Source organism: Sturnira hondurensis, unplaced genomic scaffold (assembly GCF_014824575.4).
Source record: "Sturnira hondurensis isolate 20B ecotype Veracruz unplaced genomic scaffold, ASM1482457v3 Scaffold0008782, whole genome shotgun sequence".
Taxonomy (NCBI): Eukaryota; Metazoa; Chordata; class Mammalia; order Chiroptera; family Phyllostomidae; genus Sturnira; species Sturnira hondurensis.
The window spans coordinates 906,581-1,050,759 of NW_028081413.1; the positions used below are offsets into that span (position 1 = coordinate 906,581).

At 40.2% G+C, this 144,179-nt stretch overlaps 3 protein-coding genes, 1 non-coding gene and 2 pseudogenes across 8 annotated transcripts; 3 read left to right on the forward strand and 3 right to left on the reverse strand.

The window, feature by feature from the left end:
- Nucleotides 1–3,887: 3,887 nt before the first annotated feature.
- On the reverse strand, nucleotides 3,888–76,356 carry KNL1 (kinetochore scaffold 1). Of its 2 annotated transcripts, XM_037056062.1 has the most exons (27): nucleotides 76,245–76,356; nucleotides 75,751–75,796; nucleotides 69,655–69,707; nucleotides 68,823–68,862; nucleotides 67,208–67,267; nucleotides 59,528–59,589; nucleotides 50,333–50,385; nucleotides 49,855–49,888; nucleotides 49,276–49,313; nucleotides 35,538–35,590; nucleotides 29,443–34,470; nucleotides 25,468–25,606; nucleotides 24,767–24,834; nucleotides 24,278–24,376; nucleotides 23,006–23,121; nucleotides 20,870–20,960; nucleotides 20,165–20,281; nucleotides 18,804–18,891; nucleotides 12,196–12,273; nucleotides 11,991–12,030; nucleotides 10,800–10,901; nucleotides 10,282–10,382; nucleotides 7,585–7,653; nucleotides 6,809–6,918; nucleotides 6,493–6,611; nucleotides 5,692–5,814; nucleotides 3,888–4,938 (listed from the first exon to the last, which is right to left on the reverse strand). In XM_037056062.1, the coding sequence occupies exons 3-27, from the start codon at nucleotides 69,687–69,689 to the stop codon at nucleotides 4,839–4,841; spliced, it is 6,963 nt and encodes a 2,320-aa protein (XP_036911957.1). In that variant the 5' UTR covers nucleotides 69,690–69,707; nucleotides 75,751–75,796; nucleotides 76,245–76,356; the 3' UTR covers nucleotides 3,888–4,838. The 2 variants fall into 2 exon arrangements, with proteins under 2 accessions (XP_036911957.1, XP_036911956.1); XM_037056061.1 differs by lacking the exon at nucleotides 75,751–75,796.
- A 357-nt stretch (nucleotides 76,357–76,713) lies between these two features.
- Nucleotides 76,714–76,795, forward strand: TRNAS-GCU (transfer RNA serine (anticodon GCU)). The gene has a single exon. It is a non-coding gene; the product is annotated as a tRNA-Ser (tRNA).
- Nucleotides 76,796–85,162: 8,367 nt separating this feature from the next.
- LOC118993532 (apoptosis inhibitor 5-like) lies at nucleotides 85,163–91,011 on the reverse strand (annotated as a pseudogene).
- A 2,462-nt stretch (nucleotides 91,012–93,473) lies between these two features.
- RPUSD2 (RNA pseudouridine synthase domain containing 2) lies at nucleotides 93,474–97,598 on the reverse strand. Of its 2 annotated transcripts, none has more exons than XM_037056063.1 (3): nucleotides 96,890–97,598; nucleotides 95,356–95,652; nucleotides 93,474–94,692 (listed from the first exon to the last, which is right to left on the reverse strand). In XM_037056063.1, the coding sequence occupies exons 1-3, from the start codon at nucleotides 97,514–97,516 to the stop codon at nucleotides 93,958–93,960; spliced, it is 1,659 nt and encodes a 552-aa protein (XP_036911958.1). In that variant the 5' UTR covers nucleotides 97,517–97,598; the 3' UTR covers nucleotides 93,474–93,957. The 2 variants fall into 2 exon arrangements, with proteins under 2 accessions (XP_036911958.1, XP_036911959.1); XM_037056064.1 differs by having other exon boundaries at nucleotides 95,356–95,725; nucleotides 96,890–97,221.
- Nucleotides 97,599–100,875: 3,277 nt separating this feature from the next.
- On the forward strand, nucleotides 100,876–111,762 carry CCDC32 (coiled-coil domain containing 32). Of its 3 annotated transcripts, none has more exons than XM_037056066.1 (4): nucleotides 100,876–101,029; nucleotides 102,528–102,783; nucleotides 107,701–107,857; nucleotides 111,076–111,762. In XM_037056066.1, exons 2-4 carry the CDS (start codon nucleotides 102,540–102,542, stop codon nucleotides 111,212–111,214), a joined length of 540 nt encoding a protein of 179 aa, XP_036911961.1. In that variant the 5' UTR covers nucleotides 100,876–101,029; nucleotides 102,528–102,539; the 3' UTR covers nucleotides 111,215–111,762. The 3 variants fall into 3 exon arrangements, with proteins under 3 accessions (XP_036911961.1, XP_036911962.1, XP_036911960.1); XM_037056067.1 differs by having other exon boundaries at nucleotides 100,876–101,025; XM_037056065.1 differs by having other exon boundaries at nucleotides 100,882–101,145.
- LOC118993583 (MICOS complex subunit MIC27-like) lies at nucleotides 103,924–105,655 on the forward strand (annotated as a pseudogene).
- Nucleotides 111,763–144,179: the final 32,417 nt, after the last annotated feature.

Below are 144,179 nucleotides of genomic sequence, written 5' to 3' on the forward strand. Positions count from 1 at the left end.
TCTCCGGAGACAGCAAAAACTCAATCTCTTGCAGTATTTCAGGCAAGAAATGAAGGCTTGAGTTAGAGCCATGACAACAGATTCAGGAAGCATTCTTGAAGTACAATCAACCTAACTTAGTGATTATAGATAGTACCTGGGGATAATAGAGTTGCATGTCATACCAAAGATACCCACATTTACCTCCCATTCTTCACACATACTCCTCCTCAGAGCATCTGCAAATCCATATCCCCTCTTGGCTGAGTGAAGTCACGTGACTTTGACCTTTACTAGAATTAGACTTCTGTGGCTTTGTAAGATGTTAAATCAGAGAAATCCCATCTGCAGAAAGCTTAAGAAATTGAGAGACTAAGAAAGTGGGAGAATGAGACAGGAACAATTTTGAATTCTGACTGCTTTCTAGATCTCTTGTTTCTCAGGCCCAACAACACATACTGCTCTTAAAGTCTATGGGGATATCCCTACATTCCAGAAAATCTCCCTTTATTCCTGTGTAAGCTAATTTGACTAGTTTTCTGTTCCTTTCCTACAAGACAACCTACTAATAACTTGGAAATAAGACAAAGTAGATTTCTCACTAATAAATTAGCAACTCATGAGTATATTTATATAAATGAACTGAAAAGTTTTGGATATATCCTTAATTATAACCTAAGTGATCTATCTGACATCTCAAGGAGGCAACCTCTAATAAGGCCAAAACTCAGTCAGCAGAAACCTAATCTTTTGCCTGAAGAAAAATAATCTCATCAGCATAATTGACCTGGAACATAGAAAGGAAAATTAGGAAAGGGAAACCCAGTGTCCAACTGATCCATTTGAGTAGTGCAAAGATGATTTGATATTAGGAAGTCTGTTATAGCTGACCATATTAATAGGTCAAAGAGAAAACAGCTATATAATCAATTCCATCACTTTGAAAAATCATTCAGTAAAATTCAACATAAGTTCCTGATTAATGTGAAAAAAATGGTTTCCTTAACATGATCAAGAAAAAATAAACACCCCAAATAAGCTGCCATTATCTTCCTACTGGTGAAACGTTAGAAACACTTAAAAAAAGATTTTATTCATTTTTAGAGAGAGGGGGAGGGAGAGAAGCATCGATGTGAGAAACATTGATGTGTTGCCTCTTGGACACACCCTGACCCGGGACTGAACTTTGCCCAACTCAGGCAAGTGGCCTGACTGGGAATGGAACTGGTGACCCTTTGCCTTGCAGGACTATGCCCAACCAACTGGGCCTTACCCCAGTCAAGGCAGAAACCCTTTAATTAAAACCAAGAGCAAAACTGTCTATTGTAAGTATTATTTACTACTGTTCAGGAATGCCACTGAGTGTTATAAGATGTAAATGTTGAAAAATATTTACAGATATGATTATATACCTGGATAGTTTAGGGGACAAATAAGAAATTGATCTGTAACTAATTACAAATACAAAAAGATAAGAGCTTTATTAAGTGTTAACAATAATAAATTAGACAATATAATAGAAAAAACTCATTTACAGTAGCAACAAATACCATAAGTAACCAGGAATAAACTTTTAGAAACATTCAGGACCTACATGGAGAAATATATAAAACTATGGTCCCAAAGGAAAATTCTCTAAAATCAGGGAATTCCCAATAGAAATCAAGTGAATTCCCGATGGGATTTGTGGCGATCACTGTTGGTTGCCTACTCAACAGTCATAGGTCTTCTTTACAGCTGAAAGAACCTAGTGTGTGGAAAGATGCTCAATGTTTAACTTTTGGATGACTTTGCCTTCATCTCTGTTCTTTTATGTATGGTTTGAACTTTTGGTATAAATTTGTTTTGACTTTACAATAATTTAAAAATTGTAACAAAAATATAAAATGCCTTGAAATAAACTTAAGTGCACATCCTATACGAAGGAAACTTTAACAATATATTAAATGTTATTATAAAACTACAAAAAAGGTACTTGTACAAAAAAGTTAAAGGTACTTGTACAAAAAAGTTAGGTCAATGGAACGCAATAATTATCCCAGTGTCTTTAGTTTCCTATTGTGGCTGTAACAAATTACCACAGATTTGGTGGCTTAAAAGAACAAAAATATAGTTCTGGAGGTCAGAATTCCTAAATGGGTTTCATTAGGCTAAAGTCAAAGTTTGACAGAATTGTGTTCTTCCTGGAGGTTCTAGTAGAGAATCTGTTTCCTTGCTTATTCCAGTCTCTACAGGCATCTGTATTCTTTGGCTCAGGGCCCATACATGTTCAAAGCCTCTGCTTCTATCAACACATCTTCTCTCTGACATCTGCTTTCCTTATAAGGATTCTTGTGATTACATTGGGCCCACCCAGCCAATGCAGATAGTTTCCCCATGTCTGAGATTTCATCCAGGCTTTAGGGAAGCCTAATTAACCACTACTGCAATTGTTTTTGATGCTAAATTTAATTTCTTCCTGCCCTAGACTATGCCAAATTCTTGGTCTTGATGTTCCCTCATCCTTTGAAAATTTCCCAAAATGAAAAGTTTTTTATGGTGTTCTTATTTATTTAATCCTCACCTGAGAACATACTTATTGATTTTAGAGAGGGGAAGGAGGGAAAGAAACATCAATGTGAGAGAGAAATATTGATCAGATACCTCATATTGGCCACAACCTGCAACCTAGGCATATGCCCTCACAGGGAATCGAACCAGTGACCGGAGCCACACCTGAGCCACACAAGTCAGGGCTATATTGTTCTTTTTAAAAAAAAATTGCACTGAAATTATTTTTAGTTTTTTAGTGGTTAATAACATTCACATGATCCAAAATTCAGAAAGTACTCAGTGCAAAGTTTTGCCTTTCTTCTGCCCCCGGACACCCAGTTTCCCTTCTTGGAGACAATGAATGTTACCAGTTTATTATCCATCCTTCTAAAGCTATCCTATAATAAAAAATCAAAACATTGCATGCAAATAGGTATGAATATATAAATACTTTTTTACACAAATAGCTCATCAATACACTGTCTTTCATTTTGCCTTTTTCACTCAATTACGTATCTTCATAGATTCAGATCAGTATATACAGAATTTCCAACACATAATTTTTCCTTTTAATCAAATAGTATTCACTGAAGGCATGTACCACACCTCTATTGGTAGACGTGTAAGTTGTCTATCACATTTTAATACTGTAAGCAGTGCCAAAATTTTGCATGTTTATCTGTAGGATAGCTTCCTAGAAATGGAGCTGTTGACTCATAGACTAATTGTATTTGTAATTTTATTTTTATTTTTTCTTAATTTTTATTGAATCGAGGTAATGGGTACATGGGTATTTAATTGCACTGTTCTTTCAACATTTCTGTAGGATACCAAGCAAATCTCTTTTCACTTTCAATTTTTTATTTTGAAAAAATTCAAGCCTACAGATTAAAACCAGTGAATTTAAACACCCATGTACCCATTACCTACATCCATCAATTGTTATTATTTTGCTGTATTTGCTTTATTTTCTCTCACACACATGTATACAAACATATACGGTATAGTGTTAAAAGCCATTTATAATTAAGTTGCAGACATTTATATCCTAATAAGGACATTCTCCTATAGAACCATAATACTATTATCACACCCAAGGAATTTAACTAATACAAAAATATAATCAACATGTAGTTTAAAGTCAAATTTCCAAGTATCCCCAAAATATCCTTAAATAGGTTTTGTTTTTTTTAACTATAGAATTCAATCAAGGATTAACCATTGTTTTTTTTTAAGACTTTATTTTTAGAGATGGGGGAAGGGAGGGAGAAAGAGAGAGAAGCATCAACATGCTAGAGAAACATCGATTGTGCTAGAGAAACATCGATCGGTTGACTCTTGCACACCCCCAACTGGGAACTGGCTCACAACCCAGGCCTGCGCCCTGACTGGGAATTGAACTGGCAACCTTTTGGTTTGTGGGACGATGCCCAACTTAATGAGCCATACTAGTCAGGACGATGTTTTATTTTTGTTTGTGAGAAAGGTATGGCTTCAGAAACCAATACTTATATTAAGTTCATTACTATGGCAAGAATTTGAAAAAACTGGTGTTTTTGGTGTGATATTGTTTGAAGTATAATTATTTAATGAAAGGAGTTGAGAATATTGCTCTAAGGCATCCTTCAGAAAGATGGAAACTGCCTAGGCAGAAACACGACATCTTTCTAAACATCTCTGTATATTCCTATCTCCTTACTATATCATAAACACAAAATCAGTATTAATATATTTACATATATGTACTGGGCCAAAGCCAATGACCTTTCCATACAAAATTATACTTACTAAGAAAACAGTAACAGACATTATATAATAAAAGGAGGCAAGGCCATCAAGAAAAAAATGGCAAACTAACAGTTGAGTGCTACTGATTTCTCTTAATAACATTTCTGGAATGGAGAAAAAGGAGGATGAGTACTTTGTAGACAGACATGTCTCTATTTCAGAAATATTTGCTAGGAAGAAGCTGGGAAACCTATGTTTTTGTCAGTGGTTACACCTCCCCAGGACTAAATTGCTCCTAACTAAAGCAGAGAGAGCCACTTTAGTTAGGAGAAATTGTTCCTAAGTGCTCTACTCCTCATACCTTTAGCAGGAAGGTGAGCAAGTTGATAGCCTGCTGTTTAAGGCTTTTCATCATTCCTAACTGTAGAGCTTTAAAAACCAACCTAAAACTAACTAGAAAATCATCAGAAGGAATACAAGGCTATTTTCTAGGACCTAAAGATGAAGATTAAACAGCAACAGGGACTTTAACGTAATATTATTGAGTGTTCTGTGCTTTGTCGTTATAGTTGTGGTCCATGGGTCTACTGGTAGGAATCTCAGCCCTGAAGCATATCTTGGTAAATTTGCTTGACTACATTCTTTAAATAGTTGTCCTCCAGTGGCACTTTAAATAGAAGGGCAGAAATTTCACTGTGGCTGGAAAGAACAAAAGATTAATTAATTTTTCTGGAAACTTACACTTATCTCCATTTCAGTGGAATTCATGTTTTGGGGTATAGTCTCAGAGTCTCCTGGGAAGCATAAATAAGCATTTCTGGAAATAATTAGACTATTCAGTTTGAACTGAGATTCTAAACCAAGCCTAAGAACCAATTCTGAATGTAACTGTCAGGTATCTTGACCTAGCTGCTTTCTCTGGCTATAAAATCTAAACTGTTGGACTGCTGGTGTTTGCTGATGGATTTGAAATGGGCACATTCTAAATTCTACCATCTTACAATCTGTCAGCAGTGAGTCTAAAAAGTCACACAATATATTGCAGGAATTAAATATTTTTAGGCCTGGTTCCACAGGCTAATTGAGAAAAGCATTATGACTGCAGTTTTATAAATGGTTATTCTATTTTTAAGGCCATAAAAGTTGTTCATATATGACCTGGGCTAAGCTATACAGGACTTTTTTCTTTCTTGATTCCTATTTTAGGTAACAGTGCTCAAAAAGTGGAACAGGTATAAAAGGATAGGCCAGTGCTCTCCAAAATCCCCTGAAGATAGCAACAAAGGTCACTGACTTAAAAAGAACAATTTCTTTAAAATGGAAGTCAGAGAGAAGTAACATTTGGCTATCACTATGGTCTATCCACTTGCTGACCACTTTGAAGATCTTTCAAATGATCTAACAAAGATAAAAGAGTAGTTGGAAGCTCTATCCCGCTGGTCCTTCACTCACCTGATGTTTCCAAGGTGATTTGTAATGGAGAAAGGTAACAGGACAGATGGATAATGGGCCGAGAGAGACAAAGTTATCTCAAACTTTGCAAATGCTGCAGAGCTGGAGAATAAAAGCCTCAATCTGTAAAAGACAAAATCCTCAACTGAAAATACAACACAAAAACAGAATGAAACACAAATATATTTTCCTTTTACAATGGCATGTGAAACTTTGGTGTACATTATTTCTTGTCCTTATCAGATATACAGAAGGCAAAACATCTGGAACAAAGTATTATTATGATTAATGAAACTCATTAACAAAGCATTTTTTAAAGTTTTCTACTATTTACTCTTATGATTGAACTGTGTCCCCACCTCCACAAATTCGTATGTTGAAGCCCTAACCCTAGTACATCTCAGCATGTGCTCTTATATGGAAATAGGGTCACTGCAGTTAAGATGAGGTCCTACTGAAATATCATGGGCCCCTAATCCAGAATGACTGATGTCCTTATAAAAAGGGGACATTTGGACACAGACATACACACAGGAAGAACATCATGTGGAGATGAAAGCAGATAGTGGGGTTATATATTTACAAGCCAAGGAATGTCAAATATTGCCAGCAAATCACCAGAAATTAGGAGGGAGGCATAAAACAGATTCTCCTCCACAACCCTCAGAAGGAACCAACCATGCTGACACCTTGCTCTCAGACTTCCAGCCTGCAGCGCTGTGAGATAATAAATTCTATTGTTTAAGCCAACCAGTTTGTAGTACACATTGTTATGGCAGCCTAGGGAACTAGCACACTTACTCAGTATCATCCACATCTATGTTCATTAGGTTATAGTTTGGTCCCCATCTCTTTAAAAACTCAATCTCCTCTCCAAGGAGTCTGCAATGGCTTACTACCATTGAGATTTCTTGAAGCATCTGGGAAAAATAAAAGAAGCAAAAGAAATTATAAAAACATTTCAGTGTTTAGTGGCTCTTTTATAAAGAACTCCCCCAAATTAACTGATTTAACACATTCATCATTTCAAGATCCATTATTACACATACAGAATTTTAGTTCTGCTTTTTGGGGCAGATAACATAACTTGCCTTTATATACTTTAATCAAAATTTACCTTGTATACCTGGTGCTGTGTTGTACATTTCTTCTTCCAGAATTCCTGTTCCTCAATGTACTGAAAAATAAGCTTATGCACTAAAAGGGAGGAAGGAGGAGCTTTCTCCTCTGAGGATAGAAAAAAATCAAAAGCAGGGTATTAATTATTTGATTGTTTTATATAAATGTAGAAGCTAGAAATATTACACAAACTAGAAATACATTTCTTCAAGCTACAAGGTGTCTAAGTATCCTCTCCATTTTATTTTCAAACATATAAATCAATATATGGTGAATACAAGACATTCTTATAAAAACTCAAGCCTTTATCACATACAAAATAAAACTTGGTCTAGGGTATAGGCTTATGTAACATAAACCTGGGTTTAAATTCGGTCTTTCTTTAATATCTGAGTGATCCTAAGCACAACATTTAATTCTTCTGAGCTGTAGGCCTCCAATTTGTGAAATGGGGAATAGTCATCATAGTACTGATGTAATATACATGCCTGATAAAGAATAAGACTCACAATGGTAATTTTTAGATTACAGAAACAGCTATTATTAATCATCACTCAAGATCTAGTAATAATAATTTTTAAATTACTTCTTTCAAAACCTACCCAGTATTTAGAACATTACCCTAGCAGTTTTGTGTCTACTGCACATTTCTAAGGACAAATTATTATAATTATTATATTTATTTAATTTAAAACGTGAAAGAGTTCCCAGGAAGCAATTTACATTTGTAAATTTCCAACATATTTTCTAGTAGCTTAAATGTTTTGAACTTACCATCTAACAGAGATTGAAAATTCAGGTTAACAATCCTCCTACAAGCATTGTTCACAAAAGGGAGACCATCTAGAAAGAACCAGAATAAGGACAGTATTTCCTTTATTATCTGATTTTAAGCCACATACAACTCAAGTACTTTAGAGCCCTATTCTTTCTAGGTAGCAGGACTTTTTTATAGGGAGTTGAAGGTTTATCCTTGAATCATATTTATTCTTTCTCCTCTGTAAAGGCTTCCCTGAGACTGCTGAACTATACTGATTGGCAGACCGTTGAAAGAAATTTAAGGTATAACACTTGTAGTATATTTGTTAAGGCCTCCTCCTTTGACCCTTAACTGATATGCAAAGATAATATAATTTTCAGGAACCATATGAAGAGACTATGACCTCCCACACCTGTTATCTTTGTACAAATACAGTAATAATGATTTATGTTTTTAGCATTATAGTAATGAGTTTTAGGTAGCCAGAATAACTGCGGCTCCTCCAAACTCTAGAGTTATCTCTTGTCTCCCAAACTGATTTTTACTTTGGATACAATTGTGACACAAATAGACATGATCAATCTATACTCTCAAGAAGCTTACAACTCAGGGGACCACACAGATAACTGCAGTAATATACACACCAAGAACTACAAATTGTGATAAACACTATTAAGGCAAACTGCAGGAAGCAATGAGGACATATAAGGAGGGCAAGCAGCAAAGGGAATAGGTATAATCAGAGTCCAGTAAAATTCCCCTGAGAAAGTGATAATTAGTCTGAGCTTGTAAGGATTATTAGTAAAAATTTATTTAGTGAAGAGGGATTGCTAAACATTTGTGTTTCCTCCAAATTCATATGTTGAAATCCTAATGTTCAATGTGATGATACAAGAAAGTGGGACCTTTGGGAGGTGCTTAGATCATGAAGGTAGAGACCCCTTATAAAAGAGATCCCAGAGAGCTACACTTGGCTTTTGTCATGTGGAGACACAATGAGAAGCATGCAACCTGGAAATGGGCCCTCACCTGACCATGCTGGCTTTCTGATCTCAGACTTCCAGCTTCTAGGACTGTGACAAATTTCTGTTGCTTATAAGCTACCCAATTTATGGTACTTTTGTTACAGCAGCCCTAATCGACTAAGAGAAAACCCCCAGGTATAAGAAACATCAGTATGTAGGTCCTGAGGTAGAATGAAATATGACTGAAGATAAAAGCCCATGATTTTTTAAAACATTTTATTTATTTATTTTTAGAGAGAGAGGAAGGGAGGGAGAAAGAGAGGGAGAGAAACATTAATGTGAGAGAGAAACATCAATCAGCTGCCCTGATTGGGGACTGAACCTGCAACCTAGGCACGTGTCTCAACTGGGAATCAAACCAGCAACCTTTTGCTTTACGGGACAATGCCCAACACAATCACACTGGCCAGGCCAAGGCCATAATCTTTTTTTTTTTTTTCATAATCTTTTAAGAAAATAAAAGAAATTCACTGTGCCTGACATGGAGAGAACAGTGTAAGATGAGGCAGGAAAAAGAGGAAAAAAAACCTTATAGACTATGTTAAATATTTTAATTATCAGTCTAAAATAATATGTGCATGATCGAATTTCCAAAAATCATTATAACTACAGAAGGGAGAATGAATTGGAGAGGAAAAAGAGAAGATCCAGAAAGACCAGTTCAACTGTTACCATAGTCACCTAGGTTAGAGATGACTATGGACAGAAGAAGGGAAGAAAAGTGGTGAATATTAAATTAAAATCAATGTCTTGTTAATGATTTAAATATGCTTACTGAGGGAGAAGGAGGTATTGAGTGATTCCTAAGTTTTAATTTTGGACCTGGATGGAAGTTAATGGTATTCATTAAAAAAAAAAAGAAAAAAATTTAAAAGATTTATTTTATTCATTTTTAGAGAAAGAAGAAGGGAGAGAGAAAGAGGAGGAGAAACATCAATGTGTGGTTGCCTCTCATGTGCCCCCTACCCAGGACCTGGCCTGCAACCCAGGCATGTGCCCTAACTGGGAATCAAACAGTGATCCTTTGCTTCACTGGCCCACGCTCAATCCACCGAGCTACACCAGCCAGGGCAATAAAAGGAACTTTGACAGAGAATCACATTTGGAGGCTGGGAGAGTATAAAGATCCTAAATTCCAATTTGGTCATATTTACCCATAATTGGCTATGATGAAGTTAACTGTTTCAAGAGAAAAAACCTAATACTGACGGGCAACTCCAACAAAACAGCTAGTACTCTCTCCAGTCACCATATAGTGATATCTACCTACTTTGATAAGCCCATCAATACACACAGGATTCCAATGAACTTTTAGGTTAACTGAAGTGCAAAAGTACAGTCAAGAGTCACCAGCCATTAGAGTAAATTCTGCATCGCAAAAGACACAGAAAAAAGGAACTCGGAGTAAACAGATGTGAATAGCATGCTAATCCAATAACTGAAAATGCAAAATTTCTACTGTCTAATGTAATTCAACAAAGGACAACTGTCACTAGCTGAATTTTTATTTTACTCTTATCTAATAAAATAAAAACATAATTCTATTCTCACTAATTAAGGTGACAGCCTCTTCTAAGATTTTTCAGCAGTGCTTTCATTATGTCAATAGTTACTATTGCATTAAAATAAAAATGAGTTTAGCCATATACTTTTCTGGAGAGGAATTATCTTACTTTTGCTACTCACCTACTGGCTCTCCGAAAGTGATGATGAGTTCTATTGTATCATAAAGAAAGGTAAATATAGCTTGATCATCACTCCACTCAATGACATCCCACTCAGACAAGCTGGATAGATAAATAAGACAGAAAATATGTTTCTGAGATAAAAGAAGAAAGTTAACTTCAGGTAACACACAGATAGTACCAGCAACTGATACTAGAGCTTTTGTACTGGACTGGGAGTAAAATTTTAATTAAAATATTGTGAATGTACAAACAAGCTTTTGACAGAAATAAGAATTCATTCAATCCTGCATTGTATATCAGAGAAAAACCAAGTCCAGGCAACATACAGTATTAAATATTTTAAAATTATAATTACATAGCTCTCTCACCTTGTGTACTTTCAACTTGAGTACAGACTCTTGCTGTTGGTTAAAACACTGATATATACTACAAACACATGTCAAATGTCCTGGTAGGTTCAGATAATCACAAAGGCACGGGATAAAACACAAACTAATGACACCAGCTTTTTCTTACCTAAACCGATCCAGTAGCTCTTCAGTTGAATTTATTTGTTTTCGCACAAAGTTTATTTGAGCAAGGGTTTGCTCTTTCTGTACCTCTAGTTCTAAGAGACTTCTGAAAAAACAAAACAAAACAAAACAAACAAACAAAAACCCCCAGAAAGGTAAGTCTGTTGTTAGAAAATTCAGACTCTATTAAAAGAAAAGGTTTATGACAAAAAGTCATATTCTAGATAGCTCCTCAATGAGGTGAATGTCATCCATTCTTGCATTCTCAGGTGAGCTTTTTTCGGGATGAGCATTAATCTGGAGCCTGGGTCTAATTAAGAAAGGCCTAAATCAATGGCTTTCAAATGAGAATTCATAAACATATCCTTGGGTTCTCATATTCTTTAAGATTATTATTTTTTTAAGATTTTATTTTTAGAGAGGGGAAAGAAGGGAAAAAAGAGAGGGAGAGAAACATCAATGTACAGTTGCCTCCCACATGCCCCCTACTGGGGATCTGGATCACAAACCAGGCATGTGCCCCGACTGGGAATCGAACCAGTGACCCTTTGGTTCACAGGCCAGCACTCAATCCACTGAGCCACACCAGCCAGGGTTCTTTAAGATTACTAAAATTTTATTTTCATTTTGATGATAAAAATATAACCATAATGCAGATTATGAGACTGCCTACCTTAAAACTGAGACATGTCATAATTTCAGTGTTTTCATTTGGTTTTGTTTAGTTTATTTGATCTAAATAGAACTGATGCTTTATTAGTTATTTTGTTAGCATCAGTTTAATTTCACCCAAACATTATCACCTGTCAGATTAATGTAGTCAATAGGAATTTTACTAGTTTTGTCATTATTTATATTTGATCTCTTTTAGTCTTATAGTTAAATAAAATTCATGAGTATAAGACATATACATCTCATATTAAACTTAATGATACTTACTTAAGTACACTATAAAAATAAGTTAATGCTAGGTTTCTTTTCCTTAAAAGGATCCTGATATTATTCAAGCTTGAGAAATATTGCCTTGAATTAATGCTCAATAAACAAGGGTGCTTAGAAAATACTGTTAACCTCAGGGTCAAGGTCAAAGCTCTGAGTCAATAATCATGCCCCGAGTCTTACAGTTTCTGGAGACAGGAAGTCATTTAACCTTGTGAAGTTTAGCATACTTCTAACACTCAAATTGAAGGCTGACCTTTGAAGCTCTTCTTCTTCAGTTTTCAGCTGTTCCAGTTCTTTGAAAGAAAAATAAAAACACATCTATCAAAATGGATCCATTGAAATGTTGCTACAGAAATTATCTACTTATTGAAAATTCCCATTAATCTCACCTAAATAAATAAACTCAGCACAGAAAGGTTTTTCTCCCCATTTATCTCTTTAATTATTAATTCAGTTACCTTTCTCTGCAGCTCTCATTTCAGAATCCCATTCTTCCACAAAATTGTCTTTCTCTTCATTCTCCAAATTCTTAGTTTCTAAAATAGACAATGTGCATTAGAATAACCAGTCAAAAATAATTAAAAAACTGGACTTGAAAAGAATAGATGCTCCTAAAATAAATTGTTAAGAATATTTGATGTGACATAAAACAGACAGATCAATGGCACAGAATAGAGAGCCCAGAAATAAATCCATGCTTTTATAGTCAATTAATATTGGACAGAAGAAGCAAAAACATACAATGGGCTAAAGATAGTTCATTAAATAAATCATGTTAGGAAAACTGGGCAGATACGTGCAGAAAAATAAAACCAGACTACTTTCTTACACCACAAACAAGAATAAATTCAATATGGACAAAAGACTTAGATGTTGGAGTTGAAACCATAAAAATCCTGGAAGAAAACATAGGCAGTAAAATCTCAGACACTGCTTGTAGCAATATTTTTTCTGATATATCTACTCCAGCAAGGGATACAAAAGAAAAAATAAACAAATGGGACTACATCAAACTAAAAACTTTTGCACAACAAAGGAAGCCATCAACAAAATGAAAAGACAACCCACTGAATGGGAAAATACATTCACTGATACATTTGATAAAGGATTAATATCCAAAATTTATTTTAAAAACGTATAAAACTTAACACCCAAAAAACCCCAATCAATCCAATTAAAAACTGGGCAAAGCATACTTCTCCAAAGAGGATATAGAGATGGCCAATAGACATACGAAAAGATGCTCAATGTTGCTAATCATCAAAGAAATACAAATTAAAACAATGGGATAACACCTCACACCTGTCAGAATGTCTATCATCAATAAATCAACAAACAAGTGCTAACAAGGATGTAGACAAAGGGGAACCCTTCTGTACTTTTGGTGGGAATGGAGATTTGTGCAGCCACTGTGGAAAACAGTATGTAGTTTCCTCAAAAAATTAAAAATGCAACTGTCTTAAGATCCAGCAATTCCACTGCTGGGAATTTATCCAAAAAACCCCAAACAAACCAAAAACAAACCCTGAATTGCTAATTTAAAAGAATATGTGCACCCCTATGTTCATTGCAGTGTTATTTATAACAGCCAAGATGTAGAAATAGCCCAAGTGTCCATCAGTAAATGAGTGGATAAAACAGCTATGATACATTTACACAATGGAACGCTATAAAAAAAAAGAAGAAAACTTCACCATTTATGATAGCATGTATAGACCTTGAGAGCATTATGCTAAATGAAATAAGCCAGTCAGAGAAAGAAAAGTATTACATGATTTCACTCATATGCATAATCTAATGAACAAACCGAAGTAACAAGCAAAACAGAGATAGACTCATAGAGAGCAGGCTGATAGCTCTGGGTGGGAGGGGTGGGGAGACAGAGGGATTGAGCAAAAAAGAAAAGCAACTCATGGACACAAACAACAGTGAGGTGATAGTGGGTGGAGGTGGAAGAAGGTGTGGGGGCATAAACTATTAATAGAAAAAACTACAGCCCTGGCTGATGTAGCTCAGTGGATTGAGCGCAGGACTGCGAACCACAGGATCGCGGTTCAATTCCCAGTCAGGGCACATGCCTGGGTTGCAGGCCAGTTCCCGGCAGGGGACACACCAGAGGCAACCATACATTGGTATTTCTCTCCCTCTCTCCTTCCTTTCCCCTCTAAAGATAAATAAATAAAATCTTTAAAAAAAACTACAAAAAATGAACTATGAAAAAAAAAGAATATCTGACAAACACCCATCTTTTCCCACCTTTACTTGACAATAAAGTACTGGGATATAATTATAATTTCATACAAAACTTGCTTCTAGTAACAGACAGCTGAACTTTGAGCCACATAACAATAATCTCCAACAGTAGCTTTTCAGGGGCCATTCTCAGTTGGAAACTGTTTACATAAATTTGCATAATCAAAATTATTATTAGGCAATACCACGGACTAAGCAGAAACAGATATGTGTGCATACACATGTACAAATTTTAATCTATTTTTAAAACCTTGTAGTCATCCCTAAAACCCTGTTTCCCCATCCAAACCAAGTAACCAAATTTAGATTTTTACCTCAAAAATATTTTTTTATTTTTTTCTTCACCATCACTAGCCTCCCTTAATATAAGCTACTGTCCTTTCTTAACTATACCAGTCTAATAACTACTGAACTTCTTACATTTACTCTTGATCTATTCAAATCCCATCCCAACACTCCATTGAATAGTCTGCTTTCCCCTCTACTCAGTCTTTATATCTTAGCTTAAACGTCACTTCCTGAGAGGGAAGCCTCTCCTGATTCAACTAGGTCAGAATTCTGTTTTGGGACTTGGCAGCACCATGTAATCTGTCTTCCACAGCACTTACTGTAATACTATTTGTCTAATTCTTATATTCTCATCTAGACTAAAGGCTCCATAGGGCACAAACTCTTTGTTTTTAATCATCATAGTATTTTTAGCACTGAGCACTGTATAAGACACTTACTAGGTATTCAGTATATTTGCTCAAGGAATTATGAAAGAACAAGAAAGAAATAGGGAGTTATTTAGTAGTGATGCCTAAGAAGGAAGTGTGGTCATTGATATTTTTAAAGATGAGAGAGGGGTGAATACATCCAATAGAGGGGGCAGAGAGATTGACTATACAAGAGATAAGGGAAAATTAGTTTTTCAGGATACAGGATTCCTGAGAAGGGATGGAATTCAAAGTTTAGGTGGAGAGATTGGTCTTAGGGAAAACAAAGGATGAAAGAATGAACATATAGATATATTTGAACTTGGTTTGTTTGGTAGCAGAAAGTTTCGAAGTTCAGACCTAATCGCTTCTTTTTTTTTTTTCTGTGAAAAAGAAAGTAAGGTAGTGAACAAAGTGGAACGGCATTCTATGGCTATGGAATTCAGATATTTATCAATTCAATGCAGAAAACATGCACTAGACACTTAATGTGTGCAAGGCATAGTTCTAAGAATTTTGAAGGATATGAAGAAATATGAAGAAATATAAAAGCTGATCTCTGCTCCCATGGAACTCACAATTCAGTTAGGAAAATAAACTATACTAAAGTAACTAAAATTACAAGTATCAGATGTGACAGATACTATAAGAAGTACTAATGAAATAGCCATGAACACTGCATGGAGATAGAAACTACTTCTTTTGGGAGAAAACAGAATAATGCATTAGCAAAGACTAAGTGGCAGGACTGCAGAGAAAGGACAAGATTTGGTTGGAATTTAGAATGTGGAAGGAAGTAACACAGTAAATCATGTAAGAAAGAAAAACCTAAAAATAACTGTAGAAATGTTTTATGTCAAGCTCAGGAGTCTGAGCTTTATTTCATAATAAATGCAAAGAGAAAAGTCTTTCATGGGTATAAAATAATGAAAGCTGCACTTCATAATTACTCATCTGCAGGTTATCAAATATGCAGGTTGGACTGGAAGGAGATAGAATGGAGACTATAAATGTCAAGTTAGAAGACTTCAATTAGCACATTTCAGAATTAATGACAGCCAACATGGGAACGGGAAAGAACGCAAGACATGTTGAAGAAGCAGATACGACAGAACTTGATAAGAGACTCAAAAACAATAAAAGTTTTGAGCTTTTACAATATATAAGAATGGTGATGCCATTAATAGAAATAAGAAACATTATACGGAAACAAGTTTTCAGATTTTATTTTGGAAATGGGAGGAGAGAGTAAATTCCACTTGTTCACAGAGAGTTTAAGGTGCTTAAGGACATGTTTGTAGAGAGTTTCAGTAGGAAGCTAAAAAGGTTAAGCCTGGAACTCAAGATTGAGAGGCTAAAAATGTTCTCACCCAAAATGACTATAAGCTACTAAGGGCAAAATCTGTGTCTTCCATATTTTTTCTTCTGATGCTAAACATAGTATCTGGCATGCACTAGGTGCTCAACAAATGCATGATGAATTTAAATGAATTTGGGAATCATTCATATAAACAGACTTGTGAAGGCAGATGCAAGCATTAGGGGAGAGAATATAGAAATGGGTAGATGATAAAATCTAAGTCTCTATATAAGTAAGTTAGAGAAAGGAACTAAAAGAAACAATCTGGAGAAAAAAGTAAGGTCAGAGTAGTATAACACCAAGAGTCAGGGAGACGCAAGTTTCAGAAAGAAAATGATAATTACATTTTCACAGTTCCGGCCAAGATGGAGATGTAGGTAAAAATCCTTCGCTTCCTCCCGCAACCAAAAGGAGGATAACAACCAATCTAAAATCAATAAACAACCAGAAGTCCCAGAAAATCAAACTGCATGGAAATCTGACAACCAAAGAATTAAAGAAAAAATCAACCAGAATAACCAGATTAGTAGGCACAGCCGTCTCACAAAAACTGCTGCGACCACCCTGGCTGTTATAGCTCAGTGGATTGAGCACAGGCCTGCGAACCAACGGATTGAGGTTCGAATCTCAGTCAGGGCGCATGCCTGGGTTGCAGGCTAGTTCCCAACAGAGGATGTACGAGATGCAACCATACATTGATGTTTCTCTCTCTCTCTCCTTCCCTTCTCCTCTAAAGATAAATAAATAAAATCTTAAAAAAAAATTAAAAACTGCTGCGACCTTGGGGGTAGGGCTGGCTGTCAAGCTCAGGGGGCTGCACAGGAGGGGCTGACTTGAGGGGAAAACTTAGACTCAGATCTGACTGTGGCCTACAGCTAGGGTTACTGAGGTCGGAGAAACTCCCAGTCTCACATGGGAGGCTGTTTGAAAAGTGCACTAGAGCAGAGCAGGCGAGTCACACTCTTCCCACTCTGCCCCTTCCCAACAACAGCACTGTAGCACAGCCAAGAGGGTTCCCCTGCCTGGGCAAATACCTAAGGCCACGCCTCCTTACAACCTATCAGCTGCACCAAGACAAAGAAATATGGCCCAAATGAAAGAACAAAGCTTAACGTCAGAACTAAGCAAAGAGGAGATTGCCAACCTATCTGATGGAGAATTTAAAGCCCTGGTAATCAAAATGCTCACAGATCTGATTGAGCTTGGTTGACAAATGAAAAAACAGAAGGATACCCAAAATGAAATGAAGGATACCCAAAGTGAAATAAAGCAAAATATTCAGGGAACAAACAGTGACAGGAAGAAAACCAAGACTCAACGCAACAATTTGGAACAAAAGGAAAAAATAAACATCCACCCAGAACAAAATAAAGAAATAATAATTCAAAAAAGTGAAGAAAGTGTTAGAAACCTCTGGGACAACCTGAAACATTCCAATGTCAGAATTATAGGGGTGCCAGAAGAAAAAGAACAACAGCAAGGAATTAAAAGCTTATTTGAACAAATAATGAAGGAAAACTTCCCCAATCTGGTGAAGGAAATAGACTTCCAAGAAGCCCAGGAAGCCCAGAGTCCCAAAGAGGTTGGATCCGAAGAGGAACACACCATGGCACATCATCATTAAGTTACCCAAGGTTAAAGATAAAGAGAAAATCCTAAAAGAAGTAAGAGGAAAGGAGAGAGTTACCTACAAAGGGGTGCCCATTAGGCTATCAGCTGACTTCTCAAAAGAAATCTTGCAGGCAAGAAGGTTCAGGCAAGAAGTATTCCAAGTCCTGAAAGGCAAGGACCTACATCCAAGATTGCTTTATCCAGCAAAGCTTTCATTTAAAATGGAAGCACAGATAAAGTGCTTCCCAGACAAGGTCAAGTTCAAGGAGTTCATCATCACCAAGCCCTTATTATATGAAATGTTAAAAGGACTTATCTAAGAAAAATATTTTAAAAAAAGAACAGTAAAACGACAACAAACTCACAACTATCAACAAATGAACCTAAAAGAAGAGAAAAAGCAACGAAAACAAAAATTAAACAACAACCAGAACAGGAACAGACCAGAGAAATGAACATCACATGGCAGGATTTCAGTGGAGAGGGGGAAAAGAGAAATAGGGGAGCAAAGATACAGGGAAGAAGAAGCATAATTAGCAGTCATAAAATAGACAGGGAGAGATAAAATATGGTATAGGAAACAGAGGACTCAGAACTTGTATGTACAACCCATGGACATGAACTAAGGAAGGGAATGCTGGAGGGTTGGGGGACAGGGCGAAGAGGGGATAAAGAGGGAAAAATTGGGAAAACTGAAATAGCATAATCAATAAAAATATGTTTAAAAAAGAAAATGATAATTACATTTTCAAATGCTGAAAGAGGTCAAGATAGCTAAAGACTGAGTTACCAAATGTGATGATTATGTGGAATTTTGTGATCTTTGAGAAAGCAGTTTCAGGACAATACTAAACAAGTTGAGATTACCAGAGCTCAAATAGAAAGGATTGTACTTAGAGATAAGTTAATATATTAAAAAAACAGATTACGGTCTAGGTTGGAAAGAGCTTTCCAAAGAGACTTATTATTTTGGCCATCTCTTGGTGAGAGTGTTATGGAGGACTACAGTAAAGGAGCTTTAATTTGCTCTAATTTAATCTCAAACTGCTAATACAAGGCTTCAGCATAGTGATACCAGCAATCTATATGAAAAGAAGCACTTAGATAAAAATTTTCTTTGCAAAAAATATTTTAAATACTTTACCTAGTTTCACTTCAGTGAGACAGCTGTCAATCTTCTTAAGTATGTTGTCCATCTCTTCTATCCTTATCTGAAGTTTCTCCCTCTCATTCTAAACACACAATATTATAGATTGTTAAGTTCAAGTTTCACCCACAAAACATTATAACGTTATCAGATTTCAAACAGCTGATATAACTGACATATCTAAATCATGAACAGATGGATCTTAAAATGAAGGTCAAAGTTTCCAGTCTACATTTAAATATTACTTCAAAAAAAAGAGTTCATTGCCCTGGCTGGTGTAGCTCAGTGGATTGAGCCTGGGCTGTAAATCGAAGCAAAGGTTCACTGGTTCGATTCAACAGTTGGGGCACATGCCTGGGTTGGGGGACAAGTCCCTAGTGTGGGCCACATGAGAGACAACAACACATTGATGTTTCTCTCCCTCTTTCTTCCTCCCTTCCTCTCGCTATAAAAATAAATAAATAAAATCTTAAAAAACAAAAAACAGTTCATTAGAAAATGTTCTATGATTGAATGTACAGCATGGTGACTATATTTAATAACACTGTAGTATATTCTTGAGATTTGCTAAGAGGGTAGATGACCAGATCTTGGCATTCTCATCCAAAAAAAAATAACTGCATGAAGCCATGGATATAGTAATTTCATGATGATAATCATTTCACAATTTATGCATATATCAAATCATCACATTGTACACTTTGAATATGCATACTTTATTTGCCAATTATACCTGTTAACAAATGAAAACTAAAATTAAAAAAAAATGTTCTATGGTCAAAAAATGTTCTATCTATGGAAAACACTGGTCAAACAGAATCATAGCATTTTTTTCTTTTTAAGCTTTTAAAAAAAGATTTTTGACTGTAGACATTAATATGCTATTATATTTCTCTGAAAAGTGATATTACATGTAACATTTCCCAGACTTATTTGCTATAGAAAATTTTTAAACACACAGGAACCTTTTAAAGGAACCTTTAAAGGATGATCATTTTGGGAAACACTACTTTAAACACATACACAAACATACACAGCTAGGTATGAATTATATGAAAGATAGTACTATAGTCCTTTGCAATGGAAGAGTAGAATCTATATTGTTTTATTTCAAGCTGTATAATGAATAACAAATTTGAGATAAGAAATAGGCCCATATTAGTAAATATATTTTAAGATTGCTCAAGGTTTTAGGATTTGCCATTTTTGATCAATTAAACTCCTTTCCCTTATGAACAATTCTAAGCTTTTGCCAAAGTTTCACTCACATGTCTAAGAAACATTCTTCATATTCCATAACCACCATAAAGTAACTTTAATAGATCTTTCTTTCTATGCTATTAACTGCCTTAAATTACCTGAGCTGACTGCACCAGCTTGCTGTAGAGAGCCACTTTTCCTTGGTGAGTAAAGACTTTAGTCATCTTGGTAAAATGTGATTTTATTTTGTTCAGGTAAATTCCAAAGGCCTTCAGCTGTAAGGAAAAGTCAAAGGTAACAATGCACTGAACAAGAGTTAGAAAAGGCCCAAGATCTGAGGAGGCTGGTTCAGATGGGGCATGCCAAGCTTCAACAGTTCTAGACTCTGTTTCCTAAAACAGGACACTTCTTCTCGTTTGCAAACTTAATTCCATTTAATAGTTTAAAAGCACAAAGATTTTAATTTTGATTCCTGCTTCCAGTTCACTTATTATTATTACAAATTTGAAAATGACAGGTTCTTAATAAAACTCTTTGAATGTATTAGACCCCATATAAAACAAATTATTATTTAATCAATTAAATCTTTTCCTCATCTAAATCTAAGTGAAAAGCAAACAAGAAGGAGGGAACTATAAATAAACTTCAACTATATTTCATATATTATTTGATAATTTCAGGTTTGACTAAATTATATATTAACAATTACTCATATATAATTAAACAAAACCTTGGTAACATATTACACCTGAGAAGTAAATTAAAGAACTCATCACTAATTACCAAGTAAGTTATCTATTTCATAATAAGAATTATTCAAAATGTCTATAGTGATTCCTACTCAGTAAATAAGACAAAAGTACCTCCTCATCACAGCAGTGTCTCATTTTTTCCCATAGGTTCCTATTTACATCAGTCAACAGTTTATCTTGGTTCAATGCAGAAAGCTTTAATCTAAAATATAGAAACGTTAATTAGCATAGGGTTCAGAAGGCAGCTTCAATGAATCAACTCAGATCTATAGGCATACTTCATTTAATTCTCTCTAGTTGTTTTTTTATATAAAAACAGGGGAATACACTCAAGAACAGCAACCAGTCTCATTATTTCAATACTTGCAGAACAGTTTGAAAATGTTATGAGTCAAAAAACCTTCTCTCACAAATAGAATTCTCATCGAAATGTTATCAGCTTGTTCCCACAGGAAAACATATGCTAATAAAGATTCCTAGCCCTGGCTGGTGTAGCTCAGTGGATTGAGCGCCGGCCTGTGAATAAAAGGATCCTGGTTTGATTCCCAGTCCAGGGCACATGCCTGGGTTGCAAGCCAGTCCCCAGCAGGAGATGTACGAGAGGCAACCATACATTGATATTTCTCTCCCTCTCTCCTTCCCTTCCCCTCTGAAGATAAATAAGTAAAATATTTTTTTAAAAAATCCCTAAGGCCTGTCAATGCATAACTGTGAAGTTGTAACTATTATTTTAAATAAAAGTTCCCAATTCAGTCTAAAGCCTTATCTCACCTTTACAGAATAGCATTTATAAAAGTAGTAATGATATATATTGGTCTCTTGTTAATAAGCAGAATAAATGATATTATATACAGGCATAGAAGTGTAAAATCAAATAGCACAGCACATCTAAACAGGCTATTCATTGTATTTCATTCAAAATAAAGCATTCTCAGACAAATCACGAGATGCCCAACTCATTTACACAACATAAAGAAATTTCTCGCCCTGGCTGGTATAGCTCAGTGGATTGAGCGCGGGCCTGCGAACCACACGATCGCGGTTCGATTCCCAGTCAAGGGTACATGCCTGGGTTGCAGGCCAGTTCCCAGTTCCTGGCACGGGACACACGAGAGGCAACCATACATTGATATTTCTCTCCCTCTCTCCTTCCCTTCTCCTCTAAAGATAAATAAATAAAATCTTTTAAAAAAAAAAGAAATTTCTCTGTCTCGTTCAGTGAAGAACCTCAGTACTTAGTATAGTACCTAGCACATAGTAGGTACTCAATATATGTATTTGTTGAATAAACAAGCCAGAATCAGGCAAATCTGCAGTATAATAATTTAACAGCATCTTAAGCCTCTTTTTTTTAAAAAAGATTTACTTATCTTTAGAGGGGAAGGGAAGGAGAGAGGGAGAGAAATACCAATGTATGGTTGCCTCTCGTGGGTCCCCTACTGGGAACTGGCCTGCAACCCAGGCATGTACCCTCACTGGGAATCGAACCACAATCCTTTGGTTCGCAGGCCTGAGCTCAATCCACTGAGTTACACCAGCCAGGGCTTAAGTCTCTATTTTTAAAACTACATACTTCCTAAAAGATTCTTTTATTTCTTTTCTGTTAGATTGGTTCAAATTTAGTTGGATAATTTTAGATAAGTATGATGTAAACATAACTTGGCTTGCAAGTCCTGATCTACCTGTGGGAATCTGAGTATGCTGCACCTAACTTGTAAATTAGTCTGCATTTATATATACCAAAGCACTAAGCTATAGTCAGAGTAAAACCATGTTATTTTATACATGCAAATCAAAAGCAAATGTGACAAAATTATCGACTCAAAAGGCATTCTTGATGTTAGGCACTGTACATAAATCTCTAAAGGATAGCTCTCTTTGAAGATGTTCCTTTGCAATCAATTTATATCATAATCTAATAATTATTGTTCACTAAGGACATACTTTTTACTAAAAATGGCATGAAGACATTTTATGTACACTCTTTTCTACTTTTCATATCTACCTGAGTAGGTATTATTATCCCCAATTTACAGATATGGAAATAATGGTTAAATGGCTCATATGTTACACAGACTCATAGCCAGGATTGAGCTTCAACCTGAAAGCCAAAACTCTATAAACATACTGTATCACACCACCGATTAATGCCATCAAGTTTTTCTATGCTAGTGTTATTCTAATCAACACCTTACCACACAAATCATTCACTCATCCAACAAACACAAAAAACAAAAACTTTCATACTCTTCGATCTTTTGGCAAAGAGCTTCACAATCTTCTCTATAAATCTGTATCTTGGGTCGGTAAACATACTGATTTAACATCAGATCTTCTGAAGCAGATTGTGTATTTATAGTAAACTGAAAAAACAAAATCAGACAAACCATGTTTAAGAACTGTTTCAAGTTTTAAAGTGTCTATTTCTAAAAGTTCTACAAAGAAAAATTTGAATATTCTTTGGAAATTTTTATACTCAGTAAAGTTACAAGTTGAAATCTGAATTCAAGTCTCTGACATCAAAGTCCATTTCCCACAGATGTTTAGGGAAACTGTAGATGTTCTACTCAAATGGAATTGTAAATGATTTGAAAATGGCTATGCAGTATTGGTCATTAACCTCAATAAAGCCGAAAAAATAATGGCTATACATTATTAAGTGATTTAATACCTAAAAATTCATTAACTTTATCATTTATTTGCATTAACCATCTTTCTGACTTTTTATGGATATGATTTTATTGTTCCAATTTCTTAAAGTGAGTATTAATAATTCCTTTATTTTTAGACACTCTTCTGTAACAATAATGTGAGGCTCCTAATTTCCTGTTAAGCATAATTTTTGCATAGATTTGATATTAACTGTTTTCTTTTATGTTGCTTTCTAAACACTTTTGATTTCCTCTTTGACATAAAAATTATCTAGAAATAGGTTTCTTAATTTCTAAGAAGCTAAAGAATGTTTAGTCCTTTTATTAATTCTAATTTTATTGGATTAAGATCAGATGATGTGGTCCATAAAATCTCCTTTTTTTCAATTTGTTAATGTTTTCTTTGTGGCCAAAGGCATAACTAATCTTTGTAAATGTCTGACAGACTTAAGAAAAAAATATTCCTATAAAAGTGTTATAAGTTTTTCTATTAATCTTTGAAATTGAGTTTGGTGATTGTATTATTCAAATGTTCACGATCTTACATACTTATTTTGAAAAATGTTTATTAAAAACTTAGATTTTTATAATGGGAAAGAGTATATGTTTAGGAAAAAGTATCAAAAACAAAATAGATGGCAAGAAATGAGAAAAATAAAATTTCACCTTATGAAAAATCCACAGTACAAAAAAAGGTATCAATTTTTACACTAATCACAAATATACTAATTATGGGAAAATTTTATAGAAAAATTTGCTTCCTTTATTCTTTTTTCTTTCTGATTAAATGCTTGCTTTGAAGCAGTTTAGTAAATAAGAACAATATTTTCTAATTGAGGCAATTATTTTGCCAAGAAATTACACTTACTTTGGCTGGGAGAGTGCTCTGTCGGGGTTTCTGTATCAAAATGTGGACTTGAAGAAGTATAAAGAACTCCTTTATTGTTATTCTCCCATCTTTGAGTTTCTGAGGAAAGAAAAAAAGTTTGCATGACCATTCAAGGTAAGCTCATTTTTATTATAACCACCTCATTTGTTGGTAAATAGCTTAAAGTTCTTTATATATATTTGTGGAAATACTATCCAGATGTTTGTAAGTTATACATGAGTATATTTTATCTAAAATTTATTTCTTGAGATTATTCAGTAACAGTAGAATTGGGGGAAAAAACAGCAAAACTTGGGTCTTCTAAACATTATTTCCACTCCATATAATTAACTGCCATATTGGGCCCTCAACACAGAAAACTCATCTTGTATATATTTAAAACATTTCAACATTTTTTTAAAAATTAAGAAAAGAAAAAACAAAACAAGGAAATTAGTTACATTAGAAATTAGGAATACTTTAACATACCTCCTTCAAGCTCTCTTCACAAATAGTGTCTGTGAGGAACTGTGATTCCATCTGACTAGTGCGGTATGCTAGAGGTAAGGCAAGTTCAGGTGATGAACAAGTCGAAATGAAATTGTAAACTTAATTTTAGTTATCATCCAGGTTTATGTGTGGTTCATGCTCCTGAAGCTATCTATTAAGATCTTGTTGGAAAGACAGTTATTTGTAAGGTAAAATTATGTTACAGTTTTAAGGCTCCATTCAATGTTTTCTTAACTGAGTATAAGCCTCTTAAGGAAACTGCTCTACCCAGTGTAGTACTTCACTTCTCAATTTATTAAAGTAACAAGAATTAAACATAAAGTATTATTTTACTTATCAACTATTTATAACCCCTAAAAAAAACTTATACAAATTTTATTTTTATTTATTTAATTTTAGAGAGAGGAAGGGAGGGAGAGAGAGAGGGAGACAAATATATTGATTGGTTGTTTCTTCCACACCCCCCCACCAGGGACCTGGCCCACAGCCCAGCCACGTGCCCCACTGGGAATCAAATTGGTGACCTTTCGGTCTGCGGGAGGATGCCCAGCCCACTGAGCCACGTCAGTCAGGGCTAGCTTATACACAAATTTTAAAAATCTCTTAAATGGAAATACATTTATTATTAGCCAAGAAAGCAGATGACTTGTATTAATTAGTTTTCATGAAGATCGTCTTACTGCTGCAGTCCGCACAGGTCCCATCAGTCTTGATCGACTCCAGAGAACTGCTGCAACTAGATGGGGTCCTGCTCAGGCTTTTTATCAATATACTGTTAGCATTTTTATCTATATCCCCTTCAGCATGGTGAACGAAAATCTGAAATTATCAATTAAGGAACATCATCAGGACAAAGTTATAACACTGTATACTCATAATGACTAAATGTTTGTTGAACACTAAAAAAATACTTCTAACATAAAATTTATGTATAACTCTTATGAGTCCCCTTAGCAAAGAATTAGAATAAGTAACAGTCAAAGTCTTTAGAGTTAAAAGTCATTTTATTTTAAAATACATAGAAATAACTTTGCAGATTACACTGTGTAAGAAATTATTTCTCTGATGTATCTTAGTTATAGCCAGACTCTATGAGCTAACGTTGACCTATTCTATTATTCAACTACTAACCACCAGGATCAGGGATACTACACTACAGAAAGCCAGAATAGAATATTGGCTAGTACAGAAAGACACTTATGTCCAGACTTTAGTATTTCCTTCACTTGGTGAACAAGACTCCTTTGGATGAAGTCAAATAAGTCATATGGTCCTGTTATTAACACTTTAACCATTTGACTTTACAGCCTTAAATGTCATTTTTATCTTCCAACTTTACATATGTTTTTGAGGACATTATATTCTTTGTCTAAATGCCATAATGTAAATAAGCTCCATGACAGCAGATTTTTGTCTATAAATTCCCACTGAAACATTCTAGCAAGCTCAATGTACCTAGAACATTATAGATACTAAACAAGTATTTACTGAACAAAATAGTACTAACTTTCACAGAATCTATTCAGTTATGCATTTTATATTACTGTTAACTACTTTCTTAAAGCTTCATACACAAGCCATTTCCTCACCACCTCATCTTTTTTTTAAAGTTCTTTTTTAAAAAGATTTTTATTTATTTATCTTTAGAGGGGAGGGGAAGGGAAGGAGAGAGGGAGAGAAATATCAGTGTATGGTTGCCTCTCATGGGTCCCCTGCCGGGAACTGGCCTGCAACCCAGGCACGTGCCCTGACTGGGAATGGAACCGAGATCCTTTGGTTCGCAGGACCGTGCTCAGTCCACTGAGCTACACCAGCCAGGGCTCACCACCTCATCTTATAGAACCACTGATATCATCTTCTAAGCTTACATATTTCTTGAGTCTAAATTGTTTCTATGAACCTTTGATACTTTTCATCTTTATTTCTCCACCTATAAAACTCAAGTTGGAGGCCCTGGCTGGTGTGGCTCAGTGGATTGAGCGTGGGCCTGCGAACCACATGATCGCAGTTCAATTCCTAGTCAGGGCACATGCCTGGGTTGTGGGCCAGTTCCCAGCAGGGAACTCATGAGAGGCAACCATACATTGATATTTCTCCCCTTCCTTTCATCTCTAAAGATAAATAAATAAAATTTTTAAAAAAACAAAAACCAACTCAAGTTGGATGACAGGTTTTATTTTCCCAAATTATTCAAATCAATGTCCCTCAACTTTAATATCTATGACCTCTTTCAAAAATACAAAATCTCACTTACTTCATTTTGAGGTACTGGGCTTAACTTAGGCATTTTCCCATCCTCTAAAGAAATGAACTTTGTTTCTTCATACTCTTGTTAACCAAGAAAATTCAGTCAAGTTTTTCTTTATGCAGTTTGCACAACAAAAAGGCTTTTTACCCTCTAAATATTTTAACACTGAAGATAATTTTTCAAACCACATGTATCCTGCCTAGAAATTTTCATATGCAAAACTACAACAAATCACCAGAGGTGATAGAATATTTAGAATTCTATCATTTCCACATTAATTTTTGTACTACTTTCAATTTCATTTTTTGTGACCATCTGCCACTTCAGATTGCTTTTAAGTCTAGCTATTAGTCAATTAATTCCTTAAGATTTTACAAAGAAATATTTCTTTAGCCCTATAATTGAAAATAATCAATTCCTGCTACCCAAGACAAAAACAAAAATTCAAGTACACTCATAATTTTTAAAAAATCAAGAAGACAACCAAGTTTAAAGATAACAAAGTTTTAGTAACAAAACACAACCAAAACATGGAAAAGTGAACTGTACCAAAGTCTGACAACAACGAACCATTCAGCCAGACCAGTAAGAGGGGCGGAGTCAGTGGCTGGTGGAGCGGGTAGCTCAGGAAAAAAGCGGCTGGAACCGACTGACCCAGGCATGCAGAAGGCCATTGGCAGATCCCAGGTGTGGGGTGGCAACAGGCGGACCCAGTGGGGGCGCAAGGTGGCTGGCTGACTGCAGTCACACATTCACACTCAGATAAACCAGGCGAAGAGGCAAGCAGTAAGACAGACGGCGCAGGCTAGGGCCCCAGCGACAAGAACTAAAGCACCAATTGGAAAAACTTTCCGGGTCAAGGTGCAGGGAGAAGATCCCAGGCTCACAGTTTGTTGGAGAGACCCACAGGGTCCTGGAAGGTTCACAGGCCCACACATCCAGGAGCTGGCACTAGGGGGGCCCAGTTTGCTTGTGGGAAGCAGCAGAGGGGACCAAAATCCAAGGGAGAGTGGAACAAAAGCCATTGCCCCTCTCTGATCTCGCCCCCGCACACAGCATCACAACCCAGCAACTGGGTCACCCCACCCTCGTGAATACCTAAGGCTCCGCCCCTCATGGGTAACAGGCGTGAACAGACCAAAACATTGTGGCTCAAACAGAAGAAACAAATCAAAGGCCCAGAGCCAACACTTTTAAGCGACCAAGAGATAGCCAACTTCTCAGATGCACAGTTCAAAATACTGGTGATCAGGATGCTCACAGAACTGGTTGATTTTAGTCACAAATTAGAGGGACAAATGAAGGCTAAACTCATTGAAATGAAGGAAAATGCACAGGAAACCAATAGTGATGGAAAGGAAGCTGGGACTCATATCAAGGGAGTGGACCAGAAGGAAGAAAAAAATGACCAAACAGAAAAGAAGGAAGAAACAAGAACTCCAAAAAAAGGAGAGGCTTAGGAACCTCCAGGACATCTTTAAATGTTCCAACATCTGAATTATAGGGGTACCAGAAGGGGAAGAGGAAAAGCAACAAGTGGACAAGTTATTTGAACAAATAATAAAGGAGAACTTCCCGAGTCTGGCAAAGGAAATAGACTTCCAAAGGAAATCAAGGAAGCTCAAAGAGTCCCAAAGAAGTTAGACCCAAGAAGGAACACACCTAGGCACATCATCATTACATTAGCCAAGATTAAAATGAAGGAGAGAATTCTAGAAGCAGCAAGAGATAAGGGGACAGTCCCCTACAAAGGAGTACCCATCAGACTGTTAGCTGATTTCTCAAAAGAGACCTTACAGGCAAGAAGGGGCTGGAAAGAAGTATTCCAAGTCATGAAATCCAAAGACCTACATCCAAGAATGCTCTATCCAGCAAAGCTTTCATTTAGAATGGAAGGGCAGATAAAGTGCTTCTCAGATAAGGTCAAATTCAAGGAGTTCATCATCACCAAACCCTTATTATATGAAATGTTAAAGGGACTTATCTAAGAAAAAGAAGATAAAAAATATGAACAGTTAAAGGACAGCAAACCCACAGTTATCAACAACCACACCTAAAACAAAAGCACACTAAGAGGACAGCTAGATCAGGAGTGGAAACATAGAAATGGAGATCACATGGAGGGTTAGCAACAGGGGAGTAGGAGAAGGAGAAGGGGGGAGAAGGTACAGAGAATAAGTAGCATAAATGGTAGGTAGAAAATAGGAAGGGGGTAGGGCAAGCATAGTATGTGAAATGTAGAAGCTAAGGAATTGTGACACATGGACATGAACTAAAGGGAGGGAATGGTGGGGGAGGGGGTGTGCAGGGTGGAGGTGAATGAAGGGGGGGAAATGGCATAATGAATAAAATATATTAAAAAGAAGAAAAAAATCAAGAACATTCCTTAGTTCAAGACAGAGCTTACCTCCTGATCTTGTGTAGTATCAGTACACTTAATCTCCCTTTTTCTGATTTTTTTCTCATTCTGAATATCATCATCTTCTTGTACCCAGGATCTTTTTTGGCTATTGCAGGTTTCTTTCATTTTATTTTCAGGTGGTGAAATCTCTTTTTCATATGTCTTGATCAAAGATTTTTCCTCAGTTTCTATGCTAATAGAGTCTGAAGAATTAATCTCACCAGGATATATAGGAAGATTTTCCTCATTTATATACTGCGATGGACTTAAGTTCAGCTTAGCTGCAATAAATCCAATGCCTAAATCCTTATTGGAGACCAGCTGAGTTTCTAGGTGATTTAAATCAGTTGTGTCTGATGGAACCTGCTCCAGGTCATCAATACCAGTGACACTACAATTTCTTTTGTTTGGCAATCTGGGTAAAAATATTCCCAAAGAACATCTCCTCACTTTATCCTTTCCTAATGGTAGAGAGTTGGTTTCAGATCCATTATGAAAAAACTTATTTTCTTCATCTCTATCATTTTTAACATTGTTGGACACTGTGTTCGTATTACATATTTCTGTAGCTTGCACTCTACTGACATCATTATCTGCATTATTTACTAATTCAAGTAGTTGTTCTGGAACAGCTGATATACGGACAGTTTGTAAATCCAAAATTTGTTCAGTTTTCTTATTCAAATTATTCAGATTTGGTTTGCCACTACTAAAACTTGCAGTATTAGATGCAATGATAGGATCTGATGTTTCTTTAGGATTGGCATGAGTTTGAACTTGCTTAGTCAAGCCTGAGTTACTGCAGGAATCTATGGCTATATTACATTTAGCTGTTTGGATATTTTTCTTCGGTTCTTCTACATAGGCTACAGTAAACTGTTTCTCATTATTGAGCATTATGGACTTATTTTTACTCAATTCCTCTGTGGGTACAGAGGAATTTTTTGTAACAATATTTAAAGTCTTACTTTCACCTTTATTAACAACACTCTGTCCTTGTTGAGGTAATGGAGATGGCTGGGTTGAGAGATGAGGCTGAGAACCAATACAAACATCAACAAAGATCTGCTTTAAACTATGTTCTGCATTATGAACAAAGGTCTCCATCTGATCCTCTGTAAACTTAAGAGATACTTGCGTTGAGTCAAGTTTGGTCATGTTACTCAAATCTTGACCATACACTAAAGTTTGATTAGCTAATAGATTTTGGGGCTCCTTAATCAGATCTTGATCTTTGAGCACTGTTATAACACAGTCTGACTGTCCTTTGGTACCAGTTTGAGTAACTTTTTCCTTCTCTAACAAAGAACAAGAAGCAGAAAGGAGTCCCTCAGATTTCAAGTAATACTCACTGGCTAAATTATTTGCATAAGCAAGATCATTTTGCACTGGGCAATTACTGGCTTTCTCATCTTTATCACGTAAGGACATGACATTCCCCTCCAAATTATCAAAATAGGAAATAACATTAGGTAAACAGGAATAATTATTGCTGGGTTCACAAATAGCAGGTACACGACTGTTTGTAAAATCCACATTTCTTCTAGCTGTGCTACTTAAGTGGCAGCTTTCAAGTTTGGCTTTTTCCAATGTGTAGGCCTGGCCTACAACTCCCCCCCTGTCCTTTTCATCCACAGCAGTGCTATGGAATTTGACAATTTCTCTCTCACCTTGATCCCCAGAAAATGTATTAGAATAGGTTATCATATGATGCTTTTGCTCAGTGTGAAGAACAACTTTGTTTCCTACAGCCTGTACTTGTTTTTCAGTGATTTCTTGAACAGACCTACCATCCTCAGGAAAAGAAACACCCAAGGTTTTTCCTTCTGCTGTTCCAAAATTAGAGCACTCTTGAAGTATTTTCTCAGTGTCTGGACAATCAATGAAAGCATTATGGGACTTGGTGACTTCCATATCACTGTGATTATTGACAAACATTATAGTATTCTGCATAGGCTTACTGGTTATTTTAACCGGTGAGACAGTTTTACATTCTAAGGTAGTTGTGTGACTTCTAGTGATCTCCATGTCATCCTGCCCACATGTATAAAAAACAGTTTTAGAAGTTCCTGTCAAAGGCACCAAAAGGAAGTCTTCTCCATCTTCTAGGGCACTTTTGTTATTTATTTCCACTGTACAACTCTGGATGATATCCATGTCATTTTTATGATTACCTGATAATGCAATGGACTTGTCATTTTTGAATCTAAGGCTTTTCCTTCTTTGACTTATGTCTGACAGAGGTTCATTCAGAAATCCAGGCTTTGGTACATCTTTGTCATTTTTCCAAATGGTTGATGTAGACACTTCCATGTTACCATTAGCTATAACTGCTACAGCTTTCTCTATAGAACCACTATTAGAGCATTCCCTAGTCAGCTGGCTGACTCTTGCTGCTGAATTGTCACTTTTAACATTCTCTGGAAAGAAAACACTCTCCTCATAATGAGGAGTCACTGTTGATTTTCCTAGGCTTTTCTTTCTGGATAGTTCAAAGTCAGGTCTCTCTGGAAGCACAGTTCTTTCCTTTGCTTGGTAGTCAATAAAAACAGTGTGGGATTTTGTCATTTCTAGCTCATCATGATTACCTATAAACATTACAGTTTTGTCCACAGGCCTGGTACTTATTTCATCTGGTGGTACAGTTTCAAAGTCTATGGCAGTTGTGTGACTTTTAGTGACCTCCATATCATCCTGCCCACATGCATACAAAACAGTTTTAGAAGTTCCTGCCAAAGGCACCAAATGCGAATCAGGTTCATCTGATAAAGGTCTCTGATTTATTTCTAATGTATAACTCTTGGTGATGTCCATATCATTTTCATCACCCTCTGAAAATATAACAGTCTTATGAATTTTTAGTCTGTCAATACTTTTCCTTTCACAAATTTGGACATCTTGGTTTTCATTCAGAAATCCAGGTTTCTGTACACATTTGTCCTCCAATATATCCATATCATTAAAAATGAATACTGCAGATTTTTCAGTAGGAGTTTTATTATATTTTTCAACTTTTACAGCTTCATGTCTGATACTATTTTCTAAATTAGTCTTATCAAGTTCTTGTACTTCAGAAGGTCCAAATCCAATGACAACAGTGTGACTCTTGGTTAGATCCATATTTTGCTCCTCTTCTGAACAAATAATTATCTTGTCATGAGAACAGTCAAGGGCAGGATTGCCTAAACTTTTCCTCAGTGGCTCAGATGGTTTAGACTTCTGGCCTGGTACAGATTTTACTATATGACTGTCAACAGCAGTATTATGATTTTCCACAGCACATTGTCCTTCTGATGAAAACAGCTTTGTGGTAGGAAACATAGATTGCTCACATGACACAGTACTTCTACTATTCCCTAGGGATACTTGTTTATTAAAATCTCCACCAGAGTATGGTATATTATACTTTGCACTGTCCTGGTTAATACTGACTGACTGAGGAGAAACTTTATCAAGATAGAGTGAAATCTCCAAAACTGGATTGTCTTCTCTTCTCCAGGTGTCAGTTAGGAAGTTTTTAGATATTATGTTTGGTTGTTGGGATAGTTCAATACAACTTTTGGTCATTTTTTCTGATTCATTTAAAAGGCCATTGCTGTCAGAGTGAAACTTATTAATATCTTCAGATGCTAGATTATAAGATGCAGGAGAAGCTTGACTTCCCAAATTAGTTTTGTGACTTTTAGTCAAATCCTTATCTTCACCTGTGAAGATTACATTCTTTTTGCCAGTCAATGAAATAAACGAAGGATTTGCCAGGACCTGTTTTAATGTTTCCCTAGATACATCAAGAATTGAGCTACAGTTTACATTCAATTCTTTATCCTTTGACACAGTTATGTGATTTTGGAGCATCATTTCTTTTTCAGATATTGGTAGGGCTATCTGTACATCTTTCTGGTCTTGTTTAAAAATTTGATTATCTATTGCAACCGTGTGACTCTTGGTAATGTCCATGCTGTCTTCTCCTGAATATATTGTATTCTCTGTAAGAAGAGAGCTGGCATCTGGATTAGGATACATTTTGGCATAATTACTGTCATGCTTCAGCAAATTGTTTTCCTCTCTCGTACTTGAGAGACACTTGGTCAGTTCCATGGCATTATTACAACTAGAATACAAAAATGTCTTATAATCTTGAATTGCTGGACTGGAACATATAGATTCTGGGATCATAGCCAATGTACTGATATCTTGGTTAGAAGTCTGTGTGACCGTGTGAGTTTCTGTCCCAGTAATATTACTTCTGGTAATATGTACTTCACCTTTAGGGTTTAAGAAAGCATCTTGGAAAGCAGCATTTGGTTTATTCTCAAAGATGCTCTTTTTCTCTGAAGCTTTCGTTCTATAACCTGTGGTAACATCCATCATGACAGTCTGAGTTTGATTTTCAGTTTCAGATAAATTATCTGCTGAGGGTAAAATTTGTATAGTGTGGTTTCTTGTCAAGTCCATTAAGTCACTTCCATAAACTGTAATATCATCACTTTTAAACTCCCTTAAGCTAGCCTCACCGGATGTGGGAAGCAAATTCTGAATATTGGCTGTATGACAATGGGTGAAATCCATCTCATCATCTTGTTCTCTAAAGATTCTAGTCACATTACTGCCATTTTCATCTACCTGAAGGGATTCATGCATTTGATGTACAGAATAGGTCCTATTTGATTCTCTGGAATGAACAGATATCTCAGAATTTTCTTTATCAGGTCCTGTACAAGAAACATTAGATTTCCTTGTTTTCAATCTTTTTATGAAGTCGTTGAAATTTATTTTCTTTTCTGAATTAGTATTTTGATCCATGGAAAATTGTAATTCTTTTTTCATTCTTGAATCCTCAGTGTGAAGCTTTAAGTTAGCCAGGAAGGCTGTGGTATCTATCTTGGTGGACTTCTCATTTTTTGAACAATCTAAAAGGCCTTTGGTAATCATCACAGTGTGACTTGCTGTCAGGTCCATCTGGTTTTCATCTGAAAAGATGACTGTCTGGTCAAATGAATGTTTCTTTCCATGATTGTGTTCTATAACTGAAACCTATAATGAAACAAAACATCAAAAAATCAAATTAAATGCAGACTTTAAAAAAGGTATTTTACATGTGCTATATAAATACTCTTCAATGATGGTCTCATGATATTTTGGTGCATTTGAATCAATGGTGTGGTGTGTAGTAATTTGTTATAAGTTTTTTTCTAAAGACTTAGAATACTTTGTGTTTTCACACAAATTAAAAGTTCAAGGTTAATTATACATCCACTACAATGATGAAAAATAGAAAGGACTGACATTACCAAACCCAAATATAATGAAAATTCTAATCACTGATCATTCTAATTCTAATGACCTATCTAATCTAATTAGATAGGTCATTGTCATTCTAAATAAAAAAGACTTAGAAAGGGGTAAGTACATAATGACTAATTTATAACACATTCTGTACTTTTGGGAGTTAGGATTTTCTTTGAATCTAATGCACTGATTTTATTTGTGAGGATATGGTCAAACTTCTTGGTACTTAAAGTATGGTCCAATAGACCAGTATATTAATAACATCTAGGAGATTGTTAGAACTATATAATGTGAGGGCCCACATTAGATCTAGTGGATAAGAATCTATATTTTAACAAAATCCTGAGATGATTCATATGCCCATTAAAGTTTGAGAAGTCCTGATATAACTAATATATTTCCCTAATGTTTAAACTGAGAGTGATTTAATTTTCCCTAGCTAACTAAAAACGTAAGTTTTTACAACCCTGGGTGGTGTAGCTCAGTGGATTGAGCATGGGCCTATGAATCAAAGGATTGCCAGTTGGATTCCCAGTCAGGACACATGCCTTGGTTGAGGGACTGGTCCCCAGTCACGGGCAATGGAGAGGCAACCACACATTAATGTTTCTCTCCCTTTCTTTTCTCCCTTGCTTGCCCTCTCTCTAAAAATAAGTAAATAAAAATCTTTTTTTAAAGAAGTTTTTCCAGTCTATAGGTCCATTTTGGTAGGTGATCCCTGAATCATACCATTGCCATTAAATTTTGACTTTTTAAAAAGTTGTAGCTGTCAAGAGAAATTAAAATATGAAGGCACTTGCATGAACTCATACCTCTCTCTGTTGCATCTGGGTCTGAATGGGAGCACACAGCAAAGTGTTCATTCCTATTGGAAAAAAATTTAAAAAAGAAAAAACTATAGTCAATGACAAAAAAATGTACCACCAAGAGGATAACTTTCCATTTGTTAGGTTCTTCATCAGTTATAAGTATACTGGAGCCCTTATCAGCAGCTTTGCTTTTTGCAGTCATTCATGGTCAACCATGGTCTAAAAATATTAAATAGAAAATTCCAAAAATAATTCCTAAATTTTAAATTACATGCCATTCTGAGTAGCACAATGAAATCTTGAGTCAACTGGCTCCATCCTGCCCAGAACACTCATCAGCCCTTTGCCCAGCGTATCCAACACAGTACATGCTACCTGTCTGTTAGTCACTTAGTAGCCATCTTGGTTGTCAGGTCTACTGTGATGGTACTGCAGTGCTTGTGTTCAAAACCCCTTATTTTACTTACTAATGAACCTAGTCTAAGACTAGTGATGCTGACAATTAGAATATGCTTCCTTTAAGTGAAAAGATAAAATTTCTCCACTTTATAAGAATAAAAAAAGCTGTATGCTGAAGTTGCTAAGAACAACTCTATTTGTAAAATAGCTTAATTTATAAATTAAGCTTTATCATAGGTATGTATATATAGAAAAACACATAACTATATATAGTTTGATACTATCTATAATTACAGGCATATAACTGTGGATCCTGGAACATATTTTCCATGCACAAGGGGAGACTACTATATTTACTAAAGTTTTATTAGTTACTAAGTCCTTTGTAAGGACATAAGTATTAAAATTTCATTGACTTTTATTTTTTTTAAGATTTTATTTATTTATTTATCTTTAGAGGGGAAGGAGAGAAACATCAATGTATGGTTGCCTTTTGTGCATCCCCTGCTGGGAGTTGGCCTGCAGGGAACTGGACTGCAACCCAGGCATGTACCCTGACTGGGAATCGAACCGCGATCCTCTGGTTCGCAGGCCCGCGCTCAATCCACTGAGTTACACCAGCCAAGGCTAAAATTTCATTGACTTTTAATTGTCCCATTTTAGAGACAGAAATAGTTGCTGTATTCTTTGTGTGACTAAAGTATTTTTAGAATGTGGTGCAAATTTTAATGGTGGAAAGTTTAGACTACTTTTCCCTCCTCTTCTCCATTTTTTTAATTCCTTGGATAGTAGAGGTTACATGGTAAAGGGTACCAACTGATTAGACTGAAATGTTAGTGTACGATTTTGAAGCATCTTTTATTCTATGTTAAGAAATCTAGATCTTCCCGTAATAAAAGGTGCATCCTATTTAAAAAAATTTTAGATCTCTTCCAAAATGGCATAGGAGTAAATGGAAGTCACACTAACCTTCTGCCATGACCAATCTGGAATTACAATTAAATTGTGGAGAAATCACCCAGAACAAACAACTGAACAATAGCAAGAGAGAAGCCTTTAACCTCGGACAGACAGAAGAATCAGCTTCAGCACAATATGACTCGTAGAAAGTTCGGTAGAAACATGAGAGGGCTGGCTGGGTGCCCACTCAAATACGTAAGCTCCAGAGTGATACTTAAGCATCCAGTTGGATCCCCCTGAGAAGTGTGGGATCTAAACCCTAAGCTGGAATCCCCAGGCTAGAGTACCAGAGACTAAAACACAGATAATATCCTATGGCAAAAAGCAGCAGGATTGCTCTCTGACAGAGATGGATGGCTGGAGACACAGAGACCCATTTAAAGGGCCAATGCACAAATTTTCATTGATCCAGCAAAGAGGTGGGGGGCAGAGTGAGCTAGAGTTCCTGAGGAGAGACTAGGGACAAAAGCTTTGGGGAGAGAACTCAGAAAGTAGATGCCAGGATCCCAGTGATGAGTCACCCTCATATGGCAACAGCCATGGTGCTCAGGCAGACCATGCCTCTCTGAGTGTCAGCAGCCTGAGGGGAAACAATAGCCCCAACCCCAGGAGGAATTCTGTCCCACCTTATGGTGCTTAAGCCTGACTGCTGAGTGCAATTTGACTAGATTAAAAAATGAAGGAGGTAGCCACAGACAGTAGAGCCATGGAAATCGCAAACATGCTCCTGAAGTTCAGAGGGGATCAACATCTGACATCACCAGAGGTGGATCCAGAAAGAAGGAATAGTGGTAAATACTAGATGCTACCAAGACAAACTCCACCATGGTATTCTCCAGGATTTTCAATAATTTCTTTCCTGAATAGTTTTTTAACATTCATTTCCTGTACATCAAGTTTGTACATATTAAGTCACAAGATTTTATACTTTAGTTTATTTCAATTCACATATTTTGCCATTCCCTTCTCTTACCCCACTTTACCTTCTTCTTTCCTCTCATTATTTTCATTTTAAATTTTGTTTTCGCTGTTACTATAACTTGTTTCCATCCTGCACCCTTACTATTTCACCCCATCTAGTCCTTCAAACCAATTTTCTTGTCAGTGGTCATCTCACACCCTTTTTCCCACTCTTAAAATACCTGCACTCTCTACCTTTAGCAATCTTTGCTTGTTGTTGTGGATACAGTAGTTGTTGCATTTTTTCAGTGTTATCTCTAGATCTTCACTAATTTTGTATTTAAAATCTCAAGTTTTACCATTTCCCCTCCTACTCATTTTTGTCTCAAATGTTATTTATCATAGCTTAGTTTTTACTTTTTCCTTTCTTCTTTTTCTTTCATCCTTCCACTTTTCTCCTTTTCTTTTTCTTTTCATCTCAAATTTTATTTTTATCCTGTGTTGCCTGTTTTTCATTCCTCTTAGTACTCCCTCTACATCATCTCAAACTTACTTCCCATTCCTCTAGAAACTTTTCTTTCTTTTTTCCCTCTCCTATTCCCATTACACCTATATTAATTTTAGCTAATTTAAAAAAAATTTTAAATATAGATTTATTATGCTATTACAGTTGTCCCATTTTTCCCCCTTCACTCCCCTCCACCCTGCACACCCTCTTCCACCCACATCCCCCACCTTTAGGTCATGTCCATGTGTCATACTTACAAGTTCTTTAGCTTCTACATTTCCCATACTATTCTTACCCTGCCTCAGTCTATTTTCTACCTACCATCTACACTACTTATTCTCTGTACCTTCTCCCCCTCTCTTCCTGCCACCCCCGTTGCTAACCACTCATGTGATCTCCATTTCTGTGGTTCTGCTCCTGTTCTAGTTATTTGCTTAGTTTATTTTTCTTTTTGTTTTAGGTGTGGTTGTTAATAACTGTGAGTTTGCTGTCATTTTACTACACTTGTTTTTAATCTTCTTTTTCTTAGATAAGTCCCTTTAACATTTCATATAATAAGGGCTTGGTGATGATGAACTCCTTGAATTTGACCTTATCTGAGAAGCACTTTATCTGCCCTTCCATTCTAAATGAAAGCTTTGCTGGATAGAGCAATCTTGGATGTAGGTCCTTATTTTTCATGACTTGGAATACTTCTTTCCAGCCCCTTCTTGCCTGCAAGGTCTCTTTTGAGAAGTCAGCTTACAGTCTCATGGGCGCTCCTTTGTAGGCAACTGTCTCCTTATCTCTTGCTGCTTCTAGAATTCTGTCCTTCATTTTAATCTTGGCTAGTGTAATGATGATGTGCCTTGGTGTATTCCTCTTTGGGTCCAACTTCTTTGAGCCTCTCTGGGCTTCCTGGAAGTCTATTTCCATTGGCAGATTAGGGAAGTTCTCCTTTATCACTTGTTCAAATAACTTTTCCATTTGTTGTTCTTCCTGTGCTCCTTCTGGTACCTCTATGATTCAGATGTTGGAACATTTAAAGATGTCCTGGAGGTTCCTAAACCTCTCCTCATTTTTCTGAAAATTTTCTTCCTTCTTTTCTGTTTGGTTGCTTCTTTCTTCCTTCTAGTCCACTCCCTTGATTTGAGTCCCAGTTTTCTTCCCATCACTATTGGGTTCCTGTACATTTTCTTTTATTTCAATTAGTGTAGCCTTCATTTATTCATCTAATTTGTGACCAAATTCAACCAATTCTGTGAGCATCCTGATTACCAATATTTTGAACTGGGCATCTGATAAGTTGGCTATCTCTTCATCACTTAGTTGTATTATTTCTGGAACTTTGATCTGTTCTTTCATTTGGGCCATTTTTTGTCTTGACATGCCTGTTACATAGTGAGGCGTGGAGCCTTAGGTGTTGATCAGGATGGGGCAACCCATGTTCCTGGGTTGTTATGCTGTATGTGGGGCAGGGGTCAGAGAGGGAACAATGGTACTTGTTCCACTCTCTGCCAGATTTCAGTCACTTCCACTGCTTCCCCCAAGCAAACTGGCCCTGTCTGGTGCTTATTCCCAGGTGGGTGGGCTTGTGTACGTTTTAGGACCCTGTTGGTCTCTCCAACAAACTCTCCTGTCAGGCTGGGAGTTTCTCCTGGCATCTCAAACCCCACAGGTATTTTCAATTGGTGTTTTGAGGCTTTATTTCCCTGAGCTGGAACCCTGGGTTGGGCAGTCTGTCTTGCTTCCCAGTTTTGCCTGGTTTATCTGTACACAAATGTGGGACCGGCCATTCCACCAGCTGACTGTGCGCCATGCCCCTCCACAATCCACTGCCTTGCTGGGCCTGCCTGCTGCCGCCTTGTGAGCCCAGGTTCCGCCAGCCGCCACTTTGCTGCAAGTCCTCTCCACCTGGCCACCCGACTCTGCCTCTCTTACCAGTCTGGATAAATGTTTTCTCTTTAACTCCTTGGTTGTTGGATTTCCATACAGTTCAATTTTCTATCAGTTTTGGTTGTTTGTTTATTTCTAAATTTTTGTTGTCCTTATTTTGGTTGTATGAGGAGGCACAGTGTATCTACCTATGCCTCTGTCTTGGCCGGAAGTCTGATTTGTTGTTGATAGTGCTCTGGTGAATCTTTCTCTCCAATTTGGCTATTTTAAAATTATTTATTTACTCCCTTCCTCACCTTTTTCTTTTTTTTTTCTTTTAAAGATTTTAATTATTTATTTTTAGAGAGGGAAAGGGAAGAAGAAAGAGAGAGAAACATCGGAGTGCAGTTGCTTCTCATGTACCCCATACTGGGGACCTGTCCCACAATCCAGGCATGTGCTCTGACTGGGAATCAGACTGGCAACCCTTTGGTTCACAGGTTGGTGATTAATCCACTGAGCCACATCAGCCAGGGCCCCTTCCTTTTTCTTTCTCTCACTTCTACTTTAATTTCTGTTTAAACTTAGTACTATACACTTCTTTTCTCTTACTCTATTCTGCCTTCTTCACTACATTTTAAATTTATGATGTAAATTTTACTTTCTCTCTTCACATTCCTCTGATTCCCAATTCTTATTAGTACTCCTCCCTCTACCCTCTCAAAATCATTCTTCTTTCAGTAGGTAATCTCATATTTGTTCTCCTTTCTTATAATAGTCTTAATCTCTTTACACCCTTATTAATACTGGTTCATTTGCTGTTGATAGTAGGATTGCAGAGGAAAATATTTTTGCGGTTGTTGTTTTGCCTCCTGGGCTTTGTGTTTTTGTTCGGGCAGCGCTTGCACAACAGCATACAAGACATGTTGGGTGCAGTGACCCTCAGTTAACCAGCTGGCGGGAAAGACCCACCAAAGAACAGCCCAGTGAAAATCAAAACCCAATTACATCCAGAAATCCAATGTAAACGTCATAAAGGACATCCCAAGAGCATCAAGTTCAGGATATCAAGGAGATTGCCCCGCTGAATCTCAAAGGTCTCCTACCACCAAAAGTTCACACCACAAAGTCAGGAAGTCAAAACAGATCATTTTAAGAAGCAGAAGCAAATAAGAAGTGCCTCACAAATAATGAGAAGACAAAGAAACAGCCACCAATCAAAAGGAAAGAAAGAGTCCTCAAAGAGTGCTAAATGAAACAGAGGCAAGTCAACTATCAGATACTGAGTTCAAAACAACAGTTATAAGAAAGATCAATTAACTCAGTGAGAATTATCAAAAACTACAGGGAAGCTGCAAGGAACTTACTATAACTATATCAGCCTGAAAATGACACAGAAAGAACCAACATGAGCCAGGAACAAATGAAGAATACTATTTCTGAATGGAAAAATACAATAGAAAGACTCAAAAGAGGGCTAGCTGAGCAGATGATCAAATCAGCAAGCTGGAGGATAAGGTAGAAAAAACTCCCAAAAAGTACAAAAAAAGGGAAAGAGACTCAAAAAAGATGAAGAGGAGTTAAGGGAACTGCAGGACAGCATGAAACGTAGTAATATCCAAATAATAGGGACACCAGAAGGAGAAGAAGAGGAGCAAGGAGTAGAACACCTGTTTGGAAAAGTATTGATGGAAAATTCCCCTAATTTGGTGAGAGAAAAAGCCATACAAGTCCAGGAGACACAGAGGATCCCAAACAAGAGGAACCCAAAGAGGCCCACTCTAAGACACTCATAATTAAAATGGCAAAATTCAAAGACAAAGAAAGAATCTTAAAGGCAACAAGGGAGAAAAAGGAAGTAACACACAGGGGAGCCCTGATAAGACTAGCAGCTGACTTCTCAACAGAAACACTGCAAGCCAGAAGGGAATGGCTACAAATATTGCAAGTAATAAAAGGCAAAGGCCTGCAACCAAGACTACCCTAGCCAGCAAGGCTATCAATTAAATGCATGGTGAAAGCAGGAGTTTCCCAGACAAAAGACAGCTAAAAGTATATACCCACACCAAACCAGCATTGCAAGACATACTAAAGGGACTGTGCTAAGATGAGGAAAAAGGGTGAGAGTAAGAGGAACACAGCTACAAAGGGGGTAAAATGGCAATGAATAAGTACCTGTCAATAATAACCTTAAATGTAAATGCTCCAATCAAAAGACACAGGATAGCTGAAAGGATAAGAAAACATGATCCACACATATGCTGCCTACAAGAGACCCACCTTGGAACAAAAGACCTACACAGACTGAAAGTGAAAGGTTGGAAAAAATATTCCAAGCAAATGAACAGGAAAAAAAGCCAGAGTAACAATACTTCTATCAGACAAAATAGACTTCAAAACAAAAGCCATAAAAAACACAGAAGGACACTTTATAATAATACTCAAGGGAAGAATCCATCAAGGAGACACAAATACAGGGGAGGGGGGTGGAAAAAAAAGACACAAATACTGTAAACATATACGTACCCAACACAGGAGAAGCCAAATATATAAGAAAAATCTTGGAGGACTTCATCAAAGATATAGATATCAACACAATTATAGTAGGGGATTTTAACACCCCAGCATCAACAATGCATAGATCTTCCAAACAAATAAGTATATTTTGGAACTGAATGACGCATTAGATCAAATGGACTTAGCTGATATCTATACAGAATCCTTTCATCCCAAAGATGCAAAATACACCTTCTTTTCAAATCCACGTGGAATATTTAAAGACAGACTACATAATAGGACACAAAACAAGCCTCAACAAATTCAAGAAAACTGAAATCATATCAAGCATTTTCTTGGACCACAAGGGCCTAAAACTAGAAACCAACCTCATGGAAAAAACTCAAAAACATTCAAACTCATGGAGACTGAACAGCATGCTATTAAACAATGAATGAGTTAATAATGAGATCAAAGAAAATATCACAAAGTTTCTTGAAACAAATGAGAATGAACACACAACAGTCCAAAACCTATGGGACATGGCAAAGCCAGTCCTGAGAGGGAAGTTCATAGCAATAGAGGCCTACTTAAAAAAAGATAGAAACGTTTAAAAGAAATAGCCCAATCATACATCTACGAGAACTGAAGGAACAATAACAAAGCCCAGAGCGAGTAGAAGGAAGGAAATAATCAAGATTAGAACAGAATTAAATGACATAGAGACTAAAATAGCAATTCAAAAGTCAATAAACCCAGGAGCTTGTTCTTTGAAAAGATAAACAAAATTGACAAGCCTTTAATGAGACTTATCGAGATAAAAAAGGAGAGAACCCAAATAAATAAAATAGAACTGAAATAGGAGAAATTACAACTGTTACCACAGAAATGCAAAGGATTATAAGAAATTACTACAAACAAATATATGCCAAGAAATTTGAAAACCTGAGTGAAATGGACAAATCTCTAGAAACATATAGTCTTCCAAAAACTGAATCATGAAACAGCAGCAAGCCCAAACAGACCAATAACAGCTGGTGAAATTGAAGCAGTAATGAAAAAACTCCCAGCACACAAAAGCCCTGGACCAGACAGTTTCACAGGAGGATTTTACAAAATATTTAGGGAAGAGCTAACGCCTATCCTTCTCAGACTATTCGAAAATATCTAAGAAGAGGGAAGATTCCCAAACTCTTATTGTGAGGCCAGCATCATCCCAATCCAAAAACTAGATAAAGACACAACAAAGAAAGAAAATTACTGGCCAGTATCGCTGATGAACATAGATGTTAAAATTCTGAACAAAAAATTGGCAAACTGCATCCAGCAATACATTAAAAAGATCATACACCGTGATCAAGTGGGATACATTCCAGAGATGCAAGGATGGTATGATATTCACAAATCAATAAATGTAATACATCACATAAAATGAAACACAAAAAATCACATGATCATATTGATAGATGTGGAAAAAGGATTTGATAAGGTATAGCATCCATTTATGATAAAAACACTCAGTAAAGTGGGAGTAGAAGAAGCATACCTCAACATAATAAAGGCAATATATGAAAACCCTACAGCCAACATCATACTCAATTGGCAAAAACTAAAAGCTTTCCCACTAAGATCAGGAACAAGACAAGGATGTCCACTTTCACCATTTCTCTTCAACATAGTATTGGAAGTCCTAGCCACAAGGATCAGACAAGAAAAAAAATAAAAGGCATCCAAATTTTAAAAGAGAAATAAAACTGTCATTATTTGTAGATGACATGATGGCGTACACAGAAAACCCTCAAGACTCCTCCAAAAACTACTTGACCTTGTAAGTGAATTTGGCAAAACAGTGGGATACAAAGTCAGTATTCAGAAATTTAAGGCATTTTTGTACACCAGCAATGAAATACCAGAAACAGAAATCAGGAAGAAAATCTCATTTGCGATAGCAACATGAAAAATAAAGTAACTAAGCCCTGGCTGGGGTAGCTCAGTGGATTGAGCACGGGCCTGCGAAACCACACGATCGCAGTTTGATTCCCAGTCAGGGCACATGCCTGGGTTGCAGGCCGGTTCCCTGCAGGCCAACTCCCAGCAGGGGATGCATGAAAGGCAACCATACATTGATGTTTCTCTTCCTCTCCCCTTCCCCTCTAAAGAAATATAAATAAAATATTTTTAAAAAAAGAAAAATAAAGTAACTAGAAATAAACCTAACAAAGAACGTAAAAGACCTGAACTCAGAAAACTACATAACAGTGAAGAAAGAAATTAAGAGAGACACAAATAAATGGAAGCATATACCGTGTTCATGGACTGGAAGAATTAACATCAGCAAAATGTCCATATTACCCAAAGCAATTTACAGATTCAACACAATCCCTATTAAAATACCAATGACACATTTCACAGATGTAGAACAAACATTTCAAAAATTTTTATGGAACCATAAATGACGCTGAATAGCCTCAGCAATTTCGAGAAAGAACGAAGTTGGAGGGCTCACAATACCTGATATCAAACTGTATTACAAGACCACTATAATCAAAACAATCTTGTACTGGCATAAGAAAACAGACACATAGATCAATGGAACAGAATTAAAAACCTAGAAATAAACCCAGGTCTCTATGGTCAATTAATACTCAACAAAGGAGGCAGAAGCATAAAATGGAGTAAAAATAGCCTCTTCAACAAATGATATCAGGGGATCCGGACAGCTATATGCAAAGAATGAAACTCAATCACCAATTTACACCATACACAAAAATACCACAAGACAGATAAAAGACTTAAATAAAAGTTGTGATACCATAAAAATCCTAACAGAGAATATAGGCAGGAAAATTTCAGATATTCCACTCAATAATATTTTTACCATTATATCCGTAGAGCAAGAAAAGAATAAATAAATGGGACTACAACAAATTAAAAAGCTTCTGCATGGCTAAACAAAATATCAGCAAAATGAAAAGGAATCAACCATAAGGGAAAAATTATTTGCCAACGTTACCTCTGATAAGGGTTTTTATCTCCAAAATTTATAAAGAACTCACATGACTCCACACCAGGAGGACAAAGAATCCAATTAAAAATGGGCAAAGAAACCAGAGGATTGTGGTTCAATTCCCAGTCAGGGCACATGCCTGGGTTGCAGGCCAGTTCACAGCAGGGGGCGCACTAGAGGCAACCATACATTAATGTTTCTTTCCCTCTCTCCTACCTCTCTAAAGATAAATAAATAAAATCTTTAAAAAAAAATTTTTTTTTAGATTTTATTTATTTATCTTTAGAGAGGAAGGGAAGGAGAGAAGGAGAGAAACATCAATGTATGGTTGCCTCTCGTGAGTTCCCTGCTGGGAACTGGCCTGCAACCCAGGCATGTGCCCTGACTGGGAATCGAACCGTGATATTCTGGTTCGCAGGCCTGCACTCAATAAAAAATAAAATCTTTAAAAAATTATTTTAAAAAAACGAGCAAAGACCTGAACAGACACTGCTCCAAGAGGGCCCAGTGTACACATGAAAGGATGCTCAGCATCACTAGTCATCACAAAGATGCAAATTAAAAGGACAATGAGATACCACTTCACACCAGTCAGAATGGCTGTAGTAAGCAAATCAATAAACAAGTGCTGGAAAGGTCGTGGAGAAAAGGGAACCCTAGTACACTGTTGGTGGCAATGCAGATTGGTGCAGCCACTGTGGAAAACAGTATGGAATTTCCTCGAAAAAGTAAAAATGGAACTACCTTTCAATGCGGCAATTCTACTACTGGGATTATTCCCTACGAATCCTGAAACACTAATTCAAAAGAACCTATGCACCCCAATGTTAATAACAGAGCAATTTACAATAGCCAAGAGTTGGAAACAGAGTAAATGCCCATCAGTAAATAAGTGGATCAAAGAATTGGTACATTTACACAATGGAATACTACACAGCAGAAAGAACTCCTATCCTCCACAAAAGCATGGCTGGAACTGGAGAGGATTATGCTAAATGCAATAAAGCAGGGGGTGAAAGACAAATACCGTATGATCTCACCTATAAGTGGAACCTAATCAACAAAATAAAGAAGTGAGCCAAATAGAATCAGAGACATGGAAATAAAGAACAAACTGACAGTAACCAGAAGGGAGGGAAGAGGGGTATAACGGAAAGAAGGGGAAGGGTTGTCAAGGAACATGTATAAAGGAACAAGGACAAAGACAATGTGCGGGGGGGGGGGGGGGGGGGGGGGGGGGGGGGGGACTGAGTNGGGGGGGCGGGGGGGAGGGGACTGAATGTGAGAGTTGGGGGTGGGTGAGGTGGGGGAGAGTAATGAGGAGAAAATGGGGACAACTGTAAATGAACAAGAATAAAAAAAAGCTCTAGACCTGGTTGGTGTGGCTCAGAGGATTGAGCACCAGACTGCAAACCAAAGGGCTGCTGGTTCAATTCCCAGTCTAGGGCACATGCCTTGGTTGTGGGCCAAGTCCCCAGTAGGGGGTGCTTGAGGGGCCACCACACAATGATGTTTCTGTCCCTCTCTTTCTCCCTCCCTTTCCCTCTGTCTAAAAATAAATAAATTAAATCTTTTTTAAAAGATTAATTTAATTTAATCTTTTTTCTCCAGAGGAGAAAAAAGTAGATTCAAGAGAAGATAAACCAATAAGGAAACTACTGTAATAGTTCAGATACAACACAATGAGAATTTGTTAGGGCAAGACCCAATAAGAATGGAAATAAAGAATAGATGCAAGACATTTTAGAATTAAAATATAAAGGTTTAGGTAACAAATTGGACTTTAAAAATACAGAATTGAAGATGGTATAATAAAAAAAATACATTAAAAAATACTTAAGTTTAGCCCTGGCTGGTGTAGCTCAGTGGATTGAGTACGGGCCTGCAAACCGCACGATTTCGGTTCGATTCCCAGTCAGGGCACATGCCTGGGTTGCAAGCCAGTTCCCAGCAGGGGACTCAAGAGAGGCAACCATACATTGATATTGCTCTCCTTCTCTCCTTCCCTTCTTCTCTAAAGATAAATAAATAAAATCTTTTAAAAAAATACTTAAGTTTAAAGGCATATCTTTAGAACATTTTTTAAAGAGTTTATGGCAACCTTGATTAAACATGATGATGAGTTACAGACTTTTTATTAGGAGCCTTATTTATTTATCAAGTTTCCACAAATTTATTCAAGAAATATTGCTTCACAACCTATTATGTGTCCCCAAACAACTATTTACTAAAATACAAAGGAAAGACAAACTTTCTGAACTCAAAGAGTTTCTAATTTAGCAAGAGCCAGAAGTAAGTACCAAACTACAATGTGATAAATTCTACAACAGATTGCAAAATAAAAGGAGTGTTGTGATAGCACAGGACACCATGACTAATGGTGTTTAAACCAGTACTACTCAGTGTATGGTGTTGGTCTGTGAACAGCTGGTTCACAGAACTTGCAGCTAATGTAAATTACATAGTATTTCCTTCATCAAGAAAGCTTTGCTAGGAAAAAATGTCACCTAAACTAAACAGTAGTTTACTGCCACAGTTGATTTACAGTCCAATGGAAGTCCTTCTCTCATGGACTGTAACAGTTTGTGGACTGGTTACTCTGTTCTTATCTTCACATGAGGACATTTTTTATTGCTTTTAGAGAGAGAAGAAGGGAGAGAGAAAGAAGCATTGATGTGAAAGAAACATTGATCGGTTGTCTCCCTGTATACACCCAGACCTGGGATCATTGAACCTTGGCCAGGGGAACAAACCTGCAATCTATCTCGTGCCCTGAATAGGAATCAAACCCACAACCCTTCAGTTATGGGATGATGCTCCAACCAAATGAGCCACACCAACCAGGACAGACTGGTTACTCTGAATAGCACTGAAATTAAGCTAAGTTAAGTAAAAAATGACAAGACTGCTAGGCAAACTGTAGTAGGAAAAGCACTTTAGGTATAGGAAACAGCAGTTTCAATAAAAACAGACAGGAAAAAAGTCCACATGGGGAACTTCAAATAGTTCTTCATGGGCTAGAGGAAAGGACATCTATAAATAAAGGAAATAAGGTTGGAGAAGATGGCAAGCCAAGTCACAAAGGCCTTTCTAAGTCTATGCTGAGGAGTGTGGGTTTTATCCTGGAAGCAAAAAAAGTGTCATTAAATAATTTTAAGCCGGAAGGTAATATGATCTCATTGAGAAATACATAAAATAGATTAGAAAGATAAGAAACTAAATAAAATAGCCCCAGAAAGAATAATAGGAACTTGAATTCAAACAATGGCAAGAAGGCATATAGAAAAATAAAAGATTTACAAGATATACAGAAGACAGGACAGAAAGAGAGTGGGGCCAATAGATATAGGGAATGAAGCAAACTTTTTAAAAATTAAAAAAATGACTCAATGCATGATTTGAGTAAGTAAATGAGTGGGAGTCTAAGACAGAGAAAATGAGAAGAGCAGATGTGGAAAAAATAAAGTAAATATGTGAAATTTTAAATGGAAAATTTTGTGTAGATCACACAGCTCTCTTCATACTTTCTTTTTCATGCTACTTTTAGCTACTACTTATCAAGGTATCTGGATAAAAAGAAAGGTATATAATAAGAAAAGTATTCTGATCATACTCACCAGTAATCTCACAGTAATTATCTTCTGGATTATTATTCCTAAAATTTAAAAAGTGTTTTAAAAAACCGTACCTCAAATAATTAACAAGAATCATAACACTGAATAATAATGCCAATTACATTCTACAATTTATTCCCACTAGCAGTAAGTGATTAGCAATAATGGATTGAATGAAAAATTATATCTCAATCAATCTGGTCTTAAGTTTTCAAGATAAGTATCTTTTCATTTGTTCAAGAGGTACTGGCATTCACCTTCTTATGTATTAACATTATAAAAATAAATTTCATTTAAAAATCTCTAGATTAACATTTCTTCCTTTATACTAGCTTATATATTTAAGGATTTAAAAATGAAAGAGTGTTTCATCACTCTGTTAAAAGAATAAGCTCACAATGCACATACTTATCAGATGTAAGTCTATTAAATTTGCAAAAAAAAGAGTTTCTTTATTCCTAAATATTCCTCAAAAGGGGCACAAAACTAAAAAACAAAAAGAATATTAATTTAAAAATCTCTTTATGTATTAGGACTAAACAGCTTTTAAAATATAATTTGAATCATATTTTCTTTACTTACTGCATAAACAGAATATTTTCTCTTGCTTCTGTTTCTAAAAATAAAATAAAATTTAAAAATTTTCAAGGATAAACTGATAAAGGATTAGAAAAATTGCATAAGGACATAACACCAATTTAAAAAACTGTCCCCCCATACCTCAAGTTATACTGTTTTAGCAATAAGATAAAAAATAAGTTATATCAATTATTGGGTTAGAAACCCACAGTAAATTTTTTAAAAGATTTTATTTATTCATTTTTAGAAAGAGGGGGAGGGGAGGAGAAAGAGAGGGAGAGAAACATCAATGTATGGTTTTCTGGTGTGCCCCCTACTGGGGACCCAGCTGACAACCCAGGCATGTGCTCTGACTGAGAATTGAACTGGCAACCCTTTGGTTCCCAGCCCACATTCAGTCCACTGAGCGACACCAGCCAGGGCTATCCATAGTAAAATTTCATAAAATGCAGAATTAGCAGGGATTACATTAATATATTACCTGCAATTTCTGACTTTCTCACTATTTTCATATGAGATTCTGCTTGGAATACCCTAGAAAAGAAAACAAAGATTAATGAATATCTGCAATTTTTAATTAGAACACTATAGTACTAATTTATGTTTTTCTAAAATATATTTTATTGATTATGCTATATAGTTGTCCCACCCCCCACCCTTTATTCCCCTCTGCCCTGCACACCCCCTCACACCTGCATTCCCCACTTTAGTTCATGTCCATGGGTCATACATATAAGTTCTTTGGCTTCTACATTTCCTATACTATTCTTAACCTCCCACTGTCTATTTTCTGCCTACAGTTTATGCTATTCATTCTCTGTACCTTTTCCCCCTCCCACTTATAACTCTCCATGTGATCTCCATTTCTGTGATTCTGTTCCTGTTATAGTTGTTTGCTCAGTGTTTGTTTTGGGGTTAGGTTCAGTTGTTAATAACTGTGAGTTTGTTGTCATTTTACTGTTCATATTTTTTATCACTTTCCTTTTCTTAGACAAATTCCTTTAACATTTCATGTAATAAGGGCTTGGTGATAATGAACTCCTTTACCTTTACATTGTCTGGGAAGCACTTTATGTGTCCTTCCATTCTAAATGAGAGCTTTGCTGGACAGAGCAATCTTGGATGTAAGTTCTTGTCTTTCATGACTTGGAATACTTCTTTCCAGCCCCGTCTTGCCTGTAAGGTCTCTTTTGAGAAATCACCTGACAGTCTGATGGGCACTCCTTTGTAGGTGACTGTCCCCTTATCTCTTGCTGCTTCTAGAATTCTCTCCTTCATTTTAACCTTGGCTAATGTAATGATGAAGTGCCTTGGTGTGTTCCTTCTTGGGTCCAACTTCTTTGGGACTCTTTGAGCTTCCTTGATTTCCTTTGGAAGTCTATTTCCTTTGCCAGACTGGGGAAGTTCTCCTTTATTATTTGTTCAAATAAGTTTAAATTTCTTGCTCTTCCTCTTCTTCTGATACCCCTATGATTCAGATGTTGGAACATTTAAAGATGTCCTGGAGGTTCCTAAGCTCCTCCTCATTTTTTTGAATTCTTGTTTCTTTATTCTGTTCCAGTTGGATGTTTCTTTCTTCCTTCTGATCCACATCATTTATTTGAGTTCCAGTTTCCTTTCTGTCACTGTTGGTTCCCTATACATTTTCCTTTATTTCACTTAGCATAGCCTTCATTTTTCCTCTAATTTGCGACCATATTCAACCAATTCTGTGAGCATCCTGATTGCCAATGTTTTGAACTATGCATCTGACAGGTTGGCTATCTGTCACTTAGTTATATTTTTTTCTGGAGCTTTGATATGTTTTCATTTAGGCCATTTTTTTTTGTCTCAGTGCACCTGTTATGTAGTAAGGGGTGGAGCTGTAAGTGTTCACCAGGGTGGGCAACCCATGTCACTGAGTTATGATGCTGTATGTGGGGGAGGGGTCCAAGAGGGAACAGTGCCGCTTACTCCGTTCTATGCCAGTTTTCAGTCACTTTCCCCGCTACCCACAATCAAATTGGGCCCTTCTGATGCTGATTCCCAGATGGGGGGGTTTGTTCTAGCACCCTGTGGGTCTCTCCAATGAACTCTCCTGTGAGGCTGGGAGTTTCTTCCACTGTCGCCTTAACCCTCTCAGAGTTAAGAGGCCTTGAGGTTCTATTTCCCTGCACGGGAACCCTGGGTTGCATGATCTATCTCACTCACCAGTTGTTCTTCTCAGTTTATCTGCACATGAATGTGGGACTGCCCAGTCCACAATTTGCTGCCTCGCTGTGTCTAACAGCTGCCACCTTGCTGCGAGTCTTCTCCACCTGGCTGCCTGTCTCCGCCCCTCCTACTGGTCTAGATTAATATTTCTTCTTTAATTCCTTGACTGTCAGATTTCCACACAGTTTGATTTTCTGTCAGTTCTGATTGTTTTTGTTTTTAAATTTGTTGTGTCCTTCTTTTGGTTGTGTGAAGAGGCACAGAGTATCTACCTATGCCTCCATCTTGGCCAGAAGTCTAGATAGCTAATTTATGTTGTTTTTACATCAACATAATAAAGGCCATATGTGACAAACCCACAGCTAACATCATACTCAACAGGAAAAAACTAAAAGCATTTCTCTTAATATCAGAAACAAGACAGGGATGTTCACTTTCACCAATCTTAGTAAACACAGTATTAGAAGTCCTAGCCATAGCAATAAGACAAGAAGAAATAAAGGCATCCAAATTGGAAAAAAGTAAAACAGTCATTATATGCAGATGACATGTCACTGTATATAGAGATCCCTAAAGAGTCCACCAAAAATCTCCTAGAACTGATAAATAAATTCAGTAAAGTAGGAAGATACAAAATAAATACCCCAAATCAGTTGCACTTTTATACACCAATACATAACAAACTACCAGAAAGGAAAACTAAGAAAACAACCCTATTTACAATTGTGTTAAAAATAAATAATACTTAGGAATAAAGTAATATATCTAGGAATGAATTTAACCAAGGAGGTAATAAAAAATTATAAAACATTGAAGAAAGAAATATATATCTTTATATATATAAAGATATGTACCTACCAATTATGTTTCTTAATCCTTGCATCTTTCCCCCATTCTCCTCTTTCCCCCTCCCAGCTGATAACCCTCCAAATGATCTTTATACCTATGATTGTGTCCTTGTTCTGCTTGTTTACTTCGTTAGTTTAGATTCAGTTGTAGATATTTTTGAATTTGTTGCCATTTTAATGTTCATCATTTTGATCTTCAAAGTAGAAATCCCTTTAACATTTCATGTAGTAATGGCTTGGTGATGATGAACTCCTTCAGCTTTACATTGTCTGGGAAGCACTTTATCTGCCCTTCCATTCTAAATGTTAGCTTTGCTGGATAGAGTAATCTAGGTTGTAGGTCCTTGCTATTCACCACTTTGAATACTTCTTATCAGTCCCTTCTAGCCTGCAGAATTTCTTTTAAGAAATCAGCTGACAGTCTAATGAGAACTCCTTTGTAGATAACTCTCTGTTTTTCTCTTGCTGCTTTTAAGAGTCCCTCTTTAACCTTAACCTTTGGCATTTTAATTATGATGTGTCTTGGTGTGGTCCTCTTTGGGTCTAACTTGTTTGAAAATCTGTGCTTCCTGGACTCATATGTCTATTGCCTTCATCAAATTAGGGAAGTTTTCTTTCATTATATTTTCAAATAACATTTCAATTTCTTGCTTTTTCTCTTCTCCTTCTGGTATCCCTATGGTTCAAATGTTGATATGATTGGAGATATCCCAGAGGCTCCTTATACTATCCCCCCATCTTTTTTTCAATTCTTTTTTCTTCTTGCTGTTCTAGTTGAATACTTATTTCTCCCTTATGTTCCAAATTGTTCATTTAAATCTGAGCTTCATTCCCTCCACTTAGTTCCCTGTAGATTTTCCTCTATTTCACTTAGTGTAAATTTCATTTCTTCTTGGGTCTTTTTTTATGTTGCTGCCATACTTAATGAGTTCTTTGAGTATCCTTATCACCAGTGTATTGAACTCTGCATCTGATAGGTTGGCTATCTCCATTTTGTGTAGTTATTTTTCTGGGGTTTTGTTCTGTTCTTCCGCTTAGCCATATTTCTTACCTCCTCAATTTAGCCACCTCCTTGTGTTTTTTTCTGTGTATTAGGTAGAGCTGCTTTGACCACCTGTCTTAGCAGTGCGGCTTATTGTAGAAAAGGCAACTGTAAATTGTGTAGGGCAGAGCCTTAGGTAATCGTCAGGGTGGGGCAACCTGATTGACTGCTTTGTGGCTCTGTGTGAAGGGACAATACTGCTCCTGGCTTCTGGAGGTATGCCCGGTTTCCAGTCACTTCACCCACTTCCCATATACAACTGGGGCCTTTCCAGCTGTTGCCCTGGTGAATTCCAGAGGGGCTGGGTCTGAATACATTCTTAGTCTGTGTGGGCCCTTTATGCAGAGTCTCCTGAAAATCCAGCAGTTTCTTCCACTTCCCCAACCCCACTGGTTTTTACTGCCAGAAGTTACGGAGATTTATCTTCCTGCTGCTGAAACTCTGGGCTGTGCAGTCTGGCCTGGGCCTGGGATCACGCCCTCCATGGTATCCCTCCCTATTTTTATCCATCACACATGAATGTGGGGCCACCATTCCAACACAGCTGTCTCTCTGTGCCCCAGCATATCTCTGTGCCTCTCAACCCATCACCACATCTCCACCCTGCCTACCCATCTGGATGAATGTGGCTTCTTTAAATCCTTGATTGTTGGACTTTCATACAGCTTGATTTTGATAGTTCTCTGTGTTATTTGTTTGGAGGTTTAGCTATAATTCTTTCTGTGGTTGCAGAGGAGGTGAAGCATGTTTACCTATTCCTCCATCTTGACTGGAAGTATTCTTCGATGACTTGTTATTAACAATTCAGATAAGTTGGACTCTGAAGGAAGGGATTCCTTTTCCTTGGGATGATTAAGAGCAAATTTCATGCTGAAGTAGCATTTGATATCTCCTTTGAGGAATGTGACCAGTTTATTTTCATTCTGCTAATATTAAGTATTATTCATTTTGTAAGCATACTGTGTGCCAAGCACTGTGCTATGTTCTTTATGTGCAATTTTAATCATTATAACAATTACTGTCCTGTTTTGCAAATGTACATATTGAAAGTCATAAAGTTTAAATAGCTACTAAGGTCATATAACTGATATGTGGCAGAGCCAAGATGTAAACTCAACCTGTTTGACCTCAAAACATGAACTTGTAATTACAAAGCTGTACTTGAAACAACCTTTTTAAAAATGATTTACAATAGAACAGTAGGAACCTTTTTATTCAGTATGAATAGGATCAGCAATTGATCAATTAATTAAAATTATCTTTAAAAAATAGCCCTGGTGGGTGTGGCTCAGTGGATTGAGTACCAGCCTGCAAACCAAAGGATCACCAGTTTGATTCCCAGTCAGAGCACATGCCTGGGTTGCAGGCCAGGTTCCCCGTGGGTGGGTGGGTGGGTGGGGCATGTGTGAAACGTAACCACACATTGATGTTTCTCTCCCTCTCTTTCTCCCTCCTTTCCCCTTTGTCTAAAAATAAATATATAGAGACTTTAAAAAATTAAATTATCTTTAAAAAATAACACTGACACATATCATACTAATAATATTTTAAATCTTAAACATTAATTTGCAAATTTCCTTATATCAATCTGAGATCTTTGAGTGTGGATCTACTGGTACAATTTTAGTGTATTTATAATGTCTTTAAGCACACTTTAACAGAGAATCCTTCTAAATTTTTATGATTAACTTCCCTTTTATCTTGTCTCATCCATACCAAATTTGAAAGCACTTTCAAAAACAAATTCACCTTTATTACCCTGACCGGTGTGGCTCAGTTGGTTGTGCACTGTGCCACAAAGCAAAAGGTTGCTGGTTTGATTTACAGTCAGGGCGGATGCCTGAGTTGTGGGCTGGGTCTCTGGTCAGGGCACATTTGAGAATCAACCGATCTATGTTTACCTCTCTCTCTTTGACTCTCCCTAGCCCCCTCTCTAAATTAGGTGGCAGTTTTAAGAGAGCTTTTACCATACTTGTTTCCTATATCTTTTTTACTATACTTGTTTTTATGTCTAGAATCCTGGGATTCTTTAAATTAAATTTATTGCGGTGAAATTGGTTAATGAGATTATATAGGCTTCAAGTGCACAATTCTGTATAGTGAGTGCATTGTGTGCTCACCACCCAAAATTTAGTCTCCTTCCATCACCATATATTTGACCCCTTCTACCCTCTTCAACCTCCCCCGACCCTGATCCTTTTTCAATTGCTCTATTTCAGCGATTTTCAACCTTTTTCATCTCATAGCACATAAACTAATTACTAAAATTCTGTGGCACACCAAACACAAGAAAAACTAGGTATAATTTTGATTAATTTACAAAAATAATAGTAATTTAATTACCTATCCTTTTTGCTCCAAAATTACTTTAAAAAAAAAGATCTTATTTATTTATTTTTAGACAGAAGGAAAGACAGGGAGAAAGAGAAGGAGAGAAACAACAATGTGTGGTTGCCTCTGGTGTGTCCCATACGGGGACCCAGCCTGCAACCCAGGCATGTGCCCTGACTGGGAATCGAACTGGTGACCCTTTGGTTCACAGGCTGGTGCTCAGTCCACTGAGCCATACCAGCTGGGGCCAAAATTACTTTTTAAAAAATCATGTGCCTATACTTGTATATAAGGCTTTCTGGTACCAAAAATTAATCAACCAGAAGCAACCTTATTGTGTGGTAGAACCAGTAAGATGCAACTCCATTATATGACTTACATATTTATGGTTTAAGACAGAGCATTTACACCAGCAGCTAGCGTTGTGTTGGCTATTGTTATTTTTTTTCACTTGACAGTCTAATGGAAAAGAGGCCAGTGGCCTGACTAGTCAGGTATTGCATGTTTTAAAAGTTCTTGTGGCACACTGGTTAAAAATCACTGATTTATTTTAACAAAGAACATCTTTTTGAAACACTACTTATACACAGTTTAATATTACTCAAATTCATACCTTATGACCATGTAATAACTCTATGAGATATGTAAGGGCTATTATTCCTATCCTAAGAAAGGAGAAAATTAACACTCTGATAAGTAAAATGACTTGAATTAGGGGCTATTTAGTGATAAGCCAAAAATTGTTCCAAGTTCTTTTGGGTTTTGAATCTGAAATTTGTTTTATTATATATAATTTTTATCCTCACCCAAAGATATGCTTTTTTATTGATTTTAAAGAGAGCAGAGCTCTGGCTGGTGTAGCTCAGTGGATTGAGCGTGGGCCTGACAACCACACAATGTGGTTCGATTCCCAGTCAGGGCTGGGTTGCAGGCCAGTTTCCAGCAGGGGACTCTCGAGAGGCAACCACACATTGATACTTCTTTCCTTCTCTCCTTCCCTTCCTCTCTAAAGATAAATAAAATCTTAAAAAAAAAAAAGCAAATGAATAAAATCTTAAAAAAAAAAGAGAGAGCAGAAAGGGGAAGGAGGGAGGGAGAGAGAAGGGGAGAGAGAAAGAGAATGAGAGAGAGACAGAGAAACATGGATGTGAGAGAAAAACGTTAATCAGTTGCCTAATTGCCTTCTGTAGGTGCCCTGCCCAGGAAATAAACCTACAACCTAGGTACATGCCTTAACTGGATATGGAACCTGCAACCTTCTGGTATACAGGGCGATGCTCCAACCATTTAGCGACCTGGCTGAGTTTGAAATTCCTTTTAATATCCCACAGCCATTAAAAAAATAAGTACAGTAAATAGATTATTTATAAGGAAAGGGTGAAATTTGTTTAATAGCACTTGGGCAAGGTAATCAGAAGTAGTAGAAAAAGCAGTCGACTAGAAATCAGAGGACCTACATCATCACTGTGCCTGTATCACTACCTACACTACCTTGGGAAAGTCACATCACCTCCTAGGCTTTAATATTCTCACTTGAAAAATGGAGAGTTTTAGACCATATCCTCTTGCTAAGGTTTCTTTTAATTTTAACATTTTATCATCCAAAATGAAAATTTGAGTAGAAATGCTGATTTTTCTTATATAACTAACTGTATTTTATGGACAGATAAGAAAGAAATCCTGGGGGGGGCAGCGTTGGGAAGGGAGTAAAAGACAGAAAACTATACTTGAACAATAATTAAATAAATAAATAAAAAAGAAAGAAAGGAATCCTATCCCAGACACCTCTTCCTGTCCCATAAGTTCCCTGCTGACTTCTGGGAACATGTCTTTTTTTTTTTTAAGATTTTATTTATTTATTTATCTTTACAGGGGAGGGAGAGAGGGAGAGAAACATCAATGTATGGTTGCCTTTCGTGCGTCCCCTGCTGGGAATTGGCCTGCAGGGAACGGGCCTGCAACCCAGGCATGTGCCCTGACTGGGAATCGAACCGCGATTGTGTGGTTTCGCAGGCCCATGCTCAATCCACTGAGCTACACCAGCCAGGGCTGGAAACATGTCTTTAATTAACCAAACTCATTATAAGACAAGCAGAAGAAACAGAATAAGCCAAGTAAGCATTAATAACAAAACAAATCTGAAAAATAAAAAGAATAGAAGTACTGTAATCAATCAGATGGACCTAGAAAATGCATCTAATTTCATAAATAATACAGGTGCCAGAGGAAAAAGAAAATACTAACAATGTAAAAGACATAAAAGAAGACATAGTAATATAATGATTAAGAATATTTGATGTGAAGTAGTCCAAAATCTGAGCCCTACTCTAACTTAATAAGTATGGAACCTGGGCAAGTTACTCAAGCTAAGCATCAGTTTCCTTAACCATAAAATAAGATATAATTGTTAGAATAAAATGAATAATAAATGCATATAGCAGTATACTGCCTGTCACATTGTTGATATTCATAAATATTTATAAATCAAAATTTGACATATACAATAAATCCACCTTTAATTATTTGAGACAGGTGATCTTTCTATACATATATATATTTTTAAAGATTTTATTTATTTTTCAGAGAGAGGGGAAGGGAGAGAGAAAGAGGCAGAGAAACATCAATGTGTGTTTGCCTCTAGCATGCCCCCCACCGGGGACCTGGCCCGCAGCCTAGGCATGTGCCCTGACTGGGAATTGAATCAGTGACCCTTTGGTTTGCAGGCTGGTACTCAATCCACTGAGCCACACCAGCTAGGGCAGGTTTCATTCCATATGTTTTTAGTATCATATTTATAGCAATAAAATTTAACATAATAGAAAAAAATATTCTACCTGTTTATCATTTATATAGAGAAAATATGTTGATTTCCATATGTTAATTTTATATCCTACTATTTATTGACTATAGAGGTATATCAATTCATATTCTTGGATTTTCATAACATACAATTTGCAAAAAGTAATAATAGATTTACCCTCCTTATTGTAATTTTTATAACTCTGATTTCTTTCTCTAGTTTATTTTTGTTGGTTAGCACCTCCAATTACAATGTTAAGTAACAGTGGTAAGACTTAGTTGTTTTACAGGGAATGCTTTCTATGTTTTTCTTTTAAGCATAATGCTAGATAACAATCTTTCAAATAACAACTCTTTAATTCTTATCTAATAGAAACAGGTTATCTGAGTCAGCACCGACATTTAGTATGACACACAAAAAAGCTTTACCTGTCACTTTAAATTATTTCTTCTTTCAACTTACTTTATAGTATCTGCAAAGCTGACTCGACGAGAGCTTTTCTTATTTCTCAAAGCATTAGGTTCCTATGGGCAAAAAATATATGGTATGATTCTTAATGAAACCACTGTAAATTAGGTCTCCAGAGTACTACAGGGAGATCAAGTCTTATTCTAAAATAACTTGATATTATTATTAATTTTAGTATTAATTTGATTCTCTAAAATATCCTACTGTAGAAGCACTTAACAAACATGAATATAATTTTCAATGTGAGTGATAATAAGCATACTGACACAAACAACATATATTTAGGAGATTATTGCCCCTTTTCTCTTTTTTAAATGAATGGCTATTTTGCTATCAAGAAGAAAGACAGGAATAAAGCAAGTGACATATTGCCTGTTACAGTAACCTTACTATAGTACTTTTAAGATAAAAAATTTTAATTGTAGTAAAATACACATAAATAAAATTTACCATCTTAACCATTTAAAAAATGTATATTTTATTGTGGTAAGAACACTTTACAAGAAACCTACCCTCAACAGATTTTTAAAGGTAGAATACAATATTGTTAACTATAGGTACAGTGTTGTACAGATCTCATGAACATGTTTATTTGCATAACTGAAATTTTATACTGGTTGATTAGCAACTGCCCGTTTCCCTCTTCTCTCTGCCCCTGGCGACCACTACTCTTCTGTTCTGTTTTTTAGGAGTTTGACTATTTTAGATACCTCACATAAATGGAATCATATAGTATTTGTCCTTCTGTGACTGGCTTATTTCATTCACACAATGTACTCAAGCATCTCAACCATTTTTAAGCATACAGTTCAGTAGTATTAAGTATATCTACACTGTTATGCAACCAATCTCAAGAACTCTTTTCATCTTGTAAAACTGGAACTCTATATCCACTAAACAACTCCTCTTTCCCCCTAACCTTTCTGTAACCACCATTCTATTTCCTGTTTCTATGAATCTGACTACTCTAGGTACTCCTTAAGTGGAATCATAGTCTTTTTTTCCTTTTGTGTCTGGTTTACTTCATTTAGCATAACGGCCTCAAGATTCATCCATGCTGTAATATGTGTCAGAATTCCCTTTTTGTTTAAGGGTGAATAACGTTCCACTGACACCACATTTTGTTTATCCATTCATCAGGCAGTGGACACTAACTAGGTTGCTTCCTCCCTTTGACTACTATGATGCTATGAACAGGGGTGTACATCTCTTCAAGATCCTTCTTTCAACTCTTTTGGGTACATACCCAGAAGTGGAATTTCTGGATCATATGGTAAATGTATTTTAACTTTTTCAGGAACTACCATACTGTTTTCCATCACAGCAGCACCATTTTACATTCCCACAACAGGGCACAAAGATTCAAATTATTTCGAATTCCTGACAATACTTGTTATTTTCTGGTGGTTTTTTGATGGCAGTTATTCTAATGGGTATGAAGTGACATCTCACTGTGGTTATGATTTGCATTTCCCTAATGATTACTGATGTTGAGCATCTTTCATTTTAATATACTATTTTTATTTTCCCTTACATTCCTTAACAAGAGCAAACATTTTTACTCACATAGATACCAAACACAAAAAGCAAGACAAATAAACAAAATCCACAGAAAAATTACTGCAATTCTAAACACCTGAATATAAGTCTTTTTTTTTAAAGATTTTATTTATTTATTTATCTTTAGAGGGGAAGGAGAGAGGGAGAGAAACATCAATGTATGGTTGCCTTTTGTGCATCCCCTGCTGGTAGTTAGCCTGCAAGGAACCGACCTGCAACCCAGGCATGTGCCCTGACCGGGAATCGAACCGTGATTGTCTGGTTCGCAGGCCCGCACTCAATCCACTGAGCTACGCCAGCCAGGGCTGAATATAAGTCTTATCATAAAAAAAGAATCAGGAACGTTTATCCTAGCAGATGATACAGGTGACCTTGAGCTTAATATGGCAATAATACTGACACAGAAAATACTGGGCCAAAAAGAGTCTAGCACTACTTTAATATGTGTCTTTTTATTCTTGAAAGGTTTTCTTTACAGAAGTCTTTGAAGGTCTAAAGTGAAGTATCCAGCATGGATAAAAAGACATGTGTAACAAGTAACTTATCATCTCAGTCAGTTCCCTTAAAACTGATCTTCAAAATGCAAACTCTACTCTCTCAGTAAAAGGCATGGTAGATGTAGGCAATGGGGTCTTACACAGACTAGGTCTGTGTTCCTCCAAAGGTACTCATATCCACTTCTTTCTTTTTTTTTTAAAGATTTTATTTATTTATTTATCTTTAGAGGGGAAGGAGAGAGGGAGAGAAACATCAATGCATGGTTGCCTTTCGTGCATCCCCTGCTGGTAGTTGGCCTGCAGGGAACCGGCCTGCAACCCAGGCATGTGCCCTGACTAGAAATGGAACCGCGATCCTCTGGTTCACAGGCCATATCCACTTCTTTCTTGACCTGCTTTGGTCTCTGTAAACTAACTTTGACTAGTTCTATCAGAAGAGACAGGAAGGGAAATTGCTAGACTATTTCAAGTCTTCAATGGCTGAGGCTTTCAAATGCTCTTTAATGGTACCCTCATATCTAAATACTAGCATATTTCTTATTTTTTAAAAAAAGAAAACAAATCTGTGTGATATATTGGAAATCAGTAGATTAGAGCTCTATTTTGAAGTCTGCCACTAACTAGTTATGTGAGTTTAGACAAAATATTTAATGTCTCTGAACCCCATATTTCTATCTATAAAATGAAGAAACTAGATTCAAGATTACTGGTGAGGTCCTGTTGATTTTAAAGTTCTATGACTCTATGAATCTGTCATTTAATCATTCAAAGTTCATTAAAAACATTTTTTAAAGCGGGATAGGAGGGAAGGAGGAGAAGGTAAAGGGAAGATAAATGGTGATGGAAGAAAATTTGACTTTGGGTGGTGAATACACAATACAATATACAGATGATTATTTTAGAACTATACCCCTGAAACCTATATAATTTTATTAACCAATGTCACCCCAATAAAATTTTTAAAAATTAAAAACCAAACATTTAAAAATATATACACACACTCTAGATTCTGTGGTGAGTGATGGAAAAGTAGTGGAAAAGAAAACACAGTCATTAATTTTCAGTAGGAAAATTAATGTTGAAACAGACATTAAAACAAAAAACCCATACAAATATAGAAATTAAAATATGGCCCTGGCCTGGTAGCTCAATTGGTTAGAGCATTGTCCCAGTACGCCAAGGTTGTGAGTTCAATCTCCAGTCAGGGCACATACAAGAAGGAAACATTAATGCATAAACAAATGGAACAACAAACCAATGTTTTTCTCTCTCTCTCTCAAATCAATAAATATTTTTTAAAAAAACTCAAAATATAATGAGTGTGAAGGAAAACTACATAGAAAATTAATTTAGCCTGATAATCGGAAAGGATTTCTTTGACAGAATATTTTTTAAGTTGAACCTGAAGTATGAGTTAGTAGTCAGATGAAGAGTTGGGTAGAAGGAAAGCATTTTAGGCAAAATGTGTACATGGGCCCTAATACAGAAAAAAGCTTAATATATTGGAGAAATAGGAAAATTACATTAACAAAATAAAAAGACAACCTACTGAATGGGAAAATGTATTTGCCAATGATACATCCCATAAGGGCTTACTATTCAAAATTTATAAAGAACTCATAAAACTCAACACCAAAAAAATCCCAAATAATTCAATTAAAAAAATGAGCACAGGGCCCTGGCTGGTGTGGCTCACTGGGTTGAGTGCCAGCCTGTGAACCAAAGGGTCACAAGTTCCATTCCCAGTCAGGGCACGTGCCTGGGTTGCAGGCCCAGTCCCCAGGAGCAGATGCACGAGAGGCAACACCTCACTGATGTTTTTTTCCCGTCTCTTTTTCCCTCCCTTCCTCTCTTCCTAAAAAAATAAATTAAATCTTTAAAAAAATTTTTGAGCGGAGAACCAAAACATACACTTCTCCAAAGAGGACATACAGATAGCCGATAGACATAAAAAGATGCTCATCAGAGAAAGCAAATTAAAACCACAGTGAGGTATCACCTCACACCAGTCAGAATGACTATCATCAATAAATATACAAACAACAAGTGTTGGCAAGGATGTGGAGAAAAGGAAACCCTTGTGCACTGTTGGTGGGAATGCAGATTAGTGCCACTATGGAAAACAGTATCAAGGTTTCTCAAAAGATTAAAAATGGGACTGCATTATGACCCAGTGATTCCACTTCTGGGTATATATCTGAAGAAACCCAAAACACTAATTCGAACGAATACATGCACCATTATGTTCACTGCAGCATTATTTACAATAGCTAAGATATGGAAGCACCACAAGAGCCCATAATACATGAGTGGATAAAAAAGTTACAGTACATATATACAATGGAATATTACTCAGCCATAAGAAAGAATGAAATTTTACCATTTGTGACAGAATGGATAGTCCTAGCACAGCTTTACTTATTGTGCTAAGTAAAATAAGTTAGTCAGAGAAGTATGATTTCATTTATATGTGGAATCTAAAGAACAAAATAGACAAACAAATAAAATAGAAACAGACTCACAGAACAAACTGATGGTTTCCAGAGTGGATGGGGGTTGAGGGACTGGTGAAAAAGAAGAACGGATTAAGAAGTACAAATTGGTAGTTACAAAACAGTCACAGGATGTAAAATACAGCAAGGGAATATAGTCAATAATATTGTAACAACTGACTTTTGGCCAGGATGGAGGCATAGGTGGAAACACTGTGCCTCCTCCCACAACCAAGTTTAAAGACAAGAAATTTTTAGTAACAAAAACACAGCCAAGAGGACTTCCACCAAGATGGAGGCATAGGTAGAAACACTGTGCCTTCTCCCACAACCAAGTTTGAATACAACAAAGGTTTAGTACACAAAGATGCAGCCAAAGAACAGAAAACTGAACTATATGGAAGTCCGAAGTCCGACAACAACGAACCGTTCAACCGGGGCTGGTAAGAGGCAGCAGTGGAGCAGGGTCGGGCAGGAAGGATCCCCCGACCCAGGCGACCCAGGCGACCCAGGTGCGCAGGAGCACAGGCGTGGGGTTGCAATGGGCGGACCCAGTGAGGGCGCAAGGTGGCTGGCTGACCCAGGTCACACATTTGCGCGCAGATAAACCAAGCAAAGGAGCGAGCAGTGAGACAGACCACTCAGGCTAAGGCCCCAGCGACGAGAATTAGAGTCTGAAAGCACCAATTGGAAAAACTTTCTGGGTTGAGGTGCCAGAAGAGGCTCCCAGGCTCACAGAGAGTTTGTTGGAGAGACCCACAGGGTCCTGGAGGGTGCACAGGCCCACACACCTGGGAGCCGGCACCAGGGGGGTCAGGTTTGCTTGTAGGAAGCAGCAGAGGGGACCAAAATCCAAGGGAGAGCAGAACAAACGCCATTGCCCCTCTCTGACCCCGCCCCCACATACAACTTCACAAGCCAGCAACTGGGTCGCCCCACCCTCGTGAACACCTAAGGCTCCACCCCTCATACGTAACAGGCACAAACAGACCAAAACATTATGGCTCAAGAACAGCTCAAAGCCCCAGAGCCAATAATTCTAAGCGACCAAGAGACAGCCAACCTTTCAGACGCACAGTTCAAAATACTGGTGTTCAGGATGCTCACAGAACTGGTTGATTTTAGTCACAAATGAGAGGAACAAATGAAGGCTAAACTAATTGAAATGAAGGGAAATGCACAGGAAACCAATAGTGATGGAAAGGAAACTGGGACTCAAATCAATGGAGTGGACCAGAAGGAAGAAAGAAACAACCAAAGAGAAAAGAAGGAAGAAACAAGAATTAAAAAAAAAATGAGGAGAGGCTTAGGAACGAACCTCCAGGACATCCATCTTTAAACGTTCCAACATCAGAATTATAGGGGTACCAGAAGGGGAAGAGAAGAGTGACAAGTGGAAAACTTATTTGAACAAATAATAAAGGAGAACTTCCCCAGTCTGGCAAAGGAAATAGACTTCCAAAGGAAATCCAGGAAGATCAAAGAGTCCCAAAGAAGTTGGACCCAAGGAGGAACACACCAAGGCACATCATCATTACATTAGCCAAGATTAAAATGAAGGAGAGAATTCTAGAAGCAGCAAGAGATAAGGAGACAGTCACCTACAAAGGAGTGCCCATCAGACTGTCAGGTGATTTCTCAAGAGACCTTACAGGCAAGAAGGGGCTGGAAAGAAGTATTCCAAGTCATGAAATCCAAAGACCTATAGCCAAGATTGCTCTACCCAGCAAAGCTTTCATTTAGAATGGAAGGGCAGATAAAGGGCTTCTCAGATAAGGTCAAATTCAAGGAGTTCATCATCACCAAGCCCTTATTATATGAAATGTTAAAGGGATTTAACTAAGAAAAAGAAGATAAAAAATATGAACAGTGAAAGGACAGCAAATTCACAGTTATTAACAACCACACCTAAAACAAAAGCAAACCAAGAGGACAGCTAGATCAGGAGTGGAACCATAGAAATGGAGATCACATGGAGGGTTAGCAACAGGGGAGTGGGAGGAGGAGAAGGGGGGAGAAGGTACAGAAAATAAGTAGCATAGATGGTAGGTAGAAAATAGATAGGGGGGAGGGCAAGAATAATATGGGAAATGTAGAATCTAAAGAATTTGTGACACATGGGCATAAACAAAAGGCGGGGAATGGTAGGGGTGGGGTGTGCAGGGTGGAGGGGAATGAAGGGGGGATAGGACAACTGTAATAGCATAATCAATAAAATATACTTTAAAAAATATTGTAACAACTATGTTTGGTGCCAGGTAAGCAGTGAAAATATTGGGGGGAGCACTTTGTGAAGTTTATGATTATCTGACCACTGTGCTCTACACCTGAAACTAATACAAAATAATATTGAACATAAACTATAATTTAAAAAAAAGAAAAAGTGAAAGTAAAACACCATAAGAAACAGATGAGAAAGACTAAAGTAGAATGAGCACTCAGAATTGTATGTTCTCTAAAATGCTGCATCAATAAACAAAATGTACTAAAAGCCATTATGCAATGAGTACAATAATTTAAAAAATACACGATAAAGTCCTGCCCTCAGGAACCTCTCAATTTAGAACAATGAACATAGTAAACAATTACAATAGAAGGTTTAGGGATAATTTTTCTGAGATAAGTGATTCCAAAGCTGAGTCTTAAAAGACAAATGGGAATTACCAAATAAAGAGGGCTACCGATTTATGATAAAGTATGATAAAATATTAATTGTACAAACTAGGTGATGACTATATGAGCTTTCACTGTAAAATTCTTTCAACTTTTCAGTATGTTTGAAAAAAATTTAATAAAATTTTGGGAGAAAAGAATGAAGGACTAGCCATTTAGTCAGAGGAAATATCATATGCAAATACTTGCAGGTTTGACAGTTCATGTCTTGTTTGGGTAACTGTAAGCAACTCCAAATGGTGAGATACATATGTGGGAGTGGCAAAAGCAGGATGCAAAGTAAATGGGGGTTAAAAATTATGGGTTCCAGCTTAAGTTGTTGGGATTTTAATGTGAAGGCCGCTGGATGCTTACTTGTTCATATTTAATTGAGAATCATTTATGATGCTCTCTCTTAATATGGTTAACTGATGAAAACAATCATCTGTGAAACATTTGCACTAGAAACTTACCTGAACCATTTCATTCCCATCTCTGAGATCCCGAAGAGGACTCCGTGGAGGTTTCAAAATCTAGAAGTATGAGATTTATCAAAGAAAATATGGGATATCTATTAATAATTAGTTTATTTCAAGTTATACCATGAGTAGAAAGGTAGAGATGCTAAAATTCCTGTAAAAACCTCTCAAATTTCTCAAATTCATAGTGTTCAGCACAATCCTTTGTGACTCGTTTAAATATTTTTTATTTATTCCCTTCTTCCTCCCTGCCCACCTTCCCCCAATTATTTTGTTAACTCTAATCCCATGTGGTCTGAATGAAGCTCCATCCCAACTTAGGGCTACATTCCCGATATGTAGCCCTGGTCTAGAACAATCTGCACATGATATCCTCTCAGCAACAGTGATTGGTTCAGGAATGAGAACTTGACTCATATTGAGATAACCAAGCCAAATGATGAAGCCAAACAACTTCAATCCTGAGTTGTTTTTTAAAAATATTTATTTTTTAGAGAGAGGGGAAGGAGGGAGAGAGGGAGAGAAACATCATTGTTAGAAACACTGATCCACTGCTTCTCTTCTGTATCTCACTGGAACCTGCAACCCAGGCAAGTACCCTGACCAGGGGTGGAACTAGCAACCTTTCACTTTGCTGGACAATGCCCTACCAACTGAGCCATACTGGTCAGGGCTCATGATTTTTTCTTCGTTTTTTCGTTTATTTGTTTGTTGAGGAAACAGATACTATTTTTCATGTAGGACTTGAACTTGGAAGTTGCTAGATATACTGTAGAAACCACAAAGAGCCTGTCTAGTAATGGAGATTACCCAGAGAAAGTAGAAAGCAGTCAGAGTAGAAAAAGTGAAAGGAAATCCTACTACTGATGATATTGTTGGAACCCGTGGTCAGTAAGTTGTACCTAAAGTCATTCTTACCTTTGCAAAAATAAAAATAAATAAAATAAAGTCACTTCTATCTTTGGATTTTTAAATTTTACAACCAATAAATTTTGTCCTCAAATCAGTTTCAATTGAAATGTTTTATGTCTTGCTATAGCTTTGTACACCAGTATGTGTGTGTGTATGTGTATATCTTCATTTTTTTTAATCCTCACTTGATATATTTATTGATTTTAGAGAGACAGGAATGGAGAGGGAGGGAGTGGCATGGGGGGAGAGAGAGAAATAGTGATGTGAAAAGAAACTTCTAATATTGCCTCCTGGGATGCCCAGCCCTGACCCTGGATGGACCCTGCCCTGACCCAGGGCACAACCTAGGTATGTGCCCTGACCAGGGAGCAACTTACAATCTTTTGGTATATGGGAAGACACTCCAACCAACTGACCCACCTGGCCAGGGCTAAATATATTTTTAAACAGTTTTATTGACATATAATATATAATAGCATAACATTCATAAAATTAACAAGAAATTAATAATAAATTGATAATAAAATACACATTTAAATATATTTACAGAATTGTGTAACCAGGGTAAATATTTGAGTCATTATCCAAGGATCAATAGAAGCCAATGGGGGTGGGATGACAATGCCACAGTCAAAATTACTATTGTATATAGTCATTCAAAAAACATTAACAATTAACTTAAGTAACTGTTTCTTACTGAGGAATGTCGTCTTCTAACAGGTCTCTCTATATTGTCACTGAAAGAGGAAAAAAATTTACATATACAGTAAAAAAAGACAATTTTCAAAAGTCCACAGCATCCTTTACATGCTTTTAAATGACTATCACTTTCACTTAACACCACTTTTATTCAGCAAAATTTATAACACTTTAAATTCAATATTTAGAAAGTCAGTATTTTAAAATACAAATTGTTTCCTATAATACCATCTCTTAAAACACAATCACTACAACATAATTTAAAATATTTACAGAAGTAAAATTATAAGATAAATGGACTATAAAACAAAAGGCTCTACCTCTGGTTTTACTACTGAGTGATTTTTAGAGCAGGCTTTGAAAATTTAAATGCCTATGGAGGCTACATACACACTTTTAGTAAGTGCAAGAAAAATAGGTGGGGTGGAGACTACAACGGAAAGCTCAAAATCTAATTGTATATGAACTCTTGAGACTTTGAGATTTGGCAACTAATTCAAAAATTAAACATCATTGCTTAGGAAAAAGTTATGTCTCTGATTATAACTGGGCCATCAGTCTGTGATGCCAATTTTAGACAAATCATTTCATTTCCTTGTGCCTCAATTTTCTCATCCTTAAATTGAAGAGATGAGACCTGGTCTCTAAAGTCTCTCTTAGCTTTGATTCTAGATGAGTTTATATAAAGATATGGCAAGGAAAACCTATTGATAACTTTTGAAATCTTTCAGGGTAAAAGAAGTAAATGTTACAAAGTCAATAGGTTTATTAGTTGAAGAAGTATCTTTTCTGACAGTTAAACATTTTTTAGAGGTATTGCATGAACTTACTTTTCTTCATTACTCTCTGAAGACATCGCATCCATTTGTGAAAAAAACCTTTTCTGTAACAAACACACAATAACAGAAAGTTGAGAAAGCAGGAAGAAAAAGTACAATTCATGAAGAGATTAAGAGGAGAATTTTGACTTCAGTATTATTTTCCGAGGGAATACCCCCCCCCCAAAAAAAGGAAGGCAAGCTATATATGGGGCTAAAAGACAAGAAATTTTGAGGAATTTAAACTACATACTCTGATATGGTCCTGAAAAATTCTCATATTTAAGATAAAATCAGTGATTAACACTGAATGGGCCCTGGCTGGTGTAGCTCAGTGGATTGAGCGCGGGCCTGTGAACCACATGATCGTGGTTCGATTCCCAGTCAGGGCACATGCCTGGGTTGCAGGCCAGTTCCCAGCAGGGGACTCACGAGAAGCAACCATACATTGATATTTCTCTCCTTCTCTCCTTCCCTTCCCCTCTAGAGAAAAATAAATAAAATCTTTAAAAAGAAAGAAAGAAAAACACTGAATGGGATATGGGCTTTAATAGTTAAAATAAAAATTTGCCCTAGTTTATAAAAGTTTATGGATTACATAATAACTGAATCCCAAAATGAAGTTGATTAGGTATTAAAACGGTGGGTTTACATAGTATGCATACTTATCTTACCAAAACTCAACTGTAAGTACTCAGCAAAAATATTTTGTTTATTTTCAGGAACAAAAATAACGTTTTAATCCTGGCTGGTGTGGCTCAGTGAACTGAGCACCCACCTGTGAACCAGAGGGTCACTGGTTCAATTCCCAGTCAGGGCACATGCCTGAGTTGCTGGCCAAGTCAGATCCTCAGTGGGGGGCGCATGAGAGGCAACTGCACATTGATATTTCTCTCCCTCTTTCTCCCTTCTTTCCCCTCTGTCTAAAATAAATAAATAAAATAAAAATAACGCTTTAAATAGTGCAGCTGGTTACACCTACAATTCCATTCAGTGAGTGTTTGTCTTGGAGAAAGTGTAAAACGAGGTAAAACCTCAGTTGGTCTTAGTTCCTACCTACCCATTACTATATGAGATTTTTACTTTAGGCATTAACTTTTGAACCTCACCATGAATAAGAAAAACTTTCATTTCAAAAAAAAAAAAAGAATACTAGAGATTTGACTTAATGATATTAGCATTTCTACCACAACACTAAATTAATACCATATACTCGAACTGTTAAAATCAATGTTCTTATTTTTAGCAATAAGTAAAAGCACCAATCATTTAAAAGATATCATATTTTACATGCTTTCATCATATATAAAAAAGAAACTAGGAAATGATTATTTTTATTTTATTTAATTTTTAGACAGAGGGGAAGAGAGGGACAAAGAGGGAGAGAAACATCAATGTGTGGTTGCCTCTTGTGCACCTCCTACTGGGGACCTGGCCTGCAACCCAGGCATGTGCCCTGACTGGAAATTGAACTGGCGACCTTTCGGTTCACAGGCCTGTGCTCAATCCACTGAGAGACAAGAGCCAGGGCTAGGCAATAAATAATTTTTCATAATGAACCTGAAGTTCAAACTGAAACAAAAGTCTGTTTATTTTTTAATATCAATTCATTCAATTAGCTATCCATATAATAAAATGATGGACATCTAAAGAAACAAACAAACAAACAAAAAGATGACAGACATCTTCTAGGATTTGATCTCTGACCCTATCCTTTGGTCCTCCATCACTCTCAGTCTCTTACCCACTCTTCTGTTTTCACTTATCTCCTGTTCACAGGTAATACCCACATCTACATAAAGTAATATTTTAAAATGTCCATAGTATAAGAGGTTGATTTTACAACATTGGATTTTTAAAAATATCTTCAATTTCCTCCTTCCCAAAAGCAGCCACTTTACTACTTTAAGCTAATTATTTTGTATTTTAAAAGAGCTCTTTCCAGCCCTGGCTGGTGTAGCTCGGTGGATTGAGCACACGCCTACGAACCAAAGGATTGTGGTTCGATTCCCAGTCAGGGCACATGCCTGGGTTGCAGGCCAGTTCCCAGCAGGAGACACACGAAAGGCAACCATACATTGATGTTTGTCTCCCTCTCTCCTTCCCTTCCCCTCTAAAGATAAATAAATAAAATATTTTTTTTAAAAAGCTCTTCCCTTGCCACCACCTCCATCTAACATACACAAACATCCACTCTACCCCACCACACCCAGATAAATACAGTACAAGAAAAGAATACATGTCAATTTCACTGTCATAAATATAAAAATCCTACATAAGTAGCAAAAAGGAGCCAGCAATTTGTAAAAAGGATATATATCATAACCATGTTTGTTTTATTCCAAAAATGCAAAATTGGCTTAACATTAAAAAATTAATTGTACAATTAATCATACTAACAGATAAAAATGAAAAAAATCATTGGATCACCTCAACAAATGAAAAAAAAGCTTGATTAACTTTAACACCATTTCATGCTTAAAACAAAAGAAAAACTTAGCAAATAGAGTAAATTCCTTAATCTAACAAACAATATCTATTTAAAAAAACAACAGCAACAATCAACTTAATGGTAAAACTTGGAAAACTTTCTCTTTGAGATCAAACAAGTATGACAGCTATTTACACTTGTCCAAACCATTATCACGTCTTAATATTCTATTTCCATTACACATGGTCTGTCCAGAAAAAGTCTAGCCATTGTTAATATAACGAGAATGGTTTGTACAACATTGATGTAACCTGGCAGCCAAGGAAAGTGGACTGGAGTTGATGCGCACATACATGAACAATGACAACTTCACTGTACTAGTTAGTGGTGGCAGTAGACGCTGTTGAGTGAGCATGTGTACTGTGTGGTCTCACATTCAAAATGACAGAGCAAATACAGTAACAAAACTGCATCAAATTTTTCGTTAAGCTTATACATTCCTCCACAAAAACTATTCAGATGATTCAGAAGGCCACAGCTATGGACAACCAGTGATAGGCAGCTTCATCATGACAACATACCTGCTCATGTATCATGTCTCAATCAGAGCTTTTGGTGAAACATCAAATCACCCAGGTGACTCAGCCCCCTCTACAGCCCTGATTTGGTGCCCTGTGACTTCTGGCTTTTCTGAAAACTAAAATCACCTTGGAAAGGGACGAGATTTCAGACCATGGATGAGATTCAAGAAAATACGACGGGCAGCTGATGGTGACTGGGAGAGCTGTGTTTAGTCCCTAGGTGCCTACTTCGAAGGGGACTGAGACGTCATTGTCCTATGTACAATGTTTCTTGTATCTTCTTCAATAAACGTCTTTATTTTTCATATTACATGGCTGGATACCTTCTGGACAGACCTCATATACCCCAAATCCATTCACTTCTATCTTTAGTACCATCACCATAGTTCAAGCTACCATTATCTCTCAGGTACAATATTGCAATATCCACCTTACTGGTGTACCTATTTTCACTCTTATCCCCTCTACCCCCAGGTCCTTTTCCCACATACTAGGGAGTTATCTTCTTAAATATAAATCACATTTTGGACATTCCTCTACTTAAAACACGTCAATGGCTTCCCACTGTACTGAGATAAACTCTTCACCAGGACCTAACAAAGCTCTACAAGATCCTGTCCCAGTTTGCCTCTCAGACTTCACACTTCATCTCTTACCCTTGTCTTCCTCACTCACTATGCAAGCCACACTAGCATTTTTATTCTTGCACACACAAAGTTCTTTCCTGTGTCATTGAATTTATATCTGAATTTCTATTTTCTTGGTGAGAAAGCCAAAAAAAGCACTCTTTGTCTCCTCTGTAGCATTACCACTCTGTAATTTAAAAGTCTGTTATGTAAATTAATTATTCCTGTTATCTCCCCAGACTACTCTTGTCCCAACAGTAAACTACGAGAATAGGGCTGGTGTCTCTTATGCTCACTGTTACAGTCTGAGAACCTAGCACAGTACTCATTTGCTGAATGAGTAATTAAGAAACAATTTTTTAAATTGTTGTTCAAGCACAGTTTTCTGCCTTTCCCCCAGCCCTCCCCACCTCTCTCCCCCAAAACAGTTCTTTAAAGTTATCTTTATGATCCCTGTTGTGCATAATTTTTCTTCTTTTGGTTATATTTTCAAATTCAGTGATATTCAAATTCACAAATAATGATATTAAATACTATCAAATCAGAACCACCTGAACATTTTCACTTGTTTGAAACCCTCATCAAGCAGCATTCCCGTCTAACTTACAAGACTAGCTGGCACTTAATTAAGTGATAAGATTAAAAAATTATTAGTCTTCTTTTCAAAATGTTTTATTTATTACATAACTGTAAGTTCCAACTTTAACAGAAATAGGAGAGCCCAGATCCCCATGTTAAGCCTCATTTATAAAATGAGGCTTATGGTTGAACTCTTGATCATTGCCACACTGGTTGATACTGATTGGTTCTGAAACTGCACCTGGAAACCAGGGATGCTACAGCATATTCATAGAGGTCTCCTGAGATATTTTAAATGTTTGTGAGAAACAGCAGTTCTCAACATTGGTCAGGCTGTATTAACTACTAGTTCAAAATAGCATCCATTTGCATTACATTAGTTTTGATAACAGATTATTGCAAAGCTGTGTCTTTGGCAGATGCTGCAATATAAAGCAGTTCTTTTAAGTAATATGGCACATGAAATGAGCGTCCAATCAGATTCCAAGATTTGAGAAGTTGTGCAGTGTTCAACAGGCACAGATATCCAGTTAGTAAATAATTGTGATTATTAAGAATAAAATTAAAATATCTTTTCCTTCAATAGATGCATATTATTTTTTAAATGGCTACTATGTGGTTAAGGCATAAATTCATTTCAACTTAGTAACAACTTCTAAAATTGTTTTGACCTAACTGTCTATCAAACGGAATCCTTAGGTATTTCTTTTGGCCTAAGGATACCACGACCAAGACAGTTTGGGAATTGCTAGTCTAAATAACCCAGAGGTCTGCAAACTACGGCTACTGGACCTAATGGGTCCTTAAAAGTGAGTTATTTTACATTCTAAATGGGTGGCAGAAAACAAAACACAACAACAAAGAAAAATATATGACAGAGACCATGCCAGTGGCATGCAGCCTGAAATATTTACATAATGGCTCTTTTTACACTATCAATAAAAGAGTTAATATGTTCCACAGTATCCATTGATATAGGCTCTAGACTGGTGCTGTCCTATACAGTATCTATTTAAGCTTAAATTAATTGTACTAAAATTCCATTTTTCAGTCACAATAGCCCCATTTCAGGTGCTTTATAGTCCCATGTGACTGATGAGTACCGAGCTGAACAGTATAGATACAAAACGTTACCACTGTCACCAGAAGTTTTCTAGGAGAGCTATCCTGTCAGTATCTAGAGTTTTTAACACAGTTCCTCATTTATCATCAAACACATCATTATTACCACTCCAAAACCTTTTTACTCAGTTTTCATCTCTTTGACATCTTATAAACACTTCCAGCCATCACATAGTCAAGAATTATAGTTCTTTGAGCCCAACCTTCAATTAGCAAAATCTTACATTTACCTCTGTAAATCATTCTTCCCTTCAAGTTACACTTCAAATGCCACTTTCTCAAGGAATTCTCCTGTAGTCTCCCCATTGTTAGAAGTATCAAATGAGGTCTTCCTTCTCTGTGCTCCCACACAGCTTCAAAATGTCTTACAATCCTTTACATCGTCTTGTATTATAGTAATCTGGGTATATTACTTCCCTTTCTGGACTGTAAACACTTTTAGATCAGGGACTCTGAATCACCTGCTCCCAGCCGCAGCATGAGACAACAGGGAACCCAATAAATATCTGAGGAATTCGACGGACCCAATTCAAGGGAAGTGAAAACCTTCACCTTAATACCTAAAGCAAGCTCTGCTTAGTCTTCTTTGACATCCCTATCTTTATAATTCCAATCAGCAATTTTTAAGAACTTTTTTCTTAAACCCTAGAATTGAGATAAACAAATAGTAAGGAAAGGGGCTTTAACTCTAAGGTAATGAACAGAGGAAAATTGATAAAAACTCGTTTATAGCGTACTAATACTGGCTTATTTCCTAATGTTATTTTACCTGCAAAAAACCGAAAGTGTGTTCAGTGCTGCTAGCATTCCAAACACTAAATAAACCACGGCAAGCCGAGAGTTTAAAATCACTTATTGCTGTCACTTCGTTTATATCTAAGAAAAGATTGAATCAGAAATACAAACAGCCGAAGAGCTCCCAGAGAAGAGCTGCAGGGGTGCCAGGAATAATCCGGGGAAGCGGACACAAGACAGCGGGACGCCGCGGACCTGGAGGCCGAGGGAGGCGCGGATACACCAGCCGAGCCGGCCCAGGGGGCCCAGGTGTGGAACGGAAGTGCTCGGGAGGAGGGAAGGTGGCACAAAGTGCAGACCAGACCCAGGCGAGGAAAGAAAAGAGCCCCACTCTGAGCCCAGAGCTTTCCTGGGCCGCCGGGCTGACAGAGCGTCCCTCACCTTCCACCACGACGTTTCAGAGCTCTCAGACTAAACCTAAAGCACCCCCACCCCCGGAGCCCAGAAGGAAAGGATCATTTTCTTTACCAGCCGTAGCTTCCTCCTCTGACTTGTTTGGGGGGGGGGGGGGGTCTGCGGTCCTCAAAGAGGTAGCAGACCACCGCCTATGCCCGTCACTTCACAGCGACCAGACTGGCTCCTTGCAGTATTCAAATCTAACCGCCTAGATGATGCGCAAGCGCAAAGACGCTCTAAGCGTCGGCTCCTCCCCTTAGACGCTAGAGTTATCCCATTCCGAAGACTCCTTTAATCAAGCTTCTTTTCCACCCTGTATGCCAATCTATATCCTTCAAGTTTCTTATTTTCTACCTAATTTTCTTTGTTTTACCCATTGAGATCCCCCATACCATGGGAGCAGCCATTTTCTTTTGATTACTTGCTGTGAAAAAAGATAATCGGCGTCTTGCTTCCGTACAAAATGGCGACCGCCATACTATTGCGTCACATCCTTCCTGGTATTACTCCCTATAGCTACCAAGGAGAGGCAGGCTTCTGGGACGAGGTGGCCGAGTGGTTAAGGCGATGGACTGCTAATCCATTGTGCTCTGCACGCGTGGGTTCGAATCCCATCCTCGTCGATGCTAAGTTTTGCCTCAGATTTCAACAGATCAATAAATTTATTTGCGGAAATGAAATAATTTAATAGCCTTCAGTTGTGGGTTACTGGTTCTCTGATACCACTAATCTCAGGCTTGAGATATTTAAAAGACGGTTTTGGGGGCGTTCGAACCTCACAGATAAGGAAAAGGGAAGGAATCCTGACAGTACATCAAAAAATGCAGAACCACTGATCAATTTGGATGCAAATAATTGTGATTTTAACGCTGGTGTAGTGGTTTTCGCTAACCATCTTCAGATTGAGCGTCGTGAACGCCTAACATAGGATGCAGTTGCTAAAACAAATCAAACAAGAGGAATTGCCTGTTGCTTTAGAAAAGCGCGTTCTTTGTTTTGACACAGGAGATGCAGTTTGTAATGAAGCTGCTCGAATTCTGCGATGACTGCGTAGACAAAAAAATTAATGAAGCCATAGCACCTGTCCAGGCAATAATCGCAGTTCCAAAGACCACAGACTAGACAAACTACTTAGTACAATTGGGAACCACATACAACCGTGGTACGTGGTTTTGAAATCAAACATCACATTTTCAAGGGAAGAATCCCCAAAATTGACTATGTTCTAGAAAAAGGCATTTTCTGGGAATCAGAAAATGGCTACACTGGATTTCATTTCTTTTTATATGAAGTAAACAAGTGCAGAGAATTCTAGGATTATTGCCATTCCCATGTAAATTCAGTGTTGGTCTGCTCCATATTAACTAACCACTTGATTTTTTTTTAACCTAGCACTTGATTGAACAGCTTCAATTATTGTGGACTCTTACCCCAGTGTTTTTAATACCTGTCCTTACTAATCAGGTTTCACTTCAAAAGCTACCTGGAGACACAGAGTGTTCAGGGTTGTCTTCCAGATCCCAGCAGGCTGCAGGTGCTCAAGAAAAATATGCAGTGGGAAAGTAAAAAGATGTTGACAACATGTATAACCTTGGTAGTACACATCTAGAAGCCAGAGACCGAAGACCTGAAATATGGCTTCCTTCCTAAAGGACAAAATGTTAAATCCTCTCTTATATTTAAGTAGAGTGGGAGGCACTGGAAGCAGAAAAAGAATAGAGAGATTCCGCTCTTGAAAGGTCATCAGACAGATTTATCCAACTCACATTTAACAACTTTTATTTATCCAGTATTTATCTACAGGCATCACGATGAATTATATCACTTTGATTCAGCATAACACTACGATCATCCGAGACATTTTTATTATTCCATTTCGCAGATGAGGACACTGGATGATAAACTTGCCCATGGTTAGACAGCTTCTCTTATTTTTGGAAGGGCAGTGTAACCCAAGTCTGTCAACTCGGGTGACTCTTAACCACCATCCTATCCCATGCTGGAAATCAATAAGTAGGGCTGGCTCATCAGTCCCTTGAGGTAATGGTTTGCAGGTTCTCTCCACCTAGTGTGGTACCGCAGAACCTGGCAGGTTCTTCAAGGTTTGCAGCACTGAGCGTGGAAGGCAATAAGTAGCCCTTGCTTGGCCTGCTCCACTCCTCCCTCTGAAATTTATATCTCTTGGGAATATTGACACCTCCCTGAGCTGAGGGCTAGGAATCACTCTGGCACCTATCTTCAGCCTTGCTTTCCAATCCATTCACTACCCTGCTGTGAGGAAGGGTTTCTACACAGGTTCCACACACCCAAAGGACCCTGGATAGCATTTAATTGGTTATTTGGTTGGAAGCAAAGTGTGTCTTTATCTTCACTAATCTCTAATTGAAAGCACTTCCTTCAACAAAGATAAGCAACAAATCACAGTAGTAATATTAATCTTACCTGTGATTTTTGTTACCAATATAAATCATGGATATTTTTTGCTCATTGATATATGCTCAATGATATATTTTATCATTGTTGCTTTATGATCATCACTACTTCAAAATAATGGTAGTTATTAGACCTGTCATTAGATTTTGTAATGTTATTCATTCATAAAGAAGTACATGCATTATTATATTATTATATGACAGCTTTTAAAACATATTTTGATAACTGTATTCCAACATAATGGATTGCCTTTGTATTCCAACAAACAATTTTATTTATTTTAAAACAATATTCTAAAAAAATTAAAAAATAAAAATAAACAATATTCTGAGAAGGGACCCATAGGCTTCACCAAGCTCCCAAAGGGGTCTATGTCACACAAAAAAGGCAAAGAGCCTCTCGGGGACTTTTCTCAAGTGCCCTCAAGACACCGATCTTAAGCTTTCCCTGAAATAGGCCTTGCTGACTCTCCCCAAGACCTAAGCAACTGCTGTCCCTACTCCTCTTCCTGGTACAAGCACGCACTTTCCTATCTACCCCTCTTGGCTGGCTCCTGCTCCTCCTTCAGCCCTCAGTGTAAATGTTATCCCCATCAGCAAGCCTCCCCTAGTTCTGCAACTTGCAGCTCCTTCAGAGATTTCCTTCCATTAGTCTGTGTGCTCCTTCTTGGTTCAGGGTCTTTGGTCCCCTCCCAGATGCTCGTGTAGTTCCTATTTTTCCGCCAGCACTTGCCAGACAGCATTTAAATTGCCCATTAGTGGTGCAGTGTCTCTCAAAACTAGTAAGGCCTGCATCATGTTTCTCAGTTTTGCCTGCTTCTTGTAGTGATGGTCTGCTGTGGAAAATGGATAAGTCTATCAATGTGTCCAGTATCTACAAATAAAAGGTGAATTGATTTTCTTCTCAAAGGAAAATCTTCAGCTGCAGAAGTTCTCAACGTACAAAGTACACTGGAAGTATCTAGAGAGAGAGAAAAAGAAATTTTGAATGGAAACTCACTTTTCTCTTCCACGTTTCTGTACCTGTTTTCATGCCTAGTTCATTTGTGGTTCCTTCCATAGGAAATTGCAGTAAGGCTTGCTCTGTCGGTCCACTTTTTGCATTTATGATCTTCTGATCTATAAAACCACTTTTATATTTTTCTAAGAGAATCAAGAGGATCAAAATAATCAACAACATGCAAGATTATTTGAAAGCCTAGGGAAAAAATACTTAAATTAGTAATGGAAAAAGCTATTTATAAGCTAAGGCAATATGAGAGTTAGAGGCGCCATCTACTGGAGCAGCAGGAACTGCAACACTTGGACAAGGTAGTTCTGCAGGAATGGCTGGCTGCTAGGTTTAGAAAGGTGTTGTCACTCCCCTAAATTTGTCAACAGACTACAATTCAAGGAAACCATCCTCCAACACCAAGGTTCCTCTCCACAAGTCCTGTCCTGAACAAGTGCAGGACCCCTCCAACTCTAGAAGACCATGAGAGAAAGATCCATGGCACAGTCAAATGCATTACCAAGATATTCCAGCTTTCTTACCACTTCAGTGCCAGGGAATAGTCCTTCATTCTCTGAGTCCAGCTTCAGGAAGAAGACTCATTCTGTGTGTAGACAATGAAGTTCCCTGGGAAGAACTGTCCAGTATGTGACTGGTGATAGTTGGCAGCCGGGCAGGCCTTTATGTGTCAGTAGCCCCACTTATGACATAACTCTGAAGGAAGAATTGAAATTAGGAACTTTTTTTGGTTTGCCTACAGTTTTTAAAATAATTTTTTAATTTAATTCTTGTTCAAGTACAGCTTTCTGTCTTATATTCCCAACCCTGTCCGCTCGGTTTGCCTACAGTTTTATTTAACTCTTGCAAGAAAAACTCAGACTCCAGGCTGTGAGACTTGCAAAGACTGATTGTGGGAGGCAGACAATGACAGAAGTGAGTTCAATCTGTTTCTTACCATTAGGAAGTGTGGTCTCACTGGGGAACCATTTCTAGGAAAACAGTCATGATAAGGCCTGGGGAGATTAGGAATGAATTCAAGCTCTTTCTCTGACTCTGCAAGACCAACCCGAAACATTCTTCTTTGCTCAAATTATTCCTTGAGCTGCTTGCTATCATGTGAAAACACCCACTTTTCTATAATGGTTTCTGGGAATGTCTACTGTGCTGAAAATGAAATGATTTTTTTCATATTGAAGAACAATAGAGAAAAAACAAAAATCTAGTTTATAGTAATCTTGCTTAGGAAAGACAAAGTGAATACATGCCAACTAGGGGAAATGGGGAATAACGTGTGTGATATCTACGGTTTGTATCATCTGTCGAGATAGCTATGAATCAGGGGTGTCCAGCTCATGACCCAGGATGGCCCAGGATGGCTAGGGATGCAGCCCAACACAAAATCGTAAATTTACTTAAAACCTTTCTTTTGCTCATCAATTTTCATTAGTGTTTGTGTACTTAATGTATCACCCAAGACAACTCTTCTTCTTCCAGTGTCCCCCAGAGATGCCTAAAGGCTGGACACCCCTGAATTACACATTTCCTTCTCATCATTTTGAGGAGGAGCAATGCACCACATTTTAAGTTTCAAAATAAGTTTTTGTTTGAAATCTCCAGAATGAAGTGAGTCTGGGTTGAACCCAACCCCAATAGGGTGAAGCTGATGGATGAAGGCAAGACCTGGGGCTATAACCTGATGATTCAATCAAGTTAGAAACAGAAGCAACGATTCCTTTTTTGACTGTGATACTATGGAGTAGTAAGTGTGGTTTGTTTATCCTCACCTGAAGACATTCTTATTGATTTTAGAGGGGGGGAGAGATAGAGAGAAACATCGATGTGAGAGAGAAACATTGATGATCAATTGTCTCTCAAATTCGCTCCTATAGGGACCAAAGCCACAACCTAGGTTTGTGCCCTGACTGGGAATCAAACCTGCAACCTACCCTTCAGTTTAAGAACAAGGGTCCAACCAACTGATCTACACCAGCCAAAATCACCAGCCAGTGATTTTTCTTTGGGCCAAATAAAAAGTCCTTGACTCTAAGTACTTTTTTCCTCCTATGCCTCTCTCAAAGATTATTATCTGAACATTTTGGTTTTTTAAAATATTTTAATTTATTGATTTTAGAGAGAGGAGAAGGGAGAGAGAGAGTGAGAGACAGAGAGAAACACTGATTTGTTGTTCCACTTACTGGTACTTTCATTGGTTGATTCTTGTATGTGCCCTGACTAGGGATTGAACCCACAATCTTGGTATATCAAGACAATGCTGTAACCAACTGAGCAAATCAGCCAGAGTCTGAACATTTTGATTTATATTTATCAATTCTAGATCAAATTTCTTCAGTAAATGCTTAGGTGTTACTGATGGAAAAATGAAGGCTGCATTTGTTATGAACTATGACAGCATACCAAGTGATAAAAACAGACCATTAGAAGAGCCTAAGTCATCTCAATGATCAACTTTCTATTTTAGCTAATGTAACTCTAGATTTAAAATTCTGATTTTTAAAATCTTGACACAGAGCCCTGGTTAGTGTGGCTCAGTGGACTGAGTACTGGCCTGTGAACCAAAGGCTCACGGGTTTGATTCCCAGTCAGGGCACATGCCTGGGTTGCAGACCTGGTCGCCAGCGGAGGGTACATGAGAGGCAACCACACATTGATGTTTCTGTCCCTCTCTTTCTCCCTCCCTGCCCCTCTCTCTAAAAATAAACAAATAAAAAATTTTTAAAAAATCTTGACTGACGCAAAAATTTGGCCCCTGAAGAGGGTTTTTCCCTATAGCTTTTGAAAAATGGAACTAGCTCCTTGACAGTGGTTTCTGTGTCCTCACCGAAAGGATCAGTCCCAACCAGCTAACTCTCCCTTCAGTGACTGTCAGTAACTATTCTTTGGTATAACCTAGCAAGTAACAGAGGCAGCCTTTATTTTAGCTCACGACACAGGACTTAAAAAAATTTGGGGGGGGTGGGTGCTGAAGCAACAGAAATGGTCCCACAGTTCTCGTGACTAGAAGTGTGAGCTTGAGGTGAGCAGGGAGGCTACGTCTGGGAAAGAAAATGACCCCTTCGCCCTGGGCTCCAGGGGTGCTTTAGGGTTGGATTGTTGCCACCGCTCCCTAGTCATGCTGACCGAAGTCTTTTGCTCACTTGTGTCATTCTGGTCTTTAAAAAATATTTTCCCCATGACCACGTGCAGTAATTCTAACAAAAGGGTTTGCTTTTTCCCTGATATAAGCAGCAATGAAGTCACCTGCATTGAAATAACAAACTATTCCTCCAAAAATATGTCAAACTACTAGAAAATGTCATTTAGACATTGGAGTTGAATAGCAAACTTGGGGAGGGAAGATTAACTGTGGAACAAAAACATATGAAACAGTCAGATGCGGAGCAAAGAGCCGCTCCTACTAAAAATGCCAGTGACATTTAACATCCCACAAACACCCATCTGTTGTTTTAGCCTGAAGATTCTATGGGTTAACTTACATGATAATTCTTATTAATAACCTGAGAAGTTAACATTTTCAAAGTGACAAAGCAAACTGATAGAGCATCCCTAATTATTGGTACACTGTGTTATCAAGTCACTTTCCTGGGTTGCCCTGGTTATTAAATCCCCAAATTTTAAATTATTCTATATCATTCTGTAGAAAACTACATGTAAATCTGGTTCAATATTTTGGCTGTATTTCTCCAACAGGGATTTCCAAATCTATATTTGCAAATATAGCTTTTGGTTTAGCTTTATAATAATCATGTAAGCACAACTGACTCAAAATTCCTTCCTGGAAAAAATGGACGTGCCTTTTGACCCAGCAATTCCACTGTTAGGAGTATATCCTAAGAATCCTGAAGCACCAATCCAAAAGAACCTATGCACCCCGATGTTCACAGCAGCACAATTTACGATAGCCAAGAGTTGGAAGCAACCTAGATGCCCATCGGTAAGTGACTGGATCAAAAAACTATGGTACATTTACACAATGGAATTCTATGCTGCAGAAAGGAAGAAGGAGCTCCTACCCTTTGCAACATCATGGATAGAACTGGAAAGCATTATGCTGAGCAAAATAAGCCAGGCGGTGAAAGACAAATACCATATGATATCACTGTTAACAGGAATCTAAACAACAAAACAAACAAGCAAGCAAAATGTGACCAAAGATACTGAAATACAGAATGTGCTGACAGGGTCCAGAGGGGAGAGGGGAGAGAATCACAGGGGAAAAGGGGAAGGACTCACATGAACAAGTATAAAGGACACATGGACAATAACTAAGGTGGGGGGCGGAAATGGGAGGGAGGTGGGGAGCATGGAGGGTGGGGCAGGGCTGGAAATACAAGACAGAAAACTGTACTTGAACAAGAATTAAATTTTTTAAAAAATTCCTTCCTGGGAGGAAAACCTAGATAACAAGTTAATAATGGATTCAGCCTCAAAAGGATAATCACCACGCCAAAGACTACACATTCCTGAAATTTCAAAAAATGATTTATGTTGTATAGTCAAGTTTCATGGTATGCATGAATACATACACATATATACACATATGTACATTATATATTCACATTTTCATTCATCTAGTAAGATCCCATATTCAAAAGTTTTATATCATGCCCTGGACAGCATGACTCAGTTGGTTGGGCACCGTCTGGCAAGGCAAAAGGACACCAGTTCAATTCCCTGTCAAGGTACAAGCCTGGGTTGTGAGCCAGGTCCCCGGTTGGGGCGAAGCAGACAATCAGTGTTTTTCTCTCACATGGATGTTTCTCTCTTTCTCTTTCTCCCTCCTGTCCCCTCTCTCTAAAAATAAGTAAAATCTTTTTAAAAAAAGTTCATTGAACAACAATTAAATTAAAAAATTAGTTCATATCACAACATATGGAGAAGAGGTAAGTAAGCAGTGCAAAGCAATTTACTTTCGCCTAGAAAAGTAATGTCATTTCTACATTTTAAGAAAGCCAATAATTTGCTCTTGTGACACTAGGTAGGAATGCTGAACTACTGCCTAGCAGCTTTATTTAAAAATAAAGAACAGCCCTGGCTGGTGTGGCTCAGTGGATTGAGTGCTGGCCTGTAAATCCTAGGGTTGCTGGTTCAATTTCCAGTCAGGGCACATGCCTGGGTTGCAGGCCAGGTCGCCAGTAGGGGGTGTGCAAGAGGCAACCACACATTGATGTTTCTCTCCCTCTCTTTCTCCCTCCCTTCCCCTCTCTAAAAATAAATCAAATATTTAGAAAAAATAATAAAGAACATAAAATGTTTAGATTGACCATTACTCTTCTCCATATATTGGGGAGATGGTAGAGGCAGAAAGAGGGGAGAGAGAAATCAGTAACTTTTCAAAACTGATGATCTTTACCAGTTATCAGAACTGGACTGAATTGCATTACATTTTAGACTTGAATAGCTCTCAATAACAAATCATGAAGGTGCTTAAAAGTAAAAAACTCACAATATGAAGCCTGAATAATGACATTGTGAAAACAAGTCAAGACTGTGCACAAAGTATCCAAGAATATCGCTGTGGTTTTACCTTGGACCTACAACCATGGTCTGTTCCAAAAGTAGATCATACATACAAGGTATAAAGAACATTGAATTTTTAGCTAAAGGTAGCAGTTCTTTTAAAGGGACATCCCCAGCAATCCAATGACTAGTAGAATGCAAGTATATTAAGTGCATGACAATGCTGAAGAATATGATGTCTTATTCAGTAGAGTTGTCCCCAACTACGAGACTATAATTTCCTCGTGATCCCCAACCTCAGCCACCTCCACATCCCCTGAAGGCTCCTTTCTGTTTATAATTAAAGTTGCCCAAATTGCTGCTATATTTCCCTCCAGGAGGATTATAAATCTGCCTGACATCCTTTTTGGTCCTGCTGGAAATTTCTTGGTAGTAAACCCAAAAGTTGTGTCTTCATCAAATTTCTTTTGACTGATTTCAACCTTCTGTATATTTCCAGGATAATGGTATTGTGCTCTTATAGAAGGAGGAATGTGGAAGAGATCCTTGATTAAAACATTGGCATGATTTGTTATTTTTAATGCAATAACTTTCATCTTGTTCTCTTCTGTTTATAAGGCCTTGCCTGTTTTACCCTGGAGAGCCAAGTGAAGTTGTCTGACATAGAACTTCAGACCTTGTGCAAAGTACTGTAGCCTAACTTTAAAATCTTTGAGGCCCTGGCTGGCGTAGCTCAATGGATTGAGCGCGAGCCTGCGAACCAGAGGATCGCGGTCCGATTCCCAGTCAGGCACATGCCTGGGTTGCAGGCCGGTTCCTTGCAAGCTAACTACCAGCAGGAGACGCACAAAAGGCAACCATACATTGATGTTTCTCTCCCTCTCTCCTTCCCCTCTAAAAATAAATAAATAAATAAAATATTTTAAAAAATAAAATAAAAAAAAAATAAAATCTTTGAGCTCTTCTGCATTCAGTTTGACTGTTAAGAAATCTGGAAGTTTTCAGCCCAACTGGTAGAAGCTGTACAAGGAACATTCCACATAACTGAATTGCAGCTTGGGTTCTTCATTACCAGGATTCCCCATTTTCTGCTTCTTCTGGAGGGAGAGGCATATACTCCAATAATTTATTTTGATTCCTTAAAGTTCTTTCTAGCTTTTCCATGTCACCACAAAATGAACTCATCTCCAACAGTTTCAATCCCTCCAAGTATGTATCGGGACTTCCCACTGAAATAGTCAAAGAGCGGAGGTTAGAGCGAACCTGCTCACAGAAATAAGCCACAGCCCTTGTAGAATGCACACTTTTAGAGAAGAGGGGCACCACCTGCACTGTAAGAGCCTGGCCACACGTTTGGGATCTGATGGGTTGAACATTTGTTCCAGGTCAGCCTGGTTAGCTACCAAGTCTACAAGTTGCTGTCTTCCTTTCACTGTCTAAAAATGTTTTAACCCAGGATAGTTTGTTCATGAATAGGACAAATTCTTCCCCAGTCACATCTTCTAGGACCTGTTTGGATTCAGTTAGTATAAGTTTCTTTACTTCCTTTGTTAAGACTTCATCTGGTTTGGGGCGGTGCAAATGGGGTGGTGGTCATGGTGGGGTGAAAATGGAGACAAATGTACTTGAACAACAATAAAACAAAACAAAACAAAGTCTTCCATAATGCTTAAACAAAGTAGGCATGTGAAATTTATAGAAAAAATAAATTTAAGTATTAGTCTAAAAAAAGACATCATCTGGTAAAGTCTTAAGTTTTGTGGAAGGAATTATGATTACTCATTTTCTAACAGTGTCCTCTCCTTGAAGGATTTGGATGAATAAGCCACCTAAAGTCCCTTTTGCATCCATTTAAATAAAGCTAACAGGGCATTTGTTCGCTACGTGAAATTCTTCAGTCATCTGCTTGCAAAAGTTGGGTTAGAGTATTGACCACTGGGGAAGAACTTTCCCCAGTGGCAAATTGAGGAAACTCTTTAATTGCTTGCTAGTGAACTGATACATCTTGATCCTCACAGATAACTAACTGTGCATTGATAACAGAAGCAGCCAATTCTGGAAAATGTTTAAAGAATTTTGATATAAACTGAGCAACTAATCTTTTGCCTTGGCACCACCTTTCACACCATCCAGTCCTCAGAATGGTGAGCGACAGGCCCAGGGCTCCCTCCTGTTGTCATTGTAGCCCTCACTGGTACCTGTGTTGCTTCTGAAGTTTCTGAAGCCCCTGAGCCACACTTATGCTTCCAGTTGCTGCTGCCAGTCACATTACTAGGTAATTCTTAGTTGTTCTGATATAGTTACTAACTGATCAAATTGCCATTTTTAAAAACATGAACAATCTTCAAATGAAAAGAAGAGAGTACACAAACAATTTAGAGGGGAAGTAAAATTATCTCTACCTGCAGATGACAGGAAAAAGTACAGGTGCTTTAAGAATACACACACACACACACACACACACACACACACAGTATTAAGCTAACAGATTCAGCAAAGTTGCAGGATACAAAATCAACACAAAAATCAGTTGTAATTCTATACAGTAGCAATGAATGATTCAAACAAAATTAAGAAAACAATTCCATTCAAAATAATGTCCAAAAGAATAAAATACTTAGTATTAAAATTTAACCAAGGAGGTATAAGGCATGTACGCTAAAAATGACTAAACAGTGCCAGAAGAAAATGGGACATCAAACTCAAAAACCTCTGTGTATCAAAGTGTTACAGAACAGACCAGGAGGTCACGATATACTATTACCTAAAGGACCCCCCACTAGATTATGTCCGCCACCAGATAGGAAAGACATCTCTCAATGCCAGAGATTTGTGAAAAGGAAAGGAAATGTTTGTGTAATACTATACAGACTTAAAGTAGTGACCTAACGTCTTCATTAAGGTATCGAAGTCCTTTTTGGATACCCACAGATGCCCACAGTGCTTTCTTCTCCCCCTGCCCCTAATTCAGGGTATCGTAACTCAGGAAAAGAAGCAAACGTCTGGGATCCAGGCTCCTGACATTGTCAGCTGTGTCCCTGTCCAGGCAGGATCTCTAATTAATCTAAATCCATGTGGCACCTTCTCATGGGCTACTGGCAAGAGTTCTTTCACCCTTCTTCCAGACAAAGCCTCTCCTGCTTCCCAGGCCACATGGCCAAAGGGAGCACCTCAAAGCCTCAAGGTCTTCTTCTACCAAAGCTGCAGGGGTCCCCACTCTGGCCAAAACCGCATGGTTCTTCTTGGCAAAGCTGTGGGGAGGGGGGGTCGCCTCTCTGCTAAAGCCACATGGTGATTCTCTCCACCTCAGCTGCAGGAGTCCCCACTCTGGCCAAAAGCACGTGGCTCTCTCTCTTCACTGCCACAATCATGTGGTCCTCTCTCCCACCAAAGCTGAGGTGGCTCTCTCCTCAATGGCTGCCACATGAGGGTTTTAAATCCTCACAACAATCCTCCTCTGCAGCCCCATTTACAACTCCTCCCACAATCGGCTACACTTGCCAGCACTCCTGTATCCTTCTAGCTTTACTGGGCTGCCACAGTGGGTCTGGGCAGGCGTGGCCCTACGGCGTGGAGCCAATCTTCTCCAAGCTCTCACACAGGTGCCTTAATCTGGGGGACCTGCCCCCAGTTTCATCTTACAGGGGACGTCCCTTTCCATCCCCCTGGCTAAGAGCATGGCCACAGCTATTTAACATATCTATGCAACTAGTAAAAGGTTATAGATAATGTTACATGGCTATGCCAGAGGTTAGCTGCAAAGTTGTTGCTGTACAAAACAGCTCTCTATGGCCCTGCTTCATTTGTCCCTTTCCACCAACTCACACGTGTGTGTGTGTGTGGGGGGGGTGGGGTGGTGAGGACATCTTATATATCTTTCTAATATTTCCTGGACACCTTGAGTTCTGGACCCCATTCCAAACCCCTATTTGGGGCCCCCCTCTTGGCTGCACCCTGTTACAAAAGGACAATCACTAGACAGAACAAAAAGAACCTGTAGAATGGGAGAAAATATTTGCAAATCATACATCTGTAAGGTTAACATCCAGAACACGTAGAGAACACTTACAGAACTCAACAAAAACAACCCTCTAAAAAGTACACAGGCTTGAATAGACATTTCTCTAAGTGATATACAAATGGCCAAGAAGCCAATGAAAAGATGCTCTATATCACTAATTACCAGGGAAATGCAAATCAGAACTACAATGAGGTTATCACCTTACACCCATTAGGATGGCTACTGCAAAAAATCCCAGAAAATAGTAAGTGTTGGTGAGGATATGGAAAAATTGGAACCCTTGTTCACTGTCAATAGGATTGTAAAATGATGCAGATGCTATAGAAAACAGTATGGAGATTCCTCAAAAAATTACGAGTAGAATTTACTCTATAATCCAGCAATCCCATTTCTGGATGTACACTCGAAAGAACTGCAAGTGGGATATTTAAGAGGCATCTGCCCAACATTGTTCAAAGCAGCATCATTCACAACAGCCAAAAGGTAGCAGCAGCCTGTGTCCACAGTGAATGAGGGGTGACAAAATGTGATAAACACACACAGCGGAGTATTTATTGCTCAGCCTTCTAAAAGAAGGAATCCTGTCACATTACAACCTGGATGTACCTTGAGGACATGCTGCTAAATGAAATAATCCAATCACAAAGATGAAAGTGCATGGGCTCACTTATACGAGGTATCTAAAGTAATCAAACTCAGCCCTGGTGTAGCTCAGTGGATTGAGCGCGGACCTGCGAACCACACGATCGCGGTTCAATTCCCAGTCAGGGCACATGCCTGGGTTGCAGGCCAGTTCCCAGCAGGGGACTCACAAGAGGCAACCATACATTGATATTTCTCTCCTTCTCTCCTTCCCTTCCTCTCTAAATATAAATAAATAAAATATTTTAAAAATAAAGTAATCAAATTCACAGAAACAGACAGTAGAATGGTGGTTACCAGGGCCTTGGGGTGGGAAAGAGGAGGGTAGAGTTTCAGTCAGGCAAGAAGCAAAACTCTGGGGATCGGTTTCACAACAATGCGAACATACTTAACACTACTAAACTGTACACTTAAAAGTCCAAAGTGGAAGATTTGTTATGTGTTTTTTACCATAATACGAATTAAATTTTAAAAATCCTATCACCCTCGTTTGCAGGAATGAAATCACAGCTGTGTGGCAGTGGTGGCGGAGAGACACAGAGATCAACGGGAAAGAATCAAGAGTCCAGAAATAAACCTATGCATCTGTGGTCGATTGATTTTCTACAGGGTGCAAAGATCATTCAAGGGGGAAAGAACAGTCTCTTCAACAAATGGTGCAAGTGGGGTCGTGCTGCCCTCTAGGCAAAATTCCAGAGGCAACGGTTTGGTGATAAAGGAAAGGAAGGGGTCTTTATTCAAAAGCTTCACAATTTTGGAGTAACCGCTTTGCACATGCCTTAATTGGTAGATTTAAACCTATCAATTAAGGCTAAGCTCTTCAATTCTTCAGTTATAATCACTTACACCCATTAATTAAAGCTAAACTCTTTAACACCTGCTTTCTCCTAGCATTCCCCTGGTTAGGTTTAATTATCTTATTTTCATAGGATTAGTTTACAAACTAGAACAACATAAGATACAAAAACTATACAATTTGGGGAGAACGGCAGGTTTTTGCCTCGAGCTTGTCCCCTCTGATACACAGGCAGAATAACCCTGCCACCCTCTGCCAGGCCAGCCTGATCCCAGGCTGCATCCGGAGTTCCTTCCCATCCAAAATACCTCCTGCTGGGAAACACAGGCAGCTGCAGGATGGTCATCCAGGCATCTTTGAGGAGTAAGTGAGAGCCAGAGAGCCCGAGAGCCCTTCTTTAATTTCAAATCTAGCCCATCATTCCATTCCTTCTGGAGGCATTCAGCTTCTCAGCCAAGCCCACCTAGTCTGTTTACCATCGCCTCAGGCAACCTTCTCTTATGCCCCCAAATCCCCCCCCCACTGATCTGATCAGCTATCTCTGTATCACTAGGCAAAGTGGATATCCACAAGTAACGGAAAGAAGTTGGACTCCTATCCCACGCCATATAAAAAAATCAACTCAATGGATCAAACACCTAAATATAAGAGCTAAACTATAAAACCTTTAAAAGAAAATAGAGGTAAATATTCATGACCTTAGATTTGCCAATGGATTTTCAGATAATTACATCAAAAGCACTAAAAATGGAAAAAAAAGTTGGACTGCATCAAAACTAAACTTGCCAAAGGCCCAGGCAACAAAAGCAAAAATAGACAAGTGAGACTACATCAACCTAAAAGGCCGGACAGCAAAAGGAAGCAATTAACAGAGTGAAAGGCAACTTACGGAAGAAAATATCTGCACACCATCTTTCTGTGAAGGGGTTACTATTAAAAAATATAAGAAACTTCCTCAATTCCATAGCAAAACCCCCTCCAGCCACAAATAAGCCAATTAAAAAATGGGCAAAGGATTTGAACAGATGTGTCTCCAAACACATACAAACTAGGCTCAGAGAACTTCCAGGCTGGTGAGCAAGAACGCATCCACGTGCCCAGGTGGTGGCATATCCTGAGATCTACGGGATCAGAAGCACCTGTGCTCAACACCCTTCCAAACCTTGCCTTATTTCTCTTGATCTGGCCATTCATTTGTATCCTTTAATATCCTTTGTAATAATCAGCAATCTACCAAGTAAACCACTTCCGAGTTCTGTGAGCCATTCCAGTAAATGATTAAATCAGAGAGGGTTGTGGGAACCTCTGACTTATGGTTGGTCAGAAGCACACAGGTGACAACCTGAACTTGAGACTGGCAATGTGGGACTAAGCCCTGAATTTCTGGGATCTGACCCTCTCTCCAGGTAGATAGTGTCAGAATTGGGCTCAACTGCAGGACACCTCCTTGCTGGTCTAGGATCATTCCTTGGTGTGGGGAAACCCCCACACATTCGAAGTATAGAGTATTCTGTAAGTAGTGAGTAAAGGAAAATGAGATTTTTTTTCCAGGTCTCTATCAAAGTCAAGCACATGGAGAGCAGAATGATGTCACGGCTTGGGAGCAGGGGAAAATGGGGAATTACTATTCAACAGGTATGAGGTTTCAGTTATACAAGATGATTAAGTTCCAAAGATCTGCTGTTCAATACTGTTTACAGTTAACAACAGGTATTGTGCTCATAAAAATTTGTTAAGGGGTAGATCTCATGTTAAGTGTTCTTACCACAACAAAAAAATAAATAAAACTTTTGTGAATAAAAGGACACAGACAGAATGTACAGACAACCTACAAAATGGAAGACAATACGTGCAAATTATTTATCTGATAATGGTCTTATATCTAAAACATGTATGGATATCTTATAACTCAACAACAAAAAAGGCAAACAACCCAACTCAAAGATAGTCAAAAGACCTGAATAGACATTTCTCCAAATACATAAAAATGGCCAACACACACATGCACAGATGCCAGCCACCAATAACCAACAGGGAGATGCAAATCAAAACCGTGCCATACATAGCACTCCACTCCCACTAGGCTAACTATAACCAGAATAACAGAAAATAAGTATTGGTGAGGATGTGGAGAAATTGTAAACATGGCATGTTGTCCCTGGGAATGTAAAATTGATAGGGGAACTCAAAGAGTTAAAAGATTTTAGTTTCAGTCAATGTTGATAGGCTTAAGGGATTAATGCCTGTGGAAAGCTGTCATTCCAGGAACTGGAATGCAGGACCTACAGGACTCCAGGCCTGCAAGCTACTCAACCCTTGTGCCCCAGGGGCCCTGCAAGCTGTGTAAGTGAGCACTGGTGTTCCCAGGAGGGAACCTCTGTGTGGCAGACAAAGAACTGTTGATCAACAGATAAAAGAAATACTAGGAAGGTTGCGGCCAGACTGCAACTCTTACCTGATTAACCTTTTTTCAAATCCCTTACCTAACTTTTTCTTCTTCCTATAAAAAGGTGGGCTTGAGATGAGGTGTTAAGACTTTTTTGAGGGCACACAACCCACTATCTTCTCAGACTGCCGGCATCTAAATAAAGTGCCCATAAAAATTCAGTCCTTGTCCCTACTTACTGGTTGTGGTGGTGACAGGTAGCACGAATGAATGCCGGCTTATCCGGTTTCAAAATGGCTCAGCCACTGTGGAAAAGTTTCATGACTCCTCAAAAATTTAAACACAGAATCACCATATGATTCAGCAATTTTACTCTTTCATACAAAGAACTGAAAATACAAACAAAAATTTGTACACAAAAACATGGCCAGTATAATATACCCATACAATGGAATATTATTCAGCCATAAAAAGGACAGAGGTACTGATGTATGCTATAAATTGGTTAAGCCTTGAAACATTATGCTAAGCAAAAGACGACAGACACCAAAGAATTCTCTTATATGATCCATTTATATGAAAAGTCCAGAATAGGCAAATCCATTGAGACAAAAAGTATATTAATGGTTACCAGTGACTGGGATAAGGGGAAATGGAGAATAATTGTTTATTGGGTCTAAGTGTCCTTCTGGGTAATGAAAACATTTTGGAACTAGGAAGGAGGTAATGGTTGCACAACATTGTGAATGTGCTAAATGCCGCTAAACAGTATACCTTAATATGGTTAAGTGTATGTTATGTAAATTAATCTCAATTTAAAAAAAAAGCTGTAGGAAAACCAGACACCAGAGGTATAAGAAAAAGGGAAATATTTACAAACCAAAAAGCCCCCAAACTGAAGGAGGTAACAAGTATGAGCAGTCCCTTTAAGAATCCAACTTCACTCCTTACAGAAAGCTTGAGTACCACTCCATGAGGTCAGTTCCTATTCCATGGCTTCTTCCAACCCAAGAAGTAATTTCTCCATTGGCCACAGGTCTCAGTTCTCTTTCCAGTCATCCTGCGCCCAGGCAGGCATTGGTGAAGAGTACTCAAATCCTGGCCCTTTATAGCACAGGGCATGCAGAAACATCACAAGGTCCTGGGGCAAGGGGTCCTGTCGCACTAGCCGGCACTCTGCACAGAGGGGGTCTATCTCTTGATTCACAACATCTTTTTCAGCTGCATTCCCTGGTGCCAGGGCTTTTGTGTCCAGATCCTGAGGGGCTGCCTCAAGTATTCCATCCATCTTTTGGGCAGATGCAACCAAGCCTTCTAGGTAGTCCTTGCCCAGCTCTGAGGAAGGAGCTGTGGAGTCTGTGAGTGCTGAGGACAGGTCACCTTCACAGAGATCTATCACATCCAGGCTCTGTTTGGCTTGGTGCTCTGCCACAAGGTCCTGTAGCAATTCCTCGTCCGTCTTGGGAATGTGGCCACCCCGGCCCCGGGAGGGGCCCCAGGCCACCGAGTTGTAGATGGGGTCATTTAGGATGGGGTGGCCCAGGAACTGGAGGTGGACTCGGATCTGGTGGGTGCGGCCTGTGAGTGGCCGACACCGCACCACACTGGAGTGGCCATTGTAGCTCAGTCTCTGAAACACTGTCTCACAGGGCTTGCCCTGGGGATCTACACGGCACACCCCTACCTTGTAAGACACTACCAAGATGGGTTCCTTGCAGGTCACTTCCTCAGCGGGGAACTCCCCCTCTACCCGGCACACGTACTCCTTCTCCAGCTACACAGGAGGGAAGAGGGAGAAAATCAGCACGAAGCCTAAACTCCTGAAGCCCCGACCCTCTGCAAGTGGTGAGGGATGCACCAGTGCCACACAGAAGAGGATGCAAACCCCAGCTCCACCATTTGCCAGTTTCGTGACTCAGAGTCCATTACTTAGTCTCTTTAAATCCATTTAACTTGTCTAGAAAAAGTGAAATTAGAAAAGCTTTTATCTCAAAGGGCTGTTATAAGCATTCAGAGAGTTAGACTCAATGTATTTGGTACCCAGTAAGCACTCAGTAAATGTAGCAATCAGATCCACAATTATAAATCTCAAGACCACAATCACTATCATTTAACCATTTTACCCAAGCCTCTTTCTTTCCACCAGGTAGGCTCTCCCCATAATCTCGAAAACTTTGCTCAGCCTGTCAGCACTTTAAAACATCAACAGAGCAAAGTACCAAGAGAGGCAGTGTATGCCATCTCTTAAAATCTCTTGACACATGAAAGATATTAATAACCTGTTTTTGGCACTTTAGCTGCTGACCTCCCTGAAGGTAGGAAACATGGCCAGATAAAATACAATGGGCTACTTCAGCTAGAACTCAGGGACATCCTTTTGATATTCAGCATTTGTGAGCCCAGGAAGAGACCTGCATGAGACAAAAGCCAGGCTCACCTGCCGGTCCCGAACCTGCTCATGTATTCTCTCCGAAACGGCTGCTGTCTTGGCAAACATGAGGACCCCTGAGGTAAGGCGGTCAAGCCGATGCAGTGGGTGTAGCTCCTTAAGTTGGTGCTCCTTGCCCAGGATGAAGATGACCGTGTTGTGTCTGAAGCGACCACAGGGGTGGACGGGAATGGAAGAAGGCTTGTCTACAACCACCACATCTTCATTCTCAGCCAGCAGGCGGACAGGCTCTGCTGTGACTGGTGGCTCATGCCTGTGCACTGTGTTCCTCAAAAAGTCATTGTCCTGCCAACAACACAGGCAATTGGTCAGCCAGGAGGCCAGCAACCTGTCATCAGTCAACTTCACACACAGCTTCCTGTTATTTATTGACACAGAAGAATGGTCACAATATGTCCTTACACAGAAAAAGCAGTATGTCTAGTGCATTCTCATTTTGTAAAAATGCAGACACACAACACAGGCAGAAGCAGGCACTGGAAAAAAGAACTAAAAGGATATACCCAAAACAGTAATGGTAGTATCTCTGCGTGGTGGGATTATGGATGGTTTTTGATTTTGTTAATTTGTATTTTCTCTACAATGTTATATTAAAAGGTAAATATTTGTCTAAAATAGAGGGAAAAATCTCCATAAACCATCACTTTTCATGACCTTCAAGAAATAACACCAAGCTTTAAGCCCAGAGATCTGAGCTCTAGACCTAGATTTCCCACAGGCTCACTGCAAGTCACCTCACTTCTCTGGGCCTGTTTCCTTGTCTGTAAAATGTGCTTTTCAAAATTGGGATCGGGGAGAGGATTCAAACCAGCGCCCATTCCCAAGTGCTGAAATCTCCTTGTCTCCTCTCACCTGGTGAGCCAGTGTTACTGACAGGGGCGTCTGGCACCTCTTAGTGAAGGAATTTTAAAGAAGGGTCAAAGCACTGGGCTAGGCAGCTCATCTTTATCCCTATGACAGTTTACCATTCTGTCATATCAGGGTCTATAGTAAACAACTGAAGCAGTTATAAGAACACAGTTCCAAAGGTTTGGAACTGATGCCTTTGCCTTACCTCCACAAGGTTTACCTTAGTTTCCTCACAGGTAAAATGAGGTGGCAATACATACCCCACAGGCTGTCGATAAAATTAAATATTAAGTACTTAAAATTCTTAACTCTGTGCCCAACACACAGTAAGGAGACATAAACGACAGACATATACTATGTGTACAGACATCCACAATGCGAAGTAGAGTGATCCATGTCAGTGCCGGTGGTACGAGGCTGCTACACGAAAGGAGCTGCACGAATTTCAACTTCTGTCCTTTGGAAACAAGGAGGCACTATTTTTGAAGCACTGAATTTTGAAGCGCTGAGGCTACTTGTGGAGATGGGGTGAGAGGAGGGGGCTGACTTTTCCAAGGGAAAGCGAGAAAGCTTCAGAATTACTCTGATTTTACTCCAGTACCTATGCCCTACTTGCTCAGAAAGAAACCCTGCCCTTTTCCTCACTCCCCGGCCGGCCCTATCGGAACTCCACCTTGAGCACAATGCTGAGGTCCTGTACTGGCTCCTCGTTGAGGTGCAGACGCCCTGCTCGGATCGCAGCTTCGTAGTAGGACATGGGCTGGGCTCGGAACTCGGTGCTGAAGACGTGCAGCAAGCTGTGGCCCACCCAACGGCCTTTGCAGTAGGTTCGGAAGTCAAAGTAGTAAGGCCGCACTTTGCGCAGGCCGCCCTCGAAGTAGTAGCTGGTCTCTGCAAAGTGCTCATCGCCGAAGCTCACCCCTGCCCGGCGCTTCTTCGGGGGCGGCACCACGCGCTCCCGGGTTGCGCCCCGCCGCTTCTTCCGCTTGCCTGGGTCCTGCGGTGCAGCCGGGGCCTGCTCCTCGCTCCCTGTGGCCGGCTGCCGGTCCTTTGGGGCCAGCTCCACTCCCCGGGCCGTCGGCAGCGGGTGCCCTGGGGGCGGCTCACCACTCGCGACGCCACCTGCGTCTCCGTTTTGCTGAGCCGGAGCCCTCAACCCGCTCGCTGCCTCCGTCTCAGTCGAGAGCGTTTCCGCCATCGGGCCCCTAGGGCCACTGCAAGTCCTGGCAAAGCTGAGGAACCGCAGGTTAAAACACTCTCGCACGCGAATCGGGAGCCATCCGTGGACACCTAGCCACATAACCACGCGGGCGCCACTCTCGGGTCGCAATCTGAGGACGTCACTCAGCACCAGCCAATCCCGAGGCCCAGTGCCGAGGTGGGGACTGGTGAAGAAAGGGAGAGGGGAACGAGTTGAACGAGTTGAGTGTCCCGTTGAGACAACGAAAGCATTGATTTCGTGTAGATATACTCAAAGTTCCTTAGGTCTGGAAAAGCTCCTGAAAAGAGATTTATTTATTTATTTATTTACTTACTTACTTACTTACTTACTTTAGAGAGAGGAGAAGAGAGGGAGACAGAAACATCCATCTGCAAGAGAAACCTGATAGGCTGCCTCTCCTATGTGCCCTCATCAGGGATCAAACCCGTGACCTTTTGGTTTAAGGGATGATGCTCCTTTTTATTGTTGTTGTTAATTGGTTTTTTAAAAGATTTTATTTAGTTAGTTTAAGAGAGAGGGGAAGGGACGGGGGGGGGAGGGGGAAGAGGGAGAGAAACATTGATGTGAGAAAGAAACAGAAACAACAGTTGGTTGCCTCTCCTATGTGCCCCAGTCGGTACTAACCAGCAACTCAGGCATGTGCCCTGACTGGGAATCAAACAAGTGACCTTTTGCTTGGAGGAATGATGCCTAACCAACTGAGCCACACTAGTCAGGGCTAATTGATTTTTTGAGAGTGAGAGTAAGAGAGAGAGGTCGATTTTGTTGTTCCATTTATTTATGCATTCCTTGGTTGCTTTCTTGTACATGCCCTGACTGGAGATTGAATCCACAACCTTGGCATATGGGAGGATGCTCTAACCAACGGAGTTACCCAACCAGGGCCACATTCGTCTTTTTGAATTAGTGTGTTTGGTTTCTTCAGATAAATACCCAGAGGTGAAATTGCCAGGTCATAATGTAGTTCTAGTTTTACTTTTTTGAGGAACCTCCATACTGAATTCCTTAGTAGCTGCATCAGTTTACAATCCTAGCAACAGTGCATGGGGGTCCTCTTTCCTCCACATCCTCCCCAACACATTGTATGTTGATTTATTGGTACTAGCCATTCTGACAGGTGTGAGGTGATATCTCATTGTGGTTTTAATCTCTATTTTCCTGATGATTAGTGATGTTGTGCATCTTTTCATGTGTCTATTGGCCATCTGTATGCCCTCTTTGGAGAAATGTCTATTCAGAGCCTATGCTCACTGCCCTCATCTGGCTTCCCAGTGTGAGAAGTTGCTGGAGAGGAGGAACCATGGTTTCAGCTGAAACCATGGTTTCAGCTGTGCAAGTCCAGGATCTGGTTTGCATTTACCCAGCACACACACTAACTACTCAGAGGACATGGGTGAATCACTGAGGGTACCAATTTGTCAATTTTCAACTGTACCTTTTAAGTTATAAAATGTATTCCATTTGTGCCTACTGTTGAGGACATCCTTATCAAGATATTTTGAGAGGCCAGATTTGAAATCAAGAGTCTGTTTGGTGAGCAGGGAATCAGAGAAAAGGGCATAAGTGAGTTGAGAGACCATGGAGTAGTTTGATGAAACACCCGCAAACCTATGAGTGTGCACCTTTCTGTGAATCAGATGCTGCCAGATTCATGCTACATATAGGGTGGTAGACTCTAAGGATCCTTCAGTGGGAGATTCCACTCCCCCCATTTATTCCTTGTAAATAAGCACCATCAAAATTATGCCTTTTATTTGCTCCTTTGTTTTGTAACCTCCTTGCTTTTCACTTCCTTGTGTTTGCATGTTTTAAGTATGGTTATAAATGTAAGCAAGGGAGTACCTTGTAGTTTATTTTCATATGTTGGCAGTTGTTAACACCATAGCCATATTAATTGGCTTTGGACACATCTAGAGACTAGATCATAAGCCAAGTTATTTCTACTGATGGTTTTTTTTAGAAGTAACCAGTTCTGGAAATTGGGGATTTAGGGGTGAAGAAGAATTGCATCTCAGCATATTGATAACCTCTAAGATATCAAGGGTCACCTTTTATTTTTGAGTATTTTCAATCCGCACTTGAGGATATATTTATTGATTTTAGAGAAGAAGAGAAAGAGAGAGGGAAACATGGATTTGTTGCCTACCCAAAGCACCAGGGAACAGGGTCCTTGACCTGTAACCTAGGTCAGGGCAAATACTGTATTTTGCCACGTATAATGTGCAGTCTTTGCCTAAGTTTTTGAGGGACAAATAAGGATGCACATTATACATGGGTAGTACTAATTCCATATATATATAAATGTTTTTAATTATTTTATTTATGCTTATGCATTAAAAGTAACTCTAGAAAGCAATAACAATATCTGTATATTAAAAATAAGTGCTAAAATTCTTACATAATACAAGAAACAAGTATCTAAATATAAGTAAATAAATAATTGAGTTAAAAAATTAAAATAAAAGATTTTTTCCCTGAAATTTTGGGTCAAACATGAATGCACATTATACACATCAAAATACAGTATTTGCCCTGATCGGAATCAAACCTACAACCCCTTGGTGTAGGGGAGGATGCTTCTCCATCTTAACCACTTTGTCAGGGCAAAGGCCATTTCCTTTGAAAAAGTGTTTCTGACACTCATCTCCCAAGGCCACTGTCTCCTGTATGTATTCTGACCACACTTCTGTCATATTCTCTGTAACTATTTGCTGTTATTTGTAAAGTTGTCTGCCCCTTGGCGCATCCTCTTACACTAAGCCGTAAAAGACCTCTGGGACCCACACCTAGTCTATGTCTTGAATTCCCGCCCAACGCAACTGGAGCTTGGCGACTATTGATTACATGAATGAGGGGAAGCTTCATAACTTGAATGGGACATAGGAATGTCCTGTAAGAGAAGTCTCCTCCTTCCCCGTCAGAGCCGCAGAAGTGCTCTAACTTGGGTAGCAAAGGGCTGACATTTTCAGAGACAAACACTGGCCTGGAGAATTGTTGAGGAGGTGAACCTGCTCAAGGGAGCAAGCAAAGTCAGAAGCCTTGAAAACCGAGCTTCCTCATCTGAGCAGGAAATCGGCGGAGGGCACCGTGCTCTCAATTAAATACACAGAAATAATCGGAATGGGCCCTGCCCAGTAGCTCAGTTGATAAGAAAACCCACCTAGAAGGCCAAGGGTGAGGACGTATCTCCAGTCAGGGCACTTAAAAAGCAACCAGTGAATGCATATATAAGTGGATGGATAAATCTATAGTTCTTTCTCTCTCCCCTTCCTGTTTCTCTCTAAAAATCAATAAATAAAATTAAAAAATAAAAAAGTTCAATCAATCTAGCTCCAGGGGAAAGTAGAAGCCCAGGGCGCTTGATTCCACCGTTTCCTGGCAACAGCAGGCCCGCCCACCCGTTCTTCGCACTCAGCTCCTCACTTCCTTATTCACCCAACCTATGGAGACACAGAACGTTGCCAGCTCGGCTGGTGGTTGGAGGACTTCCAGGATCCGAAGCTCGGAGGCTCCACCCACCTACTTCTATCAGGCTGAGAGAGCAGAGCTAAGCTGAGGGTTTTCGGGCAGCGAGGCCGGCTGTTGCGGTAGGTGAGGAGGGGCGGGAGCCCCAGCGTCTCGTATCCTCGGCTTGGGGCCCCATCCTGGAATAGCACAGAAAGACCTCGGACCCTGATTTATCCTACCCAGGCAGTCCCTGAGACCAGGTGACTGAGGCTCCGGTTCTGGACACCGGAGTTACCTGCGCTGTGGACTTCCTGGGGGGAATGGGTACCGGGGCTCCGGGGTGAGCAAATTTTTGGTTTGGGTGTGTTTAAACGGGGTGGTATGGGGTGGGGTTCTTTATGGTCCCTGACATCAGTTCTTTCAGGGCCGCCGTGACATATCTGTCCGTTTTACTTCCGGGCCCTTGTGCTGGTTTGGGTTTTCCTGGAATTATATAAACCTTTCTGCAGGCAGCCTTGCTAATCTCAAAGGCTCACCCCCGTGAGAAGGTGTCAACCCATTCTGTAAGAGTAAAGAGTTATGAAAGGCCCTAGGCGCTGTGCGTAGCCCTTACTACATACCTTTTGGGGGGATACTTTCAGTATATTTCTAATCAGGCAGAACGGTATTAAGTAAAAATATGGATTTTGGGGTGTCACAGGTCTGGTTTCCAATCAAGGATTCACAATATAGCAATACTGTAATGTACCTACCGTTGACAAGTTACTCTTCTGATCCTCAGATCCTACAGATTCTTCACCTGCAGCGTGACCTAAATGTCTATCTTTCAGTGTCTCTATTAAAATAAGAACATGAGGCACATGGGCCAGCTTCTACATGTAATGAGCACAGGGGCCTTTGCATATGACAGTGCTCTCTGAGAGACACTTTTCACCAAGCAGCACTTTTATTAGCCTTATGTATATGGAACTGGGCAAGAACTTTAGTCTGTGCCCTGTTGAAAACAGAATTTAATTGGCTGAGGACTGAGTGGTTGCCTTTGGGAGGTTTTTGGAGAAAAGTGCAGGATGATTGTCTTCACTGGAAATGTCATAGAAAGGCGCACACACATCGGTGTGTTTTAAGACATACAAACATAAAATTTACCAGTTTAACCATTTTTAGATGTATAATTCAGAGGTGTTCACATTGTCATGCAACCATCACCGCAGTCCATCGCTAGAACTTCCCAAACTGAAATTCTGTAGCCATTAAACAATAACCACCCCCGGCCCCCATCCCCCTATCCTTATAGGCCCTGGCAACCACTGTCCAATTTTGTCTCTATGAGTTTGATGGCACTAGGCACCTCACATGAGTGGAAGCATTCAATTTTGTCCTTTTGTATCTGGCTTATATAAATTCCATTTTAAAGAGAAACTTCCTTATGAAAACAACTTGAATGCAGAGCCAGAAGAGGAACCCAATTACCTTTTTGTCATCTTTTTATCTGTAACACAGAAACCTAATAGACATTTTAAATTTTGTTAAGAGAAACTTCTTAAAAGCATATTGCCTCCTATGGATAAACATATCTGAATACTACATACTTAGACTGTATCCTTAACGCCTGTCCTTGCTCACTTGAGCTTCTGTTTTTCAGCTCAAATCCCAAATGAAAATGTTTGAGAGCATTGACTCTACAGCCACAAAATCTGGCCCAGATCTTTGGGCTGAAATCTGTTCCTGCCTGCCAAATCCTGACCAAGAGGATGGTGCCAAAAATGCCTTCTCAGACTCCTTTATGGATTCCTACCCTGCAGGCACAGGCCAGAGGGAGGCCCCAGCCTCTCCTACTCAGCCAGCCACAAAGCCCTGGGCTCCCTTGCAGGATTCGGAAGTGTATTTAGCATCTCTAGGTAAGTTAGATGGCTTTTTTAATTGTAAACTGATAGCTTTAAGGATGCTTGTTGAAATTCTTTTACATCAAACTGTTTGTCTGTTCTTAAAAAAAATGTGGGTTATTTTGCGCTGGCTGGTGTGGCTCAGTGGATTAAGGGCTGGCCTACAAACCAAAGGGTCACTGATTCAATACCCAGTCTCAGGCACATGCCTCCGTTGCAGGCCAGGCCCCCAGTAGTGGGTGCACAAGAAGCAACCACATATTGATGTTTCTTTCCTTCTCTCTCCCTCCCATCCCCTCTGTCTAAAAATAAATAAATAAAATCTTAAAATTTTTTTTTGTCTTCACCACATGTATCTGTCAGGTATAAGTCTAGGGGGTGTTTCAGGTTGGTTGTGGGAAGGACCCCTTTTTCCTTGTACATCCCTTAACATAGTCTTTATCATTTTTTGCCTCCGTTTATCTAAATTCTGCTTTATTTCTTGGCATTCTGTAGACTCTCTGCCTACTGTTGGTGGCTTATATATTCAAATACCTCTGAAGTAGCAAACCTTTTGCCTGAAAGAAAGATGCCATGGCCCCAGAGCTACATGGAGGTTTCTGATGCTATAGTTTGAAAAACTTATATTAAATAGATTGATGGTTGGAACGGGAGAATGTTGACATAAAATTTATTTTGCATCTTGTTAGCCATTTTATGTTTTATTATTTCCTGAACACATTTTCAGTGTCCTGTCTTATGGCCTGAAGTGTGACAAACTAACACAGGAAAACACAGGAAAGAGATTGAGATGGTCCCTTACTAGGGGAAAGAGAAATATCAGTCGAAGGCAGCGATTGCCATGCTTTAAAATTCTAGTACATGTTTATTCTTAAAAACTCATGAGACCCATCTGTGTTTTACAAAGCCAAACTTGGGAATAATTATTTGAGGAAGGAAAGGCAATTCAGGAAGAAGCACCTTTTGGGGAGGGAAGTATCTGGATAGAGTTTATGTGATTGCTAAGAAATATCTTGTGAAAACGAAAGGAATTTTGTTAATGGTGTATTGGAGAAAAAAATAAGAAAAAAACATAGGGGGAATGGTGGATAATGAGATAGATGAGGGTGTAATGTGAGATTTGCCGGGAAGCCACCAAAGATACAATAGTAATATTTGTAGCCATGGCCGAGGAATAGTCGACAATTCTGTTTTATGATAGTCAGACCATCTGTTTGATGACGATAAGAAGAAGAAGCCACACTCTGAGAAAGCTGAAGAATCAGGTCCTTTGGCTGGTACTCTGCACCCAGGGGCTATGGGAAACTTTCGTGGGTCAGAGACCTGGGAGTCATTAGGATGGGGAAGCTGGCAACTGTGGCCACAGGTCTGATGTTTGTGTCCATTAGTGTGCATGCAGCCACAGAGGAGTCCAAAAAGCTAGTGAAACTAGACCAGCTCCCCCGATATACTGCACCCCACTTCCAGGCTAGATTATGTGGAAGAGCAGCCTGGTGACTTAGAAATGGGCTTTGTCTCCATCCACACTACAGCTGGTTGTTATGTTGGCTGGTGCATATGTTTATCTGAAGAACCCACCATGAGATTTTCTTCCAAAAATTGGAGTGATTACAGTTTCAGTATTGGTAGGCTTGGTTTCAGCAAGAAAAGGTTCTAGATTTAAAAAAGTTGGTTCTCCACTGAGACTGGCCACTTTCAGAACAACTATTTATTATCCAATTCAGTGCATAATAATTGCAAAGTGTGGGGGCAACTTTGCCTTCAAGTCCCCCCGTCTGCCACGGATGAAAATAATACTACCAAGACATGATCTGCTTGGGGAGGAGAGGTGGTCAATCTCTCAGAGGAGAAGGACCAAGAACCTCTTCTTCAAGGACTTTTATTAGGTTTGAAACACATAGGAATACAAGTAAAGTTCATCAGTCAATGTCAGGTGGCAAGGATCAAATAACAGATAACATTTCAAAGAAATCTGAGGGCTTAGTCTGAGTCAGTGTCTGTCAGGTAAGGGTGTTGCAAAAACTTTGGGAGACAAACTCATTTCCTGCTCGGACCCTTATCATATGAATGAAAGCACTCTTAGCAAAGCAGGCTTCACAGGACTTTTGGAAACTGTAAGAAAGAATTTCTTATGCCCGATTACCCTGGATCCTGCTCTAGCTGGCAAGGGGCTGCACCACCTCCCCCAGCATAGGTTTTCAAGCTTAAATGGATTAGAGCCAGGAAGTGCTTCTCCCAGAGGACATGGGGACTTGGGCTATGTCAGAATAACTGGGGGGCGAGGGTCCATCACTCCCTCTTTGCTGTAGCCCCCCGAGTCCTTCCTTGAAGGCCTCCCAAGTGATCGTGCCTGGCTTAGGTTGCCCTGCCTTTGGGGGGTCTTACCCATCTCTGACTAACCGACCAAGCGTTGGGGGCAGGGGATGAAGCAGAAGCAGTGCTGCTGCCAGAGATAAGCTTTGTCTCCTTAGTGGCTCACAGTCTGGAGGTCGCTCACTCAGCCTTAGCCATGGGGGGCAGTTACAACTCCTGAAACCAGGCAGAGCAGTTCCCAACAGCAAAGATAACTGGGAAAAGGCATATGCTACAAGCCAGCAAATTTATGAAGCAGATAAACTATTATGGGCAAAAAACAACAGAAAAAATGTACTTCCTGAACCTAAAGAAATAACTAAGCTAGGAAGCTCTGCTGAAATAGAAATAGCTGCAAAAACAACTCGTGACCTGAAACAGTAAGTGGCTTTGCCAACAAAACTCAGCTCCGAAGTGAAGATCAAATCGGAATCCACCCCAGGTGCTACACTGTTTAGGCCTGGCCCCAAGCTCATGGATCACGGGTCGTCCCATCCAGAAGGTGTAGATATGTACAGCACTGGAAACTGAAACAGTCTACGTGGAGAACACAGGATGTGTGAAGTTCCAAATAATGAAAAAATCATGTGATGGGTAACTTTGACACATAGAGTATAACTTAATGCAAGCTTACCTCTTACATCTTCTAATGTATAGTTTGACTAAGCACATAAGTGATTAAAACTCACACAGCAAATGCAATGCAAACAATATTAAAGGATTCGTGACGAGATAAGTAGTAGTAGTGTTAGAATGCTTTCAAAGGCTTTGAAGGGTGTTTATTAAAAAACAAAAAATAGATTAAATATGTGAACACTCATGAGACTAAAATCTGAAAAAAAACCCCACATGTATGTATGTATATAAATACTACCTCCCCACCCTTTTTTATGTCCCGGAGCTAGAATAAAATACCCATATTTTATTACCAGAAAAAGAGAAACTTTTGTGGATTTGGTGATGATTTTGATTGTTTTGGAAAGTCAAAACTCCCCTGATATTTTCTTTTTTTTAACTTATTTCAATTTTTAAAGATTTTTATTTATCTTTAGAGAGAGGAAGGGAGGTAGAAAGAGAGAGAAACATCAGTGTGTGGTTGCCTCTTGTATACCCCACACTGGGGACCTGGCCCGCAACCCAGACATGTGCCCTGACTAGGAATCAAACCCGTGACCCTTTGGTTCACAGGCCAGCACTCAATCCACTGAGCCGCACTGGCCAGGGCCCCTGATATTTTCTTAAAGTCAGTTAAGAAGATGATTGAAATGTCCTTCTCTGAGGAAAGTGAGAACCATTCCTGGCTCCTATGGCAGCGTCTGGGAGACAACAGCAGGCAGGTCTGGAGTAGGTAATGGCACCAGTCTCTGCCTGCCTGGCTGAGCTCACTCAGCACACGCAGAGAGGGGAGACCTTTTCCGATGCAAAAGAGTGCCCTCCACCTTGACAGCCGAGGCCAGACAATATGAAGGTTGTTTTTATTGCCAAATAAACTATATCAAAGAGAATTCACTACGATCAACAACTAAAAACTTAGCCAGTTTAACACGAGAAAGGCATAACCCTTTTCCTATCCTCAAGGAGAAAAAAATTCCTCAAATATTTAACATTTGTCAACTGCAGGTGTTTTACGTGGGTGAACTCTTGGTGGTAACTTTAGCTACAAAAGGTATTTCTTGTTTTGATCAGTGGCCACTAGCTGATGCGGCTTGTTTAGAAATGACAACAGGATTGCAACTCGTAAAGTTTCTGTTGGTTCTAGGCTTGACGTCTACGTGCCCACCAAACAAAGCTACCATTTACCCATCTGTTATAGGTGAAGGCAGAAGGTACATGGTGATACCCTTTCTTGTGTTCTTCAAAAGGGTATATCTGTTCAACAATTATACTTAAAATGCAAATAAGAGTCATTAAACATCTATCATCAGGAAGCCATATGGATCACTCTCAAAGGGATTACAAGGTGTTTGTTTTTATTAGGCTCCCACGAGTTGAGCAACTTGAAAAAGCTTTGGGAGATTCCCTCTCTTTAACCAGGAATTTAATCACACAGAAATCTTAAAAGTCTCTTATTACTGAGTTCTTATCAAGTCAATTTTAGTGTCTAATGAACCATTGGATCTCTCATCATTTTCTCTAATTCTCATGAGGTTTCAAAACCACTTCATGTCATTGTAGCAAAAAGAAAAACCACTTACTCCTTAGAGAGACTATTTTCAAGGAATTGAAGAAAGATGATAGTATACACATGTCAAGCCAGGGGAAACAAGCATTCCTTAGAGAGATACCTGCTGGGCTTCTGTGATTTCAAAGAAAACATACCATCAATTTATTTATGAGAACATATGGCTTTTCTACTTTCTGAGGTTAAACATTTATTTGATACAACGTAGAGTGAAGACATTGTGCTAGAAAAAGAAAACTGTACATTTTCCTTTATCTGTCATCCTTAAAGAATGAGCTTTTTTTGTAGGGAGGGTGGATGTACTCAGTGAGAGAATTTTTAAGTTGGCATTTGCATTTTAAATTTAGTTTCATTTCATATTCAGTTTCCTTGTTAAGCTCCATTTCTTCCTTCTTTAGAGAAGAAACTGAGAAGAATCAAAGGTTCGAACCAGGAAGTGACTTCTAAGGACATGCTTCGAACCCTGGCCCAAGCCAAGAAGGAATGCTGGGATCGGTTCCTCCAGGAAAAGTTAGCATCAGAGTTCTTTGTGGATGGACTCGATTCTGATGAGAGGTAATTCATTCCCAGTCCAGTCCCAGGGAACAGTCTGTTTTACTGTGGGCATTTTTCTCTAAAGAATTCAGGGAGAGTGACATCTGAGTCGCGATATTAGTTGATATCAACATCAGCTTTTCTGAGCTAAAATCATCCTTTGTCAATTTGCTCTATTTGTTCTTAGTACAGCAGCAGATTTTTGAGAAAGGGCATTTTGCCAAAAAACAAATACTCTGTCTACATCTTGATCGCAGATCAGATATTGTTGAGAATAAACTACTGTCTTCATTTTTTACAAATATTTATGTTAGATAGAGAGGGAGAAAGAAACATTAATTTGTTGTTCCACTTATTTGTGGATTCATTATTGAACCCATGACCTTGGCATATCAAGACTCTCTAACCAACTGAGCTACCTAGGCCAGGGTCAGGTTTTTTTTGTTTTTGTTTTTTAAGATTTTATTTATTTATCTTTAGAGGGGAAGGAGAGAGGGAGAGAAACATCAATGTATGGTTGCCTTTCGAGCATCCCCTGCTGGGAGTTGACCTGCAGGGAACCAGCCTGCAACCCAGGCATGTGCCCTGACTGGGAATCAAACTGCGATCCTCTGGTTTGCAGGCCTGTGCTCAATCCACTGAGCTACACCCACCAGGGCTTGTTTTTTTTTTTTTAAGATTATATATATTACAACCCAGGCATGTGCCCTGACTGGGAATCTATCCAGTTACCCTTTGGTTCACAGGGTAACCACTGAGCCACACAAGCCAGGGCAAGGGCCACATATTTTTAAGTACAAGTACATAATGCACTTGAGAAAGTACAATAGTATTCATTCAACAGCTGGAACTGTCTTCTTACTCTGAATCTCCACTGCCAGACAGAGTTTCTGTCATATTATAGCCACTCACATTTGTGTAGACTAAATGAATGAATTTCTTAAGCATCTTCTAACTGAACGCACTGTGCTTGTTGTCATGGGGCTGGGCAGAGGGGACATGTAAGGAAGATTAATACCCTCTTGTTTTGTCCTTGGAACTAGTTGGGGAGAGATGACAAATACACACAGATACCAACAATGTGAGGCAGCATAAGAGAGGAGCCAGATGAGTAGAAGTGACAGAACATGCCGTGGGAGTTGAGAAACTGTTGACCTGCCCCATAGGCTCTGGTGTTGGCGCCAGGGAAGGGGGCAGGACTTGAACAGCCCTTGCAGGTGGGCAAGATGCAGAAAGGAGAGAGGGCTTTCTGCCACAGAGCAAGGCAGTGTTTGGCACTGGGAAATGGCTCTGCCACTTACGGGTTCTGGTTCTCGGGTAAGTAAACTGTATGTGCCTCGATTTCCTCCTCTGTAAAGTGGCAGAAACCTCATAAGGTTATTGTGAGGGTTTAACGAATTACTGAGTGTAAAGTGCTCAGGACAGTGCCCTACACATGGAAAGTACTATAAAAATGTTAGCTATTATTAATATGATTCTTCCTAACAGAATTTTAAAGTTCAGTAACAAATTACTCAAAATAAAGGACGGCGAGGGGAGTAGAAACCTGGATTTTAACAGAAGGTCTTAGGGGAATATGAGCTAACCTAAGCTTACAACGTATCATCAACATTGACTCTGAGAGCCCCACAGTGTCAGACAAAGATACTGCTGCTGAAATTGTGGACCAGGTGCAAATAAAATCTCACAGTTACATTTTACTTTGTAATTTGCAACGTACCTTCACTTACATTATCTTAAATACCTAATCAGCATTTTCTAAGATCCTTCAGAAATCAGTATGGCATCTAAGGTCAGGGTAGCTATCCTCTCAGGGTTCAGAAAATAATACAAAATTTGCTCTTTTCTGTATTTAAAAGCTCCACCCAACTGAGCTTTAAACTGTCTCAAACACAAAAGACTTAAAGATGTACAGATTCTTGACTCACTAATAATTTGGTATTATATTCTCTTTCCCCTTGAATATTTCCCTCTTTTCCAGTCTTAAGATGAAAAGATAAAACTTTCTTCTGCCTAATTCTCAGCTAGGAATTTTTTTTCTCTGAAATCAGATCAGCACCAAGGCTCGTTAACATTTCTGTGTGTTTATTAATACCTAAAATAATGTGGTTTTCCCTTCTGTATAGAACTAATTGAAATAATTCTATGAAAAGTGTGATAGACGAAGATTAAATGCCTGTGTAACATCTGAGACCCCAAGCTGTGGGCCCTTGCTCCCCAAGCCTACATCAGTGGGGACACTTCTCTCACTGTTCAGAGCAAGCACCAGCAAAGAGTAGATAATGCATTTGTTTTCAAACTTCAAAATTTATGTTCAGAAAGAGGCCATTTGTAGGGGAATTGTGTGCTTTTTCTCCCTGAGTGAAGGCCAGGTAGGTGACCCTCGTCATGGTCTGCTTTTGGCAAGGATGTGATGGGCTGAGAAATTCCACTGAGCACAACATAAATCCCCCACGGCCTGAGTCCCCCATACACTGACAGGTGTCTTAAATCTGCTGGCTGTGGCTTAAGACCATGTGCTATTGAGGAACATAGAATGAAATTAACATTGTTTCTGGTCATTTAAAATTTACCATGAATGTCTAATAGCTTTCCAGCCAGGATCCTGTGTACTCACAGAAAGTGGGAGGCGAGCGCTTCTCCGCTCCCCGCAGGTCCAAATAAAACTAGGGCCACCCGGCATAGTGGCCCTTCCTTTTCTTAGGGAACATTGCCGCCCAGAGGTTTCCATCGTGGGGAGGTGCCGTGGGGAGGTGCCGTAGGGTAAGTATGCAAACAAAACTGCGGCCAGGGCAACTAAGCATAATTGTCTCAGACTGCCTCAGGTATGCGATTTCAAGATGCTCAGGCTTCTGCCTCACTGATAATTTGGCATTTATTTGAATGTTTCCTCCCTTGTCAATTTCTCTCCTCTCCAGTTTTGAGGGGGGAAAAGTCAGGACTGAGGCATAAGCTCTTCAGCTGCTCTCACCAAGCCTTCAGAGCCTCCCTGCCTTTGAAGGGGGCCTGATGCTGCTGATAGCTGAAATGCCCGCCAGGGGGTATATTATGCCTGGGAGCTGCCAGGATGCACAGCTGTCAGAGGAGTATCTCTGTTCTCCCCCCATTAGCAGGGGAAAACAATTGTAGGAAGCAATTGGTTGTGGGTGGGAAGGCAGTGTCTGAGTAACTGAGATAATCATTAAGTAATTAATCATTGAGGTCTGATGCAGTCACCCTTTTCTCTTGCTCTTTCCTAGCACCTTGGAACATTTCAAGAGGTGGCTCCAGCCAGATAAAGTAGCCATCAGTACAGAGGAGGTCCAGTATCTGATTCCTCCAGAGTCCCAGGTTGAGAAGCCAGTGGCTGAGGACGAGCCAGCGTCAGAAGAACAATAAATTACACACACTTACACACACACATGCTTGCGCTGAGCAGCTGTGTTGAGTCCAGAGGGAACGGTGGAGAGCTCAGCAGCAACAGTAGCAGCCAGGAGAAAACTTGGGAGGGAGAAAACCCAACCTTCCACTCAACAAAGCAAACCGCTGTGGGCCCCTGAGGACTTGCTTGGGGCTGATGTGTGTGTCTGTCTTTTATGAAGTGACTGACCCAGTGCGTCCTGGATCAAAATACTGCTTTCCTGTATGTCTCACAGCTTGCCTGAGCTCTGGTGCTGCAGGTGAGAAGTCTGCTAAGAATCTAGTGAAGGATCCAGGTAAAAGCATGTTTGCAGAAACTGATGCCCTTGTGTATCATGTATAATAAGTTAAGTGAGCCATATTTTTCCTTGCCTCTCCTGGATTTTTGTGCCTGTACCCCAAGCATTCCCGGGGTAGCTGGTCCAGAGTGAGTGGGGCCAAGGAAAGTGAAGTCTGCCGTCTTAAATCCAAGCCCCATTCGCGGATTCTCTAACAAGTCCATAATAAATATGGGGACTTTAGGAAAAGAACCTGGGCTTTTCCTTTGTCTGATTTGTTCCTTGTGGGGGAAATGGACAAAAGAAGTATGAAAAAGACAGTGTGTGATTTTTTTTTTAATTTCATGTGGGGTTTCTTCCCTTACTTCCTTCCTCCTGCACTGAAAAAGGGCTAAGTTCCAAATTAGATTTGCGAGTATGGTTTTGGTATTTGACGCCACTGCTTAAATGTTCCCTGCTTGCTACTTATAGCGGCTTTTTTGGCTGAGCCTGTACTTCCCTCATTGTTTATAGTGTTCTTGTTTAGTTTGTGTTGTCCACATAAAACTTCTCTCATCAGAACAGCTGTATGTGTGATGCAATTGACCTGATCCTTCCCAGAGAAATGCTCTCAGGCAGTGGGGAGGTGCAAACAAATGCATGCCAACACAGGAGGGCTGGAAACTTCTGTCGGGCTCGTTTTTAACATGTGCCCTCTGAGAAGCCAAACCTTGGTGCTTTGAGGGTGCACATCTGAGGCCATGGCTCCATAGAGCTTCTTCCTGGGTAATAGGTTCCCAATCTCTAATGATGAGCAGGGTGGGCATAAAAATCTTTACAGAACTTGCTCATTCCTCTTTTTAACATGAACTTATTGGGGTGACATTGGTTCACAAAGTCATACAGGTTTCAAGTGTACACCTCAACAAAACACCATCTGCACACTGAATTGTGTGCCCGTCACCCAAAGCAAAGTCTCTTTCTGTCCCCATTTATCCCCCCTTTGCCCACCTCCACCTACCCCCCGCCCCCCTTCCCTCTGGCTATCACCACGCTGTTGTCTGTGTCTATGGGTTATACATATACGAGTCATATGTTCTCCAGCTGATCCCTTCACCTTCTTTCATCCAGCCCCTCGCCTCCCCTCCACTCTGACAACTGTCAGTCTGTTCTCTGTATCCATACCTGCTTCTATTTTGTCAGTGTATGTTGTTCATTAGATCCCACATATAAGTGAGAGCATATGGTATTTGTCTTTCTTTGGCTGGCTGATTTCACTTAGCATGATAATCTCTAGGTCCATCCATGGTGTTACAAAAGGTAAGATTTCCTTCTTTTTTATGGCTGAGTAGTATTCTATTATGTAAATGTACCACAGCTTTTTTATTTATTCATCTGCTGATGGGCATTTAGGCTGCTTCCAAATCTTGGCTACTGTAAATAATGCTGCAGTGAACATAGGGGTGCGTATATTCTTTCAAAATTAGAGTTTGGGGTTTCTTCAGATATATTCCCAGAAGTAGAATCACTGGATCAAAGACAGTTCCATTTTTTATTTTTTTTTAGGAAACTTATACTATTTTCCACAGTAGCTGCACCAGTCTGCATTCCCACCAACAGTGCACTAGGGTTCCTTTTTCTCCACATCCTCACCAGCACAGTTGTTTGTTGATTTATTGATGATAGCTATTCTGACAGGAGGTGATATCTCATTGTGGATTTAATTTGCATTTCTCTGATGACTAGTGACATTGAGCATTTTTCATGTGTCTATTGGCTATCTGTATGTCCTCTTCGGAGAAGTGTCTATTCAGGTCCTTTGCCCATTTTTAGATTGGGTTGTTTGTCTTCTGGTGTTGAGTTGTATAAGTTCTTTTTTTTTTCACTTTATTTTCTTAGATTTTATTTATTTGGGTTTTTTTATTTATTTATATATTTTTTAATTTAATTCTTATTCAAGTACAGTTTTCTGTTTTATATTCCCTGCCCTGTGTATAAGTTCTTTATAAATTTTGGAAATTAAACCCTTATCAGGTATATCATTGGCAAATATATTCTCTCATTCTGTCGATTGCCTTTTCATTTTTAGTTTGATGTAGTCCCATTTATTTATTTTTTTCCTTTGTTTCCCTTGCCCAAGGAGATATATTGGCAAAAATATTACCACGAGAAATGTCTGAAATTTTACTGCCTGTTGTTCATTTCTAAATCAAGTATTTCCTTGTTTGATAGGATGGTAACTACCCAGGTGATCCCATATCATTACTTATTATATGAATACTTCTGTTGTAATTTCCAGATATATCCCTCCCCAACTTTTTTTCATTGATTGTGTTAGCTTTATTCTTACTGCTTTTTATGGGTAAGACACCTTTGATATTGAGTGGGCCTCTGTGGGCCTCAGACACTTGGAGGAAGCCAGACACTGACCGTCGTCTGGCTTTAGACCAAGCTTGCAAGCTGCCATCTCTGCCTAGGGGTCAGGTGTCAGACCTCACTCCTCTTGCAAGGCCAACAGATGGCTTTCAGCTAAATGGATAGATTAAAAAAAGAAAAAGACAGATTAAAAAATATTTTTTACTTTTAAGTCATTTTTTAATTTTGAGTTACAGTTGACATACTATTTTATTTCAGGTGTACACCCCCGTGATTAGACATTACATAAATTACTAAGTGACCATCCCAATAAATCTCACACCTGGAATGACACCATACATAATTATGAAAATAGTATTGACTATATTTCCTATGCTGTATTTTACAACCCCATGACTAGTCTGTAACTGCCAATTTGTGTTTTTTAATCCCTTCACCTTTTTCACCCGTCACCCCAACACCAGTTCTATCTGGCAACCATCAAAATCTGTATCTGTGTATCTATGAGTACGTTTCTGTTCTGCTTGTTTATTTTGTTTTTTAGACTCAATTATTTTTGAAATTAATTAATTCATTGATTTTTGGAGAAGAGAGGGAGAGAAATATCAACGTGAGAAAGTAACTCTGATCAGTTGCCTCTCCTGCGTGCCTGACCAGGGACCAAACCCGCACCCAGGCGTATGTCTTCACTGGGAAGTGAACCAGCAACCTTTCACTTTGCAGACTGATGCCCAACCAACTGAGCCACACCAGTCAGGGCTACATTGGATTGTTGAAGATATGTATTATTGCCATTTTATTGTTCATTTTTTAACCTTTTTTTCTCTCTGTTCATATTTTTTATCTTCTTAAAGAAGACCCTTTAACATTTCATGTAATACTGGCTTGGTGGTGATGAACTCCTTTAGCTTTTTCTTGTCTGGGAAGATCTTTATTTGTCCTCTGATTCTAAATGGTAGCTTTGCTGGGTAGAGCAATCTTGGTTGTAGGACCTTGCTTTTCATTATTTTCAATATTTCTTGCCGATCCCTTCTGGCCTACAAAGTTTCTGTTGAGAAATCAACTGACAGTCTTATGGGAACTCCCCTCTAGGTAACTAAATTCTTTTCTCTTGCTGCTTTTAAGCTTCTCTCTTTGCCCTGGCTGGTGTCGTTCAGTGGATTGAGCGCAGGCCTGCGAACTACACGATCGCGGTTCGATTTCACTTCCCAGTCAGGGCACATGCCTGGGTTGCAGGCCAGTTCCCAGCAGGGGACACATGAGAGGCAACCATACATTGATATTTCTCTTCTTCTCTCCTTCCCTTCCCCTCTAAAGATAAATAAATAAAATCTTAAAAGAAAAAAAAAAGATTCTCTCTTTGTCTTTAACCTTTGGCATTTTAATTTTGATGTGTCTTGATGTGGGCCTCTTTGGGTTCATCTTGTTTGGGACTCTGTGTGCTTCCTGTTAGTACCCGGCCTGTCTATTTCCTTCACCAGGTTAGGGAAGTTTTCTGCCATTTTTTCAAATAGGCTTTTAATTTCTTGCTTTCTCTCTTCTCCTTCTGGCACCCCCATGATATGTGAACATTGGTACGTTTGAAGTTGTTCCAGAAAGTTCACTGACCAACCTTATAACCAGTGTTTTGACTTTGCATCTACTACATTGCTTGTCTCCATTTTATTTAGCTCTTTTTCTGGGGTTTGTTCTGTTCTTCCATTTGGGGCATGTTTCACTTGTCTCCTCATTTTGGCAGCCTCACTGTGTTTGTTTCTATGTATTAGGTAGAGCTGCTACATCTCCCAGGCTTGGTAGAGGGGCCTAATTTAGTAGGTGTCCTATAGGGTCCAGGGGCACAGCCTCCCTGATCACCCAAGCTGGGCACTGGAGGTACGTCCATGTGGGTCGGGTACACCCTCCTCTTGGAGTTGAGCCTTGATTGCTATTGATACATCAATGGGAGATCTGGCTGCAAGGACTGGCTATGATCACCAACCTCCAACCACTGTGGAGGATCAGCTGTGCAGGGGCCCTCCCCACAGAGCAGGACTTACTTCAGCAGGGCTCTGGTGCCCACTGAGTTCACTTCTTGAATGTATCATTTGTGGAAGTGAGTGACATGGTCTGAAATTGTCTGCTGGGTGCACTGGCTCTCAGGCCTCCCAGGAGGTACAGGCCAAGGTTAGTCGCCACCTATGTTCTATCCAGGGTCACCCAGCAAGAGCTACAAAGCCATATGCGGATGGCTGCTACTTGTGCTGGGCTTGGAGGTGCCCAGGAGAGGCCAAACTGTGAACCTAGGCCAGCTGCTGTTAGTACCCAGCCTGGAGCCTCTTTGTGAGGAGTATGAGGCTTGCTGAGGCCAGATGCTGCTTGTTTGAAAGATTTTAGGAAAATGTAAAGTGTGAATTAAGATGAGCCACTTGTACAAAAAAGCCACTGGAAACAGCTTGGGTGGGCCTAAAAGCTGGGTAGGGCAGGACCTCAGGGAATCACCAGGGCAGGGCAAACAGTATGAGCTAGGTTAATGGAGACTCAGATATGGCACTAACTGCTGGCTGTGTGGGGCTCCGAAAAGGAACAGTGGCCTCTGCCAGCGCTTCTGTGAGGAAGAGAGCTGCGCCCCCAGCTCTCACCTTGATGCCCGATAATTCAGTTCCTCCCCATATGCCTCTGGTGCCCTTTTACCTACTACCCCAGTGCAACCAAGGCTCAGAGCAACCAAGTACAAGTAAGTCCTTGTGTGGACCTTTAAGAGGAACTGCCTTGGACTCTAGAAGCCCTCCATCTCCCTCAGCCTCAATCCCTGCTGGTTTTTACAGCCAGAAGTTGTGGGGATTTCTCTTCCTGGCACTGGAACCCTGGGCCCCTGGGGGTGGGATCTGGTGTGGGGCTGGCACCTCTCAGTCTTCAGAGAAGACCTCCGCAGCTGAAATGTCCCTCCTGATTTTTATTTGCACACGTGGGTGTGGGACCAGCTTGTTCCATGTCTCTACCCCTTCCGCCAGTCTCGTTGTGGCTTCTTTAACTCCCTAGATGTAGGACTTTCATCAGCCAGATTTCAGTTCGTTCTTTACTTTTTTTAATCCTTTCTCAAGGACATGGTTATTGATTATAGAAAGAGGGGAAGGAAGGGAGAGAGAGAGAAACATGTGAGTGAGAAACATCAGTCGGCTGCCTCCTATACACACTCTGACTAGGGACCAGACTGAATCCGCAACATAGACAAATACCATATGATATCACTTATAAGAGGAATCTAAAGAACAAAATAAACTAATGAGCAAAACAGAACCAGAGGCACGGAAACATGGAACAGACTGACAGCTGCCAAAGAGGAGGGAGGGGGTGGGAATGGTGGGAGGAAGGGGAAGGGACTAATCAAAGAACGTGTGTGAATGACCCATGGTCAATGGTGTGGGGATTGATTGGGGGGTGCTGAGTGGAGGAGGGCAAAGGGGAAAAATTGGGACAGCTATACTAGAATAAACAAGAAAAATTTAAAAAGTAGAAATTATTCTTTCTCCATAACATCCAATTTAAGAAAAAGAATGCAATAAGGTCTCAGAACACTCTCCCAAAGACTAGCTGGATCCTAAGATAGTTAGAGAATACTTCTGTACCAGAAAGTAGTGTTTCTGTAATTCAGGCAAGATTTTAGCCTTGCCTTTTCTCTCCTTTCTTTTCACTTTCTCTCTAAGAAACATGAAATTTTCATATGAGAAAGTGGGGAGTTGATTTAGAGGAAGCGACAGGAATTGCAGGACTGAGAGCCTTTTAGCCCCGCATGGACACCGGGGCGAGATGTGAGGCGATCCCAGACCTCCGCTTGCCTTCTCGCTTAGCTCTTCAGTAGAGACAGGTTTCCACCGCAGGTGGGCCAAGAAGTTGTAACTATGGTTTTTTAATGGGTTTAGAGGTGATGATTTTAAGTGATGGCTCTAAAAAAGGGTAAAACTCTATTTACCAAAAACAAACTTGATATTAGTTTCCAAACTTATTAATATAGATTTACCTTAGGCTATTTAGTGGCACTAAATTTGAAACCAAGAGTCTTGGGTGCTGTCTTTATCTGTCTTGTGGCTTACTGTGTGATCATAAATAAGTCAAATGGACTCTGTGAGTTCCAGTTCCCGCTCAGAATTTGGACCAACTATAGGAAAAATAGTATTGACCAAAGATACTGATCTGTTTCCTTTGACCCTTGAAACTCCCAAGAAACTCTAGTTAGGACCTCTCAAATCAGTAAAATTTTTGAGTTGAGTGTTTTTCTTTCTTTTTTAATATTATTTTATTTTTAGACAGAGGGGAAGGGAGAGAGAAAGAGAGAAACATCAATGTGTGTGGTTGCTTCTTTACTGGGGACCTGGCCTGCAACACAGGCATGTGCTCTGACTGGGAATCGAACCAGTGACCCTTTGGTTTACAGGTTGGCACTCAATCCACTAAGCCACACCAGCCAGGGTGAGAGAGCTTAGTGGTGTGGCTTAGTGGATTGAGTACCAGCCTGTAAACCAAACCACATCCATTTACTCTAACTTTCTTATCATCCCAAACTTTGTTCCTTCCCCATGTCCTTAGTGAACAGAAAGTTAGAGTAAATGGATCAATATTTACCGCTAAATCTTAGAGGCAGGGCAGGACAATTGCTAACAAGGGCGAAGAAGTATAATTTGGTATGTCCAGGGCGGGGGGGGAGGTTGGAGCCAGAGAGATAAGCTAAGTGACTATCACTGTTCCCTTCCAGTGCGTGTCCTCATCACCCAGGGCTTGGCCAGATCAGTGCTGGAATGGCATGGGCTTGCATCCAGTACCTGCTCCAGAAATAGGCTCCAGATAAAGGCACAGCAAGTAAACAAATATCCTACCAACTGTTGCTGAGGCCTGTCCCTCCCAGGCAGGCCTGCCCAGCAGGGCTGTTGCTGGAGGAGGGAAGACTTTCCAGAGCTACTCCTCGGCCCTGCCTTGGAGTGAGTCCCCGAGGCTGGGAATAGCTCCAGTCACGTGAGACAATATTTTCCTGAAAATTCCCAGCCCTTCCAACCAGTTTTGGCCCTACTTCAGTTACAGCATTGAAGACAGGACACTGCCGTGGCAACTTAGGTTTGTGGGAGGGCTGTTTACTTGAACGCAGAAGGGGGTTATTGAAGGCACAGGCATTCACCTAACCAGTATTTGTTGGGCCCCTGCAGCACTTCAGGCTCTGTGCATGGTGGTGAGTAAAACAAAACCACCTCTTTCCACATGGAATGACGGAGGGGAAGCTACAGCCCAGCTAATTAGCACTGTAATCACTACTGTTGCAGAGCGTAGGTGTAAGCACGGGGTGCTTTGGGGGCATATAGAAAGGAGAGAGGAGCGCTGTAGGTAAAGGTCCGAGTGGTAGGTAGGAGAGAAGCCGTGCTGGAAGGCTGAATCCAGAAAAAATGAATATCAGGGAGAATAAAGGGGCAGAGCATGAAGGCAGAGAAAAATCCTAGAAGGGGAGAACAGCATAGACAAAGGCTGAAAGACAACAGAAAGTTCGGAGACTGGAAATTGGGGCAGTGTAGCTGGGGCATAAAGGACGAAGGAGGAAGCGTCAAAAGGTGAGACTGAGAATTGACAAACGGGCGTGAAGGGCTACAAGAGCCATGTTACGGAGTTTAGAATCTATTGTGGGAAAAGCAGGGAGCTAAAGGGCTCATTTCAGGAGGGACAATGACAGGATCAGGTTTGCATCTAGAAAGGTGGGTATGGCTGCCAGGGGCTTGATGGGATTAAATTGATTTGAAAAACACAAATTCACACTTGCCAATGATACGTCTCCATGAAATAACAATTAGAAGGCTCATGGTTTTCCCTTTTTTATTTTTTAGCTTGATTTCATGGGAGTTCATTTTTTCACTATTACAGAACAAATAGAATCATGTATGGCAGATTATATTTCCCAAAGATGGCCACATCACTGTGTGTCATTCCACACTTTCATTTTACAGGGTGACAAGGACACTCCTCCACTGAGATGTTAGGTCAATCTTCCCTCCCCTTGAACCTGAGTAGACCTGTGTAACAGGCTTGCTAATCGAGTAAAGAATAAATAATGTGACTTCTGAAGTGAGGTCATACAAACAAACATTCCACCTGAGTTCTGTCTCTCTCAACATGCTCCTTGGTAGTTCAGAACCAACAGGTAAGAAGCCTGGCCACCTCAAAGCCACCGTACAAGAGAGGCCACACAGAGGCAGAGGTGCTCCCAGCAGTGTGGCCCCATGCTTGAGTCTTCCCAGCAAGAGATCAGGCATATAAACGATTCCCAAGGGTTCAGGCCCTAGTCTGGAAGCTGCCCCAGCTGTCTGTGCAAAGCCCTGAAGATTCATGAACAAAATAAATGTCATGGTTTGGGCCACTTTGGGGTTGGTTTGATACTCAGCAGTAGATAACTGATACACCGTGACCCAAGTTTCAGAGTTTATGTATTTCAGATTTCAAGTATTTGCATTCCTTCTAGTTTCTGGTGGTGACAGAATTTTTACCCTTGGCTGGATGCAGTAAGGAGAGGAGCAACACTGAATGCAGGGGACCAGCTGTGAGGTGGTTACTGTTGTCTGAGAAAGAGATGCCAGTGACATGAGGACTTCTGTTTCTACTTGGGATGTGGAATGCTGCAAGAAAATACCGTTCCCATCCTCACAATGAGAAATAGCCAATCATCTACAAAATCACAGTCTTTCTTGAGTCCTTAGAAAGCTGTGGTCACATGGCAATCAAGTGAAGCCTCTTCGAGGGGCGAGAGGGACACATGACCTTTCAACTTCAGCAGACCATGTGAGGCAAAAGGCGGCTGTGGTATAAGCAGGTAAGAAGGACCTAACAAAGATGTAACACGATTTTAAAGCTTACACGCGGGCTAGCACACAGAGGGGAGTTTGTACTCACAGGCAAGCTTTTTCTCCACAGGACTCCCCTGAGGTTCATGAGAAAAAGTGGGAGCAGGGCAGGAACTGGCAAAGAATTTCCTCCTTAGTGGTGCAAGCGTGTGGGAATCGATTAAGGCAGCTGCGGGGGATTGAAGAAACCTCAGCTGCTTCCACAATCCTCTCTCCTGTAAGCAAAAGCCTTAAACCAGTGGGGGAGGGGCACATTCTTGCTTCCTGAGAGGAATTAAAGCAAAACTCAGCTGCTTCTGGGAGTGGGGTAAAAAGCTTCTTGCCCCACTTGAACACAGGCCAAAGACCCATTGCTTCTGGGGTCAAGGGAAGAGAAGCAAAACCGCCCTTCCCCAAGGGGAGAAGCAGGAAACTGTTTTGGACTGAAGGTTCAAGCAAAGGTATACTTTTTCGGGGTAGAGAGCAGGAAATTCTGGCCATCCAAAACCAACCGTAGAGATAAGGCTGAGTTTGGCTGCCACAGGGAGCAGGGGCAGAGATACTGAGAAAGCCCCTTTCCTCAGGCTCAGGAGCACAGGGTCAGCCTCAGACTGAAGACGAACCAGGATGACAGACACACACCGCCCCCGCCCCCTGCCCCCATGCCCCGCCCTGCCCCTCCATGAGCCTAGCACCAAATAGTAAGCAGGAACAGTCTACCACTGGTGGAGGGTAGGCATGCAGGGGTGGCTGAAAAGCTGAGGGTGGAGCAGGAACACAGAAAAGCCCTCTGACACCCCAGTCCCCACGCTAAGCAGCAGCCAGAGAACCTGAAGCCTGCGATGCGTTACACTGAGGCACGGATAGTCACAACAAAACCCAAACTCTTCCTAGCACCTAACAGGGTTGACTCCGCCCCTGGACCAACAGGTCCACGGCAGAGGCATGCCCACTGCCAGGAGAAATAACTCATTCCCTCAGTCTGCTGTTCGACAGACTCTGGGAACTCAGTAAAAAAATTACAAAACACATAAAAAGACAAGAAAGAAAACACCCCAACTCATTGTCAGAAGATAAAGGAATCCGTAGAACCAGAGTCACAGGTAACGCAGATGTTGGAACTACCAGACAGGAATTTTAAAATAATAATGACTGATATGTTAAAGGGTCTAGTGGGAAAAGGTGGGCTACTTGCAGCAACAGATGGGGACTTCAGGTAGAGATGTGGCAACTATAAATGTGATACAGCCAAATGGAAATGCTAGAAATAAACCATGAGATCAGAGATGAATTCTTTCAACAGGCTTTTCAGTAAGTAGGCTGAGGAAAGAACCAATGAAGTCAAGAATGGCCAATAGAAATCATCAAAACTGAAATAGAAAGAGCAAAAGGGGTGTGGGTTGGGGTGGGGAGAAAAAAACCCAAGCTTACAAAAGCTGTGGATCAATATCAAACAATCTAATAAATGTGTGATTTGAGTCCCAAAACATATAGATTAGGAATGGGTCAGAAGAAATATTTGAATAGAGAGGATGGTTCCATGAATGTGGCAATGAAGTTAGAAATGGATGTGAGAAGCATTTAGGGGGAAGGACCACTGGCACTTGGTAACTGAATGGAATGAAAGGTGAGAGACGGGGGTAGGAAGCATGGATCCGGGTGTGGCACAAGGTCGTGGTGGGTGCTTAGCAAGTGACTGTATCAGGATTGAGAGCTAGGCCTGGCTCTCTCCAGAGCCTGTGATCTTTGTTGCTGTACAATGCTGCTACCTACAGGCCAAACTGGAAGGACAGTAGTCCTCTGCGCCTTGAGTCCCCAATCTCCAGTGCCAGGCTGTACTAAGGCCATCAAGGAGCTGCCCCCATGAGTCAATGTGTGGCTAAGAGATGCTTCCTTCCATTCTTCACATCTCCCTTTCCCTAGTGCTAAGCATCGGATTGTTCTGAAGTAAAGGGTTTCTCTTCCCCAAAAGGCTGACTCTCTTCTCCCTTCATGCGGATCTCATATGCTTTTTAAAAACGGGTTCTCACCCTGGCCATTATGGCTCGGTTGGTTGGGTGTCGCCTAGCAAAGCAAATGTTCTTCAGTTTGATCCCCAGTCAGGGCATGCGCCAGGGTTGTGGGTTCCGTCCCCAGCTGGAGCGATGACAAGAGGCAGCCTATTGATGTTTCTCCCTCACATTGATGCTTCTCTCCCTCTTTTTCTCCCTTCCCTTCTCTCTAAAAGTAAATAAATTCTTTTTAAAAATTGATTATTTTGAGGATGAGATAAGCAAGGAGAGAAGAGGCAGAGGTGGAGATGGGGGAGGGGCGGCGTCTGTGTGTGTGTAGGCACATGCACACAGCTAAGGAGCTGAGTTACTGAGAGTTTATGAGCATCTCAAAGAATAGGACCACAGGCAAGATGGCAGCATAGGCAGACGTGGCTCACGTCTTTCCACAACCACATCAAAATTACAACTATAATATAGAACAACCATCACTAAGAAGCATCAGAAATCAAGTTGAATAGAACTCTTGACAACTACGGAATTAAGGAAACCACATCCACCCAACCTGCTGGGAGGGGCTCAGAGGTGGAACAGGCTGGTTGCTCACACACGTGTGATAGATAAAAATTTGGGAGAGACATTTCAGGACTGAGAACTCCCAGCCCCACACCAGGCCCCCCAGCCCAGGGTTCCAGTGCCAGGAAGATAAGTCCCCACAACCTCTGGCTGCAAAAACCAGTGGGGATTAAATCAGCAGAAGAAACTGCTGAGCCCCAAACAGTTCCTCTCAAAAAGCACACACACACATGGACTCACCTACTCAGACTTGCTCACTCTGAGCTCCGGCACTGGGGTAGCAGCTTGAAAGGCACCAGTGGCGTACAGGGAGGAACTGAAGTGTCTGGCATGAAGGTGAACAAAGACCATTGTCCCTTTCCTAAATCTTTACCCCATATTGCCAGCAAGCTTGTGCCATATCTGAGACTCCATCAACCTACCCAACACTATTTGACCCACCTTGGAGATCCCTAAAGACTCTGCCCCAACCAACTCGCAAGTTGCTTTTCCATAGGAATGGCTGGTCTTGGTTCACACTTCACAATTTCCTAAATCCTATCAAACAAGCAACAGCTGGCCTCAGTGAGCCCCAGGCCCAGCTCTAGCAGCAGCCAGGCTAGATTCACAGCTAGGCTTCACCTGGGACTCTCCAATCCCAGCACAAGTAGCAGCCATCTCAGAATGCTTTATAGCTAAAGCAGGGTGGCCCCAGGCAAAACATAGGTGGGGGCTGACCTCGGCCTCCACTACCCGGGAAACTCCAAGTCCAGCACACCTAGCTACAGCTACATGTTGGACAGCTACAGACCATGCTGGAGCACCACCACTGTGCTCCTGCATAGCTGATCATCCACAGAGAGTGGAGGTTGGTGGTAAGAAGTCACAGCCAATCCTTGTAGCTGACTGGCCTGGGTAAATCCCTCCTATTGATCTGCCAATAGCAACCAAGGCTCAACTACAAGAGGAGGGTAAACTCAGCCCACATGAAGGGTGCACCTCAAGTACCCAGTTTGGGTAATAGTGGAGGCTGTGCCACTGGACCCTACAGGACACCTACTACATTAGGCCACACTACCAAGGCACAGAGTCAAAGCAGCTCTACCTAGTGCATAGAAACCAACACAGGGGATCTGCCAAAACAAAGAGACAAAGAAACATGGACCCATGAAAGAACAGATCAAAACTCCAGAAAAAGGACTAAATGAAATGGAGATAAGCAATCTATCAGATGCAGAGTTCAAAACATCGGTTATAAGGATGCTGAAGGAACCTAGTGAGGACCTCAGCAGCATAAAAAAGAACCAGTCGGAACCGAAGGATATGCTAATTGAAATAAGAACAATTTACAGGGAAACAACAGTAGAGTGGATGAAGCCAAGAATCAAATCAATGATTTGGAACATAGGAAGCAAAAAACAGCCATGCAAAACAACAAGAAGAAAAAAGAACCCAAAACAGTGAGGAAAGTATAAGCAGCCTCTGGGACAACGTCAAGAAGTCCAACATTCACATCATATGGGGTGACAGAGGAGAAGAGCTAGAGCAAGAAACTGGAAATCTATTTTAAAAAATGAAAGAAAACTTCCCTAATTTGGTGAAAGAAACAGACACACAATTTAGGAAGCCACAAAGAGTCCCAGACAGGATGTGTGCAAAGAGCCTCACTCCAAGACACATAATAATCAAAATGCCAAAGGTTAAAGATAAAGAGAGAATCTTAAAAGTAGCAAGAAAAAAGAAGTTAGTTACCTAGAGGGGAGTTCCCATAAGACTGTCAGCTGATTTCTCAACAGAAACTTTGTAGGCCAGAAGGAATTGGCAAGAAAGCCATGAAAAGCAGGGACCTACAGCCATGATTGTTCTATCCAGCAAAGCTATCATTTAGAATTGAAGGGCAGATAAAGAGCTTCTCAGATAAGGTCAACTTAAAGGAGTTCATCATCACCAAACCATTATTATATGAAATGTTAAAGAGACTTATTTAAGAAAAAGAAGATCAAAACTATGAACAATAAGATAGCAAAACAAAAAACACACAACACATATCTATCAACAATTGGATCTAAAAAACAAACCAAGAAAACAAGAAGAACAGAGATAGAATCATGGATACAGCCCTGGCTGGTGTAGCTCAGTGGATTGAGCGCAGGCCTGTGAAGCAAAGGATCGAGGTTCGATTCCCAGTCAGGGCACATGCCTGGGTTGCAGGCCAGTTCCCAGTGGGGGACACATGAGAGGCAACCACACATTGATATTTCTCTCCCTCTCTCCTTCCCTTCCCCTCTCTCTGAAAATAAATAAATAAAATATTAAGCCCTGGCTGGTGGCAGCCATACATTGATAGTTCTCCTTCTCTCCTTCCCTTCCTCTTTAAAGATAAATAAATTAAATCTTTAAAAAAAAGAACCAAACTTTAAAAGAAAAAATTTTTTAAAAAAGAATCATGTATACAGAGAACTTTCTCATGGTTGCCAGATGGGAGGGGGTAAGGGGAAGACTTCAAACTACTGGGAAGAGTATGAAGTACAAATGGTGAAGAGATGAGGGAATTAAGAAGTACAAATAGGTAGTTACAGAACAGTATAGAAAATGGGGTAGCCAAAGAACTTAATATGCATGATTCATGGACACGGACAATGGTAAGGACATTGCCTGAGGGAGTGTGGGGTGCTGGGTGGAAGAGGAGCAAAGGGGGAAAATCAGGACAAGTGTAATAGCATAGTCAATAAAATATAAATTTTTTAAAAGAATAGAATGTTTTGAATTTTCAATCTTATGTCCTTTTTGGATGAAATTATCAAGAAGTGGAGCTGGCCTCAAGGTCAGCTGGATTCCAGAACTCAAAAATATCTTCGGGCTCCTTTCCCTTTCATTCTTAACTTGTCTTTGTGTGTTCGTGCCGTACAGAGAGTTCTGGGAGTTCTGCACCTTATCCAACTGAGTTTAGCAAATCCAGAGGCACCACTGTCCCTAAGAAAATGTTTATTTGTTGGACCTAAATCGTGGGCCCAAACCTGTAACCAGGGGTACAGGGTACAGGCTACTGTGGTTCACCAGAACCACTCAAGAGTCGGAAGTGGAGGAGAGTTGCTGTTACTCGAAGAAAAGCAAAAAGGATGCTGAGAAGCCAAAACAACAAATTTTCAGCGTCTCCACAGTTCAGTAAAGTCAATATTGTTGTATCCTTGCCAAAATAGTTGAAATTCTAGGAAACAATAGTGAAAATGTATTTAGGGCCATAGAAATATAAAAATAAATTCTGTACTGGCCATACTATTCTGAAGCATTGTCTGGATACCACACTAAAAGAGGAACACCGACAAACTCCCAGAGCTCCCAGCAGGAGGGGTCCAGGGGGAGGAGGCTCAGAAGTTTGAGTCATTTGAAGAAAGGTCCAGGCAATAAGGTCTTTTGGCCTGGAAAATAGAAGATGCAGTAGACATGTTGACCTTAAACTACTGGGAAGAGTATGAAGTACAAAAATGAGACATTGAAGTACAAAGGACAAACTACAATCAGTGTGGGGAAGTTTTGGAGAGATCAATTGCCATTCAGCATAAGAAGAACTTTCTAATAGCTGTCTAAGAGTAGACAGGGCTACCCTGTAAAAGAGAGTGAGTTCCCTGTCACTGGAGGTGTTTAAGCAGGTGTCAGAGAGGTTGTAAAGGGAGTTCCTGCATTGAAAAGAAAGTTGGATCAGGAGACCCCTAACATTCTTTCCAGTTATGAAAGTCTGTCCATTGGAGACCTATGGGGGCTTGCTGCCAGTAAGTCAGCCCTGGCCTCCCCACCTGATAACGACCCCTTCCAGCAAACACCTGATCACCTACCAATAAGCGATCAGAGGCAGAGCCCTCTAACACTTCTTATCGTTGCCCAGCCTCGTGGGGCAGAATCTGGCTGGAAAGAGCACAGAAAGATGGCTCTTTTGCTATTTTATGTCCTCTGAACACATTCAATGCGACAAGGACTGAGATGGAGACAGTTTATTTCGGGGGGTGAGCAGAATGAGGGAGTAAGGAGAATGAGACAGAGAAGGGTGCATGGACAATGGCTCAGTACCACTGGGATCACTCTGAGGAACCATAAAGATCACAGCTCAGAATTTTCCCATTGAGTGATGGGGAAACCTGGAGCATAATTCCACCAGTGCCTGTGTCTCATTGGTTGAAGTTTGCTCTTTGGGAGTGTTAAGGTCCTACTACTTCCAGGCTGTCCTTCGAGGGCGGAGAAAAGCCTCTGGTGGAGAAGGAGGGAGGTGGGAAGCTGTGAGCATACGCCAGAACTGTCCGCTGCAGCTGCAGCTGGACACAGAAGTGGGCGAAAGGGATGTGGCGCTTCAACGACACCGGCCATAGTCCCTTTCCTGCCCAGTCCAGGACCTGTCATCCAGGGACATGGACCTTTCACTTTCACATTCCAGCCTCTGTGGCCCAGTGTGTTCACCAGATTGGCTAATTCAACAGCCTGGTCTGAACGTCTACCTGTAACTCTCCTGTGTTTAAGTCTCCCTTCTGGGCCCAGCTCCCTCACTGGGCCCTTTGGGCAGAGGGCACCAGCACATGCCTGAGTTTCAGGCCAGGTCCCTGGCTGGGAAGCAACCGATCAATGTATCTCTCACACACTGGTGTTTCTCTCCCTCTCTGTCTCTCTAAAATAAATAAATAAAATCTTGGAAAAAAAAGAAAAAGCTAAGAATGACCAAGACCTCAAAGACCCTGAGACACCTCACTCAAAGCCTTGGAAACACTTTGAAGATGGGAACTCACCGCATTGATGCTGGAGGCAGAAATCCTGGCCAAACCCAAAGACCAGTCTGAGCTGGCCCACTACTCCTGTTATTTTTTATTATTATTTTTAAAAATCTTCACCCAAGGATATGTTCGTTGATTTCAGAGAAAGAGTAAAGGAGACAGACAGACAGACAGACAGATACAGAGCGGGAAACATCAATCAGTTGCCTGGAACCTGCAACCTAGGTGTGTGCCCGGACCAGGGATTGGACCCAACAACTCTTTGGTGTAAGGGACGACCCTCCAACCAACCAAGTCACCTGGCCAGGGCCATTCCTACAATTCCTCCTCAGGCCCCCCTTGGTCAGAGCGCTGAACCGGTCTCTCTTCCTCCCTCTGCTCCTCTCACCCCCTCCCCCTACACCCCTGGCTGTACTGACTTTCCAGCTGGGCTCTTTTCCCCTCTTTCACGCTCATCACCTCCAGGGCTGTCATCATCTCTGATGTTCACACTCATTACTCCCTAATGTCTCATTTCTTACCATTCCTGTTCAGTATCCTGATGCCCATTTCACCTCCTGGGAGACGTGAGGGTGAGAATAGATGTACTGAGTTTGGGGTGAAATGGAACCACGGCCTCCCCAGCAAGGAAGGGTGTGTGCGTGTTGCGGTAGAGTTGGATTTTACCTTTGTTAGCTTAGGATGAGGTCCGTCCTAATGCGGCAGATGCTATCCAGCCCGAGGAAGAACCCAGCTGAGACCTCAGAGAGAAGGAGACAGAGAGAAAGCTCTGGGCCCAGGCCCTGCTCTGAACACGTGACTTACTGGAGGGGAAGGCAGGCCTGTGAAAGCTGACTTCTCTCATCTCCTCCTCTTCTGTTCCTCCCTCAGGACCCTCTCCAGTATCCTCTGAGTTGGCAGCTCTCTCTCCCTATGTCCTCGAGGGTCCGCTGTGCCTGTTTTTGTCTTTTTTCTTAATTCCATCTCAGATTCTGTTTTTGCTGTACACATCCCTCAGTCCTGCATCACTGAGGTTCTGCCACCATCTCACTTTCTTTTTTTCCCCCAGGGATTTCATTTTAGAGAGAGGGGAAGGGAAGGAGAAAGAGAGGGAGAGAAACATCAGCGTGTGGCCACCCCTTACATGCCTCCCACTGGGGACCTGGTCTGCAACCCAGGCGTGTGCCCTGATTGGGAATCGAACCTTCAGCCTTTTGATTTGCAGGCCTGCGCTCAATCCACTGAGCTGCACCAGCCAGGTACCATCTCATTTTCTTGCACCTTCCTATTTTCTGTGCCCCTAAGTGTGCTTGTTTCTTTGTCTCAGTGTGTGTACCTCTGAGTTGATCTGTTGTTCTGTGTCTCTGTGTGAATGTCCATATTCCCAGAAGCCCTATAACTCTGGAATGCCTGGCAGGAGTGGCCTTCCTGAGAATGGAGCCTGGGACAGCCACCCGAGAAGTGGAGGTGGCTAAGGACATTTCCAGCCCAGCAGTCGTCATGGTAACAGCCAGGGCGGGCCAAGAAGAGGATGTGGGGAACCACGTGGGCATGACCTTTCTGTGGGTGTCAGGTTTGAGCGGGAGCTGAAGAAAAAGAGCAACAACTGCTTCCCTCTGGCTCAGCACTCAGGCTTCTGGCCTGGGCTGAAGGAGAGAAGGGAGAGACTTAGAACTGGGACAGCTGGCAGCAGATTGAGAGACAGGACAGGTGGTTAGCCGCAGCCATCTAGAGAAACCTCGGGAGAGAGACACACAGGCGTGCACACATAGGCGTGCACACATGCACATGCATGCACAGTCCGGGGCATCACCAAGGCTCCCGTGGAGGACTGACCTGTGGAGGGCACTCCACATCATTCCTGGAGGCTCAGCTTGTGCTTTGCCAGCCCGCAGCTCTGGGTGGGCGCTTACTATAAAGGTCAGTTCTCCACACTCAGAGCTCCCATCCCTCCAGACTCCTTCAGATCAAATGTCATTTTTTCCATATTGCAAAAGCCATTATTGCTCTAAGGGAAACCATGCTAAAATAAAAAGAGCCTAATGATTCTTTCAAAAATAGAAATATTATAAATGCAAAAGTCCAAAGAAAGACACTGGAAATAAAAGGCTTTCTAATCCTCCCTCTGCTTCCCCCAGCTCTGAGGGGCAGTTGCTTTCCATACCAGCCAGGTCAGGTGGCAGAAGCAAGGATGGGCCCCAGCGTCCATTTCTCTGACAAGGGCACAGAGGGGAAGCCAGATGGGCTGTTGCTTGTGAGTGAAGGGGCCTTGGACTCACAGCCCCCCTCCCGGCCCATGTACCCTCTCCACCCCTCTTTTTCTCATTGGAGCAGACATGTGGGCACCAGGAAGAGGTACCTGCAGGAACTCTGTTAACCTCGTGACCCCTTAAGGGAGAGGCAAGGAGTACAGGGCAGCCTCAACTCAGTTCCACAGAGAACACAGCTCACCTGAGGATCTCATTTGCAGACTTTCAAGTCATGGCTACACAAGAAATCTCAAGCCTTGTGAACACGCTGCTACAGAAAACAAGACCACGAAGTCAGAATGAAAAGTAGGTCTTATCAGGCACTGGAAACCCACACTCAGACACAAAGGGGCACTCACCAGACAACAGTTGGGAGACAGCACAGCAGCGTTCCAGGCCTTTTTTTTACACAGCAGTGCAACCCAGACGCCCCAGAGAACTGCACTGTAGCCGATGGACAGGGGCAGGGGAGGTCTTCCGATACTCAGCCAAGAGGGAACAACAGACTCTGTGGTCAGAAGTTAGCACACTTCCAAAAGGCTATGACTTCTGATTACATATATTTGAAAGTAGTCACATTGTTACCTAAGATCCAAAATTTTTTTTAAGATTTAACTTATTAATTTTTAGGGAGAGGGAAAGGAAGGGAGAAAGAGGGAGAGAAACATCAGTGTGCCAGAGATACATCAATTGGCGGCCTCTCATACGCCCCCAACTGGGGATCTGGCCTACAGCCCAGGCATGTGCTCTGCCTGGGAATTGAACTTGCGGCCTTTGGTTCGCAGGCTGGTGCAGAATCCACTGAGATACATCAGCCAGGGTAGATCCAATGTTTTTGAGACCACCCTTTCTCGGTCTCACTGGTTCATGTGTTATGGGCCTCTCTTTTGGAGTTGATTGACATCACCTCCTAGTTCTGTTCCTGCAAAGCCACCTCTCCACTGGGACCAGAGTAGGTTCTGGGGTCCTTCAGGTACTTGTGCATTCAGAACGGTGGGCAGAGGACAGGAGGGCAGAGGACAGGGGGGCAACTGGTGCTCTGATGCCCCACACATGAAGCCCAGGCTGCACCCTGGGACACATGCACAACACCACTTCTCTCCCCCAGTTGTGATTGTTTCTCCCTGTGGGACCCAGATAAGTCCCTCCTACTCAGGGATGCTGATAAAATCTCAGGGCATCTCCCTAGCACCTGAAGTGGTATAAGCTGGTGAATGTGGGCTGCTCGGCAATTGCTCCTGCCAGGCCTTGGACCCCTGGTGGCTTCCCTAGACTCCATCCTTCTGTCTCCACTCATACTGTGGACCAGGCCCACTATAACTCCTGGATGCTCACAGGCCACCCGCTATTTCACACCCCATGTCTGTGTTTAATCTATTCCTTTTGCCAAAAAAAACATCTTTTCTGGCAAATTCATGTTTCTATTTAAAGGTTCAACTCAAATGTCACCATTCAAGTCAAGCCCTCCTCAGTCTACTCTAGCCTACTCTGTTGCCCACAAAACTTTCACTATCCAGCGGACATGTCTCTGGTTTCACATAGGCTCCCCCACTAGAGGGCGTGCTTTCTGAAATGGACTGGTTCCTATGTATGGATCTGTGAATCTCCAGAATTCCACTCAGTGTTCCTTGCTTAGCTTCTTTATTGCTGTTGACCCCCACCCAGAGCAGACTCTTGATCTGGGGTGTGAGCCAGAAAAGACCCCAGACTCCCCAGAGACAACGGCACCCCTGTGTGCCAATGAGTAGCGAACAGTATGCATCACTCCTCCCCCTCCTTGTCAGACCAGGACCCACTCTGCTGCAGGTCTTGTAGTGCCAGGCTGGTTGCAAGACAGGGGACTCCTCGCCTCTTGATAAAACCATAACTTGGCCCCTTTGGCACCCACAGGGGGCTGGAGAAGTGACACCTGGCTGACAGCTGGTTGCTTTTTCTCCAGCTCTGGGCAGCTGTTTCCTCTTGCTGTCCCCTCATCCAATGACTAGTGACTCCTCTTGCTGCACTAGAGAGCTCCGGAGAGCAGGCTCAGAGTGGGAAGAGAGGGCTGGGGGCAACCTTCCTCTCACTCCCTCCTCCTGGCTGGCTGCAGCTGTGCTTCGTGGTGTGGAACTGAGCACAGTCTTAATTACCACTCAGCCCTGCTCATTAGTGCTCTCGAATCCAGAGACGCCCCCGGTTGGGGAGTCTCCAATGCAGTGGGGCCAGGGCCTCAGATTTCCCGGCTGATCGCAGTTCCACTGCTGATGGGTCGTGTCTGTGTGACTTGGGATCCCTTTTTGGACCTCTAGGGAGAGATGGCCCTCCCGGGATGGGGGAAGGGCTGGCGCTGAACGGAAGAGAGGGAACTCTAGGCCCCCTTGTGAGTCCTCACTTGTGCGTGCTGAGCATCTCAGGAACAGCATATGGTGGGACACGTGAAACTCCACAGCAAGCAGAGAAAACGAACAAATGATTAAACAAATCAAATGTGCTCAAATCCGGTACACTGATGACTTCCGAGGGACTTAAGCAAGGAGCCCAGTGCATTGTCAGCTCTTTTCTTTTTTTTTTTTTAAGTGAAGAACTGTGAAGTGCACGAACACTGAACAGAAGGAAGGTGAGTGAGGGAGGAGAGGAGAGGTGGCCTCTGGAAGTTATAAACCTTTAGGCCCGGCTCCAATATTTCGGGAAACTCCTTCACAAATATCAACTTAAAAACACCCCAGAAGATCAAATGAGGTAATACACATGAAAGTAACTTTTGAACTGTAAAGGGCTTTAGAAATATAAGGTGTTAGTTATTATGTAATGTTTCTGCTCAGTGCAGACTATAAAACCGATGCTACAGGGAGGCTGGAGATGGATGATAATGGCTCCTCCCCCACAAGGTACTCACACAGTTCGGGCCGTGCCTTTTAATTAGTCGTCGCCTCTCATATAGACTACCACAGAAGCCTTCTAAGTGGCCTCCCCGCCCCCACCTTCTCGCTCATTCGGTTCGTTTTATCTGCCTCTGCTGGGTTAATCCCCCTGACGCGCCTGGAGCCCTCGGTTTATCAGTCCAGACCCTCCATAATCTGGTCCCAGGTCGCTGGCCCAACCTGGTTTCCCTCCCTCCGCCAGGGCAGACACAGGCTCAGGAGGACCAAGTCACTTATCCAAGATACCAAGGGGCAGATCCTGAACTCAAACTCTCAGACCCTGGACTCCTAACTCCAAATCAACTGGTCCTTCTGGCCCATCCCTTTTTCACTGTGGCGGATACGGCCGCAGTGAAGATCTTGACCCACAGAGCCCTAAAGCTTTTTTCTTCTTTGGAAAAATTTCTTCAAGACACATTCCCAGAATGGGATTACCCGGTTGAATGATGTTAATATTAAATGACATTAATATTTTTATGGCTGCGTGAATTGACAAACGCTTCGAAAAAGGGCGGAGCTGGTTTATCTTTCAGCCAATGATGTATATACATGTTTCACCAGACCCTCCTCCCCACTGGGGATAAGCTTTGACTAAATTTCTAATTGAGTAAGGTTATTTCTTTGTTTTAGTTTGAATTTCTTAGACTACTGAGATAGAATATTTTCCATGCATCATTTTGCGATTTGTATTTTGTCTTGTGTGAATTATGTGTTCATATCTGTAGCTCATATGATTACTGAAGTCTTCATGTTTCAGAAGCTGCGAAGTGAAAAAAGAAAGAAAAGGCCATCTTGAAGGGCAGACATGGCAGCCTTGGTGAAATCAAAGCAGAGACCGCTGTCTGATAAAGACGTGCAAATAAGTTGTGTATTGAGTAAACCTTTAAAACAAAATTGAGGTCAACTAACTGAACATACTAGTCTACCCTCAAAGGGAGAACTCAGGAGACGGCATTTCCTGGACTCAGACTATACTTCCTTTACCCCGTCCATCTGTCGTAACTCTGACATTCATCATTTCATTTCATAGTGGTGATGATATAATTGTCCTAAAACAGCAATGCATTATCTTTGTGTTGTGCTAAAAATTATTTTATTTTTTGACTAACTTTGACATACACATGACACGAAGGTCAGAAGACCCCCACTTCTGGGGGTTCCCAACATCCCCACTCCCCCTTCTTCTAAATTCCCTGCTTCCCACCTGGACACCACCACCAACTCCTTGCACACACTTCCAGGGACATTCATCAAAGGGTTGGGGCGTACCCTACAGGTATCCCCAACCTTGTTTTTTACTTTATTTTTCCTTTTTATTGAATGCATTGGGGCAACACTGGATAACAAAATTATACAGGTTTCAGGTGCACAGTTCCACAACACATCATCTGTACACCATGTTGTGTGTTCCCCACCCCAAGTCAAGTCTCCTTCCATCACCGTTTATCCCCCCATACCCTCCTCCCCCTCCCCCTCCCCCCAGCAATCCCCACACTGTGGTCCACGAGTTTCTCTTTTTTGTGCAATCCCTCCACACCCCCACCCATATCCCCAACTTTCAATCACTGGCCCCAGAGCCCGCGACTACAGGTTTATTGAGAACTGTGCTGTTGCTTCAGCCTATCCACCTTCAGGGGCAAAAGTCTCGCTCGTTTACTGCCTGCTTCCTATAAAGCAGCTTTCTTTGTTTGCTCCGAAGCGGCTTTGAGGCAGCACATTGGCATTCGTTCTGGAATGAGTCATTGTTCACCCTGTGTTTGGTATAACCTTTTAAACTTTGATCTTATCCCTCTTTGACATTTATCTTTCCAAACGTAGGGTCCCCACCCTTCTCCATGCCTGCTTTCTAATTGTACAGTTAGAATGTATATAAAAATCATTTTATTCATTCATTTGTTCATTCATAGAGTACTCACACGCTTCATCTCCAAATCTGCACAAATTTACCTCCTCAAAGTGGCCTACCCTGGTTACTTTAAAACGGAAATACTCCCCTCCTCATTGCACCCCCTTATTTTCCTTACCCGGTCCCATTTTTCTCTTTTACTTGGCACCTCCAAATATATACTTTTCTTATTTATTATCTATGTACTTTGTTGTACCTTGCCTTCCTCCAGAATATAAACTCTGTTTTGTCTGTTGAATTGCTGATGGGTCCCAAGAATCTCAAACAGTGCCTGGGGCACACAGTAGGTCTCCATGCTGTGCCTGAGACACTGGGCTAAGCATTGAAGCCTGTTGAAGCCTTTAAAGATGAATCTGCTGTGAGTTCTACCCTCAAAGAACCGAGAGTCTAGCCTTAGAGTTGAGACACGAATTAGCAACTACAATACAAGATAGAAACATCAGTACAGAGAAAGAGCTGTGAGAGGAGGAGAAAGCTTTCATTCATAAAAGAAAAACTATGGGTGGCAAGAACGGAGGCAACAGATGGGCTGAGGGGTCAGAGAGACTGGAATTGAATCCTGAATCTGCCCTAATTGAATGAGGTTGGCTTGTAATAAGCAACCCATCCATAAATTGGGGGTAAGAAGATTTGTTGTAGTAGAACTATGAGGGTCAAATGAGATAATGACTGTGCATAACCTACAGTGAAGAGCACTGGGTACCAAGTTCATGATGAACTAATGTCAATCCCCTTCCTCCTCCTGGGTGTCTATCAACAGGAAATCATAAATTATGATACAGAATGGAGTTTTATAAGTCATTAAAATGATGTGGATGTGCAGTGGCATGGGAAACAGCTATGACTGAAATTACGTGAAAAAAGGCAGAGTACAGAATTGTCCATGATTTCAACTGACTAAAAATAATTCAAATATTCAAAAAAATTAAATCCATTTCTGGGCTAGCTTGGTGGGAATGAGAATTATTTTACCTAAATATGCTCCTTTGATTTTTGTAATTCTGATTTTTTGGTCAGCATTTCATTTTGATATATTTCAGATTTTGCAGAAAGTTGTGCAGTACATACGAGGAACACCTTTCACCCAGAATCACCAATTATTTGCATGTTCTCTCTCTCTCGGCATACATGTGTACATTTCCTAAAAATAAAGACATTCTCTTATATAACCACGGGATAGATTTCCTACTATTTTTACAGATAAAAAAGAAGACTGTTTTTACAGTCGTCTTTCCTTAAGACCCTGGGTCACAGTCTCCCTGGTTCAGGGCTCTTCCCTAAAGGCTTTGGGCATCTTATATCCCCAAACACCAGTAAGCCACCAGCTCTGTCCTGCTGCTGGTGGCAGGGACCCTTAAGTGCCTGATGGAGGGAATGGCTGCTGTGCCCCACCCTAGACTGTATGGAGGAGGGCCTGAGTTGGAGCCAGCCCCGGGGAGGACCCTTTCTCAGGACTGACATTCTGCACAGACAGGGCCACAGTGGTTTCTGTGACTCGGGAAGCTTGTCCGCTTGGGCCAAACTTCCCAGGAGTGGAATTTCAGGGGAAAATCACTAAATTCCCTACTGGTTACAGCCCCGCCCCTCCGCCCCCCCCCCCCCCAAAGACACACATATGCCAGAGTCTGCTGAAAATGTTTCTTCAAACTACTGAGCTCTGAGGACCAAACTGCAAGTGCTGGAGCCACAGGTGCTTAAACAAGAGTCTGTCCTTGGAACTCCTAAGCTGGAGCCACCATTACACCAGGCTTGTGTAAGAGGGTGCTTTTTGTTGGAGGATGAATCTTGTGTGAGGCCCTGGGCTGTGACTGGAGCAGCACCAGGAGAAAGAATGGGAGAAGCTTCCCATTAGCTCGTGCACAGGCCTGCATACATGTAATCAATTCATACAAACTGCCGTCACCAGGGAAACAGTCCTCTCCACTCTTCCCCTAATCCTTCTGAGTTACCAGATGCAGGGCATCCCTTTCTCCCTATTTGCAGCCTCTGCCTCGTACCCAATCAGGACAAGCATGAGCAGAACAGATCCCACACCCCACAGTCCATGGCAAGGAATTTAGCATCATTCTAGACCCCCACCTTCATCCCCACTGGTCCGGCTCTAGCCTGGAGACACAGGCCTGGTCCCACCTAAGCCCCAGGGTTAATAATGGCCCTGCCCTGCTATTCTTCCCTCCATCCTGGATGCCCCTTTCTCCCTGGCTTTTACTTGTTAATTCAGTGATTCCGAGGAGTCAGCCTCTTTGGACCATCTCCTCGTCTATTACCTCAGAGGATGGTGGTGAGCGAGGAACGAGACCTTGTGTGTGAAAGCACGTGACTAACCTGGGCAAGCGGTAGTCAGATCTAAAGCTTATCCATGGGAGCCGCCACGTTGGCCTCTCTTAATTTATACCCCACGAGTGCTGTGTGCTGAAGGTCATGAGCTGCTCAGTCAATATCAATGGCTGAGGCTGATTTTTATTGAAAAGGTTATTGCCCATTTTCATCTATTGGATTGACAAAATTACTTGTAGACCACATGGAGCAGAATCTCCTCATACACTAGTATTAGGAAAATAAATGAGCACAATCTTGATACCTGGGTACAACAGTTAAGAATATCTAGCACCTCCTTTTAATTAAGCAATTTCCCTCATAGAAATCTATCTATTAGAAATATTCACAAATATACACAAGATCAAATGACAAAGGCATTCATTACAAGGTTATTTGTAATAGAAAAATATATGGACTTCCAGCCAAGATGGAGGTGTAGGTGGAAACACTGTGCCCCCTCCCACAACTAAATTTAAAGACAGAGAAGTTTTAGAAACAAAAACGCAGCCAAAACAGTGAAAATTGAACTGTACGGAAATCCAACAACAACAAACCACTCAGCCAGACCGCGTCACAACCCAGTGACTGGGTTGCCTGGCCCTGGTGAACACCTAAGGCTCCACCCCTCATACATAATGAGTACAAACAGACCAAACATTATGACTCAAGAACAGCTCAAAGCCCCAGAGCCTATAATTCTAAGTGACCAAGAAATAGCCAACCTTTCATATGCACAGTTCAAAATACTGGTGATCAGGATGCTCACAGAATTGGTTGATTTTAGCCACAAATTAGAGGAACATATGAAGGCTAAACTGATTGAAATTAAGGGAAATGCACAGGACACCAATAGTGATGGAAAGGAAACTGGGACTCAAATCAAGGGAGTAGACCAGAAGGAATAAAAAAATGACCAAACAGAAAAGAAGGAAGAAACAAGAATTCAAAAAAATGAGGAGAAGCTTAGGAACCTCCAGGACATCCATCTTTAAACGTTCCAACATCCAAATTATAGAGCTACCAGAAGGGGAAGAGGAAGAGCAACAAGTGGAAAACTTATTTGAACAAATAAAGGAGAACTCCCCCAATCTGGCAAAGATAACAACAAGTGGAAAACTTATTTGAACAAATAAAGGAGAACTCCCCCAATCTGGCAAAGATAATCGACTTCCAGGAAGTCCAGGAAGCTCAGAGAGTCCCAAAGAAGTTGGACCCAAGAAGGAACACACCAAGGCACATCATCATTACATTAGGCAAGATTAAAATGAAGGAGAGAATTCTAGAAGCACCAAGAGATAAGGGGACAGTCACCTACAAAGGAATGCCCATCAGACTGTCAGCTGAGTTCTCAAAAGAGACCTTACAGGCAAGGAGGGGCTGGAAAGAAGTATTCCAAGTCATGAAATCCAAAGACCTACAACCAAGATTGCTCTATCCAGCAAAGCTTTCATTTAGAATGGAAGGGCAGATAAAGTGCTTCTCAGATAAGGTCAAATTCAAGGAGTTCATCATCATCAAGCCCTTATTATATGAAATGTTAAAGGGACTTATCTAAGAAAAAGAAGATAAAAATATGAACAGTGAAAGGACAGCAAACTCACAATTATTAACAACCACACCTAAAACACAAGCAAACTAAGTGGACAGCTAGATCAGGAGCAGAACCATAGAAATGGAGATCACATGGAGGGTTAGCAACAGGGGAGTGGGAGGAGGAGAAGAGGGGAGAAGGTACAAAGAATAAGTAGCATAGACGGTAGGTAGAAAATAGACAGGGGGGAGGGCAGGAATACTATGGGAAATACATAATCTACAGAACTTGTGACACATGGACATGAACGAAAGGGGAGAAACGGTGGGGGAGGGGTGTGCAGGGTGGAGGGGAGTGAAGGGGGGGAATGGGACAACTGTAATGGCATAATCAATAAAATATATAAAGAAAGAAAAGAAAAATACATGGAGGCAATCTGAATGTCTAAAATTAAGGGACTAAAGAAACTGTGGAGTTAAGCTTCCATACTTTAGGGTACATTCAACAGTCAGAATAACAACAGATCTCAAAGAAGTGTACAGATTCAATGCAATTCCTATCAAAGTTCCAAAGGCATTTTTCACAGAAATAGAAAAGATAATCCTAAAATTTGTACAGAACCACAAAAGACCCCAAATAGCCCAAGCAGTTTTGAGAAAAAAAGAATAAAACTAGACACATCACACTTCCTGATTTCAAACTGTATTACAAAGCTATAGTAATCAAAACAGTATGGAACTTGCATTAAAAACAGACACATGTCAATGGAACAGAAGAGAGAGCCCAGAAATAAATTCACTCATATATATGGTAAATTGACTTAACAAAGGAGTCAGGAACATCCAATGGGGAAAGGACAGTCTGTTCAATAAATGGTGTTGAGCAAACTGGAGAGCCACATGCAAAATGATGAAACTGGACCACTAGTTTACACCATACATAAAAATCAACTCAATGAATTAAAGACTTGAATATAAGACTTGAAACCTTAAAACTCCTAGAAAAACACATAGGGAGTAAGCTCCTTGACATCTGTCTGGGCAATGATGTTTTGGGTCTGACACCAAAGCAAAGGCAACAAAAGGAAAAATCAACAAGTGGGATGACATCAAACTAAAAAGCTTCTGCGCAGTAAAGGGAGTCAACAACAGAATAAAAAGGCAACCTACAGAGTGCTAAAAAATATTGGTCACTTACATACTAATGAGGGGTTAATATCCAAAATATATAAGGAACTCATACCACTCAATAGCAAAAACAAAAGTAAAACAAACAAACAATCAAATAAAAACCCAATTAGATTTAAAAAATGGGCAGAGGAACTGAATAGGTATTTTTCTAAGGAAGATATACAAATGGCCAACAGGTATGTAAAAATGTACTCAATATCACTAATCATCAGTGAAATGAAAATAAAAACTACAATGAGATACTGCTCCACACCTCTAGTTAGAATGGCTGTCATCAAAAAGATAAAAAAATAGCAAGTGTTGGCGAGGGTGTGGTGAAAAGGTAACCCTTGTGCACTGCTGGTGGGAATGTAAATTGGTGCAGCCACTGTGAAAAACAATATGGAGTTTTCTAAAAAAAATTAACAATAAAACTATCATGTGGTCCAGTATATCCAAAGAACATGAAAGAGATACCTGCACCCCCTTGTTCATTGCACCATTATTTACAATAACCCAGCCACAAAACAACCTAAGTGTCCATCAGAGAACGAATGGATCAAGAAAATGTACTACATATACACAAAGGAATATTGTTTAGCCATTAAAAAAGAAAATCCTCCTATTTGCGAAAACACGGGCAGACCTTGAGAGCATTATCCCTAAGTGAAATCAGTCTGACAAAGAAAGACAAGTGCTGTGCGATCTCACATGTAAGTGGAATCTAAAAACAACCAAGCTCATTAGAAACGGAAAACAGATCGGCAGTTGCAGAGGTATGGGCTTCGGGATGGAGGAAATGGGTGGAGTTAGCCAACAGACACAAACTTCCAGTTGTAAGACGAATTAGTTCTAGGGATGTAATGATCACTCATTGACTATAGTTATCAATATTAGATTGTATATTTGAAATTTGCTGAGAGGGGACTTTAAAACGTTTTATCACAAGAAAAATATTTGTAACTGTGTGGTAATGGATGTTAACTTATCATGGTGATCATTTATATATATATATATATATATATATATATATATATACATGCTGAGGCATTATGCTGTACACCTAAAACTGTATTGTCGATTATATCTCAAAACTGGAAAATAACATAAAATTCCAATGTTGCTCCTGCTTGAAGCTCTGCAGTTCCTCCCACGGCTGTTTGTACGGCCTCTGAGGTCCCAGGCACTCAGGCTGCATGGCCGGCCCGGCCTCGCCCTCCGCCCACTGTCCTCCAAGCAGAGAACACTGCCTTCATCCTATCGTCACCACGGACATGCAGTGATGGTGACGGAAATAGCTGAGGAACTTTGATAAATTCCATAGTTATCAGAGTGTAAAATACATGGAAGTGACAAATGCACTCATGTTTTACAATGATGAAAAATGGTGACAGGTTATTATATAGTGGCATGGAAAGATTTTAAGCTTTAAGCAAAAATAGCAAGTTGCAGAATTATTTTCAATGATTGAAAACTGCCTAGCATGTAATAGGTAATAAGCGAATACTTACTGAATCAAAAGAATATGATCTCAGACTGTTTTCAAAAGACGATTACCACCCACCCTTAGAAACCAGCCCATGTATTTTCATGTGCCTAAGAAAAGCTCCAGGAGGACAGTGGCCACGGTTAACCGCGTTTACCCCTGCGTGTGAGTGAGCAGCTTTAAGTTTCCCCGGCTCTGGTCTGCAGAAGCCACATCATGTGAGGTGAGGCTGTGGTCGGCAGCCCACACACACACTTGGCTGCTCCCAGCAGGTGTTGTTGGAGGTTGCCATTAGTCCTGCTCTCTCAGCAGGTAGAAAAGAACAGTAAAGCCCAACCACTCCCAACAACTATTCAAGTTAGCTTGCAGGGTCAGGGAGAAAAAAAGCCAAGGTCAGGATGTGCAATTCTTCAGAACACTGTTTTATTTACACCTAAGGAGAGACACTGGAGCAGGAACCTCCAAGAGCCTTGGGCCTTGGGCAGGCCAGGTGTTCCAGGGGGGTGGCTTCTAAGGCTTGGAGATCCCAGGCCAGAGCCACCCAACATGCCCTGAGCAGGGGATCACGTTCCAGCAGCTAAATCCTGAAAGTCCTGGTCACTGTGCTCAAAGCTTAAGGGAGAACTCCAGCCGGGTGGCTCAGCTGGTTGGAGCGTCATCCTGGGCACCAAAGGGTTGAGGGTTCACCAGTGGTTCGCTCGACCACTGGTCAGCATGCATACGGGAGGCAATCGGTCCACGTTTCTCTCTCACGTTGCTGTTTCTCTCTTTCTCTTTTCCTTCCTCTCTCTCTAAAATCAATAAGCATGTCCTCAGGTGAGAATTAAAAAAAATTAGGGGACAAAAAGAGGTTTCAGGCAGGGTCAGCTTCAGGGTCAGAGAAACACCTGGGTCTGCGTGAGAGGTCACTTAAGGGCAGCAGGGTCAGTTACAGGATCTGAAGAGAACAGGCAGGCCTCCCTGAGAGTTTGGAAATTGGTATAAAACAGTATGGCTTTGGAATATTCGGAAGGAATTTTTCAAAATTTAGGAGACTAAATAGCATATTTTGGGGGACTTGTAGAGAAAGGGTTTACTTCCAGTTTGCCTGCAGGAGGCCTGTCTCAGGCTATCCAGGCTGCTGTAGCACCCTGCAGCGCACTGGCCAGTTAAACAACACATTGTCCAGAGTTCCGGAGGCTGGCAGTCTGAGATCAGGGTACCAGCATGGTCAGGTTCTTGGTGAGGGGCCTCTTTCTCCTTTGCAGACAGGCACCTCCTCGTATCCTCAGGTGGTGGACAGGGAGTGAGCTGTGATCTCTTCCTCTTCTCAAAAAGACACAAATCCCACCATCGCATTGAGGGTTAGGGCTTCAACACGTGGATTTTGAGGGGTACACAACATTCAGCCCCTAACAGGGTCTGAGGGACTACCGCACAGTCAAGACCGCATGACAAGCACCCCCAGGCCGGTCAGAGCAGAAGGTGTCCTGGTGCCACCGTAAGGGCCAAGAGCAAAGGTCTCCCCAACCCCCTGCAGGCTCTCGGAGGCAAGGCACATCCCTGTGGTTATCCCACCATGCCCCATGGATACAGGCTTCCAGAAGGTGACGGCAGAGGGTGCTGTAAGCAAGCTGAGACCAGAGCAGGGGACAGCCAGAGGGACCTCTCGGGCAGCTCGGTCAGTCAGGACTGTGGGGAGGGTGGAAAAGCTGGAAGCAGGAGGATCTTGGCCTGGTAAGCCCTGACTGGCTTGTGAAGCCCATCAAAGCCGCACTTGCACACATGTTGTCGCATTCGATCCCCAGAACAATGCTGAGAGAGGCATTTATTGATTGATTAAGTCTTTATTTTCACTGAGGAAAACCACTTCTAACATTCATTATGACAATTAGTGAAGCACCTGATACAGATCAGATACAGAAATACAGAAGCACGTGTAATGGCCAACTCTGGAGTACGGACTCATTATTTTTTGCAGCACCTTTGTTGAAGTATGACTTACATAGGATGAAATGCATCTATTTTAAGTGAATTAAGTTTAGTGCACATCAAGTACATGAAAAGCAACTTGGTATGTTTTTCCAAAGGTCTATGCACATGTAACCATCACTCCAATGAAGACAGAGCATTTCCCCCTGTCGTCTTCACAGTCCGTCGTCCCACCCCACTGTCTCCAGGAAACTGCTGGTCTGCTGTTTCTATAGCTTAGTTTTCTGTTCTAGAATTTCCTATCAATAAAATCATCCAGCATGTACTCTTCATGTCTTGCTTCTTTCACTCAGCATAATATGTTAAAGATTAATGCATGTTATGTATCAGTAATTTGTTCTTTTAAATTACTGATGTATCTTTAATTATATTGGACACACCACAGTTTATTTATCCATTTTCCTACCAGTGGATAGTTGAGATGTTTCTTGATGGTTATTGTGGATAAAACTATGAACATGTATGTACAAATCTTTCTGTGGCTATAAATGTTCATTTCTCTTGGATAAATACCACAGACTCAAATTCCTGTTATGTTATGTATGTTAATTTAATCTTTTTAAAAACACTCTGCCAATCTATTTTCCAAAGTGGTTGTACCATGTAAGAATCCCAACAGCAGTGAGTGAGTTCTGATTATTCCATATCCTCACCAGCACTTGGTATTG

What these genes read in the sequence shown, in the direction of transcription:
- KNL1 (XM_037056061.1), bottom strand. Translation starts at nt 69,689, where the DNA reads ATGGATGCGATGTCTTCAGAGAGTAATGAAGAAAA. An exon ending in CACTTTCGGAGAGCCAGTAG is followed by an intron (nt 7,654 to 10,281) that starts GTGAGTAGCAAA and finishes GGTTCTTTCTAG; the next exon opens with ATGGTCTCCCTTTTGTGAAC. An exon ending in TTTTCAATCTCTGTTAGATG is followed by an intron (nt 6,919 to 7,584) that starts GTAAGTTCAAAA and finishes TTCTATCCTCAG; the next exon opens with AGGAGAAAGCTCCTCCTTCC.
- RPUSD2 (XM_037056063.1), bottom strand. Translation starts at nt 97,516, where the DNA reads ATGTGGCTAGGTGTCCACGGATGGCTCCCGATTCGCGTGCGAGAGTGT. An exon ending in ACCTCAGCATTGTGCTCAAG is followed by an intron (nt 95,653 to 96,889) that starts GTGGAGTTCCGA and finishes TGTTGTTGGCAG; the next exon opens with GACAATGACTTTTTGAGGAA. An exon ending in AGCAGGTTCGGGACCGGCAG is followed by an intron (nt 94,693 to 95,355) that starts GTGAGCCTGGCT and finishes CCTCCTGTGTAG; the next exon opens with CTGGAGAAGGAGTACGTGTG.
- CCDC32 (XM_037056066.1), top strand. Translation starts at nt 102,540, where the DNA reads ATGAAAATGTTTGAGAGCATTGACTCTACAGCCACAAAATCTGGCCCA. An exon ending in AGTGTATTTAGCATCTCTAG is followed by an intron (nt 102,784 to 107,700) that starts GTAAGTTAGATG and finishes TTCCTTCTTTAG; the next exon opens with AGAAGAAACTGAGAAGAATC. An exon ending in GGACTCGATTCTGATGAGAG is followed by an intron (nt 107,858 to 111,075) that starts GTAATTCATTCC and finishes GCTCTTTCCTAG; the next exon opens with CACCTTGGAACATTTCAAGA.